Source organism: Rhamphochromis longiceps, linkage group LG15, assembly GCF_057381845.1.
Source record: "Rhamphochromis longiceps isolate RC_006_pf linkage group LG15, R_longiceps_female_GT1.1, whole genome shotgun sequence".
NCBI lineage: Eukaryota > Metazoa > Chordata > Actinopteri > Cichliformes > Cichlidae > Rhamphochromis > Rhamphochromis longiceps.
In genome coordinates this window covers 8,681,194-8,824,895 of record NC_140571.1, presented here as the reverse complement: position 1 = coordinate 8,824,895, position 143,702 = coordinate 8,681,194, and the positions used below count along the sequence as shown (strand labels likewise).

At 39.8% G+C, this 143,702-nt stretch overlaps 7 protein-coding genes and 2 non-coding genes across 17 annotated transcripts in view; 7 read left to right on the top strand and 2 right to left on the bottom strand.

Moving 5' to 3' along the window:
- The window catches only part of LOC146652015 (scavenger receptor cysteine-rich type 1 protein M160-like), a 52,462-nt gene extending 35,798 nt beyond the window's left edge, over positions 1 to 16,664 (top strand). The window contains exons 19-27 of the mRNA XM_085383354.1: positions 133 to 432; positions 1,666 to 1,971; positions 3,302 to 3,616; positions 5,860 to 6,174; positions 6,512 to 6,811; positions 7,714 to 8,019; positions 12,402 to 12,716; positions 15,433 to 15,741; positions 15,842 to 16,664. Coding sequence (XP_085239480.1) covers positions 133 to 432; positions 1,666 to 1,971; positions 3,302 to 3,616; positions 5,860 to 6,174; positions 6,512 to 6,811; positions 7,714 to 8,019; positions 12,402 to 12,716; positions 15,433 to 15,741; positions 15,842 to 15,849 — 2,474 coding nt within the window. The 3' untranslated portion in view covers positions 15,850 to 16,664. The remainder of the gene's footprint in view (positions 1 to 132; positions 433 to 1,665; positions 1,972 to 3,301; positions 3,617 to 5,859; positions 6,175 to 6,511; positions 6,812 to 7,713; positions 8,020 to 12,401; positions 12,717 to 15,432; positions 15,742 to 15,841) is intronic.
- A 7,842-nt stretch (positions 16,665 to 24,506) lies between these two features.
- LOC146652014 (scavenger receptor cysteine-rich domain-containing protein DMBT1-like) lies at positions 24,507 to 36,940 on the top strand. 2 transcript variants are annotated; one of them, XM_085383356.1, is made up of 17 exons: positions 24,507 to 24,596; positions 25,613 to 25,690; positions 26,006 to 26,032; positions 26,139 to 26,450; positions 27,847 to 28,137; positions 28,249 to 28,563; positions 28,644 to 28,934; positions 30,196 to 30,510; positions 30,723 to 31,022; positions 31,534 to 31,833; positions 32,833 to 33,147; positions 33,712 to 34,020; positions 34,115 to 34,408; positions 34,496 to 34,831; positions 34,923 to 35,030; positions 35,993 to 36,077; positions 36,201 to 36,940. In XM_085383356.1, the coding sequence occupies exons 2-17, from the start codon at positions 25,639 to 25,641 to the stop codon at positions 36,346 to 36,348; spliced, it is 3,798 nt and encodes a 1,265-aa protein (XP_085239482.1). In that variant the 5' UTR covers positions 24,507 to 24,596; positions 25,613 to 25,638; the 3' UTR covers positions 36,349 to 36,940. The 2 variants fall into 2 exon arrangements, with proteins under 2 accessions (XP_085239482.1, XP_085239481.1); XM_085383355.1 differs by lacking the exon at positions 24,507 to 24,596 and adding an exon at positions 25,359 to 25,497.
- A 2,176-nt stretch (positions 36,941 to 39,116) lies between these two features.
- LOC146652013 (SH3 domain-binding glutamic acid-rich-like protein 3) lies at positions 39,117 to 41,505 on the top strand. Its single transcript, XM_085382551.1, has 3 exons — positions 39,117 to 39,298; positions 39,525 to 39,692; positions 41,253 to 41,505. The coding sequence occupies exons 1-3, from the start codon at positions 39,254 to 39,256 to the stop codon at positions 41,313 to 41,315; spliced, it is 276 nt and encodes a 91-aa protein (XP_085238677.1). The 5' UTR covers positions 39,117 to 39,253; the 3' UTR covers positions 41,316 to 41,505.
- Positions 41,506 to 41,645: 140 nt separating this feature from the next.
- On the bottom strand, positions 41,646 to 51,469 carry LOC146652012 (scavenger receptor cysteine-rich domain-containing protein DMBT1-like). Of its 2 annotated transcripts, XM_085382550.1 has the most exons (14): positions 51,340 to 51,469; positions 51,193 to 51,270; positions 50,887 to 50,913; positions 50,455 to 50,766; positions 48,328 to 48,618; positions 47,911 to 48,225; positions 47,543 to 47,830; positions 46,238 to 46,552; positions 45,698 to 45,997; positions 44,291 to 44,590; positions 43,783 to 44,097; positions 42,846 to 43,154; positions 42,454 to 42,747; positions 41,646 to 42,391 (listed from the first exon to the last, which is right to left on the bottom strand). In XM_085382550.1, the coding sequence occupies exons 2-14, from the start codon at positions 51,242 to 51,244 to the stop codon at positions 42,054 to 42,056; spliced, it is 3,456 nt and encodes a 1,151-aa protein (XP_085238676.1). In that variant the 5' UTR covers positions 51,245 to 51,270; positions 51,340 to 51,469; the 3' UTR covers positions 41,646 to 42,053. The 2 variants fall into 2 exon arrangements, with proteins under 2 accessions (XP_085238676.1, XP_085238675.1); XM_085382549.1 differs by having other exon boundaries at positions 42,303 to 42,747; positions 51,340 to 51,468.
- A 9,486-nt stretch (positions 51,470 to 60,955) lies between these two features.
- rps12 (ribosomal protein S12) lies at positions 60,956 to 64,396 on the top strand. Of its 2 annotated transcripts, XM_085383174.1 has the most exons (6): positions 60,956 to 61,051; positions 61,176 to 61,222; positions 62,444 to 62,560; positions 62,695 to 62,797; positions 63,085 to 63,186; positions 64,309 to 64,396. In XM_085383174.1, the coding sequence occupies exons 2-6, from the start codon at positions 61,209 to 61,211 to the stop codon at positions 64,369 to 64,371; spliced, it is 399 nt and encodes a 132-aa protein (XP_085239300.1). In that variant the 5' UTR covers positions 60,956 to 61,051; positions 61,176 to 61,208; the 3' UTR covers positions 64,372 to 64,396. The 2 variants fall into 2 exon arrangements, with proteins under 2 accessions (XP_085239300.1, XP_085239301.1); XM_085383175.1 differs by lacking the exon at positions 60,956 to 61,051 and having other exon boundaries at positions 62,447 to 62,560.
- On the top strand, positions 62,283 to 62,359 carry LOC146652011 (small nucleolar RNA SNORD101). The gene has a single exon (XR_014907784.1). It is a non-coding gene; the product is annotated as a small nucleolar RNA SNORD101 (small nucleolar RNA).
- On the top strand, positions 62,901 to 62,977 carry LOC146652010 (small nucleolar RNA SNORD100). The gene has a single exon (XR_014907787.1). It is a non-coding gene; the product is annotated as a small nucleolar RNA SNORD100 (small nucleolar RNA).
- A 456-nt stretch (positions 64,397 to 64,852) lies between the features above and the next one.
- Positions 64,853 to 118,902, bottom strand: eya4 (EYA transcriptional coactivator and phosphatase 4). Of its 6 annotated transcripts, XR_014907712.1 has the most exons (21): positions 118,553 to 118,902; positions 114,798 to 114,858; positions 96,220 to 96,269; positions 93,334 to 93,455; positions 88,497 to 88,580; positions 87,717 to 87,794; positions 86,547 to 86,613; positions 86,249 to 86,391; positions 83,839 to 83,982; positions 83,672 to 83,754; positions 82,505 to 82,679; positions 81,140 to 81,276; positions 79,753 to 79,836; positions 75,833 to 75,922; positions 75,220 to 75,278; positions 74,777 to 74,937; positions 74,267 to 74,381; positions 73,942 to 74,063; positions 72,483 to 72,583; positions 72,302 to 72,402; positions 64,853 to 69,142 (listed from the first exon to the last, which is right to left on the bottom strand). XR_014907712.1 is itself a non-coding variant. In XM_085383169.1 (20 exons), exons 2-20 carry the CDS (start codon positions 114,828 to 114,830, stop codon positions 69,062 to 69,064), a joined length of 1,929 nt encoding a protein of 642 aa, XP_085239295.1. In that variant the 5' UTR covers positions 114,831 to 114,858; positions 118,553 to 118,901; the 3' UTR covers positions 64,854 to 69,061. The 6 variants fall into 6 exon arrangements, 5 of the variants coding, with proteins under 5 accessions (XP_085239295.1, XP_085239298.1, XP_085239294.1 ...); XM_085383169.1 differs by lacking the exon at positions 72,302 to 72,402 and having other exon boundaries at positions 64,854 to 69,142; positions 118,553 to 118,901; XM_085383168.1 differs by lacking the exon at positions 72,483 to 72,583 and having other exon boundaries at positions 64,855 to 69,142; positions 118,553 to 118,901.
- LOC146652007 (E3 ubiquitin-protein ligase TRIM35-like) lies at positions 117,827 to 127,760 on the top strand. The gene is made up of 7 exons (XM_085383173.1): positions 117,827 to 117,999; positions 118,175 to 118,288; positions 125,650 to 125,745; positions 125,827 to 126,057; positions 126,156 to 126,178; positions 126,353 to 126,471; positions 126,622 to 127,760. The coding sequence occupies exons 3-7, from the start codon at positions 125,671 to 125,673 to the stop codon at positions 127,128 to 127,130; spliced, it is 957 nt and encodes a 318-aa protein (XP_085239299.1). The 5' UTR covers positions 117,827 to 117,999; positions 118,175 to 118,288; positions 125,650 to 125,670; the 3' UTR covers positions 127,131 to 127,760.
- Positions 127,761 to 143,702: the final 15,942 nt, after the last annotated feature.

The window sequence follows — 143,702 nt, the reverse complement described above, 5'->3', positions numbered from 1 at the left end:
CCGCAGTCCACGGCCCACCACAATTTATATCACAGTTATTTCCATGACATCAGTGAGAATATTGTATGGATTTCAATTAATGCAATTTTCAGGCACCAACTAATTGCTGATTTTGTGCTCTTTGCTTTGTAGCTACCATTCGACTCATCAATGGGACTGACATGTGCTCAGGAAGGGTGGAGGTCCACTATGGTGAACACTGGTCACCAGCATTTAATATTAACTGGGGAATGAATGAAGCTACAGTGGTGTGCAGAGAGATAAATTGCGGAGATCCTGTCAAGATTTCAAGGTCATTTGGTCAAATTGAAGATTTGAGAGGACATGAGATCCACTGTAATGGTAGAGAGAACTCTGTCACACAGTGCACATTTAGGAACTATACCAGATCTATCACCGAAGGTATTGAAGAGGCCTCTGTGGTATGCTCAGGTAAGACTTGATGTTATATTTCAAAAAGAAAATGAATCCATGAAGTTCTTTATCAAACAGATCAAGTATGATTTTTTTCCAATTAAAGTGTTGATGCAAACCATCAGATCAATATTTTTGTAGTCTAAACACGTGTTAATCAGGTACAACCCGAGTTATAAATTATGTCACTATTTTCACATATGTGTGCTATAGCAGTGCATATACAGAGAGAAGACCAATAGGATTAGGCCAGCCAAAGCACACACAGACTATTCACGAACACACAAAAGAATTGGACCATATAAGATATAAGATGCTGTGCTTCAGTGCTGCACATGTTTCAGTCAGCTAGCTGGCCACTACGATTTAGCATGAAGCTGCATCTTTGAACCTTTGTTTTTATATTGTTTTCCTCTATTCTTCACCCTTCCTTTACACAATTTTGCTATTCAATTGCTCTAAATTATTATTACACATAATAATAATAATAGATTGGATTTATATAGCGCTTTTCAAGGCACCCAAAGCGCTTTACAATGCCACTATTCATTCACTCTCGCATTCACACACTGGTGGAGGCAAGCTACGGTTGTAGCCACAGCTGCCCTGGGGAAGACTGACAGAAGCGAGGCTGCCATATCGCGCCATCGGCCCCTCTGGCCAACACCAGTAGGTAAAGTGTCTTGCCCAAGGACACAACGACAAGGACAGAGAATCAAGGACAGAGAATCGGGAATTGAACCGGCGACCTTCCGGTTACAAATACACTTCCCAACCCCCTGAACCACGGTCGCTCAGGGGGTCAAAGTAATTCCTTTACTCATTGAGGTCAACTTGACCTTTTTGATACCTTTAAATGGACAGTCTACTTCTAGGTAGAACAAATGCAATATGGCAAATTATTTTATGCCTAACAAGTGATTTCACCATTACCAGCATTTAGCAAACACAATGTGAGACAACAGATGAATATTAACCACTTACAATGGTAAATGCTATTGATCTGATGATGCACTGATCACCCAGTGAGGGTAATATAGCCAAGGGTCAGCAACATTGAAACTATGAAAAGAGCAATTTCTGAGTCATTTTTGATGCTGTAAAACATATTCCATCTGTATGATGCAGAAATCATAGCTGATTAAGTCTAAAATGGTCTGTTGGTGATATGATTCATTTGTATTTTTTCTTTGCATTTTTCTTTGTATTTATAGATTTATGTTAGATTTATATAACAACTCTGCTTTCCAGGTAATGTGAGATTAGCCGGTGGATCCACTCGTTGTGATGGAAGAGTAGAGTATTTCAATAAAGGCCAGTGGGGGACTGTGTGTGCTGAATCCTGGGACATGAATGATGCAGCAGTGGTGTGCAGACAGTTGGACTGTGGGAGGCCCCATAAGCTTCTTCAGCTTGGCCCTGGTACAGGACAGACCTGGACAGATCAAATTGAATGCAATGGAAAAGAGTCTACATTGAATCAGTGTCAACAAAGACCATATCCATATCGAGACAGGACTTGCAACAACACTGTAGTGGCTGGTGTTTTCTGCACAGGTAAGAAAAACATACAAACCCAGTTCCAAAAACAAAACGTTTGGATCTTTTTAAAAATGTAAGTAAAGAATAAATGCAAAGATTTCCAAATCCATATTTGATTCACAATAGAACATCAAAAAGAATTTAACATCATCAAAAAGTGAAATTCTTTTTGGAAAACAAGCTGTGTCCTGTGAAGTAAAGAGGTGAGGGACCACACTGCTTATCAGTCTTTAGTTCAAGCAACAGCATCAGTATGAGGGTGCATTAATGCCCATGAAACTGCCAGCTTGAAAATCTGGCAAAACACCAAAAATGCTGAAATCCAGATACAAGTTTGAGAGAAACAGATGCTTCCAGCAAGATGACATCTGTTTCCATGTATATTTCAGTGAGACAGTGCTAAACACCATACTACAGCTAATGTAGTATGCTATTCTTTTGCACATAAGCTTCATTGCTTCCTTCTTCTTCGTTCCTTCATTTCTCTCCCAGAAGTCCAGCAACTGGTCTTCCTAGTTTGCAAATGTTTACAGACCGTTCATAGAAGACATGGCCTTGTTCCAACTTGCTCTAGAGTTGTAGTCAAATTTAAAATACACTTGGAATTTCTTAAAATGAGAACTGGTTGCAGGGGTCATTTTGAGCCCCTCCAGCATCAGCAGTAATAATGGTAAATAAATAGTCTTTTCAGTTCAGCTTTCTGTTGCTGAGATCAGCCAGAAACCCAGCCAGTTCTCCACACATTTGGGCACACACTCCCCTGCTCTGTACTATCCTGCTGTACCCTGGCTCTGCATCCCACAGGTGATATGTGGCTACAGGACCCTATATATTTATTTGTCAATCACATCTAGCTAGCTCTGTCTTAATTTTGAGCAGCTTTCATGACAAAAAGTGTGTAAACAATCGTGTTGTTAGACAAACCAGGTGCAGCAGTTGTGATTTTACATTAATTTCTATATTGTAAAAGTGACATCCTCAGCAGTTCCAGGTACTATTAGTACTTTTATTTGACATACTCCAAGTTCTCTACTAATAATAATGTTTAGATTACAATTTGTGATGTTAAAATTGTGCATTTTCTCAGGCTGAATATTTGATATTTTCAAGATTGTATTGTGAATAAAATATGAATTAATCACTGAATTCTGTTTTTACATAAATTTTATATGAAAAATGCCAAAGAGTAATATTGGCAGCTTAAATGTTCTTTATCATTTAAAAAAAAAGTTTAATATTGTCTTCTGAGTTTAACCGGTGTACAATATACCTAAATACATCACAGTTGTTTGTTGGTCATTCTTCCATACCTGTGGCTACATATTTAGTTTATTTGCCTTCACAGAAAGCTTGGCGGTCCGCTTGGTTAACAGTAATGATGAGTGCTCTGGAAGAGTGGAGGTTCGTCATGATGACCAGTGGCACACAGTGTGTGACACGGACTGGACTCTAAGTAAAGCTGGAGCGGTGTGTGAGTCGCTGCAGTGTGGACGTGCCGTGAAAGCTCATGGTGGTGCTGTTTTTGGCCGTGGCAGTGGGTCAGTGGTGGAGGCTAGCAATTCATGTTTCGGCAATGTGACATCTCTTCAGCAATGCTCAGTCGAAGGTTTTACAAGAGCAACCTGCGGGCATGAATATGATGCTGGTGTTCTCTGTGCAGGTAAATCCTTATTATTATGTTCAAAATTCAAACATAATTTTTTACGAGATCACAAACAGTATAAATTATTGCTGTGATGTGATGTCACCAACTGTGGTGGTGGTGGGAGGGTAACTGGTAAACTACACGCTTATTGGTTAATAATTACAAGTTGTTAGCCACTGATCATACTTTGAAACAGATAATGACTGAGATTTATGCACTTAATTTTTTTTCTCTTTTTTCCCAAGGGGTCACCAGAGCAGATGAATCTGTATTTTTGATTTGGTACTGACTTCAAAACAGATATTCTTTCACATTTAACCCTGCCATTTAATCTGTCTTCAAAAGGGCACTGGGATTACACTCACTTTCTCTCATTTTCATGGTTTCTGTTTTTTTCCCTAGTTTGGTTTTTTTTTTATGGGTTTATTATTTGGTGGGTTTCTTTCTACATTTTTAGCCTTTTGTGTCTATTAGTATTTTCAAGTGCGTCCTAGTTTAGTTATTCATATTTGTAGACATTTCCCTGTATGTAGTCTGTCTCTTCTCCATTTGTTTCCCTTTTTGTCTGTGTGTCTAGTCTGTCTCTCTCTATTCTGTACTTCCCGTCTTATTTTGTAGTCCCTCATCATGTGTGCTGTTTTCTGTCACTCTTTGTGTCCCCTTCCCCCTGTGTCAATTCCCTTGTCTACGATTGTGGTCGACTGAACATATGCATTTATGTTTTTTATTTTGGAATAGGCAGAACTTGCTCTCTTCCTCGCTGACTCTACATCTGTCGTTATGTCACACATTGACTCACTATTTCTTGCACCAAAACACACACACAATGCACAATGGGCTTTGAGGTAGCAGCCAAGAAAGATATAGTTTGTGTCTGTGAGCACCCATGTGTACACCTGTGTGCACATCTGTGTGCGTGAGTGTGCATGTATTCAAAATGTTTCTCCATTTAACGATCTGCTAGATGGTGTGGGGAGCCATATCCCCGTCCCAGAACAAGAAGCAGGCATGGAGGAGATCCAGGCCCCAAATATCTAGAGGCCCCCCAGAGTCCAAGAGCCCAGGGAGGACCATCGGAGGGGCAACCGCCCCACCCTCCTGGAAAGAACTGAGGAAAGCCACAGATGTTGGGTCACCCAGCAGTCCTGGTGCGGAATCCACGGGGGGCTGCAGTGATGTGTCCACGGGCTCCGCCGGCAGGCAGCCGCACAAGAATGAACCGAGCCCTGGGCCCACGGAACGAGCCCCCCCCCCACCCCTGCCGAAGGGGCCCAACTGAGCCACAAGCGGCAGGCCCTGCCAAGCAGCCACCAGGAATGAGCCGGTACATACCTGAGCGCCCAGCCCTGGACACCGAGAACCTGCCTGAAACGCACCAACATCTGAGGGCATCAGCCACCGACAGGGAGCGTTGTGGGGGTGATAGGTCCCCACACCTGGGGGGGCCTGAGATATGTCCAGAGAGGTGGAGTCTAAGACCTGACATATAGACACAGACAAACAGGCACACACAGACACAAACATGCATTCCCACCCTCATGCACACATATACAAATAATTGGCACTCACCCAATGTGGTGTAACGTTTGACCCATTATGCATACACTGGACACGACTGTGATGACAGCAATACTTTTATTTACAACTGTGGTTTTCGCTTTTCACTGGGACACAGACACTCCCTCTCTCTACTGTCAGGTCCGCTCTCCTCCTCCTCCGACTGTCACTGTGAACATATAAAGAGTCACAACCACATTCATATCCCAGCACACCTGTTCACCCCGCCCCTGTGCCACCCCAGGATCTCACTGCGTCACCCCTCCTCTGCAGCCGGCCAGAGACCACACCCACGCCACAGTGGAGACAAACAGAAATGGACACTGTACACACACACTCACACTCCCCAAGCATACTCTATCTATGTTTTTCCTCAGTTAAATCAACAGTAAATGGACCTGAGCTTTAGCACCAAAATTTCCTGGTTACATTTGGTGTAAGACTGTGTTTTGGGTTAAAATACACCTGTTGCTGAAGTTAACCACATTTTAAAGTTTCTTGGACATACGAACTGTCCAGTATGAGCTATTGCCTGAAAAGGGGGACAGCCATTAACATCTTTTGGTTGCATTTCAGATAATGATGGACACTCATCAGCATACAGCATGTTGAAGATATCCTTAAAAATCTGATAATACTGGATTTAAAAAAGAGTAAGAGATTGAAATATTCATTGCTAATACTTTAACGTGTGCCCTCAGGTAAACCACCAATAAGGCTTGTGAACGGCATTGACCGATGCTCTGGCCGAGTGGAGATTCTGCATGACGGCCGGTGGGGAACAGTGTGTGATGATGGCTGGGACTTCAGAGAGGCTGAGGTGGTGTGCAGAGCCATGGACTGTGGAACACCTCAGAGAGCAAAATCTAAGGCCTTCTTTGGTGAAGGCCAAGGAGTGATCTGGTATTCTTCTGTCAACTGTTTGGGTAATGAGACGTCCCTTGGGCACTGCAGGTATCGCCCCTCTGAAAGCTTTTCGTGCAGCCACCGTGAAGATGCAGGAGTGATTTGTTCAGGTAAAAACTATTTTGTCATTAAATATTGTGTCTTTTTTTAATCTTTAGATATGACTTCCAGAGGTTGTTGTTTAAAGCCATCTTTATTATATGTGGCTGCAGCTCTCGGCTTCAACCACACTTACACCAACTTACAACACTGATTCCCCATGTTTTAACACAGAGGGCGTGATTGCAGATGACGTGCAGGCGCATCCGCACGGCACCGCAGTCCACGGCCCACCACAATTTATATCACAGTTATTTCCATGACATCAGTGAGAATATTGTATGGATTTCAATTAATGCAATTTTCAGGCACCAACTAATTGCTGATTTTGTGCTCTTTGCTTTGTAGCTACCATTCGACTCATCAATGGGACTGACATGTGCTCAGGAAGGGTGGAGGTCCACTACGGTGAACACTGGTCACCAGCATTTAATATTAACTGGGGAATGAATGAAGCCACAGTGGTGTGCAGAGAGATAAATTGTGGAGATCCTGTCAAGATTTCAAGGTCATTTGGTCAAGGTGAAGATCTGAGAGGACATGAGATCCACTGTAATGGTAGAGAGAGCTCTGTCACACAGTGCACATTTAGGAACTATACCAGATCTATCACCGAAGGTATTGAAGAGGCCTCTGTGGTATGCTCAGGTAAGACTTGATGTTATATTTCAAAAAGAAAATGAATCCATGAAGTTCTTTATCAAACAGATCAAGTATGATTTTTTCCATTTAAAATGTTGATGTAAACCATCAGATCAATATTTTTGTAGTCTAAACACGTGTTAATCAGGTACAACCCGAGTTATAAATTATGTCACTATCTTCACATATGTGTGCTATAGCAGTGCATATACAGAGAGAAGACCAATAGGATTAGGCCAGTCAAAGCACACACAAACTATTCACAAACACACAAAAGAATTGGACCATATAAGATGCTGTAAATAGGCTGTGCTTCAGTGCTGCACATGTTTCAGTCAGCTAGCTGGCCACTACGATTTAGCATGAAGCTGCATCTTTGAACCTTTGTTTTTATATTGTTTTCCTCTCTTCGTCACCGTTCCTTTACACAATTTTGCTATTGAATTGCTCTAAATTATTATTACACATAATTAATCCCTTTACTCATTGAGGTCAACTTTTTGATACCTTTAAATGGACAGTCTACTTCTAGGTAGAACAAATGCAATATGGCAAATTATTTTATGCCTAACAAGTGATTTCACCATTACCAGCATTTAGCAAACACAATGTGAGACAACAGATGAATATTAACCACTTACAATGGTAAATGCTATTGATCTGATGATGCACTGATCACCCAGTGAGGGTAATATAGCCAAGGGTCAGCAACATTGAAACTATGAAAAGAGCAATTTCTGAGTCATTTTTGATGCTGTAAAACATATTCCATCTGTATGATGCAGAAATCATAGCTGATTAAGTCTAAAATGGTCTGTTGGTGTTATGATTCATTTGTATTTTTTCTTTGCATTTTTCTTTGTATTTATAGATTTATGTTAGATTTATATAACAACTCTGCTTTCCAGGTAATGTGAGATTAGCCGGTGGATCCACTCGTTGTGATGGAAGAGTAGAGTATTTCAATAAAGGCCAGTGGGGGACTGTGTGTGCTGAATTCTGGGACATCAATGATGCAGCAGTGGTGTGCAGACAGTTGGACTGTGGGAGGCCCCATAAGCTTCTTCAGCTTGGCCCTGGTACAGGACAGACCTGGACAAATCAAATTGAATGCAATGGAAAAGAGTCTACATTGAATCAGTGTCAACAAAGACCATATCCATATCGAGACAGGACTTGCAACAACACTGTAGTGGCTGGTGTTTTCTGCACAGGTAAGAAAAACATACAAACCCAGTTCCAAAAACAAAACGTTTGGATCTTTTTAAAAATGTAAGTAAAGAATAAATGCAAAGATTTCCAAATCCATATTTGATTCACAATAGAACATCAAAAAGAATTTAACATCATCAAAAAGTGAAATTCTTTTTGGAAAACAAGCTGTGTCCTGTGAAGTAAAGAGGTGAGGGACCACACTGCTTATCAGTCTTTAGTTCAAGCAACAGCATCAGTATGAGGGTGCATTAATGCCCATGAAACTGCCAGCTTGAAAATCTGGCAAAACACCAAAAATGCTGAAATCCAGATACAAGTTTGAGAGAAACAGATGCTTCCAGCAAGATGACATCTGTTTCCATGTATATTTCAGTGAGACAGTGCTAAACACCATACTACAGCTAATGTAGTATGCTATTCTTTTGCACATAAGCTTCATTGCTTCCTTCTTCTTCGTTCCTTCATTTCTCTCCCAGAAGGCCAGCAACTGGTCTTCCTAGTTTGCAAATGTTTACAGACCGTTCATAGAAGACATGGCCTTGTTCCAACTTGCTCTAGAGTTGTAGTCAAATTTAAAATACACTTGGAATTTCTTAAAATGAGAACTGGTTGCAGGAGTCATTTTGAGCCCCTCCAGCATCAGCAGTAATAATGGTAAATAAATAGTCTTTTCAGTTCAGCTTTCTGTTGCTGAGATCAGCCAGAAACCCAGCCAGTTCTCCACACATTTGGGCACACACTCCCCTGCTCTGTACTATCCTGCTGTACCCTGGCTCTGCATCCCACAGGTGATATGTGGCTACAGGACCCTATATATTTATTTGTCAATCACATCTAGCTAGCTCTGTCTTAATTTAGCTCTCACGACAAAAAGTGTATAAACAATCGTGTTTTTAGACAAACCAGGTGCGCAGCAGTTGTGATTTTACATTAATATCTATATTGTAAAAGTGACATCCTCAGCAGTTCCAGGTACTATTAGTATTTTTATTTGATGCACTCCAGTTCCGTAGTCAAAGGAGCTTGCAAAGAAAGGCGTCTGGACTTCTTTAAGTTGCTTGAAGACGTTTCACTTCTCATCCGAGAAGCTTCTTCAGTTCTAAGGTCAAATGGTGGAGAGTCCCAGATATAAACCTAGTGGGAGTAACCCCCCACAGAGGGACAAAAGGACCCCCTGATGATCCTCTAATCGCCTGAGCCAAGGTATGAAACTGGGTGTGGGTCCCAATCAGCCAGAGTTTCGGGTGAGTTCATTGTGAAGCCTGGCCCCACCTTATCATGCGAATTCCTGAGATCAGATGGCCCAGGATGTGAGTGGGCGTTAAGGCGTCTTGGAAGGGATCTCAAAACTGGATTATAGAAGGCAGAGAGTTGGTGTCGTAAACCACCGCCTCTGTTCAAAGATGGTCGCTCACAGTGGACATAGATGGCTTCTTTCACTCCTCTTTCAAACCATCGCCTTACATATCACCGCCTTTACCCAGGGGATGCCATACCCTGCATCTATGGACTTCCTAAAATCCACAAGGAAGCTGTCCCACTCAGACCCATAGTCAGTAGCATAAACTCAGCCACTTATAACATTGCTAAACACCTTGCTACCATCCTTGCTCCTCTTGTGGGGAACACCCCACACCACATCAAGAACTCCACCGACTTCACCGACAAGGTCCAGAAACTTACCCTGGATCCAGATGAAACCATGGTGTCCTTTGATGTAATCAAATCAAATCAAATCAAATCACTTTTATTGTCACATCACATGTGCAGGTACATTGGTACTAGAGATGGCACGATACCACTTTTTTATGTCCGATACCGATACCGATATCATAAATTTGGATATCTGCCGATACCGATATGAATCCGATATAGTGTTTTTTAATCAACAAAACTGTTTTTTTAATATCTTGCTGCATTTTGTATAAGTTCATACTCAAGTTTAAAACAACAACTACACTAAAGCTATTCTGTTATACCTGTATGCAAAAAAAAGATTTCATAGTTCAGCAATACTAATCAATCTAATAAACTTAAACCTACACCATCCTCCCTATTCTGGTATTCAAAAGAGTACTTAGCGTAAATATTAAGCAACCTAACTAATAGGGTTCCAACTCCCAGCAACAACAAAAATAAATAAATAAAAAATAGGGAACCACCCCTCACGCTCCACCTCATGATGCTTAATCGACGTAATCAACCTTAATTTGATGCAGTGTGAAAAAAAATGCACAGAAATCAATTATTTTTCAAGAAATATTAAATAGATTCAGCATCTTTCTTCAACAAAATTGCAGACTGCACAGATGGTACCTTCCCAAAGGAAAAAGTACTATAACTTACTAGGGTATATATATTAGACTTAAAAGTCACTATATACAGTAATTGACTTCTATTCATTTTAGATCAAATTAAAACTTTGGGTGTCAGATAATTATTTATTAAAAGCTCGACATTTTAAATGAGAATAAGAAAGAAAAGTATGTCTTTGTGCCCCCTTTTCCCTGTTAATGCCCTATCGGCCCCCCTGGCTAAACTTTGCTAGATCCGCCCCTGCACAGTTACCAGCGTCAGCTACGTAGAAAAAGATCCTGGTGTAGAAAGTAATATTAAATACATTCTAGCAACAGCTGATCAAGCTTAAACGTGCTGCTGTTATTCAGCCGCTGGTTTCCTCTTTCTGGTGCAAAGTGGGCCAAAAACAAACAAGAGAGACGGACTCGCGACAGAAAAGCCGATCAGCTGATCATTAAGCAGTTTCATGATTGAAGTAGCAGCAAGAAGAGGCAGTCGCTTGTTAAGCTTGACGCAGGAATGCTTTACAAACATTCAGAGATGGACTTACACACTTGCTTTACTTCTCTCGGGGATAACTTTGTCGGAGATGAAATGCCGGGTTGCTAGCGAAGCTCCAAATGCTATCCAGACCACCGACAGGTCCCGCATGCCAGAGCCGCTAGTGATGTGCGGATCGATCCTGAAATATCGATTCCTCCGATACCAGTCATTTATGTTCTAGAATCGATTCTCACATTAAAATATCGATATTTTTAGTAATTTAGGGTTAATTTGTAGTTTATCATTAACAGCAACACAGTGGAAAGAAACTATAACATTCGGATTGTCTACATTCAAAGGAACTACTTCCTCTTCCGCCTTTCATAGTCATGTGCGAAATACGGCTGTATAAAGTTTAATTTAATTTAATCTAATCTAATAACTTTAATCTCAGCCAAACCGATTTACTCACGAACAAACAAAACACTGAAAAAGCCAAACAATAACATTTTTAAGTTATCAAAGTGACTTATATATCATGTTTAACCCGAGTAGTGAAAGCCCGCGGGGGTTTGAAGACGATGTGTCGATCGGCTCAGATATTTGAAGTTTACACAGCTACATTCTCACCTGAAAACATGTTAAAAGTGTGGGTTTTTTTGCGACCCACAAAGAGAAATAAGAGTAATATTAAAACTAAGTCGCTGCCGCCATTGTTGGAAACTAGAATTGGCTCGGCCGCGCTATGAATTCTGCAATATGGTTTTTCAATTTTGTTGTCCAGGTGGAAAATTGGGAGAATGGTGGCTCCGGGATTCTCCCGGAAAAATCGGGAGGGTTGGCATGTATGGTTGTGGCAACATCACTAACCTTGTCAAACACCTCAGAGTAAATCATATCACAGAATATGAGGCACGTATGTTGAGACGAACTGAAGAGGAGGAGAGGGACAGGTGCTGCTAGGGCGAGACACACTCTCTCACAGAGTCCTTTAGTGCTGCAGGCAGGCAAGGTATTCAAATAATAATAATAATAATAATGGATTGGATTTATATAGCGCTTTTCAAGGCACCCAAAGCGCTTTACAATACCACTATTCATTCACTGTCACATTCATACACTAGCGCACAACTTCAGTTTTTTTTATTTCTATGTGATGAACTTGCATTATTAAGTGATAAGAACAAGTAATCTGATGTCCTGTAATCATTATGACGCTATAATTTGAGATACAATAAATAAAATGTTTTTTTGTATAAAGTATCGGTATCGGATCAGTATCGTCGATACCACCCTGAAAAGTACTTGGTATCGGATCGGAAAGGAAATCAGTGGTATCGCACATCACTAAGAGCCGCTCTATCACGTGATGCATACTGCTCCGACGTGCTAACGTTCTGAGGCGAGTTACGGCGTGTTGCAAGTTTTGTGAGGTGCTTTCGTGATATTTAATGGATCGGATTACATTTTTTATTTTTCTCCGATATCCGATACGCAATATCAGATCGGTCCATCTCTACTAAATACATCACAGTTCTTGTATTTATGTTGTATTCTTCCATATCCTGTGGTTGCATGTGCTCTTTATTTGCCTTCACAGGAAGCTTGACTGTCCAGTTGGTTAACGGTACTCATAAGTGCTCTGGAAGAGTGGAAGTTCGTCATGATTCCCAGTGGCACACAGTGTGTGACACGGACTGGACTCTAAGTAAAGCTGGAGTGGTGTGCGAGACTCTGGAGTGTGGACGTTCCATGAATGCTCCTGGTGCTGCTTTTTACGGCCCAGGCAGTGGACCAGTGGTGGAGGCTAGCTCTTCATGCTTTGAGACTGTGACTTCTATTCAGCAATGCTCGGGCAAAGGTTTTACAAGAGCAACCTGCGGGCATGAACATGATGCTGGTGTTTTCTGTGCAGGTAAAGACTTTTATTATTATATGTTAAAAATTCTGGCACATTTTTTCTTAAGGTCATAGACATTATGAATGATGAGGGTAACCCTAACTTTCATCAACCGCTGCCCTGATGTTCTGTTATGGAGCTTTGAGATAAGTGTTTTCACCATCACCGTCTTGGTGCTTTGATACCCCCAGCGCTGGGTTACACTAACTTGTGACCTTGTTTTGCTGAGTTTGTTATGCGTACCACTCGCAAACTGGGAATATTTCACCTGTAAGGCAAATGTTTTTACCAGTATACCTGAATGACTGATACCATGAATTCAGAATGAAAGTTTTCATAGGCATCAAGTTAGAACTCATTTTCCCTCAAACTTTGGTAGGATAGGAGGCATTTTGCAAACCACAGATGTCACTTTCTGGTGGCTGTTAAAAAGCATGTAGGTTCATTTTTAAGAACCTGAAACTAATTTGATGTTTTGTTTTAACGTATGAGACAATACACAATATAGAGGAAATTCATCAGTATTTGATTCCACAAAAACTGAGGCATGAAAAATTGTGATTTCATTTGCACAATGCAAATAAATGCTTAGTTTGTTATTTTTTGAAAATACAATGTTTTTTACATTATCCTGAACAGATAAAAAAAAGTCTACAGCACTTTCATGCTTGTAAGTTAAGGAAGTAGGTAAAACCAAGAGCTGCTTGGTATAATTTGTTATAAATTGGTATATGTAAGCTGTAGAGGTGCTTACAGGTATGTTTTGTAAAAGCCAGGGTTGGCATTTCTTCCTTCACAGCTACCCTAATGTAGTTCATTAGTTTCTTATCTTACATACTATATACCTGAGTAGTATACACATTTAATGTTTCATTTTAAATAAAAGTGACTAAATGCTATATAATATCCAAGTAATATTACACGTAAGTAATTGTTATTCGTTGAAAATCGAAAGAGTCTGTTAGCTGCATCTAAGCTATATGATCTACATATTAATGTGAAAATATTGTACAATATATTGTGCGCACATGTACAGCACAGATGTCTTTTGAGAACTACAGTGGGGCAAAAAAGTATTTAGTCAGCCACCGATTGTGCAAGTTCCCCCACCTAAAATGATGACAGAGGTCAGTAATTTGCACCAGAGGTACACTTCAACTGTGAGAGACAGAATGTGAAAAAAAAATCCATGAATCCACATGGTAGGATTTGTAAAGAATTTATTCGTAAATCAGGGTGGAAAATAAGTATTTGGTCAATAACAAAAATACAACTCAATACTTTGTAACATAACCTTTGTTGGCAATAACAGAGGTCAAACGTTTACTATAGGTCTTTACCAGGTTTGCACACACAGTAGCTGGTATTTTGGCCCATTCCTCCATGCAGATCTTCTCGAGAGCAGTGATGTTTTGGGGCTGTCGCCGAGCAACACGGACTTTCAACTCCCGCCACAGATTTTCTATGGGGTTGAGGTCTGGAGACTGGCTAGGCCACTCCAGGACTTTCAAATGCTTCTTACGGAGCCACTCCTTTGTTGCCCGGGCGGTGTGTTTTGGATCATTGTCATGTTGGAAGACCCAGCCTCGTTTCATCTTCAAAGTTCTCACTGATGGAAGGAGGTTTTGGCTCAAAATCTCACGATACATGGCCCCATTCATTCTGTCCTTAACACGGATCAGTCGTCCTGTCCCCTTGGCAGAAAAACAGCCCTATAGCATGATGTTTCCACCCCCATGCTTCACAGTAGGTATGGTGTTCTTGGGATGCAACTCAGTATTCTTCTTCCTCCAAACACGACGAGTTGAGTTTATACCAAAAAGTTCTACTTTGGTTTCATCTGACCACATGACATTCTCCCAATCCTCTGCTGTATCATCCATGTGCTCTCTGGCAAACTTCAGACGGGCCTGGACATGCACTGGCTTCAGCAGCGGAACACGTCTGGCACTGCGGGATTTGATTCCCTGCCGTTGTAGTGTGTTACTGATGGTGACCTTTGTTACTTTGGTCCCAGCTCTCTGCAGGTCATTCACCAGGTCCCCCCGTGTGGTTCTGGGATCTTTGCTCACCGTTCTCATGATCATTTTGACCCCACGGGATGAGATCTTGCGTGGAGCCCCAGATCGAGGGAGATTATCAGTGGTCTTGTATGTCTTCCATTTTCTGATGATTGCTCCCACAGTTGATTTTTTCACACCAAGCTGCTTGCCTATTGTAGATTCACTCTTCCCAGTCTGGTGCAGGTCTACAATACTTTTCCTGGTGTCCTTCGAAAGCTCTTTGGTCTTGGCCGTGGCGGAGTTTGGAGTCTGACTGTTTGAGGCTGTGGACAGGTGTCTTTTATACAGATGATGAGTTCAAACAGGTGCCATTCATACAGGTAACGAGTGGGGGACAGAAAAGCTTCTTACAGAAGACGTTACAGGTCTGTGAGAGCCAGAGATTTTCCTTGTTTGAGGTGACCAAATACTTATTTTCCACCCTAATTTACGAATAAATTCTTTACAAATCCTACCATGTGAATTCATGGATTTCTTTTTCACATTCTGTCTCTCACAGTTGAAGTGTACCTCTGGTGCAAATTACTGACCTCTGTCATCATTTTAAGTGGGGGAACTTGCACAATCGGTGGCTGACTAAATACTTTTTTGCCCCACTGTACATGTAGATGTTTGTTTTAAAGATGTCCCTTTGAATTTGTATTCACTCTTTCTGCTCTGTTATGCAGAACAAGTCCGGTTGGTGGGTGGCTCAGGTGAATGCTCCGGCAGAGTGGAGGTCTTCTATAAAGGACAGTGGGGAACTGTGTGTGATGACTTTTGGGAAATGAGAGATGCTGATGTGGTATGCAGACAGCTTGGATGCGGTCATGCCATTTCAGCACCTGAAAGTGCTCATTTTGGTAGAGGCACTGGCCCTATATGGCTGGATAACGTAGCATGCTCAGGCCAAGAGTCTGCACTTTCACACTGTTCACATCCTGGTTTTGGACAAAATAACTGTGAGCATAATGAAGATGCTAGTGTTATCTGCTTAGGTAAGAGGCATAGCTCATTTTGAACTGACAAATTAGCTCACTGCTTGCCATTTGGTTAATACATAACAAACATTTAATTTCTGTTTCTGTTGCTCTACAGAAGCCTGAAATCACAATGAACCCTGCTCCAGAGGTAAACTGGAGTGACGGAAATGAAATTATCTACATTATAATAAGAGAACACATGTGTTTGATATTTCTCCCATAAATTCTCAGATCACAAATCTTCATCTTCCCTAAAGTAGATATTAGGTCATACTGCTGTGAATATCAAAAGAAAATGGAAATGGAAATCCTCATGGAAATGCTTCTGACTTATATTGACTATAAGTCGATATAAGTACTATAAGTACTATATACTATATTGACTATAGATCAGTAACTTTGTGCTTTGTTTGCTCAGTTTTGTATAATTGTTGATAAATTTAACTATTTCTGATATACATACCATGATAAACAACTTTTTTGCCTTACTGGAAAGGCCCAGCATCTCCCTGGTGTCACCTAGTACAATGGTGATCTAAAGTTGACACAATATCAGTCACTTGAGGCAGCACCTTCACTTGCCTCTGTTCATTTCATACCTGTGAGTTCTGTACAATAGAATATGACACCAAGGAGAGCAGATCTCTCTCTACAGTGTTAGCATCTCCAAAAAGTCCTTCTGTTCTTTTTCAGTTAGGACCCTCTATATCGCTGCAATATAAGCCATTTATTATAGACCTTAGGGTGACTTTTGTGATCTGGCATTATAAAAATAAAATGTAATTGAATTACATATGGTTGTCCTTCCTGATTTTCTTGCTGATGATCAGCCAATAAAGTGCATTTGATTGACTGATTAACATCTGGCTGCCTCTCACACTCTTAATTCCTATGGAAGCAGTAAGAATAAACTTGGAGGCTGCTTCTGCTGTTTGGGTTAGCTTTTGTTAAATAAACGGCACACAGTGTAATATGTCGTGTTCAGCTGAGGTTGAGCCTTCAAATGGAAAGAGAGTGTACTTTATTTTTCATGACTGTTTTTTCAATGCATGTGTGTGTACATACACACACATCATGTGTGTGTATGTACTCCATGAGATGACACAGTACTCATGGAGATTATTTCAGCAGGATGCACTGTGTCTCTGAGGCAAGTGGACAAAATTGAGGCACTTTTTATTATTTATAATAAACCAGATGCATCTTCTGTTCATGCAGCTAACAAAATAGAACAGCATATTAAGGGGGATGCTTTCTCGAAAACAAAGAAAACCAGTCATCCAGTATCAGAATATTCATTGTACTGTGTCCCTGTCCCTGAATCTCTGAGGGAGAGCCCAGCCATCCTTTGGAGGAAGCTCATTTCTGCTGCTTGCATGTAATTTCAAATGTTGCATTAGAAATTACCTGACAGTTAAAAAAGAACAAAACAAACATTGCTTCCTTTATGGTCACTCCTGTTCTGTAATGCTTATCAAATGTTATATGGTACCAAGGCCACAACTTAGGCACACGTGCACTTCTTCCGGACCGGCCCACTAACCAAGAGTAACGAACCTGTATTGAAGAGGAAAGAAGTAGAAAGTACAGATATTAATTTAAAAATGTAGAGAGTAAAAGTAGAAAGTTGTCAGAATAATAACTACTCATGTAAAGTACAGATATCTGTAAATTCCACTTTAGTTCAGTGATGAAGTGCAACCATATCATGGTTAGCCAGCAGTGTGCCCTATAGGTCAGGTCTGGGTGACCATATTTCAGTAATAGCTGCTACAATCATGGGGTTCAGAAATATGCTTCTGTGGGGAGAACTGAAGCCAGGTTTAGAACAATATATCTTTTAACTGACATTTCAAGTAACACGGTGTGATACCAAAGCTAACAGCAGCGAATAGATACATAGTTTTTATCGTAGATAACTCTACAACCTTATTCCAAGATGGATTAAAGTTTACTCAATTGAAAAGAGTAGAGGAGAAAAATCTATTTTTCCATTTTTTAATGGAATGAAAGTGTGTTCCTATTTGTTTTAGAATCATAAAATCAGTGATTGTCCATTTGAAGCTGATGCTCAGGTGTCTCAACCCCCCACCCAAAAAACCCACATTTGGTTCATCTGGTCAGAGTCACGTGAATCCCAGCTGTCTGTTTTAAGTTTTGAGTGTGTACTAAAATAAAAATAAGTATTCTAACATCTTACCGGTTTGTTTTTATTCAGGCATTACATGTATACTATTTTTATTAAGAGAAATTAAGCTTGTGTTTCTGTCACGTAGTGCTTGTGCTTAACTATGAAGCTTATTAGACGTTATGAAGCAGATGATGCGTAAAAGCGAATTTTGTCAGTGTTTAAGATACTTTTTTAAAATTATGTTTTTTCTTCCTTAAAGAAATCTACTGCATCACGTGTATTTTTTTTTATATCATGTGTAATGTCCATTGCATTTATTAATCACAATTAAATTAAGGGGGGATGACAGTAAAAAACCCCGGCGAGAAGATGTCATCAAGTACACTGCCATTCGAATAATCGCGCTGCGTCCAGACTCCAGTGTGAACTTACGAAGTCCGGACTGGCGAGAATGCGAGCACGGATAAGGAAGTGATTGTTTGCGGGATTTGTGGTGTTTTGGTGTAAGAAATAGCAAACCAAGGTACGACACACACTGGTTTTTACATAATCACAATGAGGCAGGTACCTCATAGCACAAGCATTACGCCCAACCTATTCTAAGAGTGTAAATATACATTTAGAATTATTTTTTATTTAACTGTTTACAAATGTCAAGGAGTCAGAAACAAAGGGAGAACACAATGACAAATGATAAATTTGATGAATAAACAAATAGACAACATTTTTTTCACTCCAAAATAATACAGCACCACAATGGTAGCCCAGTATTTCACATAACTGTGTGATACTCATGCATTTATTACTTCCAGGCTGGACTACTGCAAATCATTATTATCAGGATGTCCAAAACACTCACTGAAAAGCCTTCAGCTAATCCAAAATGCTGCAGCAAGAGTACTGACAGGGACTAGAAAGAGAGAGCATATTTCTCCTGTTTTGGCTTCCCTTCATTGGCTTCCTGTTAAATCCAGAATTGAATTCAAAATCTTGCTCCTCACATACAAGGTCTTAAATAATCAGGCCCCATCTTATCTTAATGACCTTGTAGTACCATATCACCCTATTAGAGCACTTCGCTCTCGCACTGCAGAACTACTTGTTGTTCCTAGAGTATTTAAAAGTAGAATGGGAGGGAGAGCCTTCAGTTTTCAGGCCCCTCTTCTGTGGAACCAGCTTCCAGTTTGGATTCAGGAGACAGACACTATCTCTACTTTTAAGATTAGGCTTAAAACTTTCCTTTTTGCTAAAACATATAGTTAGGGCTGGACCAGGTGACCCTGGATCCTCCCTTAGTTATGCTGCAATAGACGTAGGCTGCCAGGGGATTCCCATGATGCATGCACTTTCTCACTCACTATGTGTTGATAGACCTCTCTGCATTGAATCATATCTGTTATTAACCTCTGTATCTCTTCCACAGCATGTCTTTTATCCTGTCTTCCTTCTCTCACCCCAACCGGTTGCAGCAGATGGCCCCGCTCCTCCCTGAGCCTGGTTCCGCCGGAGGTTTCTTCCTGTTAAAAGGGAGTTTTTCCTTCCCACTGTTGCCAAAGTGCTTGCTCATAGGGGGTCATATGATTGTTGGGTTTTTCTCTGTATCTATGAAGCACCTTGAGGCGACTTTTGTTGTGATTTGGTGCTATATAAATAAAATTGAATTGAATTGAATTGAATTGAATTGAATAACTGTCACATGGTATTAAACAGAAGCTGTCAACTGAGCTCTTGAGTGGGAATTCATAATGAAGCAGTTTAATTTGTAGAATTAAGATGCTCTTCATGTTTTTGGCCACCAGATGCCACCAAAGAGGACTGTTGAAAACCGTTTAATAATTAACCCCTTTTCAATACAAGCTTCAATGCTTCAGAAAGCTTCATTTGCCCATCACTACTTAAAATGTGATATTGTATAATAGCCTAATCGAACAGAAGTGCTGTAGTTTGAACTTGCCCCCAACCACATCGCAAAGATGCTTGATTACATTACATTACTGAAACCAGTCATCAGAAGATGGGTACACTGAGGTCATAAGGGAATCGTTAGCAGCTACACTCAGGTATTCTTTGGTGTTTGAAAGCTGCACAACCGATGCTAAAGGTCCTAAAGTGTGCCAAAGTTCCCATATACCATTATACTACTAGCACCAGTCTGAACCGTTTATACAAGCAGGATGGATCTATGCAGTGATTTTCTCCTTTTCCCTATACCACATATTTTCCCTATACCACATATTTTCCCTATACCACATATTTTCCCTATACCACAGTAGGGTTTTGTTACAATCCCAGTAGATCAGCAGTTTCCGAAATAGTTAGACCATCCTGTCCGGCACCAACAACCATGTTCAAAGTCATTTAAATCCCCTTTCTTCCACATTCTGGTGCTTGGTTTGAACTTTGGGAGGCATGTCTCTTTCCCTAAAATGCACTAAGATGCAGCCATGTCAAAGGCTGATTAGATATTTGGATTGACCAGCAGTTGAACTGGTGTAGCTAACATAGTGATTGGTAAGTGTATCTGACTTTATTTTCTGTGGGGAAACTGCAGTGGCCGCTATTGGACTTGCCAAAAATGTTAGAACAATTCAAGCTGAAGTAGAGTGAGCATTTGAAAGTTAAAAATAGTTGCTAACTGTACAGTATTGCCTTTAATACATAATTTAAGGTCTTCAAAGTATTTGTCTTAAGGAAGTGCAAGGTCCTTACAACAGTCTAATATTAACACAAATCCAAGCCAATAACAAGATAAAAGTACTCCTAGCGCTGCAATTGCTGTTCTAATTATAACTCTGGTATATACACGCATTTCTACTTATTAGACTATTATCTTGTTTGTGACATGACCAGCCTGTTTATCAGACTGCACACAGTGTCTTCTTTTTCAGGTAGCTTTGTGATGTAATTTCCTATCAGAGAACCTCAGATCCTGTAATAATTTACCCAAATGTCAATATGTGTTTAACCTGCTGTCCTTTCAAACTCCAGTATTCTCTAACACTAGTTTCAAATTCGGCCACTGACAAAGTTTGGAAATAGAAGATTGCCAAGACTCAGTTCAATTCATTGGGCCAGTTAGTACTTTCACGTTATTCACAGCCTCTGGTTGTGCTGGCTACAACCCTTTTTTTTTTCTTCAAACAGTCCCTATAAGGACATTTTCACTGCATGCAAGCTTTTAACAGATGAACCAAGTACTTCCCTCTGAGGACTGTTTTATGTGTTACCAAGTCTGAGGCAATAAGACTTTGTAACAAATAATATAAAACTGAATAGACAAACAAATGTATCTATTTTTTTCTATCACTTTATTCCCACACATCCGACTGAAGATGCTAAACTCTGGTTTTGAAGTATAAAGAAATGAATGGAGAGTGTTATAGAAATACACACATGAATTTTAAAGTAATAAACCTACTATGTGATTTCATTTTATGCAATATGTGAAAACATAAGCATAGACTTTGGCCACAAGTCTAAGCACAACCACAAACCAAACAAAGCTGAAATATTTGGCCAGTCATCCACCCATTTTCTTAGCTATCACCAGTCTGTTGCAAAACTAATTAAGAGAGACAGAAAACCATTCTCACAAACACACCTATAGTCAATTTACAATTAACAGTTAACTTAACATGCATGTCTTTGAACTGTGGGAGAAGACCAGAGTACCTCTAGAGAGGACACAAAGGAACATGCAAACTTCAAGATTCAAACCCATAAGTTTATTGCTGTGAGGGGACAATGATAACCTTTGCTAACCACATTGGATTTTTCTGTCTGACAAAAATTGATTCACAGTATATCATAGGATATACAAAAATAAGTCAGTGTGGAAAAGCTCACTGTAGCATCCACAAGTGCAGGTTAAAGCACTGCCATGCTAAGAAGAAGTCATCTATGAACAGTCTTATCTTGGTCAAAGCTCAATTAAAATAGACTAAGACAAAGTGGAATATTGGTCTTTGGTCAAAGGAATCAAAATTTTAAATTATTTTTGGAAAACATGGACAACACGTCCTCCAGACTAAAGAACAGAGGGACCATCCAGCTTGTTATGAACATTTAGTTCAAAAGCCCGCATCCCTGATGGTACAGGTTGCATTAGAGCCTATGGAATTGGCAGCTTGCAATGGAAACTCACCATCCGTGCAGTGAAAAGTAAACACTAGGTTTTAGAGCAACATATGCTCCCACCTAGACAATGTCTTTTTCAGGTAAGGCCTTGCATACAGTGGGGCAAAAAAGTATTTAGTCAGCCACCGATTGTGCAAGTTCCCCCACTTAAAATGATGACAGAGGTCAGTAATTTGCACCAGAGGTACACTTCAACTGTGAGAGACAGAATGTGAAAAAGAAATCCATGAATTCACATGGTAGGATTTGTAAAGAATTTATTCGTAAATTAGGGTGGAAAATAAGTATTTGGTCACCTCAAACAAGGAAAATCTCTGGCTCTCACAGACCTGTAACGTCTTCTGTAAGAAGCTTTTCTGTCCCCCACTCGTTACCTGTATGAATGGCACCTGTTTGAACTCATCATCTGTATAAAAGACACCTGTCCACAGCCTCAAACAGTCAGACTCCAAACTCCGCCATGGCCAAGACCAAAGAGCTTTCGAAGGACACCAGGAAAAGTATTGTAGACCTGCACCAGACTGGGAAGAGTGAATCTACAATAGGCAAGCAGCTTGGTGTGAAAAAATCAACTGTGGGAGCAATCATCAGAAAATGGAAGACATACAAGACCACTGATAATCTCCCTCGATCTGGGGCTCCACGCAAGATCTCATCCCGTGGGGTCAAAATGATCATGAGAACGGTGAGCAAAGATCCCAGAACCACACGGGGGGACCTGGTGAATGACCTGCAGAGAGCTGGGACCAAAGTAACAAAGGTCACCATCAGTAACACACTACAACGGCAGGGAATCAAATCCCGCAGTGCCAGACGTGTTCCGCTGCTGAAGCCAGTGCATGTCCAGGCCCGTCTGAAGTTTGCCAGAGAGCACATGGATGATACAGCAGAGGATTGGGAGAATGTCATGTGGTCAGATGAAACCAAAGTAGAACTTTTTGGTATAAACTCAACTCGTCGTGTTTGGAGGAAGAAGAATACTGAGTTGCATCCCAAGAACACCATACCTACTGTGAAGCATGGGGGTGGAAACATCATGCTATAGGGCTGTTTTTCTGCCAAGGGGACAGGACAACTGATCCGTGTTAAGGACAGAATGAATGGGGCCATGTATCGTGAGATTTTGAGCCAAAACCTCCTTCCATCAGTGAGAACTTTGAAGATGAAACGAGGCTGGGTCTTCCAACATGACAATGATCCAAAACACACCGCCTGGGCAACAAAGGAGTGGCTCCGTAAGAAGCATTTGAAAGTCCTGGAGTGGCCTAGCCAGTCTCCAGACCTCAACCCCATAGAAAATCTGTGGCGGGAGTTGAAAGTCCGTGTTACTCGGCGACAGCCCCAAAACATCACTGCTCTCGAGAAGATCTGCATGGAGGAATGGGCCAAAATACCAGCTACTGTGTGTGCAAACCTGGTAAAGACCTATAGTAAACGTTTGACCTCTGTTATTGCCAACAAAGGTTATGTTACAAAGTATTGAGTTGTATTTTTGTTATTGACCAAATACTTATTTTCCACCCTGATTTACGAATAAATTCTTTACAAATCCTACCATGTGGATTCATGGATTTTTTTTTTTCACATTCTGTCTCTCACAGTTGAAGTGTACCTCTGGTGCAAATTACTGACCTCTGTCATCATTTTAGGTGGGGGAACTTGCACAATCGGTGGCTGACTAAATACTTTTTTGCCCCACTGTATGCCAGTGAAACACTGCTAAACGGCACGCTGCAACTATTACAACAGCATTGCTTCACTGCAGAAGAGTCCACATGCTGAACTACCTTTCACTACCTGAAAACATTTGAAACACACCATGAAATGAAAACTATAAAGATGACTCATGATTGTTGAGCAGCTATAATCCTATCAGACAAGAATGGGACAACTACTCATCTCCTCTTATTGCTCAATAGTTGCTCACGTCTCAAAAAAGCAGATAGGGCCATTTTTTTGTAGGATCCCCTCTTCTTTGAACAAAAGTATGTAAATGGCAACCCACTGGAAACAAACCATTAACTTTCTTCTCAATATTTGACATTTTCCTTGTTAAAATGTTGTTTTCTTTCAGGAAAGCAAATATGAAGGAAAAGTAAGGAATACATTGAGAAACATAGGCTGGAAAAAGAGGAAGTTAAGATAATGTGACGGAAATTGCTCTGTGTGACTACAGATAACAAAATCAGCCAAAATCAACTTAAATGCTGAATGGACAAATTAATTAGGAAATAGCAAGTAAAGAATGAACACAGCGTTCTTAGAAAACAACAAAACATTTTATCGAAAGGTCATTTTAAAGCAATGATTAGTCATCAATTTCTTATTAATCTGACTAACTAAAGTAATATATGCTTTTAGTATTTACAACAAAAGAAGAACAGATTTATAAGACTGACTGAGACTCAGAGTTTCACAACAGGAAGTGCTTTGCATACCCAATCCCAGATGAGAACGCCTTGAATAATAAAATACAGGACAAGAACTGGGTCTGAACAGTTTAGTGAAGGAACAAACTTCAGCAAGTTGAGATCTGGTATCTCAAACCAGAGTTATTCTTCATTATACTGATGAACAAAACCTACAATAATCTATTTTAAAGGTAAGAACATTATTTGCAAAATATATTCAAATAGCTTATTTAAAGTTTAAAGTTTGGTTCATCTAACATAACAAAATACTTCTTTCTTATGCTGTGTTAGATGTACAGAGAGGAGAATAGAGATATCCTGCACAATAATCCAGGTTCAGAATATCACACTGTAAGCACAAAGTGCCAAATCAGCATTAATATATGATATATATGAAAATTGAAATTCCACTAACATGTGTAAAAGTTATTGTGATACTGAAAACAACTATAATTAAGCTGTGTATTCAAGTCAAATATCTGAAATCAGCTTTTGTCTAAGAGAATCTGTGATGTAGAATTTTTTATTTTGTTTTATTAAAAAAAAAAGGTTGTATGCACATGAGTTCATCCTGCTTAGTGGAATTAAATAAAAGGATTGTTGCAACATGTACAAATGAAAGATGAAAGCACTGCTGTGAATGATAACCAGAGGTGGGAGGAGGCAGGTAAAGAGGGTGGTCAGTGGTCAAGTTCACCAATCGATATTTCACAAAAATCGTCCCTGTGATCTCTATTTCCCAATTATCTATGTTGCGTGCAAAAATAATTCTTACTGTTATAATTCTTTTCCAGCATAATGTTAAATTGTTGTTCCTCTTTCTGCTCAATTTCACACCTGTTTTTTTTTTAAATAGTAATGTAGGCATTGTGTAAAAAACAAAATCCCCTCTCATCATCTCCCCTTTAATGATTGATCAAAATGTCAACATGGATCCAGTTTGCAGTCCAAGTCCAGGTGGTCCCTTTTGATTCATAACAATTACTGGATATGTTCATGGGGCTTTTATCCTTAGGGTATTTCAAACATGAGCAAGTTCGTTTAAATTTTGATTTCATTTTAACAGTGTTCTAGACATTGTGAATTTAAAAGGTAAGAGGACTATATGATCACCTTCTGGATAAAAACAAAAGGGCTTTAAAAAGCTTTTCTAAACACAGGAGGAGACGTAAAGCCACTGTTTTAATTTTACAAAAATATTTTACAGCATTTGATCAACACTGAAGACCAAATATGATCCTCATTTCGGATGAAAAACGACATTTTGTTTTTTACTTGTCTCTTGGTAAGTTACTGGAGGTTTTTTCTCAGTCTGACTTCTTGTGTTTTTTCTTGAGTGGACATAGTTTGATTGCTTGTTAACATCATAAGTGACCAATGGGAGTTTTAGTGTCTGCACTGAAATACTCCTGGATGACTGAACGTGTTAAATATGCTTTACTGGATCAATTAGAAAATATCCCCGACTGTTCCATATTTATAATATATTTCACATATTATAGCTATGACTGCAGTATAGGCTGTTAACTGAAGGATATATCTAGATTTACATATCAGGCCTGTCAGGCTTAATCACATCATTTTGCTATTTCTGCTGCAGGCCTCTTGAGTTTTCTACAGTTTATTGGTCAGTAAGTAACACACAAATATTAAAAAAAAAAATAATTGTAATGGCTTTATGGCCAAGGCGACACATTGTGCATCCTTTGTGGTTTTGTTTTTCTCATATCCAGAATGTGAGAAAATGAGGCTGGTCGGACCTTCGCGTTGCTCTGGTAGAGTGGAGATCTTCTACCAAGACAGTTGGGGAACTGTCTGTGATGATCAGTGGAGCATGGCCAATGCTGAGGTGGTGTGTCGAGAGCTAAGCTGTGGGGCAGCTATGGAGGCCAAAAAAGGTGCTTTCTTTGGACAAGGAAAAGATGAGATCTGGTTGGATGATGTACAGTGTGTTGGCCATGAGTCTTCCATCCTTAAGTGTCAACACAGACCTTTTGGGCAAAATAACTGTGGCCATAGTGAAGATGCAGGAGTGGTCTGTTCAGGTAAGCCTAAATAATGTTTGACTTCAGATGTGAGGTTTAACTTTATCAAATAGCATTTTCTCAAAGAAGATGTTTGTGTATTTGTTTTTCCTTATACACATGTATTAAGAACTTTACTTTAGCTTCAAAAATAATATCGTTTTGATGAATTCAACATGTTTACATATGATTTTTTTAAAGATGAAACAAGCAACACATGAAATGTTACACTAGTTGAGAAGGTGGATTTTGTCATTCTCGGACAATCTGGCTGTTTCCACTATTCTCTGATTTTTCTGCTAAGCTAAGCAAGCACTGTACTAACCATTATCATTACCACTGACTGCAGTCACGTAGAATTCCTTCATATGAGCAAGGTGTCAGCTCAGCAAAACCCCCAAATGTCCCTCTCCATGAAATGTGGAACTGTAGTTGAAATTGAGAAATACTGCACAACTAAAAAAACAGCTAACACAGCACTTATGTTAGTCTGCGGCATTATAGTATCTCCTGTTTTAAGTTCCTCTGTGATTATATTTCTGTGAAACAAAAATATAACTGATAAAACTGAATTTTACATATTGCTGTAGAAACCATCATAACCCTGTATAAATTGTAACATGCAATCATGTGTTCATGTGTTTGGTATTGAAATACAGACAGCTATCTGTGTATATTATAGAGAAGATTCATTTATTTGCACAAAATATGAGTACAGATTTTATCACACAATCACAAACATCCATTTTTAGTCTTTTGTTCTTGCCATGTCCAACTAAAGAGGTAATAATGTTTTCCTCCAATTTTTTGGACTACTGAAGTAGTTCACACCAGGAATTTGATATTTAATAGATTTATTATGTGTTGATACTTGCTATAAAGATTTAAAGGTTGTGAAGGCCTACATTTAAAGCATATTTTACAGTGTGCAATGTAACATGTACAATATATGCATTCATATACACAAGACTATAATGATATATAATAATAATAATAATAGTACTAATAATAACATATACATTAATATACACAAAATAAATATTTCTAATCTTTATTACAAACATTTATTTTTGCCCTTAATGTCTAGTGAAAGTGTCAAATGAAAACAGGTAAATTAACAATTTGGCTTACTGGGAAGTACACGTATACCTATTACTGATCACTGATTACTAAGCAAATCAGCTTAAACAAACAAGATAAACCTGTCTGATGGTGATAGCTGACTCCAGTTTTGATTCTGGCCTTAACCAACCAGCTCCTGGCCAAGAAGGCTTTAAAATTAGCAAGCTAACTTAACAAAAAAACTTCCATCCATCCATCCATCCATCCATCATATTATTTAACACCAACTTACCTCTTAGTTTTATATTTAAGAGATATTCGTTATTACATTTTTTTTTATTAACATCATTTACAGAAAATGTGCGGTTTACAAATGGAACCACTCGTTGTAATGGCAGAGCGGAAGTCTACCATGAAGGTCAGTGGAAAAAAGTTTGCAGTGACTGGGGCAAAGAAGCAGCTCAGGTGGTGTGCCGAGAGGGCGGCTGCGGTGATCCTCTCCCTCAGACCGAAACACCCTATTTTGGAGAAGCACGTGACCTCACCGCAGTCAAAACCATCTGCTCTGGAAATGAGACCTCTGTCTCACAGTGCTCAGTTCTAAAAGTCAATGAAAGTTGTGAAGATGCTACTGTTGTCTGTGGAAGTAAGTCACACTTGTGCCCACAAAACTATCACTAATTTGTTGTAAACTGACACTGTTAGACTGTCCCCTTGCTGAATAAACTTACCCTCAACATTTTTTTTAACCCAACAGACAGTCAACCCATTCGGCTTGTGAATGGGACTAATCGCTGCTCTGGTAGAGTGGAAATCTACTATAATTCACAATGGGGAACAGTCTGTGATGACAGATGGGGGATGCAAGAAGCAACTGTGGCATGTCGAGAGATGAACTGTGGCAATGCTCTCGCAGTCAAGTACAAGGCTTACTTCGGGAGAGGCCAGGATCAGGTTTGGTTGGATGATATTGAGTGCACTGGTCATGAGAAGTCCCTTGCTCAATGTCCTCACAGAGGTTTTGGTGAACATGACTGTGACCACAATGAAGATGCTGGTCTCGTGTGCTCAGGTAACACAGGCTCTATTCTGTTTGTTGCTCAAAACTGAGTTTTAAAGAAATTCTTAACAACACCAAATTTTGCTTTGCAGAAACAGTCAGATTGATAAATGGGACTGATGGTTGTTCTGGCAGACTGGAAGTTTTCCATGACGGCCGATGGGGGAAACTTTGTAATAATAACTGGAGCCTTAAAGAAGCTACAGTTGTGTGTAAGGAGCTCAACTGTGGAGTGCCAATAAAATCCCAAAACAACTTCTTTTTTGGTGACAGCTCACTGCGAGGGTTCAGAAGTACATGCACTGGTAATGTGAGCACTATCAGCCAATGTCAACTGCAAGAACACATGGGATCATGTGCAGGTGTTTCTCTCGCATGTGCAGGTAAGAGACTAAAGATACAGATAAATTGTGCCACCATTTTCCAAGGATAGCAAGCGTCATGTTTGATTATTTAAGAAGAATAGCTTTTGTCCATTATCTTTTTTTTACTAATTGTTTACCAGTAAATTAAATTAAAGGTTCGAGGCTCATCAGAAATAATAAATCTACCAACCCAGTGGTAGACACTGACAAGTTAAAGATAACATAATGGTTTCTAGTTATGCATTTAGTAATTTATAAAGGCAAAGGTCATTTGTATTATAAGAAAATATTGAGTGAATAAGAATAGTAGGGAACAGTATAAATGTGGACGTGGCCCAGGTGGATACAAAGTATAACTTTGGATGGATACAAAGTTATACTTTGTATAACTTTGGATGGATGGATCCACGTTACATCAAAGTTTCAGGAATTGCTCAGCGATGGAAGTTCATGCCATGAAGCTCCTAGCACACAGTTGTTGTGCTGTTGTGCTGACTTTAATGCTAGAGGTCTGGAACAGTTATTAAGTCAGCAGAACACATTAAACTATCCTACAACACTATCCTAGCTAATATAACCCTTGGGGTTCATGTGTGGACACTCAGCAAACCTACAGTGGGCTGCCTACATGGGACCACACTGTGGTCAGAACATGTGCCATGTCTCCTCCCATGCCCAAACCAGGAATATTTGCTTTTTAGCAAAACATATAAACCACTACCCTTTGGAGTCACTTGCTCTCAAAGAGAAAAAAGTTCAGATCCTATCAAACAAGTTTGTCTGTCTCTATAAACACATCTAGAGTGAAAAGAAGTGAGTGAAGAAGAAATGGTCAATGCATTATGGGCAACTTCCAGCAGCCCAGGTCTACTGCAACATAACTAAAGAGCATTTAGGCTTACCTGATCTAGCTGTAACTATAACTTTTAACAAAATAGGAAAGCTTTTAGTCCAATCTTAAAAACAGATAGGGTGTCTGTCTCTTGAATCCAAACTGGGAGCTGGTTCCACAGGAGAAAGGGGGCAGAAAGCTGAAGACTCTGCCTCCCATTCTACTTTTAAATATCCTGGAAATCACAAATAAGCCAGTAGTCTGAGGGAGAAGTGCTTTATTGGGCGGGTATTGTACTATGAGGTCTTTAACATAAGAGGGTCCCTCATTATTCAAAATGAATAATGAGTCTGTTTTTTACAATATGCATGTAACTGCATGTAGCTTAATAGAATCAATTTGAAAGTTTGTAATATTTATTGGTAATGCCTTAATGTGTGCCCTCAGGTCAACCACCACTAAGGCTTGTGAACGGCACTGACCGATGCTCTGGCCGAGTGGAGATTCTGCATGACGGCCAGTGGGGAACAGTGTGTGATGATGAATGGGACTTCAGAGATGCTGAGGTGGTGTGCAGAGCCATGGACTGTGGAACACCTCAGACTGCCAAATCCAGTGCCTTCTTTGGTGAAGGCCAAGGATTGATCTGGCTTGATGATGTCAACTGTCTAGGTAACGAGACGTCACTTGTGCACTGCAGACGTTCCTCCTTTGGAGAAAATAACTGCGGTCATGGTGAAGATGCAGGAGTGATTTGTTCAGGTACAAACTGTTGATGTTTCATTTCATACAATGCCTTCTTTTTACTTTTAGATGTTACTTTGTTTTGTTTTTTCTGATTAGCATTTTATTATAAATTATACTGTAGTTATTTCTACAACACTAATAAGAATATCACATGGATTTCAATGAATTCACTTTTTCTTTCATATGAACACCAGCTCATTGCTGATTTTCTCCTCTTTGCTTTGTAGCTACCATTCGACTAATCAATGGGACTGACATGTGCTCAGGAAGGGTGGAGGTCCACCATGGTGAACACTGGTCACCAGCACTTAATGTCAACTGGGGGAGGAATGAAGCTACAGTGGTGTGCAGAGAGATGAATTGTGGAGATCCTGTCAAGATGTCAGGGTCATTTGGTCAAGGTGGAGATCTGAGAGGGTACGAGATCCATTGTAATGGTAGAGAGACCTCTCTCACACAGTGCTCATTTAGAGACTATAGCAGATCTGCCACGAACCGTGTTGAAGAAGCCTCTGTGGTATGCTCAGGTAAGACTTTATGTCAAATTAAATTAGAGTTTCAAAATGTAAGTGAATCAATGATAGCCTTCTTAAAAATATTAAATATAAGTGGTTCCAATTAATGTGTTGATGCAAACAACCAGACAGATATTTTTTCATAGTTGAAACCCATGTGTTGATGCATCTGGTACCAATACCAAAAACATGGTCGCTATGTTCAGACATGTGAGCTATGCCTGAGCATGTACTCTAAGAAGGTCACTAGGATCAGGCAAGCCAACGTACACACAGATGTATAAGCACACAAAATAATTAGCCTGCAACTTTGTAAAGCAACAATGAAATACATAGTTATCTCATCTGTTCAGATGATTAACCTCCTCTTCAAACAGCAGGTGTAAGTATCATGAATTCAGACGCACAGACACTGAAACTTAACAAAGGCTAAGACAATGTAAACAGGATTTAGTGTTTCTGTTTCTGACCTGGCCCCTAAGTTGGATTTCACGTACATTAATTTGAAAACAATGATTTTCAGGTAACGTGAGATTAAATGGTGGATCCACTCGTTGCGATGGAAGAGTAGAATATTTTGATCAAAACCAGTGGGGGACTGTGTGTGCTGAATCCTGGGACATGAATGATGCAACAGTGGTGTGCAAACAGTTGGATTGTGGGAGGCCCCATAAGCTTCTTCAGCTTGGCCCTGGTACAGGACAGACCTGGAATGATCAAATTGAATGCAATGGAAGAGAGTCTACATTGACTCAGTGTCCACAAAGACCATATCCAGACAGGACTTGCAACAACACTGTATTGGCTGGTGTTTTCTGCACAGGTAAGAGAAAAACATACAATAAAGGCTGTGAAACTATGTGAAATGTCAATAAAAACAGAATTCAGTAATGTGAGAATCTTATAAATCCATGGTTGATTCACAATAGAACCTAGAAAACACCAAAATTTGACATTCTTCTGGAAAAGCATTGATGACTATGAAATTAGCAGCTTACAAATCTGGAAAGAATCAAAATGCTGCATATAAGTTTTAAAGCAACATGTGTTTCCATGCAAGATGATGTTTATATCTGGGAACGCTTTGAGCAGTTGGAAATATAGCAAATATTTTTCTTACATTTTGTCAGTTGAAATATTAGATTTTTTTTTCCATGGTTCTATTGTGAATAAAATATTTTCTTACTGAATTCTGTTTTCACTTAGATTTTAAACAGTGTCCCAACTTTTTAGGAATTAGATTTGTACAAAAAATGCCAGAATGTAATGTCGGCAGCTCTTCTAAATTTAAATAATGTACAATATATCCCAAAAGGCTGATTCTGTTCATTTGCACGTAGCGTTTTCAGTGGGAGAAACATTTCGTCACTCATCCAAGTGACTTCTTCAGTCTCAGCAGACTGCAGGTCTCCTCAGCCTTATAAACAGAACATGATGAGGTCCATTCCTTGATCATTAATATTTGATCAGTGGTTGTTGATCAACGGTCATGACAATTTGCATTTTAATTATCAAAGAATTGACCTCGCAGCTCATTGTTCATTCAGTTGTGCTGGTTTCAGTTATTATGCAATGTACTGTTTATAAGACTGGGGAAACCTGCAGTCAGCTGAGACTGAAGAAGTCACTTGGATGAGTAACGAAATGTTTCTCCCTCTGAAAACGTTACGTCCAGATGAACAGAATAAACCTTTTGGGATTTACTTAGCTGGATGATTGAGCATGCATCAAGACTGTACAATATACCTAAACACATCACAGTTATTTTGTTGATTATTCTTCCACACCTGTGGCTACATTTTTGGTTTACTTGACTTCACAGGAAGCTTGGCTATCCGGGTGGATAACAGTAACGATGAGTGCTCTGGAAGAGTGGAGGTACGTCATGGCGAGCAGTGGCACACAGTGTGTGACACGGACTGGACTCTAAGTAAAGCTCAAGCAGTTTGCGAGACGCTGGAGTGTGGACGTGCCATGAATGCTCCTGGTGCTGCTTTTCACGGCCCAGGCAGTGGACCAGTGGTGGAGGCTAGCTCTTCATGCTTTGATAATGTGACATCTCTTCAGCAATGCTCAGTCAAAGGTTTTACAAGAGCAACCTGCGGGCATGAACATGATGCTGGTGTTCTCTGTGCAGGTAAAGACTTTTATCATTGTGTGTTCAAAATTCTCAGATATTTTTTCCTAACATCAAAGACAGTATAAAAGATGAATGTAGCTCCAAGTGTCACCAACTGGTTTGTGAAGTCCTATTATGGAGCCTTGAGATTACTCTTTTTTCGTAGTCACCATCTTGGTGTTTTAAACTAGAGGTGATGAGAAACAGGCTGTTTGAACTGGGAAACCACATGCTAATGACATAATTGTAGCTAATGTAATTACCGGATTTGACCAAGTAATGTGTTACATTACCGCGTTACTGGGAAATGTAATGTGATTACAGTTATTTTGAAACCCGTTAAATGAACAGCACTGCTTATCTTACTCTATAGATTAAAAAACAAAATGTAAAACATATTAAAATGTTAAAGTGACTAATAAACTAATAAACTATATAATATAAGTAATATTATACTTCAGTATTTTGTTATTAGTTGCAAAAGTCTGTATATGAGCTATATGATTCATGTATTAATACAAAAATATTATTTTAAGGACTTTCCTTTGCACTTGTATTCACTCTTTCTGCTCTGTTATGCAGCACAAGTCCAGTTGGTGGGTGGCTCAGGTGAATGCTCCGGCAGAGTGGAGGTCTTCTATAAAGGACAGTGGGGAACTGTGTGTGATGACGATTGGGAAATGAGCGATGCCGATGTAGTATGCAGACAGCTTGGTTGCGGTCATGCCGTTTCAGCACCTGCAAGTGCCCATTTTGGTAGAGGCAGTGGCCCTATATGGCTGGATAATGTGGAATGCTCAGGCCAAGAGTCTGCACTTTCACACTGTTCACATCCTGGTTTTGGACAAAATAACTGTGGGCATGGTGAAGATGCCAGTGTTATCTGCTTAGGTAAGAGACAAAGCTCATTTTGAACTAACAAATGATCTCATTGCTTGTAAGAATACCGTGTTGGCAGTTACACAACATTAATTTTCTCTTTTAGGTGCTCTGCAGAAGCCTGAAATCACGATCAACCCTGGGGTAGAGGTAAACTGGGGTGACAAAGTTGAAATTACCTGCACGCTAGTAACAGAACACATGGGCGGTACATTTCTCCTGAAAAAAACCCAAGGGTCATTTCAAATGGAGAAATTCTCAGATCAAGCTTCTGCAACCTTTGTCTTCCCTAAAGTGGACTTTAGTCAGAAGGGTTCATACTACTGTGAATATCAAAAGAAAATGGCCAATCAAATCATCTACTATCCTCAAGGAATTCCTGCTGACCTCTCTGTTGTAGGTCAGTGAATATCATGCACAGTTTTTGTATACTTGTTGGAAATTTGACTTTTTCTAATATATATTTATATATTTATATTGTTTGCAGTTAAACTGGAAAAACCCAGCATCTCCCTGGTGTCCCCCCATGCAATGGTGGTCTACAGTCCCGACAAAGTATCAGTCACCCGAGGCAGCACCTTCTCCATCACTTGTTCTATTCATTCCATTTACTCTAGAGGTTTCTTCAGTTTGATAAATTTAAACACGAACAATACTGAAACAATGTCAGCATTTGGCTACTCAGTCTTATACCTGGCCACTTTTGAGCTCCCTTCAGTAGATTTTAAAGACCAAGGATCGTACACGTGTCACTACAGCGTTAACATCTCTGCAATGTCCTTCTCTTCTGCTCCTTCAAGGAACCTTTATATCTCCGTTACCTGTAAGATCTGAAATTGAAAACAATAAATATATATTACTTTATATAGTATTTATATGGTTATTGTTGTGTCTAACTCTTTTTATTCTTACAGCAAGCTCATCTTCTTCAGTTGTCGCAGCTGTTGTGGGTGTGCTAGTAGTTTTGCTACTCCTCGTGGTTATTATTTTCCTGGTCTGGAGAAGGAAGTGGGGGGTTTCTGGTAAGAAACAGTTTTTATAACTCCATTATCCTCTTTTTTATGATACATATTGTCTTTGAAAGTGCTCTAAACTATTTTGATGTTATCAATGGACAAATCTACTATGCATAACGTATGAGGTGGCACTTGTAGAGATGAATGTACTCATTATTATTTAGGTATTTTAAAGCAACTTTGGAGTCCTTGTTTTGATTTTATAAACACCAGCATTATTCTCTGGTAAACCCACTGAAATCTTTCAATTGAGCAGTGCTCAGTCACATCAAACTGGTTAAGGAACTACTTTACTACTAAACCTTTTCAACTTTATTTCAGAAAATTCACTAAATTGTACCTTTGGGATTAATAACTCATAAAAAGTTATAATATCAACAATACCTTCACTTTTCTCAATCACATCTTTAAGGCAGAAAACTGTGAGAAGAGTACGCAAAGTGAAACACTGAAAAGACACAATACACACACAGCTTACTTTTTGTGATTTAAATATCGACATGGCTTAACATGACATATTTTGTAGTTTAGCTGAGGTTGTAGTTAGATCATTTTAAGATCTGATAAAGACTGGATTATTTCCATTATGTCTTGACAAGTAAAACCTTTGAACTAAAAGAAGGTGCACTTTCTTTTTCACATGACTGTAAGTGGCAATATGTTGGCTGTCTCACCTTCATCATTTGTTAGAGATATTTATATTTACCATACTTTCCAGACCAGTTGGTGTGATATGCATAACTCCTGAGAGTGAATTTACACTGAAACAACAGAATCTCATAACCAGTGCATTGTTGCTCACTGTCTTCTTGAGGTGTAACTGAGCAACTGATTACACTGTTATCAACTTTATTTCTTTATAATGTCAGTGTTGATCCTCAGCAGCACCTTGAATCAGTTCATTGGTTCACTCCAATGTTTAAAAAAAAGGACTGCTAACGTTATGGTGATGTTTGCTCCATTTTCAGAAGTCATTGTTCAGTTTAGTAACAGATTTGGAGCAGCAATAAAACAAGAAATGGAGGACAAAACCACTGTAGCCCTTGATGAAAGGTAAGGGGAAAAAATGAAACATGCATTTCAAACATGCACAAATATTTTGAATTTAAGAAAGTTTAAAAATATATATGATATGATTATAATTGCCAATTTTGTGCTCTTTGTTCTCTCCTTCAGAGAGAGGAATAACCAACTGTATGAGCCATGCACTCCCAGCCCAGAACAGAGTAAAACTGATGCAGATACTGATAGCAATGCTGAGAGAGCACCCGAAGACCTGGCTGGAAAAGTGTGTTATGAGCTTGAACCTCTTGTTGTTTCATGATAACATGTATGAAAACATAACCTCAGTAATGTGGTTTTAGTAAATATAAAGAGGAGTATAACAGTAGGCTAAAAAGCAGAACTTTAGTGAAATATTTGCAAAAAGTTTCATTTCTCTTTTGACATCTAAACCACATCCATAGTGATGTTGCAATGACCTACTCTGAACCATAGTTTTCAACGCAACAGCAAAGTGACTACCAAACTATTTCAGATCAGCAAAATAAACACTTTCATTCTGTGTGAAGTTGCTCTTTAGGACTGTTTAAGGATTGTCGGTTTTTTAAATTCTTTTTTCAACAAATAATTCATAAATCTTCAGACTTTGTTTCATTAAACCTGAGCTGTTTCCAGTCTTTTAAGAGAACTTTAAATGATTTGTTTAAAATAACATGTATGCTTATCCTGTCAGAGTATTCCTCTTTCATGCAAAAGTCTTTTTCACGTGTTTTTATTTGGTAATTTTTGTCTGCACTGAGTGATTCTCACACTTCAAGGTTCAAGGACTTTTACGAAGATGCCTATTATGAATATCTTGTTTGACTTTAACACTGACTATATTTCATGATGAGTTGCTTTTTCTTCTTAATCTTTTCTGGTATAAGAATAAATATGTACTTCATATACAACATGGGTCATTTGTTATACATGGTCCATTTGCACATCATAATTTAATTATCATAATCACAGATTAAATATATACGTTATAGAGGTCCTTCAAGTATCAAAGAGTATCAAAACTGACTATATCAATAGCATATCATTAGTCGATACTGGAAAAATATATAACTTACACATTTCATTAAATATAAATATTTAGGTTGTACATAACTTTTATGTAAAATTCTCATTGTAATTTAAAAATATCTCAGTAGACCTTTGGTCAAAATACATTTGTAGATTAAATAAGCTACATAAAGTACAATATATTTAGATTAACAAAATTTAAAGTGTCAAATGGAGAAGTCTGAAGAAGTCAGTTTGATAAGTGACGAAATGTTTCTCCCACTGAAAATGCCTCGGTATTTACTGGGATTTACTTACCTGGATGATTGAGCATGCATCAAGACATTTTGGATTTTAGTTTTTAAAGAACATTTTTTTTATTTTGCAATTTTTTTAATGGTGTTTATTCCTGTTTTCCTTCTCTGGGAATAAACCTTTACTGATTGGACCTGCTGAGTCTGTGCCCTGGGTTCTGATTCGCTTGCTCCCCCTTGTGTTAAAGAACCTCCTGGTGTGACATTTAGGCCCACCAGCTTTAGTGTCTACGTACACACTGTACTGCCAAGTATTCAGTCACCTGTCCAAATCATTGAATTCAGGTGTTTCAAACACTTCCATGGCCAGAGGTGAATAAAATCAAGCACCTAGGAATGCACATTGCTTCTACAAAGATTTGTGAAAGAATGGGTGTGAATGAGCTCGGTGCAACAAGTCCATTCATGGAATTTCCTCACTACTAAATATTCCATTCAACTGCTAGTGGTATTATAACAAAGTGGAAGTGATTACAGCAATTAAATTAGGCCATATAAAATCAGAGAGTGGGGTCAGTGGATGCTGAAGTGCACAGAGGTCCCCATTTTTCTGCAGAGTCAATCACTACAGACCTCCAAAGTTCATGTGGCCTTGAGATTAGATCAAGAACATTGCTTAGAAAGTCCCATGGCGTGGGTTTCCATGGTCGAGCTGCACCCACGCTACATATCACCAAGTGAAATGCAAAGCGTCGGTTGCAGTGGTTTAAAGCAGGTCACCGTTGAACTCTAGAGCAGTGGAGATGTGTTCTCTGGAGGGACACTTCTACATCTGGCAAACCAATGGACGAGTCTGGGTTTGACACTTCCCAGGAGAATGGTACTTGTCAAATTGTGCCGAGTGTAAGTTTTGTTGAGTGGGGTTGTTGGTCGAGTTGGTTGGCTCCTTAGTTCCAGTGAAAGGAACTCCTAATGCTTCAGCAAACCAAGACATTTTGGGACTGTGTAATCCTCCCAACTTTGAGGAAATAGTTTGTGGATGGCCTCTTCCTGTTCCAACATGACTGCACACCAGTGCACAAAGCAAGGTCCGTAAAGACATGGATGAGTAAGTATATGAAGTCAAAGGCTTCATATGTGTGTATAGTTTTCTAGTTGATTAACAATTGTTTTGGGTAAACTCACAAGTGTCCTAGTGACAACCAAGGTGAGCATGCATACAGGGCTAAATGAAATCCTGGCAACTTTTTGTCTGTTATTTAGTGCTTTTACTTTACAAGCCAAAATTTGTCTGTAACACAACTTACGCAGTTGTGTAAAAGGTACAATAGTTACCTGTGAACTTTGATGAAATGAAAGTGCCTAAGGAAATGTAGCAATGTGGTTATCTATCAATCCATGTGTGTGTATACATGTTTAGACATCTTTATGAGGACGGGAAATTGGCTTGCCACTATACTTGTAGGGGGACAAAATGCCTGTCAGTTTGAAGGCATTTTTGAGGCTCAAAATGTAGCTTTAGTGTCAGGGTTACAATTAGTTTATTGTTAGGTTTAGGCTAAGGGTTAGGGCAACACATTCATTCTTGATGGTTACGGTTAGGGTAACCGGCTAGGGAAAGCATTATGTTAAATAGATGTCCTCACTAAGATATGAAATAGAGTGTGTGTGTTTGTGTACTTGACTGGTTTCACAACTGAAGTAGACAGGCCACAACTCGAAGTGCACTCAGTCCTGTAGGTGTGTCCTTGCAGACAGGTAAGAGTTGTCCAAACCTGTTTACTTTGTGTGTGGTTGCACCAGCAGTGCCTGCATATCTAGCACAGGATCACTCTGTGACTTTCCACTTCTCTCTGCGCTTCTGTCATTCCCACTCTGTCATTCAGTGTTTTTCTGTATTGGACTATTCCTGTTAATATAGCAGAAATGCCAGTCAAAGTGTTTTTTACAAGTGTGAGTGGTTCTACACAGGTACAGTACACAATCTTACTTGTCTTGTTCTTTTATTTTTAGCCAGTGATTAATATATATCACTGATACTATCAAAATATTGTGAGATGTGTGTAAAGTATTTACTTTTATAGACAATCTTACTGCTCTCTATGCACAACTCAGCAACTTTTATTATATAAGAAAACTTTTTATAACAAGTCACACAGCTATTAGTCTTGATAACGGATTAAATATGCCTTTTCAGATTAAGAAGAACCAAGAGAGAGTCTTTTCTATCTTAAACGCCAAGAAGATCCCCTTTCAACCTGTGGACATTTCTCAGAGTTCTGATGATAAGGATTTAATGAGGCAGGGAGCAGGAGATCCGACCGCGCTTCCTCCACAAATATTCAATGGAGACGTCTACTGTGGAGTAAGTCTCATAGAATAACTAATAATAAGCTGAACCTGCGATTCAAAACTTAAAATTATGATCAGATGTGTTTTATTTACACGCTTGCTGATGTCGTCACACAAAAAAAGAATAGAAACCATGTGGTTAGTCTAAGGCGTGGACACAGTTTTAAAATCAATATTTACACTGTATGCTAACTACTGGTTGTTCACACAGTTAAGCCAGGGGACAGAAATACATGGAGAAATGCATACATACCAATACTTTGACTTGTACACTCCCTGTTCATTCAATCACTCATCAGATTTCAGCCTTCCAGTTAGACTTAGTGAGACAAACTATTTGCTTGCAGAGTATTCCTTTCATCCTTCCAACTTACAAATGGTATATATACAGTTATATCAGAAAACTGAAAGATAGGAGGAAAGAACCTGATTGGCAGCTTTTGATACAGACATTTATGTACCCACAAGTAATGAAGCATGTTAACGTTTTGCCATAGCAAACTTTAGTTTGTGTAATACTTTAGTTAAGGACCGAATATCTCCAAAACATTGAAACCTTTTAACTGCACTATAGACTGTGTTCAATTTACTTTTTATAACAGATAAAGACTACAAGCATGCAAACAATGAATATTGCCAAAAATACCTGAAGACCCAACCCATCAAAAATAGCCAGAAAATTAAGATTTTTTTGGAACTGAGATGTTTATTAACCCATATAACAAAGGCAATTTTTTTTCCTATGTCATGTTGTGTATGATATATTTTTATTATTATATATTTATTATATATTTTCTGAATCACATTTGATACATTGGCAACTTTTTGTTAACAACAATGTTACTTTTAGTTTAAAAAAAAGAGTTTTGTCCATAATATTTTGAAATTATGGCAAGTATTGATCGTGTTGATGAGATAGAGGTCTCAGACACTCATGAATCGAATATAATACCAAGGGCATTATAGGGTTAAAGCTCAAAAAATGCTGTGGTACAAAGACAACATCAGAAAGAGGTGTGAAACAGTCCAGATAGTCTTTCCCAAAGATATTAATTATTTGACAGCAGTAAGCCAATCAGCCACAGCAGAAGCTGTTTTAAGATTTCAACTTTTTCCTGCCACAAAGCATCTTAATATTGTTTGTTTTTCTCATTCTCTTAAATCTGCCATTTTTTCCTTTTTTATTATCCAGTGCAAGAACAAATTCAACTGAAAGAATTGGGCTATAAAGAAATGCAAAGAAAGATAAAACAAGAAACCCTTATTGGATTAAAAAATGCGTACCCAACAGTAGGGTGCTGTTTTGCGTGTTCATGTGCAGTTGAGTTGTGTTTTTAATGGTTTGTGTCTTTTTGTGGGTTGTGAACATGAACATATGCTTACCCCAGTAAGCATAACTGTAGCTAATGGTGATCTCAGTTATCTGAATGTCTGGCTTGTTGTGTTGTATGTCATATTGGACAAATGTACAGTACACAGTGCAATATTTTTAAATAGGTTAATAATGCCTTTGTACTAATAGTGTTTTCACTCTGTTTCTCGGAATCCATCATGCATGTCTTCTCTTTTACAGGACATCAGTGCATTTGACAATGCAATAGAGATGGAACAATTGGAGGACTTCCTTAAGCTCTGAAAGGAACAGTGACAACAACTACATTGCCATAACCAACTAAACCTGTTAAAGAGGTGTTTTTTGTTCTTTTTCTTACTTTGTTTTTACCCACACTTGTGTGATAATATATCATGTATTCAAGTTTCCTCAGAGCTAGTCCTAGAAATGCAGTTTTTTTTAAATAAAAAAATGCTCAGAATAGAATTGCAAATGGCCTTCAGTGACATTTTTTATTTGTGAAGTTTATGTGAGACCACATCCTCTGTTCTCTTCGTGTAACACCTTCTGTGGGATTACTTGCATAGTAGCATTCAAGCTGTTGGTGTCCACTTATGCCTTCTTGTTCCAGTAGCCCACTATTGTGTGCTGTGCAGATGCCTCTGATGCTATGCTGGTCCTCATCCCCACAACACATGACCAGCACACCCTCTTTTTACGCATAAAGACACGATGATAAAAACAATCCTCTGGTTCTTGACAGGTCTTTGATAAACACAACCTTGGCTGAACAACTATACATGGCATATTACAATGTGTTTCATTTATTTAACAGGAGCTAACCTTCCAATGTGGCTGAATTAAAACAAGTTTGAAAGAAGAGTGGACCAAAATGGCTCCACAGTAAAGTGAAACACTCATCACCAGTGAGTGATGCAGAAGCAGTGTCCACAACTTACTGCTTCCATGTGGTGCTAATCAAATGCACTTGATTAACTTATTATCAGCAAGAAAAGAAGAAATAACAACGATATAAATGGTTTATATTACACTGATATTAAGAGTCTTTGAAGGAACTGAATTGAAGGATTTTTTGGCGATGCTAACGCTGTAGAGACAGGCATACTCTCCGTGCTGTTCATGACTTATTGCAGCGAGCTCAAAATTGGCCAGGTAGAAGGCTGAGTGGCCAAATGCTGACTTTGATTCAGTAGTGTTTGTGTTTAAATGTGTGAAATAGAAGACGCCTCTAGGGTATATAGAATGAACAGAGCAAGTGACAGTGAGGGTGCTGCCTCGAGAGACAGAAATTGTGTCAGGATTGGTGAGTTCCATTGCATTGGGGGACATCAGGGAGATGTTGGGTTTTTCCACTTTAACTGCAAACAACAATTTCCGATAATTGTGCAAAACAGAGGAAACAATGCACAAAATTACTGACCTACAACGGAAAGGTCAGCAGGATTTCCTTGAGGATAGTAGATGACTTCACTGGCCAACACCTTTTGATATTCACAGTAGTATGAGCCCTTCTGACTAAAGTCCACTTTAGGGAAGACAAAGGTTGCAGATGCATGATCTGAGAATTTTTCCATTTGAAATGACCCTTGGGTTTTTTTCAGGAGAAATCTCCCACCCATGCGTTCTGTTACTAGCGTGCAGGTAATTTCAACTTTGTCACCCCACTTAACCTCTGCAGCAGGACTTATTGTGATTTTGGGCTTCTGTTGACCACCTGAAGCAGATAATAAATGTTTTTTGTGTAACAGCCAAAACAACTTTCTCAGGAGCAATGAGATAATTTGTTAGTTCAAAATGAGCTATGTCTCTTACCTAAGCAGATAACGCTGGCATCTTCATCGTGCCCACAGTTATTTTCTCCAAATCCATCGTGTGAACAATGAGTAAGTGCAGACTCTTGGCCTGAGCATGCCACATTATCCAGCCATACTGGACCAGAGCCTCTACCAAAATGGGCACTTAGAGGTGCTGAAATGGCATGACCGCAATCAAGCTGTCTGCATACCACATCAGCATCGCTCATTTCCCAATCGTCATCACACACAGTTCCCCACTGTCCTTTATAGAAGACCTCCACTCTGCCGGAGCATTCAACTGAGCCATCCACCAACCGGACTTGTGCTGCATAACAGAGCAGAAAGAGTGAATACAAGTACAATGGAAAGTCCTTAAAACAACCAAAAAGAAGACAAAACTATAAAAGGACTTGAAAGGATTCTTCTCTATATATTTTACAAAATGTTTGTATTAATGCATAAAAAACAAATACCAAAATATAATATTAATTGGATATTATATCGTTTATTAGTCCATTATGTTAGGCAAAAGGAGTATTGCAACAACTGTTTCAAGTCATGGGAAATATGACGTTTTCGCTTTTTAATGGATGAAGTCCATACTACTCAAGTCTATGTAAGATAAATAACTAGTAAGCTAGCTGAGCTTAGCTTAGCTATAAAGAAAGCATTACCTAGACTGGCTTTGTCTAACAGTGACCTCTACAGCTTTCTGTTTGGCAATACGTAGCAAGCAATAGGCAAAACAGTTGCTGGCTAATCCTACTCCCTAAGCCAGATAGGTGTAAAAAAAAATGTACATTTTCTAAAGAAAAAAAACAAAAACGCGAAAAGAAAATAATTTTGTTAAACATTAATCTGCACATGGCTGACCAAATTAAATACGACAGTTTTACAATCCAGTGTTATAATTTGGAAATTTATGAAACCAACTTTGATATAAAAGGCCTTACCAGCACAGAGAACACCGGCATCATGTTCATGCCCACAGTCTTCTCTTGTAAAACCCTTCACCGAGCATTCTTGAAGAGAAGTCACGCTGTGGAAACAAGAAGTGCTAGCCTCCACCACTGACCCACTGCCTTGGCCAAAAAAAGCAGCACCAGGAGCATTCACGGCGCGTCCACACTCCAGCAGCTCGCACACCACTCCAGCTTTACTTAGAGTCCAGTCTGTGTCACATACTGCGTGCCACTGCTCGCCGTGACGTACCTCCACTCTCCCAGAGCACTCATCAGTACTGTTAACCAACCGCACTGCCAAGCTCCCTGTGAAGTAAACAAAAAATATAGCCACAGGTATATAAGAATATTCTTTTTTAAACTGTGACGTACTTAGTTATATTATACATTATTTAAATTCAGAAGACAATATCTTAAAAAGTAAGCAAAAGAAGAAGAAGAAGCAGAAGAAGAAGCTGCCAAAATTACATTTTGGCATTTTATTTTTGCTTCTTCTTACCTGTGCAGGAAACACCGGCAACTACAGTTGTGTCACAGGTTCTGTCCAGACCTGGTCTTTGTGGACACTGATTCAATGTAGGCTCCTTTCCATTGCATTCAATTTGATCATTCCAGGTCTGTCCTGTACCAGGGCCAAGTTGAATAAGCTTATGAGGACTCCCACAGTCCAACTGTCTGCACACCACTGCTGCATCATTCATGTCCCAGGATTCAGCACACACAGTCCCCCACTGGCCTTTGTCATAAATCTCTACTCTTCCATCACAACGAGTGGATCCACCGGTTAATCTCACGTTTCCTGGAAATGATAGCTGTTATATTAATGTACATGAAATACAACTTGACCCACACTGTATATAGTGCACTGTATGACTTTTTTTTGGTTTTGAACTAGGGATGTACTGCTGACTGATTAAGTGGTTAATATTTTTGTGTTGCATCACATTAATTTTGTGCTGGATCCAAACAGCAGTGGACAGTCGAAGCACGTAAAACATCTTTTATGTTGAAAATGTAGCCATACTGTAATATATCGACATGTATGTGATATCTGTAGAAGTTGGTCCAATGGGAATGACAGTTGAGAGAGGAACTCTATGAATGAGTGTGCTTGTTTGATACAAGGAGGACCTGTGGTTACTGGGCTTCTATGTTTTCATTCATGTTTACAGACATTACAGTTATCGTTATGCTTGGCTAGCAAGGCTAAATCCTTTTTTTGGTTTGTGGTTGCCATGCTGAGGAAGATGATCAAATTTGAAGCTTGGAGAAATGTTTCCATTCTTCTGACTGGTGGTTGTCAATAAAGCCAGTCAAAAGCCAGAGTGATGCTATTGGTATTATTGATATATGACGTTAGTTTTGTATATACACAGTGTCTTAGTGTTTGATTATTTTTAGTGACTGTGCTTGTGAAATCTTGATACTTTTGCTTCATGTCTGAGTAGGATGAATTTTTGTGTGGTATGTCGGGACTAAGCCTACTGAGCTTTTGACAGTATACGCAAAAACATAGCACACCTTAAAAACTCAGTATATAAGACTCTTGGAAAGTCTTCAGTTTTTGTGCCTTCTAATCTAACCTTTTAGTTGAACATAGTTTCCATATTTATTCTAGATACTCCATATCTAGATTGGTACCTGACAAATCACTGCTTGGGGTTTCATTGCATAATTATAAATCGGGTGTTTTGCATGAACACGGTGTTTCACTAAATCACTGGTCTTTTTTCTAAAGTTAGTCCAGTTTTCTGCATTTGTTCATGTAACTTGAAGCCCTTCTACCAATATTTAAAGGTTGTGTGAAAGGGCCAGAAACAATTTCCATCTTAGTTTTTTTAAAGAAGAATATAATGGATTCATTTTCTTTTTGAAAGTCTAATTTCAATTTGACATCAGACTTTACCTGAGCATACCACAGAGGCATCTTCAGTACCATCGGTGATAGATCTGGTATGGTCTCTAAACGTGCACTGCGTGAGAGAACTCTCTCTGCCGTTACAGCGAATCTCGTACCCTCTCAGATCTCGACCTTTACCAAATGACTCTGAGATCTTGACAGGATCTCCACAGTTCATCTCTCTGCACACCACAGCAGCTTCATTCATTCCCCAGTTAACATTAAATGCTTGTGACCAGTGTTCCCCATGGTGGACCTCCACTCTTCCTGAGCACAGGTCAGTCCCATTGATTAGTCGAATGGCAGCTACAAAGCACAGTAGAGAAAAAATATCAGCAATTCGTTGGTGTTCATCTGAAAGAATTGTATTAATTGAAGCTTCATCTGATATTGGTGTTGCAGAAATAACTGCTATGTAATCAATAACTGAACATTTTTTGGAGTACAAATATCCAAAGAAAATGCTACATCCAGAACTTTTTGGGATCTAAAGGTAAAAAAAAAAAAAAAAGACACTTTGTGAAATGAAACATCAATAGTTTGTACCTGAACAAATCACTCCTGCATCTTCATCATGACCACAGTTATTCTCTCCAAAGGAGCGATGACTGCATTGCCCAAGAGACGTCTCATTACCCAGACAGTTGACATTATCCAGCCAGATCACTCCTTGTCCTTCACCAAAGAAGGCACCAGGTTTAACTCTCTGAGGTGTTCCACAGTCCATGGCTCTGCACACCACCTCAGCCTCTCTTAAGTCCCAGTCATCATCACACACTGTTCCCCACTGGCCGTCATGCAGAATCTCCACTCGGCCAGAGCATCGGTCAATGCCGTTCACAAGCCTTAGCGGTGGTTGACCTGAGGGCACACGTTAAACAAATAACAATAAATATTATAAGCTGTTGCTTTTCTTTGTTTTTTTTTAAGGTTGTCATCAATTTTAAAATTTGTTGTAACAGATTTTTTTATTTATTCATTTTTGGCGTCTTGGGGACAGCAGAAACTAGCTTTACAGCAGCATGTTGTGTAGCTTCATATCTATCCATCACACATGAGCAGACTACATGGCTGAGAGCCTGATTCAGAAATCAGTGTTGGCAATGGGAGTAGAACTCAAAGATTAAGAAGTGTTGCCCAATACTTTTCGCCATTTAGTGTATATCATGTAACAATCAGAGTTTGTGGATATAAATAAGACGTTAATGTCTTGAAAGATAATGCTTTTATAACAAGCTCTAGGTGCATAAAGGCAAAAAACAGGTCATTTTAGTCCATTGCTAGTTGGTTGCAGCCTGATGGTGTCATAATGTCAGGAGTAACTGAGATTGTGTAGATATAAATTACGTATTACTGTGGTGAAATAAAACTATACCTGTTGCAGGCAGGCAAACATTAAAAATAGGTCATTTTAACATGTTGCTAGGTGGTTGCCAGGCTACATAGTGATATAATAATATCTGATATAGATAAGAAACTTCAAAGTCTTAAGCTATGCCACGTTTAGTTGCTCAGCTCCTAATTGTAAAGAAGTAGTTGGTGGACAACAAAACAGACAGAAACACAGAGAATGCAGAAATGGCTTTATGAAGCCTTTATAAAAAAAAAGTTAAAGTGCAAAACTGTAACCCATTCTATTGTCTTTGACTTGTGAGTGTCTGTCAGTAGACTGAGCCTTCAGGATTTTAGTTTAAATGCTTTTGATGAGCCTCAGACCTTTAAACACATTCACAAGTACATATTAAGTAAAAGAAATACTCCACATGAGCCAACCTTTTCTTTTAAAAGTTGTCCAAACATGACATTTGCTATTTTTGGAAAGCAGGATTGCAGCATGTCTGTATCTTTTACCTGCACATGCGAGAGATACACCTTCACATGACCCTCTGTGTTCTTGCAGTTGACACTGGCTGATAGAGTTCACATTATCAGAGCATCTACTTGTGAGCCCTCGCAGTGAGCTGTCACCAAAGTAGGTGTCTTTGGAATTTTTTGGAGCTCCACAGTCGAGCTCCTTGCATATGACTGTAGCTTCTTTAAGACCCCGGTTATTACTACAAAGTTTCCCCCATTGGCCATCATGGAAAACCTCCACTCTGCCAGAACAAGTGTCACTCCCATTTATCAATCTGACTGTCTCTGCAAAGCAAAATTTGGCATCATTGGGATTGTCATTAAAACTCAGTTTTGAGAAACAAACAGAACAGAGCCTGTGTTACCTGAGCACACAAGACCAGCATCTTCATTGTGGTCACAGACATGTTCTTCAAAATCTTTGTGAGGGCAGTCAGCGAGTAACATTTCATGACCAGTGCACTCCATCTCATCCAACCAAACCTGACCCTGGCCTCTCCCAAAGTAAGCCTTGTACTTGACTGAGAGAACATTCCCACAGTTCATCTCTTGACAAGCTACAGCTGCATCTTGCATCCCCCATTTGTCATCACAAACTGTTCCCCATTGTCCTTTATAGTAGATTTCAACTCTACCAGAGCAGCGATTAGTCCCATTCACCAGCCGAATGGGTTGACTGTCTGTTAAGAAAAAAAAAAAAAAGTTAGGGGCATGGTTTTTCTTTCAGAAAGGGACAATCTAACAGTGTCAGTTTTACTGGCCATGTACCATGGCCAACTTACTTGCACAGACAACAGTAGCATCAACACAGCTTTCTCTGAAATCTTTAAGTTTGCACTGTGAGATTGAGTTCTCATTTCCAGAGCAAGTGGTTTTGATGGCAGACAGTTCATGTGCTTCTCCAAAATATGGTGTTTCATTCTGACCGAGAGGATCGCCGCAGCCGGCTTCTCTGCATGCCACCTGAGCTGCTTCCTTGCCCCAGTCATTGCAAACTCTTTTCCACTGACCCTTGTGGTAGACTTCCACTCTGCCATTACAACGAGTGGTTCCTTTCTCAAACCGCACATGTTCTGCAAATGATGTGGATATTAAACGTAATAAAATAATAATGTGTTTCATAAATAATAATACAATCAGCCAGTGTGTCTGTATTTCCCATAGTCTATATACAATAATACTACTAATTCTAGTGAAGATTTTAACTTTGTCAGAACCAAATTGGAAGAAACTGGCATCTAAAGCATATTACCAAAAGAAAACAAAAGAATGCCTTGGTGCATGCTTAATCATCCGTAAGTAAGTAAATCCCAAAAGGTTTATTCTGTTCATCTGGACGTAACGTTTTCAGTGGGAGAAACGTTTCCTCACTAATCGAAGTGACTTCTTCAGTCTCAGCTGACTGCAGGTCTCCCCAACCTTATAAACAGTATATTTGAACAATAACTGAAACCAGCCTACTGAATGAACAATGAGCTGTGAGGTCAGTTCTTTGATCATTAATATGCAAATTGTCATGATCATTGATCAACAACAACTGGTCAAAGACAACTGATCAATGGCCATAAGTAGCATTCACAGAGAGTTGGGGAATGGCTGCAATCACAGTGCTTTAAGATGGTGAAAGATGTACCCTTAGGCCCCCACCTCGATTCAGAGATGGTCTTTCCCTTTTCACGTAAATGGACTCCTTGACTCCTCGCTCCAATCAGCGTTCCTCCACGATGTGTACATCCTCATCATTGAAAGAGTGTCCACTGGCCTGCAGCGAACTGAGACTGAAGAGGTCACTTGGATGAGTGACAAAACATTTCTCCCACTAAAAACGCTACGTGCAGATGAACAAAATCAACGTTTTGGGAAAGCAAAAGAATGTTAAAGGTCAATTGGAGAAATTAATACTGCTCTCATAAGTATCTGCTGATACCCTCAAGACTAGGAGAATGCTCTTGCCAGTAAAAAAAAAATCTGTCTTCCACTATCTCAAAAGCTCAAGTTTACTTCTCGAGAAGCCAAACTGTTAATTTACCTGTTTTTAATTGATATTAAATTCTTGATAATGCACAAAATAATTGTTTGTAATCAAAGCTAAACTTTTAATGTATCAAGAGTCATACACTGCAAATTGTTTTCAACAGGACTGTGTGCGTAATGTTTGATCAAAATGTTTTTTAGTGTCTGGGCAAGATAAACATACTAATTAATATATCTTAGCACAGTTTAAATACACTTTTTAAATATACTGACTCATGCATAAAAGTATGTGACATCATTTTTCTTTCCACAATAGAAGGAGCAAAAACGAAATTAAATCATAAGACATGTACGTTATCTTTAAATGCTATATGTATAGCACATTTTCTTCTTGCTTCTTTCAAGAAGAACAAATGTGACTCCATGATGGCTGTTCTCAAAGCCTAACAATTGTGGAAATGTTGCAGCAACGAGAAACCTAAACCACATAACATGGTGAGCTAACATAATTGCTGTGTTAGCTGGTTTTCTCTTAGGTTTTTTTTTTTTTTTTTGTTGGTTTTCTTTGGTTTTCTCTTAGGTTGTACAGGATTTCTCAACTTCAACAACAGTTCCACATTTTACGAAAAGGGGCAGTTTTGACATCTTGCTGATGTGAATGAATTCTGCCTGACTTCTGATAACTTTAACTGTTAATGCAGTGCTAGCTTAGCTTGGCAGAAAGACTGGAAAATGGTAGAATGTGACAAAAAAAAATCCACCTACCTAACCTAAACATGTTGCATTTGTTAAAGTGATATTATATTGGACTGAGAAAGCTGTTAACATGTGGCAGCAAAAAAAATAAATGTCTTAGCACATTTTCTCGAAGAAAAGGTTTTCTATGAAGGTTTGTGAGGGAAAACAAAAATATGTCAAACATCATTGAGGCTTACCTGAGCAGACCACTCCTGCATCTTCATTGTGGCCACAGTTATTTACCCCAAACGGTTTGTGCTGACACTGAAGGATGGAAGACTCGTGCCCAGTACACTGTACGTCATCCAACCAGATCTCATCCTTTCCCTGTCCAAAGAAGGCGTCTTTTTTAGCCTCGATAGCTGTCCCACAGCTTAACTCTCGACACACCACCTCAGCGTTAGCAATGCTCCACTGATCGTGACAGACAGTTCCCCAACTGCCTTTGTGGAAGACCTCCACTCTGCCAGAGCAACGCGAAGGTCCGACCAGCCTAATATTCTCACATTCTGGATATGAAAAAAACAAAACCACAAAGGATTCACAATGTGTAACCTTGTCCTCAACCACATTTCACAATTTTTATCTTTTTAATGTAGAAATCAAAGTCTCATGAGTTACTTACTGACCTGTAAACTGCAGGAAACTCAACAGGCCTGCAGCAAAAATACATATCGCAAAAGTGATCTGATTAAGCCTGACAGCCCAGAGGTTTAGATATAAAACAGCATTCTTAAGTTAAAAGCCTTCACTGTAGTCAATAATTTGTCAAATATTTTACAAATCGGGAACATAAGAGGGTCCCGGATAATTTTAAATTCATCCGTTAAAAAATGTTTAACACTTTTCAATCATCTAAGAATATATCTCACTACACTCAAGAAAACACACGTCCACATGAAGTCAAACTGAGACAAAAGCCTCCAGTAACTCACCAAGAGACAAGTGAAAAAGAAAATGTCGTTTTTCATCAAAAATGAGGATCATATTGTGTCTTCAGTGTTGGCCAGTCACTGTAAAATAATACCATAATACCTTAGTCATTTTGTTTTCACCAAAAGGTGTTTATATAGGCCTCTTACCTTTTTAAATCCTGCAAGACTGCTGCGCTAACAGAAGGACCTCAGAGTCTTTAATAAAAACGTTCTCATGTTCCCCAAGAACAGATCCAGTAACTATTTTAAATGAAAAGGTCCACCTGTATTGGACTGCAACCTGGACACATGTTGACTTTTTGATCAATCATTAAAGATGAGACGATGAGAGGGTTTTATCTTTTTTTTCCACAACGCCTGTGGAAATATTTAAAAGAAAAAGAAAACATTTAACTTAACTTATTAATGGAAGAAGATTGATGTCATTTTAGTAGAAAAAAAACCCCAAATTGGGCCATGAGTTTTCTTCAGAATTCATGCTGTTTTTCTCAAAACGGGATGTTTTGAGAAAAGTCTAGCAGAGATCCTGTATGAATAATATGACCACTTCTGCTTTTCCTCTTGTTACATGTCAGGAAGAAAGAAAAGCCTTTAAGAGAAAGCTACTCTTTTTTGGGTTTTACATGGTTTACATTTTATGTATTTGTGTAACAGTAAAATTTAAAATAACTTATTATGACATTTGGCAAATCAGACCATTTATTCTTCTTGCAGTGAGCATATGTCCGCATATGAAACTATGCTGTATTTCCTTATGTTTCTATATTGTATATTATTTTAACACACAGTGATACTACACTTCAAAACTGAGCATGTTCAATAGGCTTATGGGATTGAATTAATAGGAAATAAAAACAAAGTTGTTAATTTATCCAACTTTCTAATATTGTATCATCAGCAAGGTATCTATGGAACTCCAAAGTGTTCAAAATTAAATAAATAAATAGGTCAAGATGAAATAAATAACTATGTGAATTAATAAGACACAGATATGTAATGTGAGAATGATATTGTGAAATCATGGAACACATTTTGAAAACAATGCTCATTATTGTGAAATACATTACATTCTGCTATATAAATTTACTTATTATTGTGAAATATTATTTCATGGTCATTATTTTTCACAATAACAGAGATTATTCCTGAGGCATTTTATTTATTTCCAGCGGTTTATATTCCAAAATGACCTTTTTTCAAAGTCAGTCTTTATTTCAAAATCCCGTTTTTCCCGATGGTCTATTTATTTCATAATGCGACTTTTCAGCAGAATGACTTTGTCTGTCAATCAATGTAAGTGGGCTGGACCTTTGCACCTATTGGCTTATCGTTTACCATCGACTAGTTTTCCTGGATACAGGTGTTGTGCCAAAAAGTGATTGTCTGCCAGAAACTGATTGCCGTCCGCGGGAGCGCGCGCAGCCGCTTAAAGCTGCAGCGCCCGGATTACTTGCGTTGCCAGCTACTTCCGTGCAACTGATATAACGTGGGGGGAAAAACCCCAAACACATTTATGCCTTTGTTATTAGGCAAAGGTATGCATTTATGGAGCTTTAACGTTTCTTGTAACCGAATTATGACGCTTATCAGAAGCTTGCTTTCAGTGTGTAGCGCAGTCACGAATGACTACACGCATCACGATGGAATAATTAATGCCTACAGGTTTAGTATGTCTACTCTCGTTGTTCATATTTGTTATAAGACTGTCGAATAGTAGTTAAAACAATAAAGACCTATTGTGCCAGTATCACCATGACTCTTTCTTGTTTGTTCAGAATAACGACTGAGAACATGGCATTTTAGCGCTACCAAAAAGTGATTGTGGCCTATAACTTGTCACTGAAACAATATTTCGGCTTCAAACTTGTTGGATATATTCCAGAAGGGTTACATGTAATATGTTATATCCCAAAAACTCTCCAAGAACTGCTGAATAACTTGTACAGGAACAATAAAACTGATAATATGCCATTTTCAAGCTGCCAAAAAGTGATTGTGGACTATAACTTGTCACTGAAACAATATTTCTGCTTCAAACTTGGCGGATGTCAATTAGAAGGGTCATATGTCAAATATTACATCTCAAACAGTCCCTTAGAACTGCTGGATAACCTGTAAAGGAACATTAACATTGATAATATGCCATTTTCAGCCTGCCAAAAAGTGATTGTGGCCTATATCTTGTCACTGAAACAATGTTTCTGCTTCAAACTTGGTGGATGTCATTCAGAAGGGTCCTATGTGACATATTATATCTAAAACACCTTCCAAGAACTGCTGAAAAACTTTTAAAATAACATTAATACCGATAATATGTCATTTTCAACCTGCCAAAAAGTGATTGCCACCTATATCTTGTCACTGAAACAATGTTTCTGCTTCAAAATTTTTGGATATCATCCAGAAGGGTCATATGTCAAATATTACATCTCAAACAGTCCCTCAGAACTGCTAAATTACCATTAAGGGAACAATAAAACTGACAATATGCAATTTTCAACCTGCCAAAAAGTGATTGTGGCCTATATCTTGTCACTGAAATACTATTTCTGCTTCAAACTTGCTGCATGTCATTCAGATGGGTCATTTGTCAAATATTATATCTCAAACAGTCCCTTAGAACTGCTGAATAACTTGTACAAGAACAATAACACTGATAATATGCAATTTTCAAGCTGCCAAAAAGTGATTGTGGCCTATAACTTGTCACTGAAACAATATTTCTGCTTCAAACTTTTAACAAAATACTCGTGTTACCTTGTTTTGTCTAATTCATACTGGCTGCAAGATTTACCCACGGTGGTACCACAGGAGCTGTGCCAAGAAGCCCCGCAAGACCAAAAAAAACCCCATTTGTTTGTGAAGCATGCTGGTCAGAGGGTTGCTGTCAATTTTTCAAAGTTTTTGAAATGTTTCTTGTTTTGTATCGTCGTCTCCTATAATATTTATTGGTTGTTTATTTGTTTATTAATTCATTAATTTATGTTCGTGTTGCTGTGTGTGTTTCTGTGTTTTTCACAACATTAGAGTTCAGCTTTGATTGCAATTTGTTTGTAGGATGATTCAATTATTTTGTGTTTCCTAACATGTTAGTATAGTTACTGTATGCAAAGAATTAATATATATGTTGTTCCATGGTTTACTGGTGTTGAGCTTCCGCTATACCCCCTGTTTCTGGTCTATTTATTAGTGTCATGGCTAGACGGTCCTCACGGATCGTCTTGCCAATTTGTTGTGGTGTTCGTGTGTACTGTGTCGTGTTCTCCTCTCCATCCTGTGCATGTGTTTTTCTGCTGGAACATGTACTTCCGGAAGCCGTGGCACGGAACGGCAGTTGACCGCAGGGGAGTGTCCTGAGCTAGAATCATCGCACCTGTGCAGAATTACCTTGGCAGCGCAGACCTATTTAACGGGGCGGTTGAGTCACAACCAACGCTGGAACGTTGAACTAAACCGGGTAGCGTAGTCATGATTAGCATACCCGGTTTGTGAAGGAGAGGACGTTTTCGTTATTGAGCGTGTGTTTTTTCTCATCTGCCTCCAGGGTTCAGGGATTGGAGGAGGAGCCGGCACCAGGAGTTGTTGTGGATTATTACTGCACTGTCACCGTGAGGAGAGGTCGCCGTATCACTGCACTGCCCTTTTTGGATTATAGACTCGATTTGTTAACTCACCTTTTCACTGTAAATAAATCCACTGTCATTCTGCAAGGAGTCTCGCACCTGAGTCCTTTAATCCAATTCACCATGACAATTAGTTTATTTTAACTGGTGGTTTCTTCTTTAATTGGATGTAATTGTTATTTGTTTTTGGTTTTCGTTTCAATTAATAAGTGCTGTATTGGAATGACATTTTTATTACCGTTTGTTTTGTCTTTCCTATTACTTGGTGTTCTTAATGTGTTTAAGCAGATCTCCTCCCACCTGTTTCCATTTGGCCATTATCCTTTTTTTGTATTATTTTTAACATTTTTGAAATTTGACTTTTTATGCACAGGTTGAAAATGACATATTATCGTTATTAATGTTCTTTTAAAAGTTATTCAGCAGCTCTTGGAGAGTGTTTGGGATATAATATATCACATGTAACCCTTCTGGATGATATCCAACAAGTTTGAAGCAGAAATATTGTTTCAGTGACAAGTTATAGGCCACAATCACTTTTTGGCAGCTTGAAAATTGCATATTATCAGTGTTATTGTTCTTGTACAAGTTATTCAGCAGTTCTAAGGGACTGTTTGAGATATAATATTTGACAAATGACCCATCTGAATGACATGCAGCAAGTTTGAAGCAGAAATAGTATTTCAGTGACAAGATATAGGCCACAATCACTTTTTGGCAGGTTGAAAATTGCATATTGTCAGTTTTATTGTTCCCTTAATGGTAATTTAGCAGTTCTGAGGGACTGTTTGAGATGTAATATTTGACATATGACCCTTCTGGATGATATCCAAAAATTTTGAAGCAGAAACATTGTTTCAGTGACAAGATATAGGTGGCAATCACTTTTTGGCAGGTTGAAAATGACATATTATCGGTATTAATGTTATTTTAAAAGTTTTTCAGCAGTTCTTGGAAGGTGTTTGAGATATAATATGTCACATAGGACCCTTCTGAATGACATCCACCAAGTTTGAAGCAGAAACATTGTTTCAGTGACAAGATATAGGCCACAATCACTTTTTGGCAGGCTGAAAATGGCATATTATCAATGTTAATGTTCCTTTACAGGTTATCCAGCAGTTCTAAGGGACTGTTTGAGATGTAATATTTGACATATGACCCTTCTAATTGACATCCGCCAAGTTTGAAGCAGAAATATTGTTTCAGTGACAAGTTATAGTCCACAATCACTTTTTGGCAGCTTGAAAATGGCATATTATCAGTTTTATTGTTCCTGTACAAGTTATTCAGCAGTTCTTGGAGAGTTTTTGGGATATAATATATCACATGTAACCCTTCTGGAATATATCCAACAAGTTTGAAGCAGAAATATTGTTTCAGTGACAAGTTATAGGCCACAATCAATTTTTGGTAGCGCTAAAATGCCATGTTCTCAGTCGTTATTCTGAACAAACAAGAAAGAGTCATGGTGATACTGGCACAATAGGTCTTTATTGTTTTAACTACTATTCGACAGTCTTATAACAAATATGAACAACGAGAGTAGACATACTAAACCTGTAGGCATTAATTATTCCATCGTGATGCGTGTAGTCATTCGTGACTGCGCTACACACTGAAAGCAACCTTCTGATAAGCGTCATAATTCGGTTACAAGAAACGTTAAAGCTCCATAAATGCATACCTTTGCCTAATAACAAAGGCATAAATGTGTTTGGGGTTTTTCCCCCCACGTTATATCAGTTGCACGGAAGTAGCTGGCAACGCAAGTAATCCGGGCGCTGCAGCTTTAAGCGGCTGCGCGCGCTCCCGCGGACGGCAATCAGTTTCTGGCAGACAATCACTTTTTGGCACAACACCTGTATCCAGGAAAACTAGTCGATGGTAAACGATAAGCCAATAGGTGCAAAGGTCCAGCCCACTTACATTGATTGACAGACAAAGTCCTTCTGCTGAAAAGTCGCATTATGAAATAAATAGACCATCGGGAAAAACGGGATTTTGAAATAAACACTGACTTTGGAAAAAGGTCATTTTGGAATATAAACGGCTGGAAATAAATAAAATGCCTCAGGAATAATCTCTGTTATTGTGAAAAATAATGACCATGAAATAATATTTCACAATAATAAGTAAATTTATATAGCAGAATGTAATGTATTTCACAATAATGAGCATTGTTTTCAAAATGTGTTCCATGATTTCACAATATCATTCTCACATTACATATCTGTGTCTTATTAATTCACATAGTTATTTATTTCATCTTGACCTATTTATTTATTTAATTTTGAACACTTTGGAGTTCCATAGGGTATCATCTTAGGTACACCTTGCTAGTACATGGTTAGACCCCATTTTGCCTTCTGAACTGCCTTAATTCTGTGTGACACATATTCATCTGACATTTTGTCCATGTTGACATGACAGCATCACACAGTTGCTGCAGATTTGTTGGCTGCACAGCCACAATGTGAATCTCCCCATCCTAAAAGTGCACTGCTGGATTGAGATCTGGTGACTGTTGAGGGCATTTAAGGACAGTGAACTGAGTGTCATGTTTGAAGAAACCAGTTTGTGATGATTTGTGCTTTGAGGAATGGAATGGTGCTTTGTCCTGCTGGAAGCAGCCATCAGTACACATCTGCACACTGTGGGATGGACACTGTCAACTGCATTACTCAGGCAGGCTGCGTTCAACTGATCTTCTACCGATGTGGAACTACACTCAAAGGCATCTGGCCCTAACGCTTAACACATTCAATGCCACTTAAATCACCTGTCGTCCCCATTCTGACGCTCAGTTTGAACTTAATGAGGTTGTCTTAGCCATGTCTACCCTACTAAATGCATTGAATTGCTGCCACGTGATTGGTTGATTAGATATTTGAGTGAATGAACAATTGAACAGGTGTACTTTATGAAGTGGCTGGTAGGTATATTTCACTTGCGTGTTAAAGAGTCTTATTACTTTGGAGGCCAGAGGGTCTGAACATTATGAAAACACTTCCTGGCCCGTTGTATTAAATATTGCCTTTTTTCTAACATTAGTGAATATCAGTAACAGAACTAGAAAAGAGAATTAGAGAATACTTATGTTTGTAATGGACAACAAGTTAAGCACATATTGACATCTGGGTAAATCATTGCAGGATTTGAAATTCTCTGATGGGAAATTAGATCACATCTTTATTTGAACAAGAAGGCAACACGCGTGACCTGATAAACAGGGTGATTATGTCACAAGCAGGATAATAGTCTAACAAGTAGATAGGCATAGAAATAGTGTCATTGCATTGCTAGGAACACAGTTATCAGTTAATGCGCAGCTGTTGTGACCTTATGTTCTTGCTTTAAAGCAGTACATATCTAAACTTAGTGGCATTATTAAAAGCGTTTACTTTAATGCATCACTTCTCATGAATGACTAAATTATTTTGACCAACCTTTATTTAAATATTGCATTAATATAATTAAAATTGTGTCTAAGCACTTAAATGTGAGTCTGTCCTTAAGATGTACTTGTTTAAGTTACTGTGTTCGTCTCTGCAAGATATAGTGTGAGGGTAAACTATGATGTTATTTTTGTCATGTTTCGGCTGTGTGCAGGCAGGAGAGGACCCAAACTCACGGGGAATAAACTCAAAAGCACTGCTTTATTGCAGACTCGAGGAAAAGATACAGAATTAAACTATACTGGGAAAATACAAACTAAACTTCACAGTGAGGCACACAAGGGAACGCACAGCATGAGGGACAACGCAACATGGAACAAAGCGAGACTCTGACATAAATACACAGAAGGTAATGAGGGAAGTGGAAGCACATGGGGAACACAGCTGTGTCATGATCCTGGGCCATGTTGGCCCAGTATTCTTAGTTTCATGTATTTTGTTCCTTATTTAGGCCATGTTTCCTGGGTTGCTCTGTTACGTTGTTCCCTAAGTGTTTTCCCCTTGTGAATCTTACCCCCTGTGTGCCCCTCTGTGTATTTGTGAGCCCTAGTCTCTCCTTGTGTTTATTCCATGTTTTCCCCAGCCTGTTATGTCTGTTCTCCCTGTGCTCTCTCTCCTCCTGTCTGAACCTCCGTGTACTTCCTGTTTTACTTTGATAATCTCTCGTCTGTATGCGTCATGTTATGTTCACTCCTGCCCTGTCTCGTTATGGTTATCTGTGTCAGCTGTGTTCCCCGTGTGTTAACCCTCTGTGTATTTATGTCTGCGTCTCCCTCGGTTCGGTGTCGCGTTCTCCCTCATGACTGTGTGCCCCTCCATGTGTTTCCTTGTAAGTCCGTTCCTTAGTTCTTCCCAGTTTAGTTTCATGTTATTTTGTATCGTTGTCATCTTTATCAGCAATAAAGCTGTATTTTGAGTTCAGCCCTGTTTTCCGTGAGTGTGCGTTTGGGTCCTATTTCCTGCCTGCCACACAGCCAGATCATGACAAGCTGAGGACAATTACACATGACAGCGCGTAGAGGACATGAAACTGAAAATGCTGACACCAAGACACGGACCTTAAACATAACACAAAGAGTACACAGAGAGAACATGACGGAAAGAGGAAAACACAGAACATGAGGAGTATGAACAAAGCACAATAATCCGGAATGACTACATCCCGTACAGAACAGGTGTAAAAAGTATTTTGATTTGTTGTAGTAAAATGAAGAATGGAAACTCACTAACAAATTTCTAAACTAATCATTTATGCGAAATGAAAATTGGTGTGAATTTGAGAGAAAAAGATTCAAAAGACAAATTCAAATTCAAATTTTATTTGTCACGTACACAGTCATACACAGTACGATATGCAGTGAAATGCTTGGACAACTGCTCGTGACCTAAAGAAAACAAAAAAAAGGAAAAGGCTATGAATAAGATAGGAAATAAATATGAAAAATTAAAAAGGGAAATAAATATGAAAAATTAAAAAGGGTAAATTTTACTAGGAAGGAATAAAATATAAATTAAGGTTAAAAAGGAAATAACTGTACAACACAAATTAGAATGAAGGGTAAATTTAACTGGGAAGGAATAAGATAAAATATATAAATTAAAGTTGAAAACAAAATACACAATATAGAACTATATAAGAATGTATGAAGAAATATAAATAAATATATACACAATAACAGCAGCTGTACAAGTATTAACTGGAAATGAAGAATATAATGTCCAGTGTTGTGCAATCCACATCATGTCTTCTGCAGTGCAAATATGCTTAAATCCAGGCAATTCTTTTTGACTTTAAAGCTGAAATGATAAAATCAGTGTCTAATGTTAAAGCAACAGAGCTCCAATGAAGCTCAAGTACAATAAAATGTGATGCAGTCTTAAATCATGCATTATAAAGTTCTCTGCAGAGCAATTTATTGCTGTAAGTAGACTTTAGAGATGCATAGGGCCCCCGCAGCCACTAGGGGGCAATTTTTTCCACTTCACTAAAAAGCCAGGAAGTAGCACGGTCACGGTTTAATGTGGCTCCTTTAAAAATACAGCATCACTCTTCCTATGAATTTGCTCTGATTATCTACACATCAAAGAAGATGCTTATTTATTGTATTGTATGCTGTTTTGTTTTCTACTCATCTCATGTTGTTGTTTCCATATTCATGTGAGAGCTGGTTAAATGTATTTATTTATTTATTAGTTGGTAGGGGAGATCATATTTTATGTTATTATGTTTTCTATTGAAAAAATCTATTTCCTAAAATTAAAAAAAAACAACACATTTCTGAGGAAAATTATGCATCTTTTGCATTTATGGATTATTATTTACGTTTTATCTTTTTTTAACGTTTTCTTAAAGTTTAAACTTCTTTGGTTTGCTTGTTTTCCTCTAAACATGTAAAGGAAGAAAATTCCAGTAAGATCAAAATCCACTGTTTCTGAGGAGGATCAGTGTTTACACTGTGAAAATGTCCAATGGGAAATGTTGAATGACATTAAGAAGTACCCCACATGACGAGTTTATCTAACGACATGAATAAATGTGCATCTGTCCTTGAGATGTATTTGTCTGAATTGTGTCTGTGGGTCATAAAACGTGTTTTTCGCCGGTATTGGCAGGCCTGAATAATATCTAGGAGGCAACTTGTAGTTTCAGCTGTTAACTAAAGCTACAACAGGCAACTTAGCTGGCGCCACAGTGAGGCGCAGATGGGGCCTGCTGGTGTTAAATTCGCGTCGCGGGCTTATGACGTCCTCTTTACTCGCTGCTTATCTGCAGGAAAGGTGCGTTCCCTCAACTCCTGACACAATCGTCTGGATTAATCAAACATCCTAAGTTGTACATTCATAAGAGTTGGCGCTTTACAATGGATAATAACTTTTATATCACATTTCTTCTTCATTGCAGAACTTTTAGTTCACCATCCATCGCAAATCTACAATGGCCGAGGAAGGGTGAGCAAGACATTTCTGTATGATGACTTGATAATAAAAGTTACTTAAACGAGCCGTAGTTAAACTACAGCTGAAATTTGTTTAGGAGAGGATAGTGACCTTGTAAACATAAGCTTTTTGGTAACAGTGTGCTTTATAGCATAAAAGAGAATATTTCACATGAGACAAGTTGCTAGCTTAGCAGGGATAGAGGTTCAGTTATACTACCCCCACGCACGTAGCAATTTACTATAAAATTGAATTGAATAGCCCTTTATTGTCATTGTACATGTACAACGCAATTGTACAACACCAACTGTGTAGGAATAAAATGTAACAGGTCACCAGCCAGATAAATTGCAAACAGGAGAAATGTATACAGTCACAAGAAATGTGTGCAAAAATGAGAGAAAGGCACATAATAGAAAGCTCATAGATAAGTCATGTCCATAGTCCGGTCCAGGGGGCTAATGTTTAACAGGTTTATACAATCACACAATAGTAAATCTAGTTTAAAATTAACCTGAGATACTGATATGCGGCAGCTTCACTGACGTTTACAATTCCTCTTCCCTTTAATGATCACTAGTGTAATCACCTTGATCTTTGTTATATTGCTCTTCATATGTGAATACAGTCAAAGGGTTTAGAAGTAGTAGTCCTGCCTTTAGTGCAGCTATGTATGAAAAATATATGTGGAGTCTTAAACAGGCATGTTTTTCAGTAACTTGAAGTCTTCTCACTGATCTGAAGTATTTAAGGGCTTTGACATGCTAGCAGTAACTTATTTGAAACCTAGTGACAGTGTTGTGTAGAACACTGACTCAGTTGGCCTTTCTTCAGCTCAGATTTAAATGATTGAGAAGCCAAACATGTACACCTTGATGGAATATATCATGTCGTCAGCAGTCTGGCTGCAGTATTTACAACTAATTGTAACTTGGCAAGAGAGGAGTTCCAAACCGTCGTAGTCCAGTTTAGATGCAGGAAGGCTTGATAAACCTGGTATAGATTTAGGGTTTTAGTCTGGATATTATTCTGAAATTTCATTATTGTGTTTTTCTGCCAGCTGAGCTTTTGTGCATGACTGATGATCCCATCTTTTGTCGGATACCCCTTCACTCTACAATGAGTGAGACGCTCGCCGCTCTGACATGCCAAAAGCTCAGCTGAAGAGGCCCCAATTTCTTGTGCTCATCTTCCTCAAAATTTTTTGATTTTCTTTTATCTTACTTCCAACAGCAGTCCTGCCGGAGGTGTGATGGATGTCAACACCGCTCTCCCTGAAGTGCTCAAGACCGCACTCATCCATGATGGCCTAGCCCGCGGTATCCGTGAGGCTGCCAAGGCTCTGGACAAGTAAGTCTTAAACCTTTTAGAGAGCTTTAACTTAAAACGTCAGAGCCATCCTATCAGTTTAAAGTGTGAATGGTATAATGTAGTAGCCTTTTAATGTGAGTTCTTTTTTTTTTTTTTCCCCTGTTCTTTCATAGACGTCAGGCCCATCTCTGCGTCCTTGCTGCCAACTGCGATGAGCCCATGTACGTCAAGCTGGTGGAGGCCCTCTGCGCCGAGCATCAGATCAATCTCATCAAGGTACTGAATTTGCTTGGGTTTGGTTTGATGTTCATGGACAGTTGGACTGCGTTCTTCTATTTATTTTTTTTAAACCAGTTGCATAAAGTGAATGTAGCACTGCTGTATCGCTGATGACAATTTGGCTCCCTCTACTGAACACTGTGAGGAGATTGTTACCCAATTTCTGTCTGAGATACAGTTGAGCTTGGACTATAATGCACTATTCTACCCGTGCTTATTATTATTTTTACTGTGTTGACTTAAATTCATTCATGAAGTTGAAGTGACCTTTTAAACTCTGGCAGGTTGATGACAACAAGAAGCTTGGTGAGTGGGTTGGTCTGTGCAAGATCGACCGCGAGGGTAAACCACGCAAGGTGGTTGGCTGCAGCTGCGTCGTTGTTAAGGTAATTATGTTGCTTTCTTTCTTTGGCTAGTCTGAATTCACTTGATTAGCCTTTTGATCTATATAGGAAACCTTAAATGGGAATTCAATGAGATCCCTCTAACATAACAGCGAAAGAAACAGAGTTATGAGTTAGGACTATATTTGCCAGTCAAGTGCAGTTGCTGTGCCTCATGCCATGCAGCTGTTTAACTCCTGGCTAGAGAGGAGCCAGCGTACAAGCCCCGTCATCTGCCTGTGGTGTCCGGGGTCCCTAAGGATGGCTACATAGAGTACCAAATGACAGTAGGCAAAAAAGGTGCTATAAAGGCAATCCATGCAATTCCTCTTCCCTTTAATGATCACAATACAACTTTATTTGTCTAGCACATTTAAAACCAGAGGTAGCCAAAGTGCTTCACATCATCCAATAAAACAGTAGTAAAGTACAAAAGCAGATAGCAGAGAAGCTAGCAGGTGGAAGGCATTGATTAACCAAGTATACAAGTACGCAGATAAGCAAGCAAGACTTAACGATAAAAACAATATAGGCAAAGAAAGTACACTTAAAAGGCATGCTGTAGGAGGCCGGGAAGGCTAAGCTAAAAAGGTGGGGTTTCAATTGAGACTTGAAGGTCTGGATTGAATCAGACGTGTGAATAGTATGATAGTATTATAAGTAAGCAGTAGGATTTTGAAATCAATGCAGTGTTTAATTGGAGGCCAGTGAGAAATGGGGTGATAGACTCAAACCTACGATTACCAGTTAGAAGGCGAGCCACGGTGTCATCACTAGTGTAGTTATAAAATCAGGGTTGGTGTATTTAACTCAGTCTAAGCAGCATACCTATACCACAGCTGCAGTAAACATGTGTGCCTGAACTAAATGAAATTCAGAGGTGAGTTGTTGACACGGTGTAACAAGCTGATCACCTCCACACTGCATTGAGCCATAATTTATGACAAAGACTGAAACAAGTAGTGTTTAAATATATCTGGAGACATGTTAATTATAGCTCGTTATGTTTCCCTTGCGTAATAAACTTACATTTATTTCCAAATGGCTGTTTAATGTTTGCAGGCATACATGTCTGTGATGTTGGGCTCAGTTGACCTTAATTTTATTTATTTATCCCCCCTACAGGATTATGGCAAGGAGTCCCAGGCCAAGGATGTGATTGAGGAATACTTCAAGTCCAAGAAATGAAGTGTCAATAAAACAATGAAATGAAGCTCTGGAGTGTGTTATTGATTTGAGTTGCTTGGTTGGATATTGAGCATTATTTTACTGTGTACCAATCTTGTTGCTTGGTTAGTGCATCATTTCATGAGCTCTTTCTCCAAATTGAAAATTTCAGATTTATTTATTTATTTATTTTTAATTTTGAAAAAGCTCTTTGCCCTCTGGATAACATTGTTACTGCTTAGCCAGAAAACGTTGATGGTCAAGCAGCATGGATCCCAAATTTGTGAGTATGAACGAGTGAAACTTGAACCGTGCAATGCGCAGTTTTGAAATTCACACCATTGGAGCATCTAGTAAAAGTTCAAATCCTGGTGACCTTAACTTGACCTCAAGTTGAGTCCACTTACTATGATTTAGGCTCCATGGAGTGTTGCTGTCTCTTAGCTGGTTTGACTGAAAACTAAAAAGCCAGTCAGATAATGAACATTGTTGAAGCTTTCAAAACATCTTTAAAAACTTATATAAGTGTAATACTGAATGCCTCCCAATGTATTACATTGAACAGAGCTTTGAAATGTTAAAACGCAAACATCAAATGAACACTTAAATGGAACATTATCCAAGAAAGAATATAAAGGAATAACAGTTACGTAATTGGAGAGAAATGAAATAGTTGAGATGAATACCATCGAAGTAATTGGTTTTCTAGATTGTTCTATTTGCTATAGTACTAGTGTCAAAAAATGACATGAAAACCAGTTCTAATAAACAGCGCTTATGTATTATTGTTATTTATTTATTTATTTTTTACATAAAATGATGCATGTGAAATCCTTTTGCACGAGAAGCTTACCATTTACCTTGTGCAGCTTGGCAGGTTTGCATACGTTTCCTCAGGTTACAATCGAGTACACCAAAAAGCCAGACTATCACGAGTTTGTTGCATAATTCTTTTATCAAGTATGACTTGAAATATTTCAATCCTTTGATTTTGGAATTAATTATAATGGGTTATAACTCAAGGAAATCATACATCAAACCTGATAATTAGAATATTTCCTAAGATCATTAATTTATAATACAGAAATGCCCAGCTTCATTTAAATGGAACTCAATGGAGTCTCCTTTGCCTCAAATTACTGCATCAGTTTGTGGCCTTGCTGAGTTGATAATCAAAGTCCAGTTTGCTTTGACAGCAGCCTTCAGATTGTCTGTATTTTGGAGTCAGATTATTTTTCCATCTCTACAGAGAACACGTGTTCATGTTAGATTCAGTTGGGAAGGTTTGGTACTGCAAGCAGGAGCCAGGTTTTGCTGGAAAAAGGAAATTGGCATCTCTATAAAGATTGTAAGCAAATGGATGCATGAAGTGCTTTAAAATCTCCTGGTAAATGGTTGTATTGACTTTGGACTTGATAAAACATAATGGACCGACTACCATCAACACTAGTATTTGACATGAAAATCCAAATCATCAGACTGAAAAAACTTCACTGGGTGAATCTCCACTCTTCCTCCAGACTCGGGGACCTTAATTTTCAAACGAAAATCCCAAATTTACTTTACCCTCAGAGGTCCTTAGGGACATTTATTGTTTTTTGCATTTTTAATTTTAAACCATTTTCACTGTGTTGAGTGGAATATAGCCAAATTTGTCAAAGAATTTTCTTTTTAATTATATTTTATAATTGTGGTGTAAATTCATTGAATTAGCCTAAAATGGCTAAGCTACAGAAATGCATCCACCTTAGTCCCTTTGGACAAAAATGTCCCCATTGAAAACCATTATAAACGCTATTTTTTACCCCTAATTTATATTAACATTAACAAATGCAATTCTGGACTTAAGGGTTTTTCTGGGTAGTGGGGGGCTTAAATTTATAATTTTTTTATTTGACCAGTAGGTGGCGCCATTTTTTCACATTTAAAGCGTGCATCACTTTTCACCCTTTTTGCAATGGCTTATGCGTCACTTTTAATGCTGGATAATTGCAGGTGTGCTTTTTTAAAAAAAAAATAAAGGTCTTTTTGCCTAGAAAAAGAAAAAACTAATATGTCTGTGTCTTTTTCTAACTTTATAAAGAGTATTTCTATGTCCGAAGTCAGAAGTCTTTTCTCTCTGAAGTCCACACTTCAATATAAACAAATCAGACTTTTTCTTTTCTTCAAGCTCCGGTTGTTTACACAGGTGCACTCCAGCAGAGGTTATAAGAATAAACTTTAGCGGGGGTGGGTAGGCATTTTAGCGATGGCAGGCCGTTACAACACGCAAGAAGTTATCGACATCCTAATGCACTCTGATAGCGAGGATCTCCCCTCGCCACCGGCCGAGGAAGACTCCTCATCACCCGCCACCCTTTCCGGGGATGACACGGATAATACCTCCGTGCACACGGATCAGCTGGAGTCCTCCTCTTCCTCTTCCTCTGACAGCGAAGAGGAGACGCACGACGAAGCAGGATGGACCACGAAAAACGGGAAGCTTGTTTGGTCCCCCACGAATGAAGAGACGCTGCGCTACTTGCCAGCAGCCACGGGGCTAATTCCCGGACCTACACACTACGCCGTCGCCCGGATAATTGACCCGATCTCGAGCTTTATGTTGTTTTTGACAGACGAGATCGTGCAGCATATTGTTGTTATGACTAACCAACACGGCAGACGGACACTGGACGCCTGGCGGGATTTGGATGCGGACGAAATCCGGGCTTATGTGGGGCTCATCGTTTTGGCCGGAGTTTACCGGTCAAAACATGAATCTACCGTCAGCCTGTGGAGCGAAAAATCGGGACGCAGCATTTTCCGGGCAACGATGTCACACAAACGGTTTCGTCAGATCTCCAGGGCAATGAGATTTGACGACAAGCTCTCCCGACCAAGACGCCAAGATGACAGGTTGGCTGCATTCCGCCAGGTATGGGACCAAGGTGGATGCATTTTTTAAGGATCTCCAAGGGTTAATCTGAAAAGATGACTTGAGACCACAGAGCAGCAGTCCATTTCTTTTCCTCCTCAGCTCAAGTAAGATGCCCCTCGCATTTCTGGTTCAGCAGTGGTTTGACATGAGGAATGTGACATTTGTAGCCTCTTTCCATCTGGTGTCTCCTGCACTGACACCAGCCTCGGTCCACTCCTTGTGATGCTCACCCAAGTTGTTGACAATGCCCTCAAGGCAGCGGGCATCCCCATTGCTTGTGCACCTTTTCCTACGACAACTTTCCTTTCCAGTCAGTTTTCCATGAATATCTGTTGATACAGCACTGTGAACCAGCCTTTCAACAGTGACTTTCTGTGGCTTACCCTTCTTATGGAAGGTGTTAATGATCATGACCCGGAGAACTGTCAAGTCAGCCGTCTTCCTTAAGGTTGTGGGTACTTGAGCAGACCAAAAGAGTGTTTATACTGCTTGAAATCAAGTATTCTGATGGTTTTTATGAGCTATAAATAAACCGTAATCAAATTAAAACAAAGGCCTAGAATTCTCCAATGTACATAAAATGGATATTGAATATGGGACAGTTATTATTCTGAATTTAGAAAAAAAAATCAAAATATTCTATTGTTTGTCATCTCTCTCAGTACATCAGCAGAATAGGAAATCGTACCTGTGTGGTGTGTGTTTGTTTTTTGGGTTTTCATGTTTTTTTAAGCAAAAACCATGAAAATAACCTTAAGAGGAGTCAGGTATGCAGTATAAGGTTCAAAGGCAATCTGTTCAGGTAGAGCACAATAGGGATGTTAAACTCTTTAGGCTCAGTGTGCTCACTAACAGATTGCTCTCCCTTCTTATTATAGCCCTGTCATTTTGTGACTTTAGTTTCAGAGTATCACAGGTTGTGCTAAGGATCTTGTTTCTTTTATGAAAGAAGATGCATAGGTCATGTGGATAAGTTTTCTCCTTTATATCTACATACATAGACATTTCTGAATAAAGAAAAGACATTCAAACACATTAAGGCACAACACATCATGACGCACATCTTCAAGCCCCACCCACCAGAAAGAAAACAAAATACAAAAACCAGAAGGAAAAAACAAAAGAGCCTCAAAATTTCCAATTATTTGACCAAAAAGAAAAAGAAAAACAACCCCAAAACCCTACCACTGTCGTGTAAGTTTATTGTAAATAATTTACACAAATTTCTACCACAGACTGCATTCTTTTGTCGTGATTATTATACCACTGGGAACAAAACCCTTACAAAAAAAGCTGTTATCCCAGTATACATGATATGGTCTGTACAGAGAAGCCTTCAAATTAATGCATAGCCAATGATCTTCCCCCCCAAGTGATGCCACAAGTCCTCATTTCCACCTGGGTGCTCTGACCACAAACTAGATCTCAAGGGAAAAAAAATATCCTCCCAGTCCAAGGAAGGTCTTAAGCCTTGACAGTTTTAGCCTGCTACAGCTGCAAGAACAGCAGACTGGATTTTCAGAGGTCTGTCCCCAGCATCAGGACCAGGGGGGCTGAGCAAGGATGTGTCGGATAGCCTTTTCCTAATCCCACTTTCCTCTTCTTTACCTCCTTTAACCTCTTAAGACCGTTACGAGTTTGTAAATCCAGACATTCAAAAACAAGACAGGAAACGAAAGTAATCACAGAAACACTTGCAGTGTCGTGTGTTCTTAAATAGTTATACAAAAGAAAGGGGCTGCCTGGCTGACCGTGTCCATGTGACAATGCAATGAGTCCATATTGCTATAATAGTTACAGGTACTCAAACTCCAGTGCTTGGTGTAATGCCAGCAGGTCAGAGTGACTTGATATCCTCCAGAAAGGCATGTTGTGCTGCGGAGTGGACACACATCATTAAAATCAGACGTACAATTATCACTGTTGCACACCACCACCGCCTAACCACATGCAAGCTACACTACTGTAGCTTGTAGCTGCACTGCAAACAAAAATCCATGCATTTCTAAGGCTTTAAGACAAAGGGTGGCATTTTGGGAATTATGCTTATCCTTCTGTTCAGAAGGTTACATCAGATGACATAATTTATATCACTCATCTCTCCCCTCTTGGTGAAGCTACAGCCAGCGGTTCGTCAGTTTAGCTTAGCATAAAAATTTTAAAAATAGGTACCTTAGCCTTAAAAAAAGCACAAAAATCTACAAAGGGCAATTCTCAATATCACCAACTTAATTGTAACATATATGTATCAGCAATAATATGTACAAAGAACTTTAAAAAATGTATGAAGGATAACAAGATTTGTGCTGATGATGTTAGCCTCTACTTTGACTGATGCTAGCCTCTACTTTGAAACACTCATATAACCCATAGAAAATCCCTGCAGCTGTTGTTTTTGACTTTTGTTTTCATTATAATAAAATCAACAAGATATAACTAAATTGGTGAGCTGTAAAGACTAAGAAATTTTTACTTTTTAAAACACCAGTTTCCCCAATGTTTCCAGCCTTTATGCTAAGGTAATTTAACTTTTTGCTGACTGTAGCTTGAAGTCAATAGTTTCCTAAAAAGCTTTAACAGTAGTGCCAAAATTGTATGTGGGAAGTTTTTACATCCTGTTCTACATTTTATTATGTTTTAGACTAATCTTGAAATGAATTCAGTTTTTTTCTAAACACAGTCTACACATAATACTCCACAATAACAAAACAGAGTTTTCAGAGTCCTGTGATACTGTACTAAAATTAGAGACAGAAACATTGTCTTCATGCGTAACCCCAAAAAACTGTTGGGTCACTCTGTGAAATGTGAATAAAAACAGAATGCAATGATTTGCAAATCTCATAAACCCATATTTTAATAAAGATATTAAACTGAGAAAATATACCATTTTATGAGAAATGTTGGCTTATTTGAAGGTGACGGCAGCGGAATATCACAAAAAAGTTTGGATGGGGTCAAGAAAAGCCTAAAAGTGGTGCTAAAACAAATATCTAGATGAAGAGTTTGCTACTTATCAGGTTAACTTGAGGCAGGCCATTAAGATGATTGGGTATGAAAAGAGCATCAGGTTGAATTCAGTTTTATTTATAAAGCACCAAATCACAGCAACAGTTGCCTCAAGGTGCTTTTTATTGTACAATATTTAATATGTGCATTGAAGGAGACATCCTGGTCAAAAAAGACTCCAAGACTCATCCCAGTGTTACTGGAGGCCAAGGTAAAGCCATCCAGAGTAAGCATCTGGTTAGACACTGTATCTTTAAGATTTTTAGTACAATAACCTCAGTTTTGGAAGTGGAAAACTGTTCTGCAGTCAGATGAATCAAAATTTTGGTAAAATGGATTCAAGAGTGTTCAGTTCGAAAGCCTAAATTTCTGATGCTATGACACTGGACTGTGTGAAAGGAACAACATTCCTTTCCCAAAGGTCCAGGAGCTGGTTTCCTCAGTTCCCAGACATTTACAGACTGTCGTTAAAAGAAAAGGGGATGCTACAGAGGTAAACATGACCCCTGTGTTGTGAATAGACTGATGACCCAGTGTCAGATAAGTGGCAGAAGATTGATGGATGGATGAATGGATGGATGATAACAAACCTGTTGTTATGACACTCACAGTTGTGGCGCTTCCTACTTTTATTAAATGTTCTCCTTGTTTCAGCCAAACTCCGTAACTGGGACGGAGGCCATGTAACTAAGAACCCAGTAGTCACTATGAATAAAATCCTTTGTAGGGATGGGAGAAACATTCATTAAGACAGTAATCCAATCTGATCTAAAATAAAGACAGACGCATGGAGGAAACTAGGCACTGGGCATCACCTCATTAATTCCAATCCTACAGTCAAAGACAGAGGTGGCAGCATTATGCTCCATCAGTAATTTTCTGTCAAGTACTGGGAAACCAGTAAGGATAGAGGGAATGATGAAGGCAGAAAATATAGAGAAATCCTGAGTGAAAACCTTTGTCAGAGTGCTCAGGATTATATTTCAGCAGGAAAAAAAGGCCCTAGTGCAATGCCAAAAAAGCACAGGAGTGGCTCTGGGAAAACTCCTGGACTGACCCAGCCAGAGTCCAGACCTAAACACCTCTGGAGAGTCCTGAAAATGTCTGACTGAGCTGGCTGATGTTTAACAATTTTGCTAAGGAGAACTGGAGAAATCTTCAAATGAAAGCTTGAAGGTTCATTTCCGCTCGCTGCTGCCAAAGGAGCTTTAACACAAGTGAAGGGTAGTCATGCAAATGGGTTATTCCAGGTTTTTATTCTTAATAACTTGACAAAACACTTCAAAATCCTATTATACTAGGTTCTTGTGGAGTATTGTGTGTAGACTGATGGGGGCCAGGAGGGGGACTGAACCAATTTTAAGATGATGCTAATGTTGAAAACCATCCAAATCCAATGTATTTAGTGCTCAGTAAGAAAGTTAAAAAAAAAAAAGAGTATATCCCAAAATGCAAAGCCATCTTTTAACAACCCCAGCACCCAGCACGATGAATGAAACCCAAAGCTGTAGAAGAGAGGATTAAGAAAATATTCTGGTGTAGCAAACTTAAAATAGATCACTACTTATCTCCCTTTTTTTTGTTATACAACTACAACATCAGTTAAAAACACATAACAGGAGACACGTCACAGGATACGGCAGGATCATTGCTCTGAACAAATGAGGCCGTTCACAGCCCAGTCAGCGTGTACATTTACACAGCCATTCATTACACAATTGCAGATGCCAATGTCAATCTAATAAAAATCTGTTATTGACACAAATTTGGAATAGCTGACGCTGAAAAAGCTGGTGCAAAAATATCCATCAGCAGCTGAGGCTCATTCTCAAATTTTCACTCTGACGGCTGCAAAAGTCTCCTGTCACCCCATGAAAAAAACAAAACAAAAACCAAAGCAAGTAGACCAGAAAAAGTAAAGGACCAACACAAAACTGCAGCAGCAAAGAAAGGCGGGCTTCGTCCAATCAGAGCACACGCTGTGCTGAGTAGGCGGGGGTCACGGTGAGGTTGCGGGTCCATTACCTTTTTGGCCGCCTGTTCCTCTTCCACACCGTCCCCAATTACAACATACACTACTTTCCTGCCAAACCTTTGCATTATGCGTTCAAAGCAACTCTCTTTTCCTGCAAAAAACAAATAAACAAGGGGGAGGAAGGAGGGTCACATGGTCAGAGGGGTCAAAGTTCAGGTGTCATTTGTTTACCTGGCTGGCGGCATGCTCTTCATCCTTTCCATCGCCAATCACAACATATGTAATGTTTGTGCCAAAGCGGGAGACTATACGCTCAAAACAGCTTTCTTTGCCTGGAGACAAACAAATGGCTTTCACAGGTTTTTCCTTTGTTTAGATTGAAATAAAACACAGGAAGAGGTAGAGCTGTGCGTACTAGGGTGAAGTGAACACACACACAAACACACAAGATGGTGTCTAGTGATTTAATAGTTAAAAATAGCGTACCCAGAAGTGGCGTGGCATCTGACCTTAAACACTAGTTTTTAAAGATATCAGATTGTTACATCTGTTTGAATCAAGGCATATCACATAGTGACACACACATACATTTCCTGAGTGTTGTATCTTTCTACCCAAACCCCAGTCTGAGTTGTTTTGTTTCCACTCTTCAATAAGTCAGCACTGGCCATGGTTGCGGTACACTGTCACAACCAGCTGAGGTTAGAGTCCGTTCAGAGTGTAGACGTGCAGCCTGAGCGACATGTGTGTCGAGGCCAGATCGGGAACGCACGAGCTGAGTGCGGATATAATGCTGGAAGAATACTGTAAGTGTGGGGATAAGTAAGTCATACTAAAGACACTCAACACCCACACAGGTGACTTCGCCTAATGTGGCAAATGAAACATCTGCTGGGTGGAGCTGTGTTTCGGATTGTGTGACGTCATCCACCTCAAAAAGATCATCTTCCCTTTCAATCAAAATCATTGACATTAGTAGTATAAGAGCACACGTTTAAATTAGTCTTGAGTCACCCCTTACTTGCTTCTATCTATCCAGATTATCTTGCAGTTTGTTTAGCAATGGTCTCGATATTTATTTATTTTTTGCAGCTTTTTCATCATTTTCAGTCGAGTTCTTATATCTGATCATTTTCACAGGGATGATTTTTTTGCTTGTTAAGCCATTTAACATCTTAACACTGACCTATGAGTCATTCAAGCATAAAAAAAAGGAAAGGATGCAGTAAAAGCATACCTGGATTTAAAACACCCACACACACACACACTCTATTGACGGAGAGGGGGAGATTTGAATGTCTTTAAGAAGCCTGGAGAACTATTCCTGATGACTGCTCAAGGAATCTACCAGAAAGCCTAAATAAGAGAGTCCAGGCTGTGTATAAAAGTGGTCATATTAAACACTGACTTTCAAACTTGTGTGAATTGTACAAATGGACTGTTTTCCCGTGTGTGTTTACGCATGTTTTAATAAATCATTGCACCTATTTCCCATTTTCCTAGAAAAACAAAGATATGAGGAGTGACTCAAGTCTTTTGCACAGTACTGTATCTATCCAGTTACTATTTTATGACTTCTATTCCACAATATATTGTATTATTTAATTCAGTCCATGAATGAAATCATTAATTTAGTCTTTGTTTTAAATTCATGGACTGTGTACAGATGCGTGTGTTTACGTGTGCTTACCTATTTTTGTTGCACTGTAAATGTTCTCAATAGGAAAAACAGATCCCAGACTATATAAGAGAACTTTGGCCAGCGCTGGTATGAGCTGTGTTGTGGTCACCAACACATTTACACAGTTACTCCTGAGGGACAAAGAGAAAGAATAGGCCATATTATGCACAGTGGAGGTGGGTAGGTAAATGCATGAATAGATTCCCGAGTGCCTCTAGTGTCCACTGGTGCTCAGGTCCAACCCTAACTCTTAACCACGGAAATCAAAGGAAGAGAGGACTAGAAGAGACATTGCCATCTGTGTAAATCGTGGAAATAAAATGGAAAGTGGCACCTGGAGCTGATTATGGACAGGGACTTGAGTGCGTGGGTGAGCCAGGAGTCAGTCAGAGCTTCCACCTCAGCTCTGAGCTGCAGCCAGGCGTCTCTCTTAGCAGGACCCAGCAGACCTAAAACACAGCACCAACTTCTTTACTCTATAAGCACTCTACAATGCACTCCAATTTTGTTTGAGCATTAAAAAATAAGCTGTATTTGCTGTATTTGTATCTGTGTCTATACTGTTCCACTATTTCATTGCACAGTGTTCCCTGTGACAGCAAGGGACTATTCTATTCTTCTATTCTGTTATTAATTAACTTTAATATTTAAATAGTCCTATACAAAGTTAAACCCCCCCAAAACAAAACAGTTTTTTAACATCTAATAGATGATCAGGACTGAATGCTCCCCCCTTTCCCAGACAGAGTGTGAATATAATTTTAGAACATTTCAACTCCTGTAGAGTTTAACTAAAGTAAAACTCATTTTCAACTCCGTTCTGAGTCTATTCTGATTGGCTTACCCCCCACATTGTTTTTGTACGTGCTATACAACTCTTTGACTCGTCGGTAGCGGAAGGCCAGTTTCCTCATCCAGTCGACTCCACCGCGGACGCCCGTAGCCAGGCACAGGTTTGCGCTGGTTGCAGCTGCATGGAAGCCATCAGTTGCAAAACTGTAAGTACTGTCAATAATAATAATAATATGTTTTATTTGGAAATCTGCTCTGGTAGAAAAAAAACAAGATGGTTATTTGTATTTTGGTATTGGTATCACAAACACAACGGCAAGCATTTATTTGTAAGAATGCAGTTAAGTATCATCTACATACTTTTAAAATTTTAGTCATCAAGTTAATATTAAAACACAAACTGGACAAATGTTGTTAATGTTTATCTGAATATATGATCTACAGAAATGAATGAATACTACAACTTTACACAAAAGTTAATTTTTAAATAATCACCTTAAGTCCTGGCCATTGTCATCTGATGACACGTCATCAATATGCACCTGATCACATTCCTGTATACAGATACACATAAAAATAACAATTATTGCAAGCACAATGTGCCGAAGATAGAATATAGACATGTTGTGACATTTACAGTATGTTAACTTCATTTTCACCACTAGAGGGCAGCAGTTGTATCTAACTGGGTAATGGTTTGGACCTCAGGCTTCCTCCCACAGCCCAAAGTCATTATGTTAATTCAATTCAGTTCTATTCAGATTTTATTCCTATAGCACATTTAAAAGCAACAGAGTTGACCAAAGTGCTTCACAATTAGTTAAGAACAAGAGAAAACAATAGAGAAACAAATACAGATAAACGAGAAGACGATGTATTAACTTAAAAGTCAAAAGTTAAGATAACTGTTGATTGGAAATTGGCTTTAGATGTGACTGTGAGCACGAATTTTGACAGTGGTGTCCCCTACCGTTTGCTCAGTCCAAGCTGGTGTATGATAAGGTGTGTATATCAAATCAGTGGAACAATGACATTCTCAACATTACGCTTTGTGCAAAAGCTAAAGACGGAGCAAAAACTGTTGACAATGTTAACAGCTGTGACTCACCTCCAGGTCATTAAAAAATAAGTGTGTGTCAGCCAAGTTGAAGATCATCTCTTCCATCCTCAGACCCAGTGTTACTGCCATGGGAGGGTCCTAAGAGAAGAGGAAGATAACATCATCATGACATCAACATGACAACAAATTTCCAGAGTTAATACTTACTTCCACCTCAAAAACCATTTTAGACCCCCCACCCTCAACAAACCCCTATTTGTATACTTGGTACGTTCCGCTCATCACTGCAGACGCTGACAGACAGGTTGCACTTGTTCTGTCCCATCAGCATTCCTTACGTTTTGAGGGGGGGGAGAGAGCAAGATTGTGTCCCTCCATGTGTGTGTGTTGCAAATTGTAGGTGCCCTCAAAGGGAGATGCCTGGAGTGTATGTGGTGTGTGAATGGTTTGTGTGTGTCTATGTGTGTGTGTGTGTGTGTGTGTGTGTGTGTGTGTGTGTGTGTGTGTGTGTGTGTGTGTGTGTGTGTGCGGGCGTTCTGGAGAACGCGGCCTGCACTGCCAGGCTAGCGCTCAGCTGCAAAAACTATCATCTGTGATAGGTCAGCAAGGGTCGACAGCTTGCCGCACGATTCGCTGACGCTGTCAGACGACCAGAATAGAAAGAAACTAACAGGAAGGAGAGCGAAAGTGAGCAGGCGAGGTGCTCAGGCACGGAAAGCGAGAGAAACTGGCGGCATTCATGAATGTCAGAAAGTGCAAAAGGATGTGCATCTTAAATCAGAAATTTGCTAACGGTGAGGAAGACTGAGGACGATCGCCTAAAGTCTTTTTCATTTAATCAAAACTGTCACCACATATACTTATGAGTTCTGTACCATAACAACACATGTTACTGAAATTTGTTATCTCTGACACACAGTGAACGACAGAGATTGAAGAGCATCTGTTAAATCTCCACTATGACTCATCACTGGCTATATTCTACGCACATACAAAAGTCAATAACTCCTACTTGTTATTGCTAAATAACTATTATAATATTACTGCACAAAAATCCAGATGCACTCTTCACCTTCGCTGGTATCACTTAAGCTCTGGAAACTCAACACTTCCTCATGATGTGAGCAGCATACTAAGTATAGTAAGAAACAGAGAGTGAGATTGGCTTGTGCGATAAAGACGTCTATGCTTGTATTGACAAAAAGGCAAAACATCATTTGGAGCAGCTGTATCCTCAAAGCTCCATGAGAGGGGCACTTAGGTCTTGTGGTTTCTATGTTAATAGTGTAAACACTATTTTGGGTGAGGTGTGAACAGACACAGCTGCTGCTATATTTCTCAAGGGCAGCGGCAGAAAACGAGGTGAAAAAAATTCTCTCGCAAATATTTTCAGGCAAATATTAGGAGGCATATCCTTTTTTTTTTAATGCCGATGATTTGCCAGTTGTCATGAGCCATGCGGGTAATCTGACGTGGCGTGCTATGAGAGGGTACATTAAACCCCGATTTGAGTTCTTGGAAACATCTAATTCACTAGTTTGCAAGTCAAGACAAATGCAAAACCTCACTTCTTGATATTACCATTCAATTCAGTGCTTCTCTACAGAAAATACAACACAAAGAGGCTGAATTATCCATCAAGACCACGTGTGCCCTCGCTCTAAACATGGCATTTTACAACTCACCAGGGCCTGTCTTATGCCCATTAAATCCCAATTGCCAAACCTTAAAGTCCACAAATGCAGAACAACTAGGAAGCACATCAATGCCTGCAAACCCTATTTGTAAAAAGCCTGGGCTCCTATGGCTCAATGCAAGTCGGGCTCCAAATTGTGCGTACGCTGTGCCAGCTTTTGTTCGACTGCCAAACAGCAATATCAGAACGGATTTATGATGCAAAGTCCGTACAGGCGGGCTGGTGGCCACGCCGGTGCCCACAGGAAACGACATCACCCAATAAAAATCTGCAGCCTTGGCTACGCGGGACGACCACAGATCAGTTCCAAGAACATTTTTTATTAAAATAAAGGGAACTATAAACAGGGATGCTGTTATGGGAGAAGGAGAGACCACCAAATAAGTTCACAGAGAAAAGCGGAATAAACATCAGCCCAAGTAAGAAATTAGCACATTAAATTATCATTCAATTAAAGAAAGCATTGGCAATTTAAAGACTTGTTTTATAATCCATTAGATTATCATCCCAAATTGACCGTAACATTCCTGAAGTGGCTGATGTCATTTTGAAAAATCTACAGAGACAAATGAAGCTTATTCACTTTGCGTGCTCATTGTGAAAATCAAAGTAAGGATGGAAACTCTGGTTTCAGAGATGGTGTATGAAGGTGGAGTATTGGTCCCTAAAAATCTGCTTCACTGATAGATCCTCACTACATTATATAATTTACCAATTTATGGTAACTTACCAATTTTAATCTATGTTGATTGTATCTTTTCAAGAAAACATTAACTTTCAAAGCTAAAATTTAACCTAGCATTTAACGTTATTTTCCACCTGTAAATAAGAAGAGGTGGGATGTGTTTTCAGAATGTGGCCATGTACCACCAAAAAAAAGCTCCACACCTCACTACACCACAGGGCACAGTAGCCTGAACAGTAAACCACCACCATATATTTTCTTCAAGAGAGTAAGTATACCCTTGATTAACTATGCAGCAAGTGTGAGCGCCCTTATAACAGCAGGAATTTTAGCTGTTTAATAGTGCAGATCATTCAGGTGTGCCCAAATCTCCCCAGCAAATTCACCTTAAAGTTATACCGTGAAATGTTCAGACAAATAGCCAAAACCCCAAGAGCTACATCTTAGACTTTACAGGTCTGTGGTAGCATACTAAATGCTCATGACAATGCAATTAGAAAAAATACTGAACAAGAATTGCTAGCTTGGAAGTGTTACCAGAAGAAAGGCTCCCGGGCAGCGTGAACATGGAGGCAGAATTTAGGGATGTAAAGTTGCTTCTGAACAAACCACAGGAACTTTTAGAACAATGTCCTTTGAACAGACGAGACCAAAGTGGAGATGTGTGGCCATAATGTGTGATGTTTAGAGAAAATCAAACACAGAATATCAGCACAAATGCCTCATACCAACTGTCTGCCACAGCGGTTACACAAGGTGATGATTTGGGTTTGTTTTGCAGCTACAGGACCTCGGCACCTTGCAATCATCGAGTTGACCATGAACCGCTCTGTATACTAAAGTGTTCTGGAGTAAAATTTGAGGCCATGTGTCTAGCAGCTAAAGCTGGCCCAAATTGGGTCACAAAAAGGACAATGACCTCAAGCACAGCAGCAAATCGACAACAGAATGACAGAAAAAGGAAAAAGAAAAAACAAACAAACAAACAAGGCAATCAAAGTCCAGATCTAAACGCCACTTAAGTGCTGTGGACATCAAACAATTTAACAAGTTATTGCTGCTAAAGCTAGCTGCACAAACTATCGAATCATTTGGTGTACTTAGGGCTGCGTTACATAGCTGAGGTGCAGCTTAGCAGACAGCTGCTGGGTGCAGCTGCTGGTGTCAGCACCAACACGCCACACCTCTAATAATGCGTAACATTAGGTGTCATCACTTAACTGGGTGAGTTTACCTCCTGTTGTACTGTAACAATTTTCGTTTTCTTTCTGTACCAGATTTTTTAAATGAGTATCCACATGAATAGACTCACTTGGGGAGTTGAAGGTTCAAGAAACAACACTGGCTTTATTTTCATGCCCACCTTTTGTAAAGTTCAAGATTAGGCCCTCCTCTCGATGGCTCAGTTATTATGGATGATCTATTATGAGTTGTGTTAGTAGTCAAACTGATGCTTAAGCTTTAAATCTGGCACGATGTGAAGGTTCATTGCTCGTGAATCCAATGGGCAGTCAAGCGTAGATACATATAGAAGCTTTACGAACAGTAAACTTAACGTAGCAAGTAAACACAGTAAAACAGTCTTACCTTGCCATATTTTTGTGCATAGGAGCCTGTGAGCAGAGAATGGAAGACAATAATCGTCTCATCCAGATCCCAAACAAACACCCTCTGCACATCACAACAAAAAAGACACAATGCAAGAAATTTGAGTCTATTCTTCTGATTTTACAAATGGCCCTTATTTAATAAGTACATTTATTTATTAAGTACAAATGTTCTGATTTATCAACATTTTCATTCCTGAATTTACTTACACTTCATGAACAAATGTAGAAGTGAATCTGTACATGAAAATATTATGATTGTCTAGGTGGAGTTAGGAAACAGACAAACATAGGCTACATCATTATAGTAAGATGATAGCATGATTATTATACTACTATTATTGCCTATTGGTTATTATTTACTGCTTTCAAAAACACCATAAATCAATAAAATGCTCAGAATTACAGTCGGATTTAACCTAAAATTAAATTGTATGTAAAGAAAACAAAGTAGGAGATATAAAGATGCAGACTTTAAAGTGTTTACTTAAACATATCCCAGCATTCCTTTTCTCTTATCTTAAAATATCTGGTCTTCCATTAAAAATGACTTCTATTATTGCTGGATGTCATCACCTACAGTCTAATATCTTGGCACTATCCCACTGGTGCTTTTTATTTATTTTTAATGAGTTTCTCATCACAGGCTGACAGATCATGTTCTCCTTGTCGTCCATCTGTTTTCTTCTTTTTCTTATATTCTGTTAGCCTTTTTTTCACATCAGCTTTGATGTCCAAACCTGAGCCACAGTGAGCGTTCTCAGGAGAAACAATATTCTAAACCTCTGTTATTTCAGCCGGAGCCTCGCTTTATGAAGAGGGCGCCTTTTCTGTCCCCGTCTTTGGACGCGATTGTTTCAGTTTCTTCAGTCTGTCTCCTGCTTTCTTGCTTTAGAGATGCAAGCTCAACTCTCACAACGCTGTCACCACTTCTTTCTTTTTTCCCCCTGCCATCTAATCTAATTCCATCTAACGGTAAATGCTTCCTTATATAGAGAAACTGGGACGGAGCAGGATGCAGATTGCACAACCCTGCTGTTTCACAGTTTGATTTACTAATATAATGCGCAGTAGTACAAATAAAATAGTCCGGTGTACAGATTTTATAAATCTGCTGTTAATATAGCATCTACACTTTTTTGTTTTGTTTTACATATATGCATATTAGCAAATAAGGGCCAATATATACATTCAGGCCTGTATTGACAATGACAATGACTCTAATAGCTTCTGCTTGATTGAATTTGGAGACTAAAGTAAAGAAAATGGACAAAGATCAAAGAAAATACCATGTGTCCATGGAGAATTGAAGGGAGCATTCATTCAGTAATCTCGGTGCTCTCAGTGTATGTTTTCTAGTCTCTTACCTCCAGGTCACTATCAGGAGGAGGGGAGGGGTTGTTCTTGCGGCCCCTGCCCCGAGACTTAGACCCCCCACTCCGGCAGGCTCTGTCATCCAGCTCTTTGATGGGTGTGGAAGGGCTCTGCACTGTATCAAAGTCCCCTGAGAGTGTATATAAACACACACAGGGCTTTTGAAACATTTTAAATTTACATGTGATCAAATATCTGTCTTAAACTGCACAAGCAATCACAAACTAAAGTCACTCCATTAAAAGCAGCACTAATGATGTGGTTTGAGGTGATCCCACAGGTGCTCTGGAGTTGTAGCCACTTCAGGAGAAGCAATAATTCAAACCCTGTACAGTAATAAGCCATGTTGTCAGGTTTAATAATTCAAGGTAATTGGCATGACGGATCAACTTAAAGGCTACCAAGAAACCTAAACAAAAGTACCACCGGTATTCTGACTGATTCATGACAGCGTGCACATGCAAAGATTTAACAGGGGAGTGGGAAGATTGAAGTGTGCAATAAATTAGTTAGGTTAGGTAATGTGATGCTTCTTGCTAAGATACAGTACATACAATTTTCTTGAGGAGAATACATGGGAATGCTCCCAAAGGGTCAAACACACACACACGCACACTTTCCTAACGCCATATGCTCCCACTGCTGCGCGGTAACTAGAACCAGACTCTGAGCTTCGGCTCGCATATTATTATGTCTCAATCAGGGAGAAAAAGGGAGGGGGGGTGGAGAGAGTGAAAGGGGGGGTGGGGGGGGGGGTGGATAAAGATACTCACACACAAGAAAAAGTTGGTGATAAAATAAAAAAAGACACTCCTGGACAAAGAGCGAAAGAGAAAAAGTGAGAAAGCCAGCGGAAGAAAAAGAGCTAGTGACAGGAAGAATGATAAGCTCCTTTAATCAGGCTTCCTGAATTACAGCCAAAATAAACCAAATAATAATATGGAAAAAACGAAAAGCCGAACACGAATCCATATTCCTGAGCACAAGTGTGCAGTTTAAGTCCTTCTTGCTTCCCACTTTCTCCTCCGGCTTGCCCACCAAAGTGCAATATTTAACGTGACTTGTCTCTAATCAAAGTCTCGGACGCTAATGTAAACACATGTCGATTCTCCAATTAGCCAGCGCAATGCCAGGTAACTATGGCTACAGTCTAAAGTTACTTCCTGTGCTTCATCATCGTAGAAAGAGGGCTTTGAACTCGGTTAACTTAAAACTGTGGAAACAAGATTATGAAACCGCAATCAGAAGTGGTGAAAAATTCTTTTGACATTTGTTTGCATATTTATGAAGTTAGAGCCGGGGTGTGGTGTTGGTAATTCGACTGCTTCTTTCTAAACTATGCCCATGTTAACACAAACCTGGGTGAAGTTCAGCAGCCTGTCCGGTTATGGCGGGGGTGGGATCTTGCAGCTGGTAGGCTGCTGTGGAACCGGTGCCATCCACGTTGTTGGAGGTCATGTACGTCCCGTAAGGGGAGGTGGAATAATACTGAGCATACTGGTTTTGGCCAAATGTCGTATATGAGGGATAATCCTGCGGAAAATAACAAGAATTATGAGCACGCAAAGACATACCAAGCAAACAAAAAGAAACAGGGAGACGGAGAGGTTTTCCTGAAAGGACCAGTCTGACTTCTGAAGACAGATTTTACAAGTGTTCCCTCTCATGTCTCTAATCTTTTGTCCCTGCCTTTCTGTATTTTATATCTCTGAAACAATTAAAACCTCGTGCTGCTGCTTTTTACAGACCCAGTGGAGATGGACGTTTTTTATGAGTCAGCTCTCTAAACCTGTCACTACATCCATCTCCAGAAGTCCTTAAACAAAGCCACACACAATAAGAAGGCACAGTTGGTGTGTAGTCATACAGTGCAACACTTGTGCGCACGCTCTGAAGTATCAAAAGGGGTAAAGGAAAAATGTAAGCTTGTTTCTACATAGAGATTTTTACTTTGACTTGCATTTGTTTCCCGGAGACTAACCATGACTTCGACTTTACTTTGCTTACCCAACAAGATTAACCCTAACCTTAAACCAACTTAAATGTTGCAATTCATGCAACTGGATCTTGCTTCTTTGTCCCCAAAAGAGAGGCAGGTCCCCACAGTGTGACTGTTTAAAAAGATTTATGTCCCCACAACATGAGTAATACAAGTACACACACATACGCACACACTATATTCCCCCTTAATCCACCCACATGGGCCAAACCTTGACTTTCTTCCTGTAAACAGCCACATCTATCATAGTGAGACATTAAAATCCCCCTTTAAGCATTTTTACTACCACAATGCAATTCATCATATGGACATAGAGAAATATTCAGACCATAACACTCTTTCACAAAGACTAATTGTCTGTTTCTCTCCCAGAATTTTCCCTGTTGCAAGGTTGCATTGTGATGATGAAAACTGCGTGGGAGCATGCCTGGAAAACCATTTCTGGTCTGAAATCCTAATGCAACTAATATGAAATTCGTATTAGTATGATAGACCAACCTGTGTTCACAAATGCATGCGGTCGTACCTGCTGTGTGGCAGTGTAGTTGGCGGGGTTGGACACTGAGTTGTTGGTGGTGTAGAGGCCTGAGGAAGGAGTGAAACTGGAACCTGTTCAGAAATTAACCCCCCTTTAGCAAGAACTTAAAAACCAAAAATGTTTAAGTTAAATAAAAGGCTGTGTTATAAACAGACCTGGCATTGGATAGGGGGAGTAGGCAGTCTGTCCAGGCTGAGGTGTGGTAAAGCCGGGGCTGTAGCTGAGGCCTGTCTGCAGAGGAGACTGACTCTGGGCTAGGCCGCTTTCTGTTTTTATGCCGGGAAGCATTACACCGAGGTCTATGGCAATTGAAAAAAAAATAATGATATTAAATGTTTCAGCTTTAATTTGCAGAGTTTAACAAAAGTCTCTTCTTCCTCAGAAGACTTGGAGACTTCCACCTGCTACTGAGGGTGCTTAAGAACTTCTGCTCCTGCACCATCAAGAGCGTCCTGACGGGAAACATCTGCACCTGGTTTGGGAACGGCACCAAGCAGGACAGACAAGATCTGCAAAGAGTGGTGCGCTCGGCTGAACTCATCATTCAATCAGAACTTCCTGACCTGCTGTCCATCTACACCAAGCAGTGCAAGACTAAAGCCAGGAAGATTATGATGGACCTCTCCCATCCCAACAATGGACTCCTCTCATTTCTTTTTATTCATAATTTCTTACGTAAACTGTTATTTGCACATTTTAACTGTAAATTTCTAAGTTAAAATCTGCAAATTTTGTAGTAATCTGTAAATATGTAAATCATTTAATGGTCGGGCATTGCACAGCAATAAGCATTTCACCACGTGTCGTACTGTGTATGGTTGTGTGTGTGACAAATAAAATTTGAATTTGAAAAGTATTGCATTAACTATTTACATATACATTGTCCCCAGTTTTAGAGACTCGAAATAAACTGAACAAACTAACGTAATTTCAATTATAAGGATTATTTTTATAACAATAATCCTTTGCAGTTAATGACTGACTGAAGTCAAGATACTATGGGCATCACTATATGCTCCTTCCATGCTTGAGATGCTCTGCCAGGCCTTTACTTCCACCACCTTCAGTTGCTGCTTGTTTGAGGTTCTCGGTGCATTCAGTTTTGTCATCAGTAACTGCAAAGCATGCTCTGATTGGCTGTGATCAGGTGACTGAAAAGCATATCCCATCAGAAAGAGTCTATTTTTCTTGCTTTCAGAAACTCTAGGTTGCTTTTGCAGTTCGTTTTGGGTCATTAACGTTTGCACTGTGAAGTGCTGTCCAATCAGTTTTGCAGCTGAATCTGAGCAGAGAGTAAAGCCCATAATACTTCACAATTCATCCTGCTACTTCTATCAGCAGTCACATCATCAATAAACACTAGTGACCCAGCTCCACTGGCACCCATACACATTAATCTCAGTTCCATGTGTCCAAAAATTTTTGTCAGAACTGTGCAGACTCTTTTAGATGTTTTCTGGCAAAGTCCACTCTGGCCTTCTTGTTCTTGAGTGTAACCAGCGGTCTGCACTTTGCTGGTCTGCATTTCCATTCATGAAGGTGTTGCTTGATTGTAGGCCTTGACAATGAAACACCTATCTCTGTGAAAGTGTTCCCGACGTGTTTAAATGTTCTGAAGTTGTTTTTCTTAACCACGGAAATAGTTCTGTCCTCATCCACTTTAGTTAGCCTCTGTGTTCTTTCAAGACTTTTGGTGTTGCTGAGATGGGCAGTAACGCCGTAGATTTTTAAGAGTCTACCAGTGATTTGGCCACTGTCTCTCTGATAGCTTTATTTGGGCTTCCCTCACTTACATCAACATCTCTTTAGACCTCATTTTGACAGTTTTAATGAAGAATAACCAAAATGTAATATAAAAACACTTTGAATCAACTCCACATTTTCATCTGCTTAATTTTTCATTGAATAACAAATGAATAGGCCTTACTGGGACACGAAACTGAACAAAAGTCAACTACGCAATTAATTTTGAGCCTCTAAAAATGGGGAGACTGGTATGAAAATGGCTGTAATTTCTAAACAGTTAATACAATACTTTTGTTAATTCAATTTAATTAAAGCTGGAAGTCTGCTCTTCAATCACATCTTGATTGCTTGTTTTAAAATCCAGTGCGGTGGTGTACAACAGGAAAAGTTACAAGAGATTGTTTCATCGCCTACATACTTATGGATCTAACTGCATATTGTCCTCATTCTGCTACGAGTTCACTTTCAGTTCAGTTTATTCGAATCTTTGGCTGTACCCAGTTGCAATGATTGAATGGGTGAAAATATTTAATTTCTCCCCAAATAGAATACAGCATAATGAGTTTACTTCTAGTTTTTAAAGGGCATCCAAACCAGTCACTCAGCACAAACACATCAACCCAGTTGCATGGGAAAACTTAGGTTTGAGTTTGAACAATGTCTCCTACCACAAAATAATACCATATAAATAAGATTCCTTCTTTCACACAACACTTGCAGTTTAGTTTGTAAATCTTCGAAAAATAATTTTTCTGCAGTTTTTGTATGGAGATGTGTGGGTAGAACTATGTGGCTTATTCAGCGTGTGTTGGTTCACACCATAGGTAGACAATCCGTAGGCCTGGCCTGTCTGCGAATAAGCAGTATAGACGGTTGATTGCTGCATGCTGCTGAACTGAGGTTGGCCGGTGTACGTCGGCATGGAAGGAGCTGCCGGCGTGGAGAGGATGTGAGGGTAGGGCCTATAAGAGAGAGGAAAGTGACAGTGGGAGTAGGTAAATTAGCCACTTGGTATATTATAGCATTTAGGAGTTATTTCGTTGAGTAAAATTCAACTTTAGCTAACCTTACAGAATGTAAACAAAGATGCCTGTTCAGTTTTAAAACTTGGACTTACTTGGATGGGTAGAGAGGGGGAGAGTACTGGTGGGCTGAACGAGGGCTGTAGCCGCTGCTGGTGATTACTAAAAACAGCAAAATAATCAAAAACAACAAGGCAAAAACATGTTACGGATGGTGTCAACTCAAATCTGCTGTTTTTCTGAGCATTTACCAAAACCACTCCTGAGCAGGACAATTCGGGGCCTCCAGCTTATTTGAGCCGAGATGCCGTTCCAGTAAACGTAATTTGAAGCATTTTGAATGGAGGGGAGCCAAGTTCTTCCTTTAGAGATCACCGCAGTCCCTGAAACCCTTATAGTGGGCCTCATAGCAAAACACAATGTCTGTTTGTGGTCATTGAGATGTCAGAGCTCAGTACTGACAAACACCCTGCTGGGTTTAAACCCCTCTCTCTGTTTTGTAGAATGGCTTTGTGTGTGTGTTACAGTGTGAAAGAGAATGGGGGACGTGTGTGAGTCCAAAAAAAAAAGAAAAAAGACAAATGTAAAATGTCTCTGCCCCTCTCTTATCCCTCTGCCAGCCTTTGATGATGCAATCCAAGGACAGGCAATATTTCACTGGATTAAAGCTTTCAGCAGGTCTACCAGTGAGCTCAAATGGATGATGGTGATTGTGTGACTTCTGTGCGTCTGAACAAAAACAGACAAGCGGAGACCAGAAGGCATTTATATTTCTGCGTCTATCTATGGCTGATTCAGTTGTCAACTCACTGTACTTTTTTTCCCCATCTACAGTCTTACAGCAACTCCGAGTGCAGAGGGATTTGATTTTTTCAAACCTACACTGTTTTTAAAAAGCAGTGTATTCACCTGAATCACAGAATGTATATTATATATTGATCAGCTTTCTGACCACTATCACAGCTACTTATACAACTACTACATAAAGACAGTCAAAAGGTTAAACTCAAGCCTGCAAATTTAAAATTAGCAATAGCTGTTTTGGGGAAGCAAGTTAAAAACTAACTATAATCTATGCAAAATACACTTCTTCTGGTTTTGTCACAAGTCCACACGCCATTATCCTGCCCATGATGCTTTGCAAATTCCTAGTCTTCCTTTTGGATTCTTAATGCTAGATTAATGAATAAACTCTGACTGACAGGTATGGACTTTGGTGATATTTCTGAATTGTGTGCATATTTATCCAAGGGTCTGTGCTTTACCTGAGCCTGCATATGTATCCAGGGCTGTGTCCCCTGTCGTAGTAACTGTATCGCTGTTGTTCAACGGCTCTGTTTTCACTTAAAGGAAAAGGAAAAGGTCAGTATTAGGGTAAAGCAGTAAAGACTTCCCGCAACACACAGACAGAAACAAACCTTAGTGGGTAAGAGCAGAAAACGTCCATGCAATTCCAGCATGTCAACTTAATGCTGCGTGCAGGGTTCCCATTGCAAGCACTATTTAATTTCACAGTCTTTAAATGGCTCTCTATAACCACTATGCTTGAAGCTTTTTACTTCGTCATTGTTTTCTGATGCTATTTTTAAGATATGGATGACTTTGAAAACTATAAAATGTAAGTAACACATTCAAAAATGAATTAATGCAAAGTGATCCTTAGCAAATGTTTGCGATTTATTGCCCTCCCCCTGCAAATTTATCAAATTCCCCTCTTTTCAGAGGGTCTTTGGTAGGAACCCTGTAAATATACTATAAAAATAAAAAAATAAAAAAGAGAGAAAGAAACTTCACACACAGTAATAAACTGGGATGCAGAAAAACAATGAAGATTCAGAAAGCAGAGAAAAAATTCACAGCAAACCAAAAATCAGTCAGAGCAACTCTGGCAAGAACCAACAAACAAAACCCAAAATAAAAAAAACACAACTAACAACAAGTCAACAACCGTGGCTAGCTAAAACTAAAGAAAGTTCAACGGCTATGCTTTTGCTGTATTGCTGTAAAATCTTTGCTCTGGGATTCACACACATGCACCTCTGTACCATATTCCTTGGAGCCTGTGGCAGGGGATGGGCTGCTGCAGCCCAACAGCCAATCAGCCGTGTTAAGAACGGTCATGCTTTCACCTATAGGGGTGCAAGGTGGGAAGGTGATGAGGATACGACCCACTGAAAACCAGATGCAGGTCAAAGGTATACGGGGTCACATGGTACTGATCTTTTCATAGACATTTGCGTTGAATATAAAAGAAAAACAAACATTCCCGAAATAGTTATATTGTGGGAATATTTAAAGACTTGTGTTTTTTTCCCCATCGTCTTGCTTTCATGTTTTCTTGCCAAGTTATTAAGACGGTCAGTAACAATTTTGTCTCTATGCTAAATATGAAGCTAGAGTAAGGAAATGGTTAGCTTATAAAACTGGTAGAACAGCTGCTTCCCAGCGCTCCAAAAGCTTAGAAACAAGATGTCAGTAAAGGCATATATAACCCCCAACCTGCTGATTTTTTGTACAGATTAAAACAAACTGATTTCAGAACTCTAGAGGTGCTGGTAGGTGGATTTTGTTACCCTTGGACAAAGCCAGACGTAATTTTCCCACCTGTTAAGTCTAGTTTGAGTCTTAAATCAAAGGTAATATATCCATTTGGGTGTAGGTCAAAATAACCCTTATGTATCTCACACTGGATTTTGGTAAGCCCTTCAAATCATTCTCTGTCTGAATAATTTTCCCTTTAAGTCACCCCATTTATGCAAACATTCTTGTAATTGGCTGCCCCTTAGGGAAAAAGAGAAAAGAAAAATAGCTGGGTGAGTCAATGTGGTGCAAATGGTTGTCTGTCTCTATGTGCTTTCCCCCGCGACAGACTGATGACCTGTCCGGGGTGTACCCTGCCTCTCACCCTAAGACAGCTGAGATAGGCTCCAGCCCACCAGCAACCCTGAATTGGATAAACTGAAGAGAACGGATGGATTGGGCTCCTGTGCTCACATCCATAACCAGAAGGCTGTGATGACCATATTAAGGATATCCCTTCTTTATGATATCAAAGATCCAATAAAAAAAACTTTCTGAAACTGAGCATGTTTCAGAAGAAAGAACTGATGCTGCCTCAATTGGTCACACAAAGTCACACAGCAACCCATGTAGTGAGTCTTCATGTCACTTCGGAGGAATTTTGGCCCACTCTTCTTTGCAGAATAGTTTCAATTCAACAACATTAAAGGGTTTTTAAGCATGATCGTCCTGTCATGCCAAAGAATCTCAATCAGAAATCCAGACTATAACTAGGCCACTCCAAAACCTTTTTTCTCTGAGCCATTCAGAGGTGGAATGCTGGTGTTTCAAATTATTGTCCTGCTTGAATATCAGGGCATGAACTGATGGCCGGACATTCTCCTCATTCTCCAGAATTTTCTGGTAGAGAGCAGAATTTATGGTTCCATCAGTTATGGCAAGTCGTCCAGGTCCTGAAACAGCAAAGCAGCCACAAACCATCCCACTACCACCACCATGTTTGAATATTGGTTTTGTATTTTTATGAAATACTGTGTTAGTTTTATGCCAGATAAAACAGAACTCAGATCTTCCCAAAAGTTCAAGTGTTGTCTCATCAGTCCAGAGAATATTTTCCCAGAAGTCTTGGGCATCATCAAGTTTTTTGGCAAATGTGAATCTTTGTGTTCTTTTTGGTCATCAGCGGTTTTCTCCTTGGAACTCTCCAAAGGGTGCCATTTTTGCCCAGTCTTTGTTATTGTTGAATCATGAACACTGACCATAACTGAAGGAACGTATGGCCTTTTAGTTCTTTAGATGTTATTCTCAGTTCTTTTGTGACCTCCTGAAGGAATTGTCGATGTGCTCTTGGAGTAATTTTGGTAGCTTGACCGCTCCGGAGAAGGTTCACCATGGTTCCACTTTTTCTCCATTTGTGGAAAATAGCTCTCACCATGCAGTCCCAATGCCTTAGAAATGGCAGTTTCCAACCAGTGACTTTAACCGATTCTAAACAGGTCTTACATTTCTATAGATGGTGGCATGATCTGGGACTTTTTGAGGTCTATAAGCCTATTTCACTTTGTCATACAGATTCTGTTTCAATAAGTTCTTGATTCAACAGGTCTGGTAGTAGCCAGGACTGGTTGTAGCTAATGAAACTGAACTGAATTTTGGTTAAACACATTTAATCCCTGATTCATCCACAAAAAGGCACATTTAGATAGCTTGAGTTAGAGTGAGAAATATAAATACATATACATTCTGGGGACATGTGAGACTAACATTAATATGTCAAAGTAGAAGGATATGCGACTTTTAAGACAGAGCTATTTTATTATAATACATGACAACTGTATCTGCTTTAACAAACAGCTATTAGATTAATCTCCTGATATTTCTGTCTCTACAAATATGTTCTTGCTAAAGTCTCGAGCTATTCTTCTAATTAGCAGCTCATCTATCATCACATGATTGCGCTTTTTAAAAGAAGAGGACACCTGTTAATCAGTTTATCATTCTACATAATGTGTTTCAGGGGCTTCTTTTCTCAAACGCCCATCACTAGCAACCATCTGAAAACTCAATTGAGTTCAGGACAACTTCATTAATCCCCTAAGGGAACAATACAATCCACTGGACAAGCTGTAATGAAGACAAATGAATTGCTATGGAGATGGCCTTTGGGCCTGAGCGTTCGCTGATGTCAGGTGAGGGGAATGTTGAGTATGTAGATTGTTTTGGCTCTCTGTGAAGCCCGAGCTCTGTCTGCTTAAATCATTAACTGTGAGCTCATCAAAAATGATTTAATGTGCTCTAATACAGTCTCGGTGTGCTGTTAGCCCACACTGAGCATGTGTGACTGCGAGTATGTTAACACATCAAAATGACTAAAATACAGCATCTCACTTTTTCCATGACATTATTATTATTATTAGAAGTGGTTTCCACCGCCTGGTAAATCAGCAATAGATCAAACGATGGCCCTCAACAAAAGTACCATGTCCAGGGCTATATCATCAAACTGTCCTGACAGAAATGGTTCCAGAGGACAGAGCATGAGAAAGTGGGAAGATCAAGGGTGAGAGGAGAAAAAAAAGATTAATAGAAAGAAGGAGAAACGCATACGGACTCAGAGTAAAGAAAAAGAAGAAAAAGAGAGGAGCGGGCTCACTGGTGTTGACATATAAGAGAGCAGTGATGCTTTAATGCTCTTGTAGAGGAAATAGTTTCCAGTGGGATTTTGAGCTTGCTCTCCAACACACACATACAGACACTTTGCCAAGCCGTTAGCGGAGGAGTGCAGAAGTGCTTCGCCGTGTGTTTACACACATTCTCCGGTGGTTTATTCAAGAACTCATGCCAGCTTGGAAGTGTGTATGCATGCATTTGTATGTGCGTGTGTCCCTCCATCTCCATAAATTCCTCAAAAAGTATTTATCTCTACATGCTGAAAGGATTTCTGACTGATGATTTTGCAATAAATTTCATTGCATTACATTTTTCTCATCAAATGCTCTTGCCTTAAGTGACTTTCAACATGTGCATTGGACCTCCTTTGGCATTAAGATTATATTAAAAAAAGGAATAAAAGACAATGAGTATTCTGAATGGAGGAGTTTAGACTTTCAACTACATTTTATACAACGTAAAAAAAAAATAGAAATCAGTAAATTCACTGTTCCTGCATCAATGGCTCTCTCCTTTCTTCAAAGAAATAATTCACCCTTTAACTTTAATACATCATGGACCTTTATGCAGCATTTCAAGTAAACGTACATACTGGCAAATTTGTTTTCTAGCTTAGAGTTAGAAAGGACTAAGAGGGTCAGATTAGTTAGCCTTGAAACACATGAAACTGTTGGCTTTTTCCTGTCCAAATGTAACCAATCTGGCTTACCAGCACCTTTTTAAGCTTAAAAATGAACAAATCTTGTTTGTTTAGTTCAAAAGGGAAACATATAGGTTTTATTTATTTATTTATTATATAGTATATTTGATATTTATGTATCTGACATACCCCATGTTGGTGTTGTTCCTGGATAAACATTGCATCTGACGGATGATGTTGTCTGAGCAATCAGTTAGCATTAGCCAAGAGGTTAGCTAATGCTATAAAGAAACTATCACTTGTAGCAAAGCAACATTGGTAACCTAAATTTAAATCTAAATGTAACCCAAACAATATTTATCATATTGTATAAATGAATAAAGAAAATGCTTGAAATGCTTAGCATTTGTTCCAGAAGAGAATTTTATACTAACAAAAGCCCCCCCACCCCAACATTACAAAGCTATGACATCACAACATTATTGGTCAGCTGTAACACTCATTCTGGACCAACATTAATATGACGATGTGGGAAAAGCATCCACACAGGGATATTAGGTCATGCCTTTGACTACAGTTGGCCATAGTCAGACAGTGGTTTTGTGACACAGTGGGCAGTCAATAATGCAAAGATCTATTGCAGCAGCATATCGAATGTCCTTTTTCATGGAAGAAGATTGCAAACAAAGAAAGATTCATATAATTTAACGTCAACCTTTATTTTGGAAAAATAAAACTTAATTTTTAAAATTCTTAGTTCTTTTTTTGTGCTTTACTTAAACTGGCATCTTAGAGTGGGAGGGAGCTGATCAGCTACTTGAAAGTAATGTGGGGATGGTGGAGTAGCATTGGGGTTGCCATGAACCCATAAGCCCACTTTTTCTCAGAAAACAACTAAATCTATGCATTTGCCATCATATTGACTTCCTCTGGGAATGTGTGCAGATTTATTAAGCAGTCGAACACATTTTTTTCTTTGAGTTTCAGATACACAGCTGAGTACAAAATACTGGAGCCCCTAAGAAAACCTCCTAAAAATCCCATCTTCTCACCTCCTGTTCCATTGGTGGTGATAGACGGGCTGCCAAGGTTGTTCTTGTCCAGCTTGGAGCCTGTCGAATCTCCACCTCCCACTCGGTTATGAGGACTGGCTAGGTCCTGCATTTCCATAGACCTATTTGGGGAGAGAAGATGGCAAGGAAAAAGAGGTAAACTCTCTTCTACTGTTATGTGCTGTATGTGCTATTTAATGAATAGCAGATCAATGCCAATATGTTCTCACAGGTGGGAATTTACATCGACCATACATTATGTTAAGATCCCACTGTACTGTAGATCCTCACAGTCATAAACTTCATACTTCTCAGCACCAGTTAGCTTACATGAGCATGTGTTCAGAGGGGCTACACCTTGTATGTGGGCCTGCTGGCTCTTTTATGGTGTGGCGGTATGTGTGTGTGTGTGTGTGTGTGTGTGTGTGTGTGTGTGTGTGTGTGTGTGTGTGTGTGTGTGTGTGTGTATATATATAAATTCTGGGCTCCAATACAAACCCACAGCCTGCCAGCGTGCTTTAGTTTTACAATGTGTTCCACATGCATGACTGGGACGAACCAGCACACAAGGTGGTAATGGTAAAGTGAGAGTGTGTCTGCGTGTGTGCGCGGATGACTGGAAGTGGAAGTAAGTAAGACATGAACAGAGTGCAGATGCACATAGTGGAATAAAAGTCTGCCTTTTGTGTATTACAGCTTATTGTGGCAACAACTGCTCTCTCTATAGGCTCTATAACCCCTAACTAAGAGGTAAAAATCCTATTAATAAATTTTTATAGTTCTAGATTTCAAGCAAATGTATATTAAATACTTTATTCAGACTTTTCACCACTGTTACCACAAACCCAGATTTCAGTACATTCGGACCAAGACTATAGTTTCATGTTGAATCGGTCTGTGTGTGGACAATACTTCTTACGAATGTGTGTGTGTGCATATTTCTGAGCACTGACTCATGCAGCCCGCAGGTTGGTCACACTTGTGCTCTTGTGTGAGACATCAAAGCCAGAAATGACAGAGATGGAAGAAGAATAAAACAAATGCGGGCCGCTGCTGCTCGGTGTGTGTTTATGCGCGCACGTGTGTGTGTGTACGAAAAGAGAGCGTGTGCATCTGTGTGGCGGTCTGGCAGAAGGCCATCTCAATGCTATGGGCAGATAGTATCTCCACACATGACTGCAACCCACAGTCGGACTGACGGGTATAAACATATAGCTTTCAGCAAACGAGAAAGACCCTGCTAAACGGTGCAAAATGGAGAATGCGTGAAAGATAAACACTCTAAATCAGCTCTCTCCATTTCGGTCAACTCTTCTTTTTGTTTCCTTATTTACGGCTAAACACTCATTTTGTTCTCCCGTTCATTGCATGGACGTCAACGACAGTTTACGGCGGACAAAATAAACGAGCCAAGTCCTACCTTCAAACAAAGGCCTTAAGTGTATCTGCTACACAAGGGAAAAGTTAAGAACTTTCACAGATTATGTTGCCGCCACCACTTCGTTTCCCACCCCCAACCCGCATTTTTTTTTCTCTCCATCATGTGCTTAAACCCCTTCATCCATCCTTTTCTTTTGTCTTTCAACAGCAGGAAATGATTCTGTCTCCCCTTCTTGTTTTTTCCTCTTTTCCCTCTGTTTCACTCCTCTCGGGAGGCGATGGCAAGAGTTGTGGTGTTTCATAAACTCTTCTCTGGTTTTCACATCATGGCTCGGTCATTGAAAAAATATGCTCTATATTACCGAGATGCACGGCGCGTTTTGTTATTAAATTAGCAGATTTAGGCCTGTAGCTGGTTGTTTTTGATTTATCCACTCCTTTCCCCCCTCTTAACTGAATAAGTTGCAGTATATAAACAGAAGCCCATTTCAGAGGATTTTTTTATGCAAGAAAGTGCCTTCTTGTCAATTCCTTCTGAAGGCAAAAAAAAGAAGAAGAAGAAAAAGAAAAATAGTTAGGAGCTGCAATGCAGCTGTTAAGAAGTATAAACTGCTTCATCAATAAGCTACCAAAGGGGGACAAAAGGGGAAAACAGGTAGTAAGAGAAGAATGGCAAAGCTACAGGATCCTGGCATGCAGTAAGTCAAATCTCCAAATTGTCAGGTTGCAGCTACTCTGTTTCTGCAATTTAAGCTATTTCAGACTAGGATAAGTAGTTAAAGTGGATAATTAAAAAAACAAAAACAAAACTGTCTACATTTGCCAGCACTTCAGGCTATCAACAGCTAACTAGACGCAGCATGCTACAGCAGTCTTTTGATACTGTAAAATTTTTTGACTCTCGATGAAGCTCCCAGCGCACAGTTTTTGTGCTGATGTTAATGCCTAAAGCTTTCAGCTGATCGTAGAATTCCCAAGAGGGGAGGAATTCCACAAACTGGAGGGGGCATCGTAGTACAGAGACAGACAGATTGCACTAAGGGTGCTTGATTTTCCTGAATTCAAAGATTCAAAGGTGTAGCATTTTAGTGCATGTAGTTGATTTCCTAATTTGACTAATTGATGTACTGACTGTGTGTAAAGCACATTCCCTTTTTATTGTCTGTTTGATCAAATCAGTACATCTTTTCCTCTTTGTGTGTGTGTGTGTGTGTGTGTGTGTGTGTGTGTGTGTGTGTGTGTGTGTGTGTGTGTGTGTGTGTGTGTGTGTGTGTGTGTGTGTGTGTGTGTAGGTGTGCAGTTTTAGGACACAGAGGTCTTGGGGAAGTGTTGATGACCTCATCACTGCTTGCAACTGCAGTGAAACCTCACCTCTCTGCACCATGACTAATGAACTAGGACGGACACACACACACACACACACACACACACACACACACACACACACACAGTTCTGAAAAAGCACATTCTGTATCTCACATTATGCAAACAGACACATGAGCGTACCTGACGTCTGAAGGGTCTGGAACATGAGATTCAGTGTGTGATTTCTTTACCTGCCGAGACAACAGAGGAAAGGAAATGTTATTAAACACACACACACACACACACACACACACACACACACACACACACACACACACACACACACACACATACAGTTCATGAGAAAACGCATTTAGTGTGTCATAAACAAACCTCATAAATCAGTTTGTAAACAGGACAGATTATATTAGTATTAACACCGAAGTGGCTAACACATTTAACTAACAAATTAAGGTTTGCCAGTTCGATCCTGGGGGGAGACACAAATCCTTTCGGGCTTGCGTTTGGGAAGGGCATCCCGCTTAAAAATCTGTCAATTCCAAAATGTGCCACTACCGACCATGTTAATACGTGAGCAGCTGAACACAGATCTTTTTTTCATATACTAGAATCATCACATTTTGAACAACACCAAATACAGAGAAAATTCTGCCAAGTAGGCATTAAAAACCCAAATCGCATCATCAGTTACCTCAACGGGAAATTACATCACATCAAATGTGACTTACAAATGTTCTCATTTTCAAATGTTAAATGTTTAAAAAGAAATAAATCAGGATGTGGTGTCAGTAGCTGTAGCCGCCACTGTGACAGAAGTACTAACTGGCATCTAAGTGACAGATATTAATTTTCCCTTGTTCACCCGTGACCCCACTCCAGCTCACGCTCAAGCCTCATTTTCAACCCTTAAAGAGTTGAAAGGTCACGGCGGGGTCATGTTAGGTCAAAGCACGGGGTTTAGTCTTCGCCGTTAAACAGGTCACCACAGACACTAAAACAAGCCTTAACTTTTTTTGTGTGGGTGGGGGGACATTTGGCCATGTCAGTTAGTGCGCTGGAACTTTTTACTTCTTCACTGATGTAGGGAAGAAAAAAGAATCAAGAAAACACTCTTCAGCCGCAAACTTTCTCCTTGTGCTCACACGCAGGCTGTTGCTGTGTGTGAGGGTATGTGCAGCTAGACTGCAGACCAGTGGTTCTCTATTAAAATTCCTCTGTCTTATTTGCAACAGGAACTAATTAGAACAGTAAATGCAGGGCGGAGCCAGGGCCAATGTGTACCAGCTGCCCTATAATCACTGTGTCAACACACTGCTGAGGTGTAGGGCACGTGTGGGGTGCCAAAGACACACACCCGTACATGGAAATTCGCATACAGACGCACACCCACACCAAATTCAAGCAGTCATTTGCACATTATCGCAATCACAGGTAAGTATACAGAGAAAGTGCATGGCTAAGCAGACTCTGAACTGCAGGTATGTAGACATTTTAATATTTATGTGTGTGTGTGTGTGTGTGTGTGTGTGTGTGTGTGTGTGTGTGTGTGTGTGTGTGTGGAGAACACACTGTGCTGTTATGGTTCTGATTAGAGGGTCCTGCTGTGAGTGAATAAGAAGCAGCACTTAGCTGTTTAAGACGGGGTTCAAAGGTTAGCCGGTGCCCTAGTATGGATCACTTTACACACGCACACACACACACACACACACACACACACACACACACACACACACACACACAAGCCACTTTCATGTCACGTTTCATGCTTTAGTGAAATTTAACAAGGCTGTCACTCACGACATCAGCGTCATGGCCGTGAGAAACTGCAATGCACATGTAACGTACACATAGGGCTACATACAGCACGCAGGTGTACACACAGCTCTCGTGCGTATACACACACACACACACACTTGAAAATACACAAGCCGGACTGTTTCTGTCCCGGCATGATCTGTGAAAGCACACGCGGGCTTTGATCCTGAAAAGCTTTTATCGTCGTGCTTTATCCCCGCGCACGCTTTCCCTCCGCGTCAACCGCGGTCTAGAGGCTCTCACCTCTCTTAACATCTCGCCACTTTTATCTTTTTCAGTCGGATCGAGGACAACTAGTTTCACATTTAAACAGATTCCACATATTGATTTTACTCAACTCTCTTACTGATCTAATCACATCACAATTTCTTTTTAACATAATAAAACAATCAAAAGCATTATTTTTCCTGTTTCATCCAGCTTTCATTTGTTCCACTTGTTTTGGCTTTGATCAATACAGACTTTAGCCATTTTCATCGACTATATTATTAAACTACATTATTGATGTCAACTTGCAGCACATTAAAAAAAGCTGCAAATAAATGATGACTAAGCCCCGCATTTAGATAGTCTATGCTATTCTTCCTTTATTTTGTAGTACAATGCACCAATTTTCATTTCTAATACTGAAACGACACACCTCTGAGTCCACTCTTTGGTGGCCACTATGCTCGAAGACCCCAATTGTGTCACCTGAGCCATTTAAATAGGTGACCTTTGACCTGGTTGGCCAGGTGACCGGTCTAGAACACTACCTAGGCAGCCCGAGCACTCCCTACGGGAAAAATACAAGTGCTACAGGTAATTAGAACTAATAACAATGATTTATTAAAGGGAATTATACACTGCTGTGTTTGTGTAACTAATGATGTTTGTTCAATCTAATGGATGTAATAATAACGTGAGGCCTTCTTTGGCCTTAAGAAGCATTAACGCGTATGTGAGAGTCAGAAATAAGCAGAAGCTGCCCTTGGTCTAGTCAGAGTTGTGTTTCCTTCTCTTGCTTGTTCTTCTAAAAAGAAAAGTTCACTACAGAATCCAAAAGTGTTCATAAAAATGGTGCTTGAACGAGTTTTTTGTTATTTTCTTTGATACATTATGGAAGTTCAGTGCAGGAAGACAAAACAGGGATGGAGAATGAAGAACAACACATAATCCAGCACATCAGCAATGAGTGAGTTACACACACACTTAATATTTGATGGTTTTAAAAAACACAATTTCTAAATTTGTCTACAAATAAGATTTTATGGTTCACAATTTTTTAAAAAAAAGGTTTTTTTTGTCAATTTCTGTCGCTATCCTACTTTGATCAAAATTGTAATTTTTTTTTTACTTTTTTAAAAACTGGAAAATACAGATGAGGTTATATTTTCTACATTAACATTAAAAAAAACAAGTGGAATATTTTTCAGTATATGTGAAAACAGTACTATGAAGAATAAAACACGCCTTGTATTAAAAGCACAAAGAAAAATGTATTTACACAGAATTACGGTAAAAGCGTGTCTTATTTAAGTAAAACAAATGTTAATCCAGTAACACTGCTGTCACCATACATTTAAAAATTCTCTGAGTGCTGTGTCAAATGATGTCCAACTTACATTTGTTCACAAATGAGCAAACTATGTAAGAATATAGAAAATATCTCAGTTGCTTGAATAAAAATAACTAGCATTACTCTGAGCGTGAAACACACTCACGTCCATACAGACCGAGAGATCCTTTTCTTACCTCAGGGTGTAATCGGGTCCGTTAGCAGTCCTTTATTTCCACAAAGCATTACAGAGCTGTACGATCCACCAGCTTCCCCTTCACAGGCAGGCTCGCTGGTCTCTCACACACTATCGGAAAACACACTGAGCGCTCGTCTCTGTCTACCTGCCTCTCCTCACTTTGCACTCCAGGTGTTACGTTTATCTAGTTTCTGCTTTAAGGGAGCAAATGACGACTTTTTTCCTGCTTCCTTTTGTGACACTCCCTTTCACTCAGAAGAAATATCTAGGGGCTAGAAAATGACGACCGCACAAAAACCAAGCGTTTTCTCTTCCTCTCTGTCTCTAAGGTCAATCCATGCTCAGCTTCTGTCTTCTCGACTCCAGTAATGGGGAACATTTCACTCGTCCCATTTCCCTCCTCCTTTGCCTCCACCCCCTCTTTTTCTCTTCTCCTCTTCCTCCTCCTCCTCCTCCTCCTCCTCTCTCCCTCCCTCTCCCTCTCTCAGCTGTCACTCATTACAGGCTCACTCAAGCTTACGTTTAAACCCAAAGAACTTTTTAAATGTAACAGATGTCATTTTTTTTTATGTGTGGGTCCAATCCTAACATAGGCACCGTTAAACTTAATTCCCTAACTCGATTGTGAATGAAAACATAAAAGGAAGAGAATTTAAATGAAAAACAGAAGTAACTAAGTTAGGAAACATCTGAGCTGTACACACGTTTTTAGGATGTTTCCTAAAATCAAAGACATCCACGTATATAAATCCTGCTGATGGCAGCTCTGCCGTGATTACTTCCATGAAGCTGAAATGGTGTGGACGCAGTGTCAATATCTTGCTGTGCAGTAGAAAGTACAGGCCAGACCATAAACTTCACACCATGCAGGAGACCCCCCCCCCCCCCCCACACACACACACACACACACCACTACCCCCACACACCCTCCCCCATCTCACCCACTGACTCACATGTGCACCTGAGCACACGCGCACACACATACTTTCAATCTGTGTTAACTGGAAACACACGGCTGCACATCTGTCTCATATGTGAAGTCTAACAGAGCTAGCGCAATGGGCTGAGTGTAATATCAAATCACACTCACACACAGACACACAAGCGGCCAGTTTCCTCAGTCTGAAGATGGCACCCTTTCACAACAACAGGGGTCAAAGTGGGCTCGGAATGATCTGGACCGGCGTTCCGGCGCTGTCAACTAACGAGCAATTAACTCCAAAAAGGCATCTTAAGGCGTGTTACCGTCAAACGAGTTAATGCTTCATGGAGATACTTGCTCAGTAACAAGAAAATAAAGACATCCCACAGCCCACTTAAACCCTCCACACATCCTTTCCTCTCATCCGTGTGATGCGTTCAAGGTGTAGATATAAACTGCTTCTCAACTAGCTAGAGGCACTGAATGGAGCTATAAGCAGTAACTTTTTTGTCTTTACTTGGGAGATAAATTAAGATGCATCTTTGTGAGCCTCTGAACAAATATCAGCAAGTACACAAACAGAAATATGTTTGTCACAAAATAGAGAAAAATGTAAGAAAGAGGACAGGAGGTACGGAATGCTCAACAAAGCATTGTAGAGCAGGCTAAACAGGTTGGCTTGTGCTATTATGGTGAAGTTCACAGTGATACACTATATGCTGGACTGGTACACAGGAGACACGGCATTCAAGATCAGTGTTAGGTTACATCAAAAGGTAACAAAAATCTGTTTATATTTAAGGTAAAGATGCTGATTAGAATCACTCACTGAATTCTACCTTTTATATTAGCTTCACAGTGTTTATCATACTGGAAAATCAGCCATGGCTCATGAAACATTTGCTTATATCTTGTAGAACCCACAGAGAGCCATAAATCAGGGTAGCAGCTTGGGTCAGCTGATCACAGCTTCACAAGTAATTCTTTTACCCATACGGTGCCTTTACAACCAATCTTAGGGTTCCCCAACATGCCAAATCCCACTTTAACCCCTGGAGACAGACTCAAACACACATTTGCACACTCACTAGGAGTTAAGCAAACAAAAGTGAATGATTTCACACTCATACATGCGCCTAAACTAGGCCACTGCAAATTTCTGACACTCACTTCTTTACCTAAACGTCACCATAGAACCAATACTTGGATCAGATCGCCCACATTACAAAACTGGCTTTTTTACTTTTCTGTATCAGCACAGGATCATGCGTATAGTTTTGAGATAAATGTTTCTGAGATTTCCCAGTAAACACAAGATGAATGCTATTCTATTTATACTGCTATGGTTAAAATGGGAAAAAAAAATAGAGATCATTACTTTTTTCCCCATGATTTGAAAAAAAAAAATCAGAGTTTTAAAGTTGAAAGGACCTAAAAAAACAACAAAAACACATTTAACACAAAAGCACTTGAGGAGAAAAATATTTCATGAAGCAAACTCTTGACATCTGACTCCCTCAGCACATTTTGGAGAGACGTGGCCCAATTTTAGTCCTGTTTAACCCAGAGGGGAAGAAAATTCAGTGCTCTTCACTAACTTTATATTACATGAAGGTGCCTTGTGAAAAAAATTAATGAATTTAGGCACAACAAAACTCCTCCTGTTTACATTTTAGACCTCATATTGTTGCATATTGCTGGGGAAACCAGTGGATCTTGACTCTTTTAGATTTATGCACACAAAGCATCACATTTCTAAAGTTACTATTAACATTTTAGTTTTAGTTATTGTATTTTTTGCTGTTTCAATATGTGTGTGGATGGGTTTTAATGTCAAAGCACTTAAAATTCTGGAAAATATGAGATGTAAAACATGATGTGTAGGCTTTTTATGCTGGTGATGCCACTTTAAATAGACCAATCAAGAATGAATTGACTGTTAATAGTTGCAAATGGTGGCTAGATACGATTATAACTAAATAGAATTTAATTGGCATGAATGATCCTTCAACAACATTCAGAACATTTTGAATGTTGCTGTGTGTGTACACGGCAATAGAAAATAGCTAAGGGAGCAGTAACAAATCTATACAGGCCTGGAGACCAATCTGGAACAGAGCCACTGTCTCCAACTGTGCTCCAGCCACCTTTAGCTCGCTCACCATAGTGACAGCATGCGGCCCCGTCCCAAAGCATTTATCCCCGGCCCCAATAAACTCCGTGATTGATAGACTGTCTAGAGGACCTGTGTGCACAGATCGTGGCGAATGTCTGTTGAAAGTGTGTTATATGTGGATGCCGACGTGCGTTCGCGCGTGTGTGTGTACTGGACGTTTGAGAGTGAATGTGGAGGACTGGCTGTCAGAACAGATTAGGGTGTTGCCGAAGCGCTTGACAACTCAAGCACTTTATTATTAGCCAGGCTAGACCCGATCGGGGGGCGGGGGGTCGTCCAAAAACATCCCCGATGAAATATTTTCACAGCAAGTGGAGAAGGGAGCAGGGGAGGCGTCCCAAAACACGCCTGATGAAATGCACTTGCACACACACACACACACATACAAAAAGAAAAAAAAAAAAACAGGAGTGGGGCATGGGCACATCTGAGCAGTGAACTGAGCAGAGGAAGAGGGCATTATATTAATACAGTCAAATAGCTGCACTTACTTTTGGTTTTTGTTGACTTTAGGAGTGTTTTCAAAGGGCCTGTTGGAGGTGGCTCATTCAATTTGAAGAGGCCCTTGAGAATAACTGTGTTCTTCAAGTGGAACAACAGCAGTTTATCTCTTCACCTCCAACAGGAGGGCTGACTAAGACAGACCCTGCTCCTTTTTTATCTAGCTTTTCATGATTTACTTATATTTTTTTAGCTCCATCATCACACTTTAAAAATCCACTTCTGAGCACTTTGATGTTGATCTAACAAATTTAGAATTGATTTATTAAATCTGGCCTAAGCATAGGCTCATTCACTTCATCAGTTAAAGTTAGACAAGAAGATCAAGTCAAGTCAGATCAAATGTGTTTTATTCATATGGCACATTTAAATCAACAGAAGTTGCACTAAAATGCTTTCCAGACAAAAGCATTAACATTCCAGATCTCCAAAAACCTCATTTCAAGACACAACATTGCACCAGAATTCCCAGTTAAGGCCAGTGTTTGGCTAGGTTTAGTAAGCTAACCTTAGTGGTGTTAAAAGTATTCACATTCTTTATATCCTTAGCACGTCCTTTTACAGAACTAAAGTACCACTACTTTAAAACAGCCCTTACAGGACATTTTAGTTAAAAACACAATGATCCAGGTGGTGCTGTGAGTGAGCAGCTAGCAACAATGGAGAAAAAAACTAAATAAAAACACCCTCCTTTTAACCTGAAAGAGCCAGACCCAAGGAATCTATTACAGAGGGGTGACCAGCTTAATTATGGACTTTTTTCTTCTTCTTTTTCATATGCCTGATTATATGATTTGGATAAAATTCTAAAAAGGGTGAAAAAAAAATAGTCACAACTGCTCTAAATAGTTACTGATGATAATCCTAAAACTTGAAAACTGTAAATGTAAATGGACACTAAATGTTTTTCTGTATTAAATAAATCCTATAGTTTTAATTTAATTGCATTTAAAAAGGCTAAAAAAAACATCAGGATCAGAAAAAGAATGTAGCTGTGTAGTCTTTAGTTGTGTAGTTAATGGGACACAGAGGGACAGTCGTTGCACACGCGCACAAACACGGGCATGCACGCATACACCTGTGCAACACGATCACCCAACCATCCCTGCCTGCGCCATCGGCTGGTGTGTCGACCACAAAACATTCATGAAGAATGTTGCTCACCACACAAACACAAGCTTCATCTCGATCTATACTCTGCATTTTCCCCTCGTGCACGCATATGCACACACACAGAGTCACCCGTTTACCTGTCCCCTGCTCAAAGCTCTCTGCTCTCCACGTTTGTATGAGTGGTTATCGGGATGGTAACTCTATCCCCTTCCTTTCATGTAAAATACATTGTGCCGAGCCTCCACCCTCCAGCCCTCCCTCCTCCTACACCCCACAGTTCCCCAAGCCTGGGGAGGTGTAAATCTATCCCTCTCTTTATGCCTCCAAAAATGCCCCTTTTTCAGGTGTAGTAGGAAGCTATAAAGGAGGGGAAAAAAGTGAGGGAGTGAAAGGAGAGAACAGTTTGTGGAGCAGGGAGAAGGAGGAGGTGTTTGGGTGAAATAGGTACTCTCCGAAAACCTCTCTCACTCTCTCTCCCTCCATGTCTTTCTAGCCAGGTATACTTTGCTTCACCTGGCCATGCTTACATAAATTTGCCAGCCTGGTGATGTTCACAACTTTTACTACATAGAAAGAGAGCCTAACTCACAACACCGAGTGACTTGCGATGTCTTCAGCAAACCATGCCAGGAGAATATATTTGTACTAATATGATGAAGTTGGACAGCATAACTAATCGCAGTGAAAGATTTCACCAAATAAATAGTTATTGTTACAACAAGCAGTAGCTACATTATGCTAATCAATTAAAGACATTTAAAAATATAAACAGTTAAATACAAATAAAAATGAAGCCAGCAAAATGTTGCACAATACTGTGTTCTAAGCTGTTCTGTTATCAGCGTCTCCAAAGGTAAACTGGGACTTTTTTAAAATATAAAAATACATAAAAAACAAGTTTTTTTTTATTTTATTATTTCTTCTTTCTAACAAGCTTGCTGACAAAGGTCAGAATGAGCCACTAAAGGCTAAGTGGGCTGCCTACAAGGAATCAATGACTATCGCCCGCCTCGTGGATCTAGTTTTTGTTCCATTCGGCTCGCTGATAAAAGTCACACTTTTACAGTAAAACTGTTTTTCTTTTTCCATTTAAGTCTTATCACAGTATAAATTCTGGGCGTTTATGTTTAAGCAAAACCGCAGATATCATTAGTGCATCTTACTAATCCTGAAGTCCCAAGCGTTTGTTTTTCTTCAGTCGAACTGCGGTAGTAAATCCACGTGTTTGGGGGAGGAAGAGCTACAGAGGGGAACAGACCAATCTCCATGCTGCTCACCGTGCTGGTGGTCTTCATATCGCCTATTTAAATTGGCTCCTCATTGTCTAAGGGAGTGACGGATCACAGACACGATTTAATGCAGCTTTACTCAGTGGAGACAAATGAAAAGTCAGTGATGGATGTGTGTGTGTGTGTGTGTGTGTGTGTGTGTGTGTGTGTGTGTACACTGGTTCTGGGTTGTTAATAGTGCGTTTGGCCTCAACTGGCCCTGCTCAGCTAATCTGATGAGAGTGATTAAAAAAACAACTGGGAGAAACTTAAACCACTCCATGGCTGACTGCGTGCACGGACACACACACATACTGAGCACATCACTCAACTACTTAGTGGTATAGAACCACACTCCAGAACAAACACCTTAATATGAAGTTCTTGAAAGTCTGACAGTAGGTCAGATGAGTGGACAATGAACTGGAAGGATCAGTATAATTTAAAATGCTATTTAATCGACTGTTGGTTAACCTTTTTCAGACATAATGATTAATCAGTGACCCTTAATTGATCTAAATGACAACATAACGTATGCGTCATTAAGTGACTCCCATATCTGCGCTGCATTGCGATTTAGTGTGCTGTTTAAAGGACCAATGTTAAATTTTATTAAAAGAAAATTCAGCACAATGGCAAACTAATTTGCAAATTTCCCTGCATGCAAGGTAATATAAGTAATTTTCATGCAATAATTTTTCTTTTGTCATCTTTTCCCCACCTGCATTAGCTTTATCCCCATAAATCGCTGGTTTAGACCCCACGATGCAGTCGTAAAAATTATGACTACAATATATGAAACTCCTGGGAAGTGTGATATGAATGTAAAAGCCTTGAGGTGAAAGAGAAGGAATATGAGTTTTCACAGATTAAGCTTAAAAGTAAGTGAGAAGACTTTTCTGGACCGTGGTGTTATAAGTTGTTCTAAAAGCCTTGATCAAGCAATCTGCCTAACTTGGAACCATTTTACCTGGCCAATATTCCACTTTTACATTTTTTTAATGGTGTTCTATTTAAACATACTGGTGATCCTTTCTCTCGCGTCATGACCTTGGACAGATAGATTGAATTTTAATTATAAATTACATTTTAAACAGAAAATAAAAAGAGGTTTTTAAAGGGCAGAGGTCTTCAGAGTTTTTATTATCTGAACAACATGTGATTGCGGCCCAAGTCATCTAGACTTGGTCGAACCGGGACAACCATCCCGAGGCTTTACTGAGAATGGCCCAATAAAGAGAAAATATCCAGTGAGTTACAGATGTTCGGGTGAAAATGTCTTGTTGATGCCAGAGGTCAGAGGAGAATGCCTTGGAACTTAACTAGTCATTACAACCATGCATAAAAACATCTGTGAATGGACAACATGATAAAGCAGATAGACTACAGTAATAAAAGACCCCACTCCTGACAGCAAAGAACAGGAAACGGAGCCTACTTTTCACACTGGCTCATGAAAATTGGACAACTGAAGATTAGAAAAACTTTGCCCGGTCTGATGAATCTCATTTTCTGCTGCAACGTTCGGATGTTAGGCTCAGAATTTGGGGTACACAACGTGAAAGCATGGATCCATCCTGTCTTGTACCAGAAGTTCAGGGTGGTGCTGGTGTAATAGTGTGGGGGATATTTTCTTAGCACACTGAGCCTTCTAGTACCAACTGAGCATGATCACAGCCTAGCTGATATTTTAGCTGACTGTTATTTTTGCTCTCTTTATAACTACAGTGTACCCATCTTCTCATGGCTACTTGCAGCAGGATAACACACCACGTCACAAAGTTCAAAGAATTTCAAATTCATTTCTTGAACATGACATTGAGTTCACTGCACTCAAATGGCCTCCACAGTCACCGGATCGCAATCGAATAGAGCGCCTTTGGGATGTGGAAGAACAGGAGAATCACATCATGGATGTGAGGTTGATAAATCTGCAGCAATTGTTTGATGCTCTCATATCAACATGACGTAAATCTCTGAGAAATGTTTCCAACACCTTTTTGAATCTATTTCATGAGGAATTATGGCCATCCTGAAAACATTTGGTGGTCCAACCTGACACTAGCAAGGTGTACCTAATAGTGTTCTTCAACGATTAATAAAGGCGACACCAGATCCTTGTTAAAGTTAAAAAGGTTTGGCCTATTATGATAAGCTACAGCCAGAGTGGAAGAAAATGCTGTCTGGGTCTGGTTCTATACTAATGTTTCATAGTGTGACATGAAGTAAGTTGTTATCACAAGCCATACAAAATATTACCTTCTGCCCAGGCTACAGTATGAAAACCAAGGACTTAACAGAATGGATCCAAAATAAATCCACTGATATGTATGAAAGCGATGAAACTAAGGGGAAAAAAATAAAGCAGCAAGTTCTCTGCTGGTGTGCGAGACCTAAAGAAACTCAACACCAGCCTCAAGCAACACCCCCATCGCCAACCTGACCACAGCTACCGCACCCCCTGCTTGGTCTTCATACCGTAGCCCCCCCCCCCTCCAAAGCACCTTGACATCCCAAAGGGAAACAAATATCAATGGGATGTGCGTGGGTCTGGGAAGACATCAGGTAGGGAAGAAAAGAACTGAAAAGCAAAAAAAATGTGCATGCAACTACTTGTGTTAAGGCTGAAAGACTAGACGGTCTAAATATCTGTGGTGGTCATCACTGGAGGTGGTGTGTGTGTGGGGCAGCAGCAGCAGCGGCATCAATAATTAAAGCTAATCTCATTAGGCCTCAGATCCCTTTCAGACGCTTTTAATTAAATGATGAATGGCCTCCCAGCTGCCTGTTAAATAATGCTGCTCATGACATCACAGTGTGCATGCATGCGAGAGGTACAACATAAGGTAGATATCCTTAAAAAAAAAAAAGGGACACAAGGAGAGACTTTCAGTGCAGAGAAAGGTATGGTCTCTCTCGCACACACCCACACATGCAAACACCATCTGCTCGTGGATTCTTTATGCGGCTGATTATTAGAAGTTACGGCTGGCCTATGCACCACGGAGAGCGAACAGGAGTTAAATGTCTCAGAAGTGGCAAGCTGTTCCATCATACCAGGCCTCGAAACACTTCATATCAACTTCCTAATAAAATCACTCACAATACCAGATGTCTACAAAAAAGGAAGACAGATTGAGGGGAGAGAGAGTATGTAAGTGTAAAAAAAAAAAAAAAAAAAAGATGGTCAAGGAGCTTAAAAAAAAGAAAAAAGAAAAAAAGGTCAGTGAGGAGTTCGGTGGGTGTGAGGAGGATAAAGATAAAGGAAAACAAAGAAGGAGAGACACGTAGACTACAGAGTGAACTTGGAGAATGAGAGCAACAGGTAAAGAAGAGGACAGGTAAGGGTGCCAAACCGCCTAGGGCTCGCAATAGCACGGACGCCGCTACGAGAACACCCATAATCCTGTTTCTCATCCACCCCCCCCCCTGCTCTCTCCCTCTCTCTATCCTTCCATCCACCCCCTCCTCCCTCCCCCCCCACCCTCGCTCTTGGGCTTGCTCTGTATCGGATTGCTGACTTCACAATAGGGCCTGAATCATCACTCTGTAGCCAGAGAGACACAGAGAGAGACGAAGAGGCGGGAAGGCCGGCGGGGAAAGAGAAGGTGGGACAGACAGTCAGTCAGACAGATCGAAGAAAAGGAAAAAAAAAAATCAAGGACATGGAGCAAAAAAAAAAAAAAAAAAAAAAAAAAAAAAAAGGAAGAAGAAGAAGAAGAAGAAGAAGAAGAAGAAGAAGAAGAAGAAGAAGAACACGACAAAACCAAAAACAACAACAACAACAAAAAAAAAGACTTCATTTTTCTCTTTGGATATCACTGCTGCAATGATGCAGTTCAGATGTGGTCGCAAAAAACCAAAACCAAAAAGTCTTTCATGAATATTAAGATTAATAAATAATTTTTTTACTTTCAGTGTATCCAGTCATTGTTCTACTCCATGCAGAACTTTAGGCTAACACCAGCACCAAATACAAAGCACAAACATGTAAGAAATTAATATCAATATTATTTTAATGTATTCAGGAAGGAATACTCTTAAGAGACAGGAAAGCATGAATTGCACACAAGTGCAAAATTCCAATTCCAAACTGTCAGATTCGATGAAAAACTGAAGATCTTTTGGTTTTAAATGGATTTTTTAAAATATGTGACTTGGCCATGCTCATGACTATGAACACTAATAATATAAGGCATTAATCTCTGCTTAAAACAAGAAACAAAGTGGCAGATAATGAAAACAGCCATTAGTTGTAGCAATAGTCAAGTCAGCACAGAGACACAGGTCACAGCCTCGCCGACCCCTCTCTCCCACCTCTCTGATTCTGCGCTGCTGCAGAGAAAGAAATCCAATCTCCCAGCAGAGCAACAGAGGAAGTTCTTGCGGCAGGCGAGGCAGAAGATTCCTCCGTTACCAAAGCACAATTGTTGCAATTTCATTTCCTTCCCAGCAAAATGAGGAAATATGCTCCTCTTTTTGGAACCAATGGCAGATGAGCATTAGCCAGAAGTTGGGGCCGAACAAAAGGTGGGCTATATCGACGGCTCTATTTATGGAAGTTACTGCAAACAAAGAAGAAAATGTTTTACTATTTTAATAATGACTTCTTCTTGGGGTTATGCTTTTACATTTTAAACGTGTTTTCCCATACGGAAAAGAAATAGTAAAAACTTATATGTGATTACTCATGAAAGTGGCCACTTTCGCATTACTTTCATACATTGTTTTAGTAAGTATCCAAAACATACAAGTTTCATTATATAATTTTTCAAGGGATCTCATATCTGTTTTCACACTTATATGCTTTTCATACAAGTTTCACACAAGACAGATACAAACTTTATAAGATTTATATATATCTTTTCCATATGGGTTATCTTTACGGAGCAAATTCAAAGCATCAGTTCAGCACGTCAGTTACAAAAAAAAAGAAAGAAAGAAATAATAACCAACTATGTTAAAATGTCACATCTGGCAATATAGGGATTTTCTTGAGAAGTCTCAGAGTAATCAATAAAGTGATGAGTCTTGGCAAGAAATACATAGCCCTGATTGACTTCCATTAAACAAGCATGGCCACAGTATTAGACAGTCTCCACTCAGATGACCTCAGCCAACCCACACCACAGAGAGTATATGCATATAACAGAGAAAGAAACACCTACACACTCGTACTCTCACACACCAGACACTAAAGCACACATATCATGTGGTTTCCTGTCTGGTGTGTTCTTCTAGAAAACCCACGCCACTTGCTCTGGCTTCTAGATGGATTCTCCAGTCTGTTTTGGGGGCTTTGACTCTGTCAGGCTTTGAGTGGCTCAGGGACTGTCTGTGACCCGCTGACCTCACACCTAGCTGCCTTTCTCTGGCCAGACAGACTCTCACTCTATTCTCATATACGAGTTATAAATTATCTGTACCAAAGCATGGACTGAAGGGCTTTTGGCGAAAGACAGATGTTTTGGTTGTTTCACACATCTTAAATAATAACAATGTGCAGCACCAGGACGATTCATGTTATGGATGCACTAAGCCAAGGAAAAACACTGTGCTGTGCACTTCCCTACATCTTTATTACAGTAACGCGCAACTATGCATCGCCACATGGGTGGAGCTGTTGGGAATCTGTTGTGAGTCTTATCCATTGTTGCACCAGTGCAACAACAGGTTTAGCTTATTTAGCGGTTCAGGTGCTGATGGGTGATTTAGTGACTGGGGAAAGAAGTCCTTTAGAGATGAAACATGTGTCCAACTGTTTAACACACTTTTCAGTGAATTTTTCCCCCCCACACGCACCATTTAGATCAAACGGTGTTGCCATGGTAAGCCCAATTTAACTCATTGGCCAAAAACTAGCATTTCCCGCTAAAATTGTAAGCACTTACCATATTGGGCTCATGCTAAAGTTTGTAGCTTTAACAATATAATGTTTAGTCAACCTGAATACTACATTAATATAAACTTTGGGATGGAGGCTCAGAGTTTGTCGGTCCTTGAAAGGCATTCCTTTAATTAAATATATGTACATATTGAAATTCTGAGCATTCTTCTGCATGCAATCTTAAAACTATCATAACTCCTGCTATTATGCTATGATTTTCTAAATCTGCTCTCATTTGCTTGGTTTTCTTGTCACGGTTTCTCTGCAACTGCATGCAGTTTAATATCATTTAGCATTTATTGTCTACATTGTGCATGCCATATTTCATATCCTGCTCTCCCTACTCCTCTGCCTTCTCCTGTGCTGATCAAAATAATCTGCAGCGTTTCTTGCACAGAGAGAGAAGACTCACTCAGCAACACTCAGCTGTCAGCTACACATAAATCTTACGAGAAGCACTGTACACCAAGCTGAAATTGAAGTGCCCCTCGGTGCCCCAGCTAGGATGCCAGCCTACCAGAGGGATGCCAGTGGGGTAGCTGTTACACTCTACACTTCAGTGATCTGTCCCGTTGCCGGGCAGATTTTGAAACGGCCATCTATGACGCCAGTGCAATCTTAGCAATCAGGGTTGGGCTGTAGTCATATTAAGCTACTGCTGCTGCATGTACGTTTGTGTGAATGTGTCTGTATGGGGTTGTAGGGGTGAAAGAGGGGTGCAACCTGACCCCTTTCCTTCTCCTACTTGGTCTCTCGCTCTGTGTCTCACGCACATGCACACACACTAGGACAGCTGCCATACTAGGGGCCTCTCCCAGTGCACCAGAGGAAAAGGCTAAAGCTAAAAGAACCCTTTCCCCTCATGTTTCAGACGCTTTTTCTTTCTTCTCCATCTCTCTTACTTTTTTTCCCTTCAGGTGGCTCAACATTTTAAATCCTGCAAAGCTCCCTGGGGTCAACAAATGCTCCTGCTCCCCCATCTCTCACTGCTTCCACCTCCACCAAGCCAAAGACTGGAGACTTCAATCGGAGGTCTGTTGGATCAGGAGCTCTTGAGACTGTGTGTGGAGTTTGCATGCGTTTTCTGTTTTCTGTGTGTGCACTGAATGACTGACGCTGATCTGTCAATCCAATCTCCTTAATGTTCACAGCTGAATTCAAATACAAATCGTTGTATTCGTCGACATCATCTCACAGAGCATCACCTAAAAACAACAGCTTTTCTCCAAAGCGAAACAAAATATGCGACAACAGGTGAAGCGAAACACCTCAAGAAGCTGTAAGCAGCGCTTCGGAGCGAACCATTGCAAGCGCCATCTCAGGCTCCTTTCCAGCGCTCCCAGAGGACCCCAGACGGCAGGCTGGCTCTCGACAGGCAAGCGGCCAGAGAGGACGCCTGACCATAACCCAGATGACGTGCGATGGATGTGGTGGGAAAAGGGCGGGGTGGAGGAAGTAAGGGTACTTTAAAGGGTAAAGAGGAGGAGTGGGGGTATTAAATATCAACAGACAACTCCCCGAAACCTTGTGTGTGAGGTCTGAGTTGTTTTCTTAGTCACCCGAGACACGCCTATTTCAATGAAGGAGTGCGGGGAAAGAATTAGCCAATTTCAGTTTAAAGACTAAAACCAAAAGGAAAGCTTGAAAATTTTTTTACAAGTATAGGATAAGTTTATAATTTAAAATGTTCAGTCAGATGTTAAAGCTGTCATTCATACTTAGAATCAAAGGTTTAAAGGTTCAGCTGTAATCAGACTGAAACAATACGAGCAAAGCTGCAAATTAAATTTCCATTTAAAGCCTTGAAAAAGAGGTTGAATGTATTTGAGGTTGACATATTTTGAACCGTTTTTAAAAGGAAAAAATGGCATATGTCAGCTGTTTTAACAGTTTCAGATGAAACTGCAGTTTTCTTTATCTTTTTGATAAACCTTTGAAATTAGACTGCAGTTCAAAGTTTAGCCATATATCTGAAAACAGTGGCCACCTTATAGTAATTCAGTCTCAGTCCTTAAGTACAGTTACAGCATACTGTCGGGTGTTAGAACTGGAACTAATGACCCCAAATATCACTCAATTTTTCCAATAACTGAAAGTAGTGTTAGTGCAGGGCTATTATATTGACCTGTATTGATTTTAGCTATGTCCACATGTGAAAACCATATACCGAGTTTCCTAAATACCAACACACCTGAATTCTCCGGTTGTCCAAGTTACAAAGTAAGCTTTGGCCCCTTTACAGAAAATGCTGAGCCTGAACATTTTAGAAGTCACAAATCTGAGCCTATAAAACCATCGAACTAATAAAAATCTCTGTCCTTGCTCCGATATCTCATTTCCAACACGAACAATTAATCAATGTCTTTGAGCCGCAGCTCAAATTCACTTATAGATGATATCACTGCCCTATTTAAAGTAGGTGAAGTAACTGTGGAATATGCACATCAATATTTGATGTCGCGATAGCGGCAAGACAAGATGGATGTTTTTCTCTGTTCTCTCTTTATTTCTGTGTTTTTGTGTTCTTTAGTGTGCGTGTCTGTGCGTGTGTGCGCGTGCATTTTATGTATGAGTGACATATACTCCGCTGGGGTCCGCCTGTAATCCAACCTGAAGTGAGGCTAACAGAGCAGCACAAAAAGTCGGGGGGGAAAAAAAAAAAACAACATACTTCGTGGGCTCTGTCCCACTTTGCGCTATTATTACTGTCGAGGCTGGCAGGTCAGAGAGAGGGAGGGAGAGAGAACGCTGCTTCATGGAGGAGGAGAAGAAGATGAAATTACACCTGTTCTGGTGGCTGACTAACGACTTTGAAATGCGAGTGGCCCTCGCTCGCCGCCAAAATCATTTTCCCAACAATACGGCCTGATCTTTAAACAAGCAGAACTGGGACGCTGCGCTGACGTGACGCAGAGATGGCCCGCTGTCCTGGGACGCTCACAAACCCTCGGGCTCAAGTGTGGTGTGTGTGTGTGTGCGTTTGTGTGTCTGTGTCAGTGTGTGACTGAAATGTAAAAGATAAAGATAAAAATTACCTCCTTTTTCAATTTAATGAGTGATTTGAATTGCGTTACACACTTCGGCTCACAAAATTCACACACATGATTGTTAAATTGACATCTATGCCCAACATTGTTTCTCCTGAAGTCTCATTCACTCTGACTGGTGCCATATGGTTACTGTACGCTCACTGAAACACAGCTGCTGTGTATTAGCCTGGACACACACACACACACAATGTATGTCTCTAATGCACCCATTCCTCACACTTGTGTGGCCGATACAAGGTATACTTACTCGCTCAGCCACACACACTTACATACAGTAGCCTTTAACTCACCATCTGTTCGCTGAGGTCCTGTGAGGCCTCCATGGCTCCTCTGGCTTTGATCTGCCACACACTTGAAAGCCAAAAAAGAAAATAGGGAAATAAAATAGATGTCAGAAGCCTAAAAGTGACGCTTTGTTTACTTAAAAGTAAACAAGATCATCTGATAGACTGAGATGTTTTCCACCAAAATCCCAGCAAAAACAAACCACTCTTCTGGGAGTTTCATGGCTTATATCGTGAATGAAATCGCGCACGGTTCAGCATTTAAGTTACTTTGTACGTGTGTGTGCATCTGTCGGTTAGCCCTTCAGTCACTGCGTTTATGTGTGAGCAACAGGAGAGCGAAGGAGGGAAGCGACAGCGTTAACTTCAGCATATCATCTTCAGCCGAGGGTGAAGTGGAGAGATAATTGCAGAAGTAAATATCAACAATGAAAATGGAGAAGTGTAAGTGATAGGGCCGCTTGGCTGCCTCTGGACCACAGACACAGTGGCTGGCTAGCGCACGAAGATAGTGAGTGACCCTATTAATACTAGACAGGAGACAGGTTGGCGGAGGAGTTCGGAGAAGCCTGAGGTGATTGTCTACAAGTTAAGCGAAGATGAGGCGTTGCGATCAGCCAGATGAGGACAGAAGCTACAATGCGTCCTCGTCTTGTTGTCGCTACTGTCATGCACGGAGTGACGCGGCAACAAAGGACTGCAAAAAAACAAAACAAAACAATGGAAAAAGGTGCCATTATCCCAACAGGGTGACACTGAATGGCTCCTTTCTGGTATGTTGCGCAAAAGGCGTCAGAAAAAAGAATAAGCTGCAAAAACACACACACACAACCTGCAAACACAAAGGTCCTCCCCGTCATTAGATCTGTTGTTCCCAGCAATGTGGTAAAGAGTGCCACTAACTGTACCTATCTCAAGTTCTCCATCAAAATACACTTTTTATTTTACTGTAACACTTTTTGACTGTAATCATGAATACTACAATGTGCATACAAGTGTGTTGCTCTTTCTAAAAGACAGATACAAGGGATTTGTTTACTTTTACCACAAAGACTGATCAGGGTCTAAAATGTTTTTCCCAAAATATGGACAGGTATGAGCACAAAATTGGGGCACTCCAAGTTGTTCTTCAGTCTGCGCAGTGTTTTGTTGCCGAGTGTGTTTGCATGTGTGTGCACTGTGGAGTTTTCTGGCTCGATCCTTTAAACTAACTGGCATCCTTTTAATTTTTCATAGCGCTCAGCTCCTCCTAGCCTGAAACCGAAGACAATAATGCGTCTCTCAGGTGAATTGATTTGTGCCCAAGCCTCCCTGCTTCCCTCAACCCCCACCCTCTCTCTCCCTCCCGCCCTCTCTCTCTCACCTTTGTGGAGGACATAATCAGCCTTCTATTCGAGCTGGCTGGGTTTCACCCTTCCCTTCATGATTTATTCTTCTTTAGCGGAAACGTGATGGGCAGTAAACCCACAAAGAGCAAAGTTTACTTCATGCTTGTAATGGAGCATTTGTCTTAGTTTTCCTTAGTTGTTGTTTTTTTTTATATTAAAGTATAGCACAAATAAGCCACAAGGAGTTTTGCTGATTAAAAGGGGATCTTTTTTTTTTTTTTAATGTCAGAACTAATTCTTATTAAATGATGCTGTCTATCTGCCCCAGCTGCCCTGCACGGCCCTAAAACCCACCCAGCAGTTACCTGACACTAAACAGGGAATCAATAGTGCCTGCCATTTCCTTCGGCGTCCCAGAAGAGAGAATTATATTTCTCACTATGGCTATTGACAGCGACATAAGAAACACATATGGGACGGCAGAGGGTTAGAAAGTGGACCAAATAGCTACACCGCGGTAATTTCACGCTATAAAAGCCGAAGGAAGGAGAATGTTGAACAAACCGCAGACTGCTGCTGGTCGGAGTGGCTGCAGGGAAAAATCATATGTTAAATTTGAGTTTAACCTCGCTGTCTTAGCAATCGCTTATATGCAGCTATCGATCTTTAAATGACACGAGCAGTTTCCAAGATTACCAGTTAAGGATTAGTCTGTGCAAAATTTAAACTGTTTACACCCCCCCTCCCCCCCCCCCAAAAAAACCCCCTAAGGCCTCTGACGTTTAAATGGTCAATATTTACATTTGCTTTTAACCTAAAAAGTTAAAATAAACAAATAAATAAAAATACAATATTTTATTCTGATATGAAGACTCAAATCTTCATATCAGAATAAAATATTTTATGCTAGGCAGGTTTAGGCCTAACGCAACATTTCTATAAACAATGCGATATGCATATACGAGTTCATTTTTTTAAGTACAAAAAAAGATTTGGAAAATGTAAGAGTGCGATGCTGTTCTTTATTCTGGTCATTTTAAAAGGGATAAAACAGTGTGTTTTGCAGCCCTCCCCGTTTCGGGTCAGGGTTAAACAACATAAAACAGTTTCCAGATAATGAAACGGATACTCTTAGAGTTCTCCCACTAGAGGAAAAATAAAATGAATAAATAGAAACAAATGTGACGTGTTAAATACAGTTTATATACGGGATTATTTAATGCCTTAAGGTGGCCTCTAATTAACCGATATTACAAAGAACCAAAAAAAACATTTAAACAAAAAAATGTAAATATACTAGCAAACGCCAACACCCACTAAAAATCCCCTTTGGCTGCATTAAAATATTTAATCCTAAATATTTCACATTTCTGGTGGGATTATCATCCTTAGACCGAGCCGTAATGTAAAATGAGATAGAAGGCCAGTGCAGGAGTTTACAATTTTCCAAAAATTCTCCACACTCTAAATCTTGCGCATTAATGCGCGTTGTTTAAGTATGAGCCCTTAGTGTGAAATCTAATCAGTATGGATTACGGCGCAGTAGGCCCCTATCAGATTTTGAGTCGGCGTGTAACTTGTCATGTTGTTAGAGGCAGGCCAATAGCCGGGGGCCATTCAAGCCCTGAGAGCCCGGCAGTGGTATAAGATTCCCATTTCCTACATATCAAATATAAACACAAACTCCACGTGGGATGAGAGCCGAGATGGAGAGAAAAAGCCATGGACACGCGGAGGGATGAAGACTGAGAACTGAGGGGACACCAAGGGGACTAAACTCCTTCACGTGTCCACAAACTGAGAGGGGAAAAAAGGATGGACCGCACTGACCTGCAGTTAAAGACTGATGTGTGACCAATAACCACCAAAAAATAATCACTGTAATTTTATCATTCTTTTCTTTTTAATAAGAAAACCCTTTTGCACAACTATTCAGTTTTACGGGGAAGGATCTGACGTAATTGTCTGTTCATTTATTGCCATGTTTCAGCAAAAAATTACAGCAACCACTAAATCTTTATTATTATTATTTTTTGTCCACTTGTTTAATATCAGGTAATCTATCGGTGTGCCGTGATTCCGGGGCTGGGATGAAGTCGGAGAACACACACTTAACACATCAGCGTTATTAACAGGCATGCACTGGCCTTACAACAACAATAACGTAAGGTAAAGACTTATATTAATAATAATATTATAGAAAACTGGACAGAGTCTATCACTCTTTGATGGAGGATAATTCATTTTAATGTTACTGATACATTTTACTGAATTGTTGTTGTTTTTCTTTCATATAAATGTTTTTAAATCGGAATTAATCAAACTCAACAAAACTATGACAGTTTTCTCGCTTCTGCCACCTGACCTACAATTTAAGTGTCTAATAATAAAGCCACAGCCGTCTGGGGAAAATACAAACTAGTTTAAACATACCTGTGTTAAACCTATTGTCGTCCCAGCGAGAAATCAGCTCCCAGATTCTCTTCACTTCTTGCGAGCGCTCATAATCAAGTACTGCGTGATCGCCACACAGCTCTCCCTGCCGTCTGCAGGCTGTCACTGACCGGGATCAAAACACTCAGCTACTGCTTGCCATTATCAGCAAGAGTCCAAAAACAAGCCGATGAGTTATTCAGAGTCCTTAAAACAATTTTACAAACTCAAACACGAGTCCCGAGGCTCGCTTTCGGTGACCGGAACGCTCGCCCCCGCGGGAAACAACATTATTTTCAGTCCGCGTCCAAGTTTGAGCACCAGGCAGTTCAGAGGTATGGGACATTATTGAAGATTGCTCCTGCGCATGCGTCCAGCTGCCATGCGGATACTACCGGGCAAGAGTCCAAAGAAGTAATGGGGTTCAGAGTGGGGTGGGGTGGAGGGGACCAAAATGATTTCTTATTAATAGTTTGGCCCAAATGATGTGCTCACAGTTTTATATATCCCACAGGAGCAAAAACATCTAGCTATCAATCTATCTATCTGGTCTCCAATTAGTCCATTAATCCAGTATTATAAAGGATTCAGAAAAAAAATTGTATAGCAAAAGTATATATAGACTTTTTACTGTATTTTTATATTCAAAAACAACATCCATAGAAAGCCAGCTTTTTAAAAATACACAGTACATATGTAAACATGAAAGGCAAAAATGCAAACTTATGCAAACACGTCAAAGGAAAATGTGGTGGTTAATCTGTATACAGTTACAGGCAGGGGATCAGACAGAGGACAACGATGCCAGAAAACACGCTGGAGATGCAACGAAAAAACAAACAGAAAACAGCATGAGAGTAAAGTCAGACAGGACTGTTTTGGAGACGCCCCAGAAAGATGACAGGCTTGGCCATGGGGTCTGTTTATTTGAAATATTGTTTGTTATGGCTTATAGATTCTCCGACTGTTGGGCCCCGCTGGCTTCGGATCAGCGCTCTTTTACCATGCTGTCATTTATTTAAGATCGTGATGTCAGCGACCACTCTGACTGATCGCTGATTGTTGCTTTAGAGATCCTGTTAATGTTCACACACGCATGCCCACACACACACACACACACACACACACACACACACACACACACACACACACACACACACACACACACACACACACACAGATACAAGAAAGTGAAAAATGCTTTCCACTACTTTCTTTTACTATCCCTCGCATACACACACTCACAAACACACAATTTTTGTTTATGTGCAAAGTTTTCTTGGTAATATTATGTAAGATGAAAAGAGCCAAAGTTTCTGTGGTTTCAAATGCTTTGCACAAACACTAAAAAACAAAAAAAAATTTCCTTGTTGGACTGGCTGGCAGTTTAACTGGCAATCCCAGAGACAAAAAGTCAAAGTCGCCCTAAAGAAAAGGCAGGAAAGTGGGAGCAGCCCTTTACCAAAACTATACCTTCTAATGGAAGTAAATATCTTTCTTTGTGTTTGTGGGTAAGAAAGGAAAGACGTATCTCACATTAAGTTTCATAGCCGCTTTCACAATGTTTATTTTTTACAGTGATCACCAAATGACAGGGCACAGAAATGAGGTCTGTCATCTTCCAAAGTCACACTACTGCACAATTTAACTTTTTCATCATTTATCACGTGGAATTGGACAGGATAAGTAGTGCAAAGTCATTTGATGCCATTTGTAGCTGGCATGACATCGCATGATGACTGATATGTGTGTTTTGGCACCGCATTGGGTGGGTCAAATTCAAACCCTTGGCATGGCTTGTGTACAGGAACTTGCATGGCAAATGGTACCCTGATGGCAGAAGAAAGAGAAAGCTGTAGTTGCATTTTCTCTCAAATACACAGCAATTAGAAAAAAATGCTTTATAAAATAGACTTAGAGTGTTATCTTGAAAGGAGGTGAAGCACAGTGCTCTGTGACTAGTACCCCCACTCTCTTTTAATATAAACACTTGGAAATATCAGTCTCATTTTCTTATTTGTCACCTAGTTTAAACTATGTAAACAGCCAACTTGTTGTTGTGCACGTGTCAGTCTGTTTTACCTGTGCTACCCCCTCGCCCCCTCTAACACCCCACCTCTGAAGAAAGTCTATGAATAGCACAGTTTAGCTGAATCCTTGTTTGACTCCTTTAATAAGGCCTAGCCTGTTGTGCCTTCCTGCTTCTCAGTCCAGCAGCAGAACCCGGGCCTGGACCCCGCCGCTAAGTGATTGACACATTCTGGCAGAATGAATTAAAACCTCGTGCTGTGACACATCCCAGAATAGCAAGAAGCTGTTGCTGAACTGCAGTCTCTAGTGCCGCATGTCAGCAAGCTTAAAAAACTTGGCAGAACATTCTGCACAAAGGAAGCATGTACAGGTGTTTGTGTGTTCCTCTTGGTGTGTGTGAGACTGCCTGTGCGTATGAGCCGACATGCGCTGACGTACGGTATGTTAATGCTTCAGCTACATCAGCAGTCTAAAGAGTTAATCCAACAGGCGGCCTAAAGCAGAGCCGCAGTGCCGATATTTGTCATGTTTTACACGATTTTGTGAAGCCCGATTGACGCTTTTTCAATTAAACTGAGACCACTTTGGAATTTGAAGGCAGTGGCAGATGGATCTATTTTTTTGGCCAGCTGTTCTCTGGAGGGTGACGCTGGGGTGGGGTGCGGGGGGGCTAAGCCCCAAGATGTTTCGTGGCGTAGGACTGTGAGTCTGTGTGCCAAGTCACAGAGCTCCCGGTTCTTGCCAAGCAGGGGGTGGGTTGAGAGAAAATGCCATTTAGCTGGCTGGTATTTATAGATATGTGAGGAACTTGTGCTCAGTCCTGGCCGAGGTGCTGACGACGTAAAACGAGAGGACGATTCCAGAAGTCGAGTGTCAGGGCACACAGATAAAAATACCCAGTGAAAGATGGGTCCGGTCATTAGTGGTGCAGTGTGGCATGTGACATGGCAGCATTTCAGAGGTGATTTATGGTTATTACTACAGCTAACCTATACCTCTCCCTTTCCTGCCCCCACCCTACATCTCAAATTGGTTTGCAAAATGGAATGGCAAATGGAGTTTATTTCAGGGGCCGAGTGCCCAGAAAAAAACAGAAGAAGTGTGGAGCAATTTAGACTTTGGCAAGGTGCCACGGCTCGGTGTAAGATTTTACCACAATACTGGGAAAACATGATGATAAATTACACTTCTAACAGCTATTTAAGGTGGAAACGCAGAAGGCAAAAGCTACTTTCATGTTACCACCAACCCCGTGTTACTGCAAGAGCTGATAAAGAGCATATGAAAAGTTTTCCTGCGTCAATCATATCATACTGGACAAAAATGATGTGGGCTGATGATAGGTTGTGGGGGTAATGATCTCACTTCAGGTCACTGCCTTCTGTAATTGCCCGGAGCAAGCTGCCACAGGGAAGAACAAAGGAAACATTTCACACGTCGTAAATTCATGTAATGCCCTGCTGCAGAGCTGCTCCTCTGGTTACATTGCTCCTCAAAATTTATTTTTGTTTTGTTTTAACTTAGTTAATCATTAAAAAAATAACAGTTTGCATTCAGACAGTGAAAGTTTCTGACACATTTATCTTAAGAATATTTACAGTTATTAAACTCACCTTCTTAATGTGAGTCAAGTCTTTTCTCCCGTCTTTCTCTGCTCTTTCCCCCCCTCCTCCCCAACTGGTCATTGCACATGTTGTTCCTCCCTGGTCTTGTTTTATCTGATGTTTCTTCCTCTTAAAAAGGAGTTTTTCTTTCCCACTGTCGCCAAGTGTTTATTCATTTTTGGTCATCTAAAAAGTTTTCTCTTTATTTTCGTTGAGTCTCTACCCTGCAATAATAAAGCACCTTGAGGTGAGTTTTATTGTGCACTGAACAGAAGAAGAAGACATATCCAGGGAGAACAGTTGCACTTGAAAGAAATGTAGTGTGTGATTTGCATGGCCAGGCAGGAGGGGATGGACATGAGGTCTTTGCTCTCCTCTGACCCACCAGAACGGTGCCCTAGCTGGGTTACAGACTTCCTGATTTACTAATAAGGCACTGATAAGGCCTTACTAATAAGGCCCTCTCCCGCTTAACAAAACACACACTTCAGCAGTGTAGCCCATCACAAGAGAACTTGTGAGTAGGGTTTACAGAGGCGAGGAATGATTTGCATGTTAATGGATTTGCGGATTCTAAATGAGGTCAGTTTACAGTTACACCTTTTTGCATGCATGAAGGTCTAACGTCTAATTATGTCATTTTAATGAGCTGAGATGAGCTTTAGAGGTCTAAAAAAAATGCTATGAGATTTTGTAATATATATAATGTATCAAAAATGTTCTCCAAAGTCTCCAAACACATTTCAAATATCATACAACACTTTTCTCCAACACTTGGTGTCTCACTGAACTACTTCCCAGTATTTAGTCTTTTGTCCCTGGAGGCAGATGATGGAGCATATGCCTTACTCGCTGAGATGGAGATCAAGTGTGTGTTAGAGCAGCTGAGAAGCAAGATGGAAAGAGCAGGAAAGTGTGTGATTTCGTCCTACATTCAGAGGCTCGAGAGGCTACTCTCATGTGTGAAAGCACAGTGCAGTGTCTGTGTTTCACTTAGAAGCATGTGGTTTGTGTGTATGTGTGTGTATTGGGTAGGGGTATCAGGCCAACAAAATTAGTTTACCATCAGCTGTGCTCTCGTTCAGTCCCGGCCACCATCCAGTATTTCTTCCAACTCTCTCCATCTAATTGTGGCTCTGGACGGCTTTACAGCACCACCCTTGGGATGCTACTGTGGCCAGATCCAGAACACTAGGTTTTATGTAGATTGAATGTTTTATGGTTATGGACATAATATTTAAGTATAGAAACAGTCGCACCACAGCACCCTGCTCTAATAATTACGCCAGCCTGTAGGTAAGTGGGAAAAGCTGCGTAACTGACCTCACACTGCGTAGTGTGAGAGATGTAGATAACCCAACAGTTGAATCAAATCAATGCCATGTCTCAAGTTGGTTACATTAAGCGGGAGGGGACAGACAGACTCCACTTTTTTTTTTTTTTTTAAAGTAGAGCGGGGAGAGCGGGAACTGTAGTAGCCACATGGTGGTGAGTGCTGTCATGTTAAAACAGTTAGCCTTTGATAGCTGCTGCAGTGGTCAGAGGACAAATCATTAGAAATTTTCACTGTCTAGAATCTGATGGATGTAGCTTATGTGTGTGCCTTCATGCAAATGCATGGCCATGAGAAAAACGATTGGTGGGGGGAAGAGAATGGAAGAAAATGATTGGTGGTGTGCTTTTGCTTGTAACAGTGACTTGATGTAAGTTAATCATCAATTTGGAAAATATGTGATCTCAGATTCTACGTAGCCATACATGACTTTTACCCAGTATGTATCTGCTTCAGAATTTCTAATGTTAAATCACTTCAGTTTTTATATATGTACCACCAAACTGGATCAAGAATCACCTCAAGGCACTTTACATGGCACATGACTTACAATATGAAATAAGTATAAATAAAACGTGTGATTTTATCATGGTGGAAGCAAGACAGCGGTGAAAGATACATGTTTTTGTTTACATCTTTTGGTGGAATCGGGTTACCTGCTCTTCAGTTGTTTTAGCTGTTTGGTGGTTGTTGAAATGTTTTAGCCTGGTACCGGGGGCATTAGGGTTCAACAGGTTTTAACTAATTATTGCTTAATTATTTTGTGTAGTATGAATGGAGGTTTTTATCAGTATGAAAAGCTGCAAAACAATTAAAAGTCCAAAAAGTCCTTGTGCTTGTTTGTGGTGAGCAGCAGATCAAACAAGTTAAGAATTAGAAACGGATTTAAGTGCCCATTCAGGCCTACAGGTTTTCTCTTAGCCATTGACTAAGCGAAAACCTGTAGTGATCCCGTACGTGTCAGGATTATCGGAGCAGTTGAGATGCATTTTTTCTAAACACCGGGTCTCTGTGGCTTTCAAACCCCAAAACACGCTGCACCAAAAATTGGTCCACCCCAAGGATCGCGTCCCCTGACACAAACAGACTAACATAGCGTACGCTGTTAAGTGCCAGGAGGATTGCCAGGATTTATACACTGGAGAAACCAAACAACCTCTGGCGAAGCAGATGGCACAACACAGAAGAGCTACCTTGTCAAGCCAGGACTCTGCAGTCTATCTAAACCTACAGGCCAGTGGACACTCTTTCAATGATGAGGATGTACACATCCTGGACAGGGAGGAACGCTCGCAGAGTCAAGGAGGCCATTTACTTGAAAAGGGAAAGACCATCTTTGAATTGAGGAGGGGGCCTGAGGGTACATCTTTCACCATCTTATAATGCTGTGATCGCAGGCATTCCGCAACTCTCTGTGAATGGTACTCATGGCCATTGATCAGTGGTTGTTGATCAATGGTCATGAGAATTTGCATAATCATGATGAAGTAACTGACCTCCCAGCCCATTGTTCCTTCAGTGGGCCGGTTTCAGTCATTATGCAAATGTACTGTTTATAAGATTGGGGAAACCTGCAGTCAGCTGAGACTGAAGAAGTCATTTGGATGAGTGACGAAACGTTTCTCCCACAAAACGCTACATTCAGATGAACAGAATCAACTTTTGGAGAACACAGATCTCCTTCCTTCTTTTACATAATGGTATGAGCCAAGTCTTTCTTTGCATGTGATTGGCCACATGGTGTGCCCCTCAAAATAAAGTCCCATCCCTACCTGCATGGATTCTCAGCAGAGCCAATAACAATTGGGCCATTAACAATTGACATTATTAACTGCCATATGTGGCCTGCAGGCCGGAAGTCTGGCACCTTGTGCTTCCTTAGTTTTTTAAACAAAACTCAGGGGAGCGTTATTGTCAAGCCTTAAGTTTAGTCTCTCTAAACAACATAAGAAACACAACTGTGTCCCCATCAACGAAGCAGCAGAAGAGCACAGAGTAAGCAGTCCATGGATATTTGTTTTTAATTTGGTAGTTAACAAAAGTTAACAAATGTTTTGTAAATAATCTGAGTGAAATCTAACTAAGTGATCCCCCGTATACTATGTAATAATTATTCACTTTATTTGTAGACTAAAATCAAGATTGAGGTGATGCACTTAAAGAGCAAACTGGGGACGTTTGAAGCAGAAAAACTCAGATATGATAAAATGGCTAACCACATTAAGGTAAGTTACAGACATACAATGCTATTGAAGCTAAAGCAAACATTGTATCTTGTCTTCCATCAGAATTGTGTTTCTCCTCAGCTCCAGGCCCAGGATACAGAGAAGACCATCAAAGGAGAGTTTCAGAAGCTTTACCAGTTCCTGAGAGCAGAGGAAGCTGGGAGGATAGATGCAGTGAGGAAGGAGGCAGCACTCAAGAGTCAGACAATGAACCTGAAGATTGTAAACATGACTGCTGAGATCTCCTCACTTAGAGACAAAATCAAAACCTTAGAGGGGGAGATGAAAGCTGGAGACATGGCATTTATGATGGTATATGTGGTAATCAATACTTTTGATTTAAATTTTGCCATCTAACAAAATCTGAAGTACAGATTTTAAAAATAATTTCTTTCCTCTTTATTTGATAGAACATCGAATCCACTATGGAGCGGTAAGTACAAGAAACTGCTGGTTAATGATGTATTCAAGTTTGAAAATCCGTCCATCATAACCACTCACTTCTCTTTGAGTGACTACATGTGAACAAAAAGGCAAAATAAATAAATAAATCAAATAAAAATCAACGGCGGTGCATTTGATTTGTTTTGTTTGGCCATTCTTTCAGATCTCAGTGCACACTCTCAGATCCAGTCACTCCATCAGGAGCTCTGATCGATGAGGCCAAACACCTTGGGAAACTGCTCTTCTCAGTCTGGATAAAAATGAAGACTCTAATCCAATACAGTAAGCAAAATATTGTTGTTTCTGACTCCCCTTTTTGACCTTATATCTGAAGTACCTGGGACTTTTGCAAGTACCTGTTGAATGTTTTCATTAAGTAAAAGAACAGGGTGTTGTACTAAAACCTTTTATTTCTATTTCTTTACCTAATAGCTCCTGTAGTTATGGATCCCAACACTTGCTCCCAGGGAATGACTGTATCAGAACATTTGACAAGTCTAACATCATGTGATTCTACATTATTTCCTGAAAACCCTGAAAGGCTGGATGGTTCAGATATTCTTGGATATGAAGGCTTTAGTTCTGGAAAGCACAGCTGGGATGTAGAGGTAGATGGTTACTGGACTGTTGGTGTGGCTGCTCGAACCAGTGTTTCTTATTCTAAAAAGATCTGGGGCATCTATGTGTGTATTTGCGCTAACATTCTGTTTGAACTTACACCAGAAGACATTGACAAACAGGTAATGGAAGATTCATTTCCTCAGAAGGTCAGAGTGAACTTAGATTATGACAAAGGAATACTATCATTTTTTGACCTTGGCTGGAAAGTGCCCGTACGTACCATCAGATACACTTTTACCGAAAAACTCTTTCCATACTTTCGCGGTAAGACAAAAATTCTTCCACCTGAATTGTCAGTAGGGATAACACAAGTAAAATAGACATTCTGCAAAACTACAAAGTCCTCATAAAATAAGGACTCATTTGAAACTCTCTTTTTTGTAATGTTGTGGATATTTACAATGTAACCAAAATTTTCAGTGATTGAATGTAATAGATATACAGTATTTCCACAATGCCCCATATTGTGGCTAATATCGGTCTACATGTATACAGAGTACATGAATGAATGGTTATGAGGTAATACCACATGACAATAGTGTACGACAATCTCGCTCTCTTTTTCAGTCTTTTCACCACTAAAACACTCCCATGTATGAATCCACAGCCGTGCTGATACTGAATCTCGGTGGTATTACAGCTGGAATGCCTGCTATGTTTTTTCAACTAATGAAAGAATGAAGAAAAACAAACAGAGGGGCCAAATTAAAAGAGAAAAGGGATCGAGAGAAGAAAACACTGAGGGAGAAAAGGGAAGAATGGAAGAACGGGGCATACGGCTTCATTTAGTCTGGACTCCTCTGCATGTTTTACACGAGTGTGAGTCTGCTTTTGTCAGAGCTAATGAAGGTTCGAGATGGAGAATGACTGACAAGCCTGCTTAACTGTGGTTGTGAGGGAATTATGTTTGAATTACTTTAATTTGAGAAACGTGTATTTTTCAGATTTATATGAAGGGAATTTTGCTTTTGCTATTTTGAAAGTTGTTTTAATCATCAGTATATTGTTCATATTTACTGAGTTAAAATTGATTTGTAAATGTACAAACCTTACTGCAAACTCAATTGTGTCAAATTTCAATTTCTGGAATAAAAATGTGTTTCCTCTATGGTTTGTTGTTGTTGTTGTTGTTGTTGTTGTTTACTCACACTGTTTTCCCTACACAGTCAATTTCTTTAAAAGTGTAGCAACTGTTTTTCTCTCTCAAAATCCCCTTTAAATAATCAATCATTTGATATTTGAACAGAGAACTGAGCCACTGAGCAGAATATGTCAAATGTTATTTTAAATGAATTTCTCTTTAAATCAAATCTGAGAACTTTCAAAGCTCAAGCCGTTGTTTTTGTAAGTTCGTGGACATTAGTGTTGTCCCAAAACATTACAGAGAAAATCAATAATTTTTTTTTAGCACCAGTTAATTTCCTTAAATAAATTAAGAGGGACATAAATATAATCGTTGTGTGTATATTGTACATGGGATTCAAACATGTAGGTACTTTATGTGAGTGTGCTGTTCATAAATCACTGCGCACAGGTCAGAGGTAAAGAAGCACCGAACTAATGAAGCAGGACAAAGATATCAAAAGTGGAGCAATGATGTTTATGAGATTGACAACACGGCTCCGAGCAGGAGTGGTAACAGTAAGCAGGTCACAAGTTTAGATGGGAATAGAAAGAAAACAAACGAGACGAGCAAAGGGAGGGGAGAGATGTGCCAACTGCCCTGAGGTTGGAGACATAAGATCTATAGTACTTCGGACCAGCGCCTCTGTAGTCACACTTGGCTTGGCTTCTGAGGAGATGACAGTGTGTCTCAGTGTATGTGCTCAGTTGGTGATGAAAGAGTTGCAAATGTGCAATACTGTGCCAATTTTCTAAAGAGCCCTTGTGGAGATTTAGATTATTTATCATGTAATACCATCAGGTATCATTTGAGTGACCTCAGATTCAGTCTGCAACATGGAAATGACCTCAAACATGCAGGTTGGTCCTGAATACACTATATGAATAAAATGCCTTATAAAAGTATTGAAAAGTACTAGGCCACACCTCTTGATCTTTGAATCCTGGTCCCAATGCCACAACATCAAGCACCTAACCATACACTGTGCCTTTACAAATATTTGCAAAAGAATGGGTCATTCTAAAGAGCTCAGCAAATACAAGAGTGATACTGTAATATGATGCTAATATTGCCATTCAAGTATCAAGTCGTATTAGTGCAGACTCAGCAACAAAGTTACAGAGCGGGTATTGTTATCAGCATAAAAACTGTGCACTGGGAGCTTCATGGCATGGATTCCATGGCTAGGCAGTTCCTATAAGTGCAATGTAAGTGGTCCATTACTTTTGCCCTTGTAGTGTAGCTTGAGCGACAAGAAGAAGTTCAGCAACAGACAGTATGGTCTCCACAGAGCCGTGTGTAGTCCCAGACTCACTGAGTCAGGCTCAAACTACACAAAGAGAACTAAGACACATAGAAAAAGCCGGAATCCACAGAACAGCTTAATTATATGCACTATAAATGGGAGCAAATATCTGTTTTTCTAATTTTTTCACAGTATTATTAAAAACTGACTTTTTTTTCATTAAGAGCTTGCAAACCTTTGCTCAGTGTGCACAAATGGATAGATGATGGACATACAAATCAGTTAAAATAAGTGGTGGAATAAGAAAAACAGCTATACGCACAACAACCTGTATGCACACGCTACAGTTACTGAAAACACCACAGCAGTCAGTGTACATAAAGTAATATATAGATAAATGAGCATGAGCATGGAAACACACGTGTGCACTCTTATGCGGTTGTTTTTCCATCTGCTCCTTGTTTTCAGGTCCTTCTTGGTCACTTTTTACTCTTGTTATTGTGGTCTGGATATCTTCAAGAAACAAGACTCCGAGTATAGGATGTTGTCATCTCTCTCTCTCTCCTGCATTATGTTTCGTTTGGAGGCAATCACCGAGAAGAATCTGAGCAGTACGTGTCCTCAGCGGTCATAATCATGAACTCCCCACTGGTCTGATACACACACACACACACACACACACACACACACACACACACACACACACACACACACACACACACACACACACACACACACACACACACACACACACACACAGGCCTGATTGCTCCTCAGTCTGGTCTGTATAATGTTATAGATGCAGATTGAACATGCCAGTCAGGACCTCACAGGAGGACACTGGGAGGAAAAGTGATGCAAGAGAGGAAAGTAATAATTTATTAGAAAATCTGAGTAAAATGTAGCAATGAAAGAAAGTTAGTGCCAAATAAAATCTTTCTCTGACTAAAACGATGCTAGACTTTAAGAGACTGGACTTTCACCCCGTAATAAATGATTAACAAACTGTTTTGCAAATGTTGCTTCTTCCTATCTGTAACATAAAGGCGCACACTAATACACACACTTAACGCTCGTTGAGCTGCGATATTCAAGTGCTCTGATAAAGTGCTGTCTGGTGTTCTCTCACTCTCTAAGCCCCCTGAGACTAGATCAATACTCACTCAGCGTCAAGTTACTGCTAATGTCTTCATGTTTTTAACCAGGCAGTGTGTGCGTGTGGTTAGTGAACCTATGTGTGTGTGTGTGTGTGTGTATGTCCCCCTGATGTGACCCAAGTTATAATTATCATTAGATGTCAATGAAAGTGAAAGGAAGAGTTAGACTCTCCAAAAAATCCCCAAAGTCCTGACCCACAGCGCCCCCTAAGGACAAGTATTGGAAGCTGCAGCTTTCCTGAAAGATTGATTTACTTCTGTGAGAGGAAAGAAGCTCAGTTAACTTATGAGAAATTCAATGGTTGACTTATATTTGAGAATACCCTTATCTCTTCCATAATTAGCCTACATTCATACCTATAAATTACAGGGTCATACAGAAGAATATTGTAGCAATATATGTCCTGAATCAACAGGTATACATTAGCTCTAACATCCAATATAGTGTGGTTTGCAGGATTTTAAATAAAAGGATGCTCTGTTTGATTAGGTATCTGCACATCAGACAGGAAACAAATAGAAAAACTTATCAAGAATCCTGGCTATGTAGTCAGGTCTGAAGAGAAGAGAGTCCAGCAGTTTATGGAGAGATGAATGCTCTAGGAGCTGAAATCAGTTATGACCTCCCCTGCACATCTACTTCATACCCTTCAGGTTGTCAACAGTAGCATTTTCAGTCGAAGACTGCAACTCTGAGCATCCCAGGAGGTCCTTCATACCCACTGTGATAAGACTGTTTATAGAAAAATAAGTATATATTTTTATCTGCATATTTCCCTGCTGGCAAATATTAGTGATTGACAGTTTTATTCATTTATATGTTACAAACTTTATTGGGAATTTATATTGTTCTGCTGTTTGGGATATGTGGTGTTATGTCCGTGTTGTAGTTGCTGTGGCAATGTAATTTCCTGCAAATGATTAATGAAGGATCGATCTATCTAACGGGCAGAGAAAGCACAATATGCATTCTTACATATCAGGAATAATTTTACATTGCAGTCGAAAGCCACAGAGCAGTAAGCTTGGTAAGTTAGTAATCCTGTGTCCTATAGGTTGCATCTTTTTTACCTACTACAAAGATTACTTTAACAGTATTTCCAGTCCAGGAAGTAGACATAAAGCAATAAAAATGCTTTGGTTCTTTTAAGAGAGATCACTGTGAAGTCAAATGTGAAGCCAAATGTTTAGAAGAATTGACAGAAATGGACAACCTGGATAAAAAATAGAATTAAATTGGGTCGTCGGAGATTGATCAAAACCTCTGTAATGGTCTGATTTTTTTCTAGATTTCAGGAAGTTGGTTGCAAATAATGGCCAAAACAGAAAAAATAATGGCAGGTTGAATGAAAAAGACTGAATATACACTTTCAATCATATTCAGAAGGCAGGTGGAAGTCCTGTACATATACAAGCTTTGACTGTTATAATAAAAAGAAGTGTTTTTCCACATTCAGCCATTCTCTGATCTCACCTCCACCTCTCTTTATCCGTCCCCTCATCTCTTCATCCCAATCAATCTCTCTCTCTCTCTCTCTCTCCCTCTCACTAATGCACTCTTTCATGTGCTCTCCTATTTCTCTCTCTCACTGCTGCCCTCTTTCCCTCACCCTGATGTCTCATGGCTCTTTTGTAGGCCCTCTACATTTTTGGGGGTAATGTGATCTCCCCTATTCCTCCCCAGGGTGGTCCACTCCTCTCATTCAAATAACAAGGTCAGGCTGAATGGAGTTGGTGAACAGAGGAGGGACAGTGAGAGAACAAGTCTCAAAGAGAGAATGGGGAGAAAGTTAGATGACGGATATGTAAAACTGCCATTATATCTCATTTGTGTTCATTCGCAGGTTATGCTACAGGTAGGGTGTGCATAGAGTGTGCAATGTGATGCATTGCATCATGCAAGCAGAGTGTGTGTGTCTTAGCAATGTACCTGTACCATCTGTTAGATCCCATCCAGCAGCTGCTGCTGTTTTCAGCCTAACAAGGCAGGCCGAGTATTTTCCCAAATAAGTATTCCATTAAAATCTACCTTATCTTTATTTACACTTACAGTGTAACAAAACATACTTATTTCATGTAGTCAGTACAATTTTTCATTAGAGTACTAATATCTAGTGCTTCACATTTCAAGCCACACTTAGCCATTCACACATCTCTTTTCACACTCAAACAGATGGATGTATTTAGAGCTCTGCCGATATATCGGTCAATATTAGCTATTTGTTAATATATAAGTATCAGTATTTAAAATCGTGGATGAGAGAGATAAGAAACACCTTGTTCATCAGAGGTAAACTTCCCAACTTCCCTGTTGGCAATAGATCTGTTTGGAATACCGTGAACTAAACAACCGACTGATCGCAGCAGAGCGTAAACAAGTAATGCATGACTTACTTTAACAATAAAGCAGGATTCTTGTTAAAAGCATTTTCACTGTATCTGAAAGAAAAATGAGTCCTGCCTAAGATCACTTCGGTGTGCAGAGACCAAACACCAACCTTGCTATTAATGAACTCTCAGCTTTACTTCCTGAGCAGCAGCTGTTTAGATCTCTAACTGCGCATTATGTCTTTCATTTCTTGTGGTACACCAATGGCATACGATACCTTTCACCCCCCCACCATCCTAGATGCTGGATGAACGCGATGAGAATGATTACAAAACAGTAATGTTACAGGCTATGAAGCCAAATTAGCAATTAGTAAATGCATTCCACATTAAACATTGGTCATCTGATGTACCGCCAATGTAAACATAATAATTTGCGCAGCTTTAAGATTGCTGTCAGAATTAACTTTATTGATGTTTTACCACAATTCAGTAACAAGTTTCTCTTTCTGCAATGTTGTCAACTGTTTTACTTGGATTTCCATATAATGAAACTACAATGAAACAGGAGGATTAAGATGGCATTAGTGAAAGTCGTGCACAGGCCAGTCAGGGTTTAGTATTATTGCCACTCTGTTTATAACAGCAGATCTTACAAATAAGGATTTTAAGCATACAGAATGAAAGCAAATTTACTTCCAAAAAGAAATAATATGTAGTATTATTCCCTGTGTTTCTGTGCTATTTTTTCTGTTTTTATTTCAGTGCCTTTTTCTTGGTTTGCTCTTACTGTGGGTTACTATCTTACATATGATAGACTCACGTTTACCTCTTTTTCTACCACAGGCTGCCATCTTTCTTTCCCCATGCATGAACCACCATGTTTCCTTACCAGGAGATGAGTATGCACATCCACACCCATACACACACCTATGCACACCGCTGCAGTGCCCCAGGCAGCACTCTATAATGTAGATGCCCCAAAGGAGCATGGGTAACTCAGTCCCCTCTATCTGCCAACTGCTGTGACACAAAGAGGCTCGCATTACACACACACACACACACACACACACACACACACACACACACACACACACACACACACACACACACACACAAATACACACACAATTAACCACACAAGCTCATGCATTTATACAAGCACATACTCCATATTTTAGCTCTGGTTGTCATGACGCAGACACATTTCAAGCACATAATCAGCCAAATTTCTTTCATTCAAACCTGAAGCCAAAAGAGCGAGGATTAAGAGAAGAAAAAAGTGAAACCGAGCTAATGTCCTAACACACTGTCAGGAACGCTTTAAGGCATCGTACACACTCACCGCTGCACACTCGCTCACACAACAACACAAACCACCCATTTGCTTTTTTACCAGTGCACACTGAGAAAGTTCCAAGGACAAGTTACCCATAATTAAACGTCGAAAGCTGCGTGTTCAAATGAAAATCATTTTCACCCTCACTTGTCACCTCACAACGTGCAAATGTGTTTAACAAAGTCTGTGTTTGTGTGTCAGTGTGTGTGCGTTTGAGTTTAAAATTGTTGTTATTGGCTGGAGGAATGAAGTTCAGCTCCAGTTTGGCTGCAAGCAAACCTCAAACACACACACACACACACACACACACACACACACACACACACACACACACACACACACACACACACACACACACACACACACACACACACATTGGTCTGCTAAAATGTACAGAGGGAATGCTGTGGTCACACCTGGGAATGCTCTTTCAGCTAACCTGCCGAACATTTTCTCTCTCCCCATCATTTCCTCTCTTTTGCGGGGAAAAGTAACATATCAAACTGACTTTACTTATGTTTACTTCTACTTTAAAGCAGAGCTTTAGATGTAGGAAGAAGTGTAAAAAAGGAACCTTTTGTTTGTGGGGAGAGAAAATCAGTTCATGGGCATTCAGATTCTGTCTAATGTATATGCACTAACACATCTAAAAAAAAGCATCCATCATGCATGCTATAATATATATTATAGAGCACATATTTTCTACACTGAAATGAGATAGTTTTTTTTTTCAGTTTGTGCTGTTTAATAGAAATATTTGCTCAAATAATGTTCTTAGTTTTTTGTTTGTTTGTTTCGTGCTCTTATTTCTTAGTTCTGTGAAAATTATTAACCCCCGTCAGGAAACTGTCATAACTATGAAGTAAATATTAAATTAAAGCCAGGAGATGGTTGCGTCACAGCATGTGGACTGGAGACAGATTTTCTAACATTTTCTTTGTTCTGTTGTAAGGAAATCACCTGACACTGAGGTTTACACTGAAATGAAACATATAGGAGCAGTACTGATCATCAATGGGAGTTCCCTTTGTTGTGTTATGTACTGTTGTGGTCAGATGTTCACACACACTCATCATAAATGTCATATAGCTTATAATTTGGGGCTTTGAACGATTTCTGCAAACTGTCCTTTTTTGAGGGTGAAACGATTATACAGCATACATCTTTAATTAATTTAAAAAAACTATAATTGGGTGCACAAGTTTGATTTTTTTATTTAATTTTGCTAACCCACACACAATATATACAGGCTCAAATACATACATACACTCATTTAAATCCTTTAACATGTGGTACAGAAGGTTCTACACTGCCGTGTAGTTCGAAAATGACTATTAACCTCTGATTATTGATCACGACTGACTACAATCGAAAGTTTCTCTTGGCCAACATAAAAGAGACTTGATTGACTCGCTGGATTGAGAAATACTGAGAACAATGGGAAAGTCCAGGAATCTAAGAAGATCTAAGAAGAAGAAATACAAACTACAACAAAACTATTGTATGTAAGTACATTCAAATGTGTCACCACTTTGGAAGAAAGCCCAAACTGATCCTTGGTGGTTCAGGAGGCTATCATGAACAGGATCATGAACCAGTGTTACTATCCACAGTGAAGTGAGTTTTACATTGCCACTGATGGAGACGGTGTTGACCGGGAAATAAGTCCTTGCCCTGAAATCTACATCTTTAGGCTTGACTAAAATTTGCAGCTGCTTTTTATGTTGTTATGCTGCTTTTTAAGTTGTATGACCAGATGAGGCCAAAAATTAAACAGAATGAAAAGAAATATGTTTGGAGGAGTAAAGGTGAGGCTTTCACACCTAAGAACACTCTACCATCAAGCATGGTGGTGGCATTTTTTGCTGCCAGTGGTTCTGGAACATTGCACAAAATGGATTTAATAATGGTTGAAATTTGGACACAGTTTAGACCAATAGAACAATAGTTCATCAGGAACCCAATCACTTAAAATGAACTCTACCAATTCGTCTAAGAGAAGTGGTCAAATATCCACGCAGAACTATACCAAAAGCTTGTTGATGGATACCAGAAATATCTTATCGAGGTGCAACTGTCTTAGGAACGTTTAAACAAATATCAGTGGAGGTGTATGTGTATATATGTACTTTTTACCCTCGATTCAAACTTGTGTGCCCCGGGGAAAGGAAAAAAGCTGTTAAAAAAAATTAGGTACCCCAGATTACCATAACACTCATGCCCATAATGAGTGTATGACCCACACATTTTGTTACAATGGTGAATGTTCATATTAAAATTCGACAAAGTTTCAAATAGTCAAATAAAGTTAAAAGATTGGGACATTGGATGTCAGTAAGAGTGAATATCTTTATTGTGGTTAACTATGAGGCACAGCTCTTGCTGTGAGCACAGAAGCCACACCCACCTCCTATTCAAACCTCTTTCATGTAGGAACAGCCAATCACAACAAACTTGGCTTAAAAGAGAAGCTAAAGCTGCTAGTTTCATGCACAGGATGAGCTAAGGAGCTGCACCAGTGCGCAGTAAATGATACATAAGCATTATTTTAATCTGGAAGGCACGGAAACTAACTGTAGTAGTATTCAGGAATAAAGATCTGGAGCTGGAAATAAGAATAACAGGTCCCCTATAAGATATTACTTCAAATTATTTCCTCCTGTGTTATCTTTAGTTACTTAAATATTAACAAATGTCTTGTTCTTGACCTTTCCCTCTGACCACAACAATTAAATGGAATATCATTGTAATAATAGTGCTGTGGTTTCTGTTAAGTATACCCGGTTATAGATCTCCTATCTCTCTCTCTCTCTCTCTCTCTCTCTCTCTCTCACACACACACACACACACACACACACACACACACACACACACACACACACACACACACACACGCACACACACACACAATTTGACGATTTAGCACATAGCAGACTGCTATCACAGAGTGTAGGATGTACATAATCTCACAAAGTGAATTTTAATTCTGATTTAATTGGAATTAAAGTGGTTTTAAGCCAGAGTTAATGGATTTAGACGGACTCTAATCCTGGTTTAATGAATGCTGGTTTAGTGTGCTGCTCGCCCCTTTCATCATCCTAGACATTGGACCACTGCAGTCCAAGTGGTGAATTAATCAGCCACTTTTTGGTAAGCGGAGGATGAGTGTGTGTGTCTGTATGTGTGGTCTTTGCTTTGGGAAACATGTAAGGAAAGAATCTCTGCTAAATTTCTCTGTATAAATTTGTGAAAATGTTTCATCTTTTTCGACTTTAGTGCAAAGCATTTCTGATTTTCTTTCCTAGTTGTTTCCATGATGTGTGTGCGTGCGCACATTCTTCACCATGTTCTTGTGGGTGTGTGTTGCTCGCTCGCTCTCCATCCCTATGTAACTGGAGCCCACCCTCCCCTGTCAAAAATAAAAATCATTTGTCCGTTGCACGAGTGTGTCCATTAAAAATGCATGGTGGAGGGAACTGGGGGACACTGGGGAAGAAACGTGATACTCGACTCTCCGGAAGGGCATCAGAGTACCACGGTGGACAAATGGCATCTAGAGAGAAAGAATGGGATGGAGAGGGAGAGAAGTGAGGGAGAGAAGGGTGAAGTGAATGGGTAAGTAGGTGGGCATTGTGTTCTTCTCCTGAACAGCTCGCTGCTAATGGGCAGACGTAACGACTTTTGGGGTCCTTTGCTCTTCTTGTAGGTATACAAATAATCACACCACACAGATCCATCACATCACTGTTATATTATATCATGAATAAGCCAAGGTCTTTGCAGATGTGTTTTTTTTTTTATTAAACTAGTACAGAAGCTCTTCTAGATTCCAAAACAAATACCAAGTCAAGAGCTCTACAGTAAATTAGAGTTGATTTCTTTCCCCTTATCGCATGTGTCTCTGTAATGAGAGACTGTTTTAAGGCCAAAACACACAACGCATGACAGCAAAACGTAGATTGGGGCTAATTGAACATGCACTGAATGCTGGGAAACCCCAGAGCAAACTAAAAAGTTTGTTAACTACTGTAAGTTGCTGAAAGTGAGGTCAAATAACCCTCTGTTTGACTATAGAGTGTGCAAACTGCTCTGCTTTTGTGCAGGTCCAACTGAGGACACAATGTTCAAGTGGACGGTGCAGTACTTACTCGTTTTAAAATCAAAGGCCAGGGCTGAATAGGTAGGTTACTTTGTGCAAATTTGCCTGTACATGCTCATGAAAATGGAACATTATCGCTACTGCACATGTCTTATTCAGCACGGCAATACAGTGGGGCAAAAAAGTATTTAGTCAGCCACCAATTGTGCAAGTTCCCCCACTTAAAATGATGACAGAGGTCAGTAATTTGCACCAGAGGTACACTTCAACTGTGAGAGACAGAATGTGAAAAAAAAATCCATGAATCCACATGGTAGGATTTGTAAAGAATTTATTCGTAAATCAGGGTGGAAAATAAGTATTTGGTCAATAACAAAAATACAACTCAATACTTTGTAACATAACCTTTGTTGGCAATAACAGAGGTCAAACGTTTACTATAGGTCTTTACCAGGTTTGCACACACAGTAGCTGGTATTTTGGCCCATTCCTCCATGCAGATCTTCTCGAGAGCAGTGATGTTTTGGGGCTGTCGCCGAGCAACACGGACTTTCAACTCCCGCCACAGATTTTCTATGGGGTTGAGGTCTGGAGACTGGCTAGGCCACTCCAGGACTTTCAAATGCTTCTTACGGAGCCACTCCTTTGTTGCCCGGGCGGTGTGTTTTGGATCATTGTCATGTTGGAAGACCCAGCCTCGTTTCATCTTCAAAGTTCTCACTGATGGAAGGAGGTTTTGGCTCAAAATCTCACGATACATGGCCATCACAGTAGGTATGGTGTTCTTGGGATGCAACTCAGTATTCTTCTTCCTCCAAACACGACGAGTTGAGTTTATACCAAAAAGTTCTACTTTGGTTTCATCTGACCACATGACATTCTCCCAATCCTCTGCTGTATCATCCATGTGCTCTCTGGCAAACTTCAGACGGGCCGGGACATGCACTGGCTTCAGCAGCGGAACACGTCTGGCACTGCGGGATTTGATTCCCTGCCGTTGTAGTGTGTTACTGATGGTGACCTTTGTTACTTTGGTCCCAGCTCTCTGCAGGTCATTCACCAGGTCCCCCCGTGTGGTTCTGGGATCTTTGCTCACCGTTCTCATGATCATTTTGACCCCACGGGATGAGATCTTGCGTGGAGCCCCAGATCGAGGGAGATTATCAGTGGTCTTGTATGTCTTCCATTTTCTGATGATTGCTCCCACAGCTGATTTTTTCACACCAAGCTGCTTGCCTATTGTAGATTCACTCTTCCCAGTCTGGTGCAGGTCTACAATACTTTTCCTGGTGTCCTTCGAAAGCTCTTTGGTCTTGGCCATGGCGGAGTTTGGAGTCTGACTGTTTGAGGCTGTGGACAGGTGTCTTTTATACAGATGATGAGTTCAAACAGGTGCCATTCATACAGGTAACGAGTGGGGGACAGAAAAGCTTCTTACAGAAGACGTTACAGGTCTGTGAGAGCCAGAGATTTTCCTTGTTTGAGGTGACCAAATACTTATTTTCCACCCTGATTTACGAATAAATTCTTTACAAATCCTACCATGTGGATTCATGGATTTTTTTTTCACATTCTGTCTCTCACAGTTGAAGTGTACCTCTGGTGCAAATTACTGACCTCTGTCATCATTTTAAGTGGGGGAACTTGCACAATCGGTGGCTGACTAAATACTTTTTTGCCCCACTGTATCTTTGAAACGGATTTATTTCAAGGGTCCTAATTTTAAGTAGTGACAGCATTTGGTTAAACAAGAGAAAAAGAGACCAATATAAAGGAAATGCAGGGAAAGTGTAAATGCGTTCTGAGTCTGAATCTGTGAGTATTTCAGTAGGGTGTCATTATTCTATCTTTAAATTTTACCAAGATAAGAAAGTAAGGCTTTCTATCTGCCATACATGAAATCACTTTGGGGTTCTTTAGAATATGTTGTTTGTTAAGATAAAAATAAATATGAGAGTGAATTAAATGTCGTCTTTTCTGCTTATGTGAACAATAGTCATTTTTTTTTTGGGGGGGGGGGGGGGGGGGGGGTTGTCTTTTGTTTTACTTTTCTTCCCTCAGGGGTGTCTCTCAGCTGTCAGTGCCGATGACGTTCAGGTGTGACTTGCGTCACTAAGCTGTCACTGTGTACGTGACTATGTGTGTGAATCAGTGAGAGTCTATGGATTTGGGTTTTTTCCCCAAACTTCTGGCCTGGTGTGCTAAACTCATTAAGACAGTAAGCAATCAGATTTGAATGTTCTGTGTACTCTGGTATAAGTCATACATGCACATATTTTGAGGAGTACGGTGAGGCCGTCTTCCCATGTTCACATTGCTTGCTGTCATCTGTCATGCTAACTCTTTCTATATCTTACTGTGAGCCTTACTGTGCCTCTCTTAAGGGACTCTCTGTTTTCTTTCCTTAGTCCGGTCCATCTGCTTCCTATAACACTTGGGCAGTCCAACCTGGCTTTCCAAAAACGCCTTCGACAAAATCAGACATTTATTCACGTACAACCAAAATAGTCCCCCCCCTTCCAACAAAATAAGCCCACTAAAAAAACTGTCCTGGGCCTGTTTCAATAGGGTGGTCGAATCTGGACCCAATTAAAACAGGGGACCCCCTAAATTTCCTTCACACCCAGCTTGAGGAAGACCCCAGATTAGAGGAATATTTTCCTTATTGCCGACTTTCACTTTTCACGGGACGGTAATTGAGCCCATGTGTGCTCGGCATTGCGAGGTGTTCCCTTTTTTGGTGGAGTGTGGATAAAAACGGCTCGTTGTTAAAGCCATCGGGGCCGGTCACAGACTTGATAAATCTGTTCTTTCTTCCTCTTTCCTTTTCTTCTGGGTTTTCGCTACAATCCTAGGAATGTTGTTTGGAATTAATAGGAGAGGGAGATTTTCTTCTTTCTGTGAGACTTGGTCAGACGTCCATGTGGGAAGAGGCCTAGATGTAGATGAGATCAAATAAACAAAGTCACCTGTGAGTGATTCCAGGTTCTAATGAGACACAAGTTTGCCTGTTCAAATGTGCACCCACACACACATACATACTCACACATGCGCGCGAGGCCACACATAGTATGTTCTCGTATGCAATCACAGCCAATTTGATAAGCACGAAAGCAGGTGTTTGTGTCACTGATATCCTGCACATGCCGTATGCCACCGCACCAACATACTGGCATACACATGCACGCTCAGTGAGGATTAGCCACAGCTTCTCATAAACTCCGTGACTCAACAGTGAGAGCTTGTGTTGTGCTCCCCTATGCGGTGACCCATCATTATCCTCACTCCGGCTTTGTGAGTGCTCTGCTCTGACAGAGAATGAATGGGCGCTTGTTAAATAAACTCAGGACATTGCTTAGGTACCACATTTGTCCGCACGATATTATTCTAAGTGCTAATAATAAGAAAAGCATCCGCCTGATTCGTTGCTGTTAAAAAGTCTGATCCGTACCTGCAAGTGCGCTGCGGAGAACTGCACAAGTCAGGCTTTGATTCATGTCTTCCTAATTGTAATAGACCTGAATCCTCTAAAAACAACATGTGGATAACTCTTATGCACACACAGATACCCACATACAGAGGACTGCGTGTATGCACACACATGCACACACTCCACACACAGGTAATTGTGCCCACCTGGGAAAACATAATTTAGTCAGGCGCCCCTTCCTTCTACTAACACTGCTCTAACGGCACGGATGTGTGTTCCTGTGTGTATGTGTGTGTGTGTGTGTGTGTTAGAGTGACCTTTTTTACCCTTTTCTTGCTCTTTGATCCCAGAATGCGTTTGACTATCAAAACTCCCTAAGCCCTAAAAAATCCAATTACAATGCAACACTTCACAAACTTTGCACTTCAACGTTTGAAATGATCAAAATGCTTGTCCGCGCAGGCCCAGCAGCCTAGCTAAATTAAATAATAGTAATAATAATCATTTATTTGTCTTCTACACTGTAAAACTAAGGCCTCCAATTGCAGACTGGTGCATATATAAAAGCAATTTTTAATTGCTGTAACATAAGCACCAAAGTGCAAACTGACAACCACCATGCTTAGCTCGAATTCCTTCACAGTCTGCTGAATGTGAGGCTACATAAATCTGTGCCTTCAGCGAATATCTCAAGGATGAAGACACAAGCATCTACTCGAGCTTATGTTTTGGTTTCACCAGGAAATTTGTTATTTTAAAACTGTGCTCTGTTGGAGGATGGGGATGGTTGAAAGCACCCAGGCTGGATGAATCTTGTTCTAACCATCTCTGAAGGTGTCTGAGGAAAGTGATGCTTAAGTGACCTTACTGGAAAATCTGTGAATTCTGACCATACCCTCTGAATGTTGCAAGAGAAACGGAGTCTCATTAGCCTCAGTTTCCTATTCCGATATAGCTCATCTTCTTCAATATTCAACATGTTGTGTGTTAAGAGATATAGAATAGAATCTCTAGCAAATGGGCTACAGCAACAGAAGTCCACAGCTAAGAACAGGCAACTGTGGCTACAATTCACACAAGCACACCAAAATTCTGCAATAGAGGACTGAAAAATGCAGCAGACTGTGACAGCACTGAGCAGCTCCTTCAGTGGGAGACTGCGGCACCCACGGTGTGGGACGGAGAGATTTCGCAGGTCTTTCCTCCCCACTGCTGTCAGACTCCATAATAAAGACTTTAACTGATCAAGCACACACATCCATACATATGCAATAATACTAAGTGCAATAATCCTTTCTGTCATCGTTGTATTTTTACTCAGTTGTATATAGTATTTGTATTTGTATTCTATTTTTATCTTATTGTATATTTATTTTATTTTATTCTACTGTATATAGTATTTTATTTTATTCTATTCTGTACAGTTGTGTACTGTATTTATTCTTATTGTATTCTAATTTTTGCCTCATAACTTTTGCACTGTCCACTTCCTGCTGTGACAAAACAAATTTCCCACGTGTGGGACTAATAAAGGTTATCTTATCTTATCTTATCTTATCTTAAAATATTGCCTGGTCTGAGGAGTCTCAATTTCGGATGTAACATTCAAATGGTAGATTCAGAATTTGGCAAAAACAACATGAAAGTATGGATCCATCCTGCCTTGTGTCAACAGTTTAGGTTCTGGTGTTAATAGTTTGAAATGTGTTAACTAACTAACACAGTCTAAGTAACTATTGTTGTGATGTGGTGCTATAAAAAATTTTTTTAATTGAAAATGTAATTCATTTATTGCTGGTCATGTCCACCCCTTTCTGAGTACAGTGCACCCATCTTCTGAGGGTTACTTCCATCTATACAGTGAAGAGTTGTCCAACTGGGCACGAGTAAAGTGTAACCAATGAAATGGCCAGTGAGTGTAGCTGTCAATTTTTGTGTGTGAAATAAACTGGCTGTTTAAGCTTTTCATGTCTCATTGAAGTCACTATTGTTTCTTCGTCTTCTGTGCAGAAATGTCACATATATCTTGAAACAAATACGATATAGAACCCGAAGCACATAATGGCAAAGGTGAAACATAATAAATACCTGCTTTGATTTGAATGCATTTACTATTTAAGAAGTTCTGTCAATCTAAAAAAAGTTTTCCATGATATCAACAATTTCAGGG

What these genes read in the sequence shown, in the direction of transcription:
- LOC146652012 (XM_085382550.1), bottom strand. Translation starts at nt 51,244, where the DNA reads ATGATCCTCATTTTTGATGAAAAACGACATTTTCTTTTTCACTTGTCT. An exon ending in TCTTTTTCACTTGTCTCTTG is followed by an intron (nt 50,914 to 51,192) that starts GTGAGTTACTGG and finishes TTTTTGCTGCAG; the next exon opens with GCCTGTTGAGTTTCCTGCAG. An exon ending in TGCCGGTGTTTCCTGCACAG is followed by an intron (nt 44,098 to 44,290) that starts GTAAGAAGAAGC and finishes TTTACTTCACAG; the next exon opens with GGAGCTTGGCAGTGCGGTTG.
- LOC146652013 (XM_085382551.1), top strand. Translation starts at nt 39,254, where the DNA reads ATGCCAGTCAAAGTGTTTTTTACAAGTGTGAGTGGTTCTACACAG. An exon ending in GTGTGAGTGGTTCTACACAG is followed by an intron (nt 39,299 to 39,524) that starts GTACAGTACACA and finishes ATGCCTTTTCAG; the next exon opens with ATTAAGAAGAACCAAGAGAG. An exon ending in ATGGAGACGTCTACTGTGGA is followed by an intron (nt 39,693 to 41,252) that starts GTAAGTCTCATA and finishes TCTCTTTTACAG; the next exon opens with GACATCAGTGCATTTGACAA.
- eya4 (XM_085383169.1), bottom strand. Translation starts at nt 114,830, where the DNA reads ATGGAGGCCTCACAGGACCTCAGCGAACAGATG. An exon ending in CACAGGCTCCAAGGAATATG is followed by an intron (nt 87,795 to 88,496) that starts GTACAGAGGTGC and finishes TTTTCCTTTAAG; the next exon opens with TGAAAACAGAGCCGTTGAAC. An exon ending in CCCCCTCTCTACCCATCCAA is followed by an intron (nt 86,392 to 86,546) that starts GTAAGTCCAAGT and finishes TCTCTCTTATAG; the next exon opens with GCCCTACCCTCACATCCTCT.
- rps12 (XM_085383174.1), top strand. An exon ending in ATCAGATCAATCTCATCAAG is followed by an intron (nt 62,798 to 63,084) that starts GTACTGAATTTG and finishes AAACTCTGGCAG; the next exon opens with GTTGATGACAACAAGAAGCT. An exon ending in GCAGCTGCGTCGTTGTTAAG is followed by an intron (nt 63,187 to 64,308) that starts GTAATTATGTTG and finishes TCCCCCCTACAG; the next exon opens with GATTATGGCAAGGAGTCCCA.
- LOC146652007 (XM_085383173.1), top strand. Translation starts at nt 125,671, where the DNA reads ATGCACTTAAAGAGCAAACTGGGGACGTTTGAAGCAGAAAAACTCAGA. An exon ending in AAATGGCTAACCACATTAAG is followed by an intron (nt 125,746 to 125,826) that starts GTAAGTTACAGA and finishes GTTTCTCCTCAG; the next exon opens with CTCCAGGCCCAGGATACAGA. An exon ending in GAAGACTCTAATCCAATACA is followed by an intron (nt 126,472 to 126,621) that starts GTAAGCAAAATA and finishes TTTACCTAATAG; the next exon opens with CTCCTGTAGTTATGGATCCC.
- LOC146652014 (XM_085383356.1), top strand. Translation starts at nt 25,639, where the DNA reads ATGATCCTCATTTCGGATGAAAAACGACATTTTGTTTTTTACTTGTCT. An exon ending in TGCTGGTCTCGTGTGCTCAG is followed by an intron (nt 28,564 to 28,643) that starts GTAACACAGGCT and finishes TTTGCTTTGCAG; the next exon opens with AAACAGTCAGATTGATAAAT. An exon ending in AAGGAAGTGGGGGGTTTCTG is followed by an intron (nt 35,031 to 35,992) that starts GTAAGAAACAGT and finishes CTCCATTTTCAG; the next exon opens with AAGTCATTGTTCAGTTTAGT.